General features: G+C 40.2%; 2 protein-coding genes across 8 annotated transcripts; both read left to right on the forward strand.

The window, feature by feature from the left end:
- Positions 1-36,110: 36,110 nt before the first annotated feature.
- LOC148368668 (myelin transcription factor 1-like) lies at positions 36,111-93,252 on the forward strand. 7 transcript variants are annotated; one of them, XM_088330668.1, is made up of 24 exons: positions 36,111-36,145; positions 36,220-36,443; positions 40,652-40,758; positions 45,900-45,957; positions 53,750-53,780; positions 54,676-54,738; positions 56,824-57,179; positions 57,736-58,962; positions 62,604-62,738; positions 67,453-67,543; positions 67,753-67,866; positions 70,984-71,198; positions 73,819-74,006; positions 75,956-76,213; positions 77,026-77,180; positions 77,301-77,363; positions 81,104-81,172; positions 81,431-81,493; positions 81,782-81,862; positions 82,370-82,591; positions 84,868-84,959; positions 85,046-85,149; positions 86,974-87,117; positions 88,788-93,252. In XM_088330668.1, the coding sequence occupies exons 3-24, from the start codon at positions 40,756-40,758 to the stop codon at positions 88,929-88,931; spliced, it is 3,876 nt and encodes a 1,291-aa protein (XP_088186794.1). In that variant the 5' UTR covers positions 36,111-36,145; positions 36,220-36,443; positions 40,652-40,755; the 3' UTR covers positions 88,932-93,252. The 7 variants fall into 7 exon arrangements, with proteins under 7 accessions (XP_088186794.1, XP_088186800.1, XP_088186793.1 ...); XM_088330674.1 differs by lacking the exon at positions 36,111-36,145 and having other exon boundaries at positions 36,168-36,443; positions 57,736-58,667; positions 58,752-58,962; XM_088330667.1 differs by lacking the exon at positions 36,111-36,145 and having other exon boundaries at positions 36,168-36,443.
- A 5,378-nt stretch (positions 93,253-98,630) lies between these two features.
- LOC148368669 (protein-L-isoaspartate O-methyltransferase domain-containing protein 2-like) lies at positions 98,631-113,062 on the forward strand. The gene is made up of 7 exons (XM_088330675.1): positions 98,631-98,870; positions 100,461-100,621; positions 104,683-104,833; positions 106,144-106,246; positions 106,317-106,488; positions 107,698-107,821; positions 110,883-113,062. Exons 2-7 carry the CDS (start codon positions 100,466-100,468, stop codon positions 111,398-111,400), a joined length of 1,224 nt encoding a protein of 407 aa, XP_088186801.1. The 5' UTR covers positions 98,631-98,870; positions 100,461-100,465; the 3' UTR covers positions 111,401-113,062.
- The last annotated feature ends 256 nt before the right edge of the window (positions 113,063-113,318 follow it).

Here is a 113,318-nt window from a genome sequence, read left to right on the forward strand (position 1 = left end):
GCTGGATTTGAACCCACGACAGGTTCCCGAGACATGAACTGTGCCGCACAAGCGCTAACCACTGCGCCGCCGTGCTGCCCCACGATCCCTCCATCAATGCCAAAATAATGTCCTCGATCGAACTGTGTATGTTTCCTCGTTTTTCTGCTGGCCTCGGAGCCCTGAAGGACTTTTCCATTGTGAGGTAGCAGTGATTAACATTTCCTGCTGTGCCGTTGGAATTATTTCAGTTGCTAAAGCTTTGATTTTATACACTTTCATGGCTATAACATGTCGGAATGAGGAGCAAAAAAATTGGCTACTCATAGATCATTACTTTCTCAGTTTGGCTTATTATTGTGCAGTCTGTGGTTATGCCCACAACTGTTGATCTTTTTTACAAGGCTGAGGTTCTTTATTCAGGCCAGTTTAATACCGCACCTCCAAGGTGGGCTGAGATCAGACAGGTAGTGGAAAATGCAATATTTTCATCAGCACCAGGCCTGAATGGTGTGGTACTGATGCATATGACCATTTGGATGATACAGAGGAGTCATGGGAGAAAGTTTTGTGGTCAGATGAGACCAAAATGGAAATTTTTGGTCATAATTCCACTAAGCATGTTTGGAGGAAGAAGAATGAGGAGTACAATCCGAAGAACAGCATCCCTACTCTGAAGTATGGGGGTGGTAGCATCATGCTTTGGGGGTGTTTTTTCTGCACATGGGATAGGACAAGTGCACCGTCTTAAAGAGAGGATGACTGGGGCCGTGTATTGTGAGATTTTGGGGAACTACCTCCTTCCCTCAGTTAGAGCATTGAAGATGGGTAGTGCCTGGGTCTTCCAACACGACAACGGCGTGAAGCACACGGCCAGGAAAACCACGGCGTGGCTCCGTAAGAAGCATATCAAGGTTCTAGCTTGGCCCAGCCTGTCTCTAGACCTGAACCCAATCGAAAACCTTTGGAGGGAGCTCAAACTCGAATTTCTCAGCGATAGCCCAGAAACCTGACTGATCTAGAGAAAATCTGTGTGGGGGAGTGGGCCAAGATTTCTTCTTGCATTGTGTGCAAACCTGGTGAAAGACTACAGGAAACGTTTGACCTCTGTAATGGCAACCAAAGGCTACTTTACCAGATTTAAACATTCATTTTCTCAGGTGTACAAATTCTTATTTGCAGCTATACCACACAAATAAATCATTAAAAAAAATCATGCATTGTGATTTCTGGATTTTTCTCACAGTGGCCATACACCTACGATGAAAATTTTCAGACCCCTCCATGATTTCTAAGTGGGAGAAATAGCAAAATACTTATTTATATATATACTGTATGTATATGTATTAACAATTTCAAGTAAGAAACATTAGCACCGTTTTTTTAAAAATGTTTTTCCCTCATGTATTGCCGAGATAGTATATTTAAATCTCTGTATCGGCAAATACAAAAATATAATCAATCAGACAATCATTTTTTCTCCTGGCACGGCCCCTCTGCCAAATTATGTGGCCCTGACTTAAAAAGTTTATCCAGTCCTGTTCCAAAGAATAAGATTTATAAATGGTCAAAGTCTTCCAAACACACGCATGCATTTTCACAAACCCATAGTAGTAAAAATGTAGCTGGGGGGAGTGAGGGTTGCCTTATTAGGAGACACAAATCCTTTGGCAGGTGCTCCCTCCCAGTCTTTGTCTTTCCCACTCTGTGCTGTTTATTTGTTCCATACATAGAAAAGTGTCTCTCTCGTTTGGCCCCCGGAGCAAACAAAGAGCGTAATGCGCAACAACAGTGCTGCTGCTGCACCCCGGACCCCAAAGGGCAGGTGTTCCATGGATAGGGAACTTAAATCCAACTTTTATCCTCATTCAAGACCGACAGAAAAGTTGAGTTGAACAAAGTTCTGCATACGAGCATGTGTGTGTGAGCTTGTTATGCTCAGTGCCATTTCAAAATGCCATCCGTTCATGCGCATATACTTTTACCAACATTGTTCTGTTAAAAGGTACTTTGCAAATGTATTCAAGTCAAGTCACATTTATTTATAGAGCCCTTAATCACAAAAATGTCTCAAAGGACTGCACAGGATTACAATTACAAGATTGCAAAATTACTTAAAAAGTTTATCCAGTCCTGTTCTCTAGAGTATGATTTATAAAATTGTTTAGATTTATATATTCGTTCTCGCAAAAGTCAAGAAACTACACTACATCTGGGAAAATTTTGGTCTTCATGTTCCTGTTTAGAATTGTGTTTGAAATCTTAACATATCTCATTTTAAGTCCACTAAGACATGTAGGCATACATTTCCTCATACTGCAGTTTCAAAATCATCTAAACTTACACCCATACTTTTTTTTTGAGAAAATTATCTGGCCTTGTAATAAGGTAATATTATTGGCATCATCCTCAGAATAGAATAGAATAGAATTGTCTTACTCATTGATAGCAATGTAGTTTATATTGTTTACAAGAAGATTGGACGTGGCCCTCTAGGGTAAACACAATATTTAAAAAACTTGGAAGAAATAACTAAATTCAAAAAAGGGAACAGTAAAGGGCTATACAAATAAAGATGACTTGACTTGACTTGTGTACTATTTGACCACTAGGTGTCACTCTATCGTGTAGAGTGATTGGAAAAGTCTTACAAAGCAGAAGAACTAACTGCGAAGAGTCCAGTAACCAAACATATTCGTCTAATTTAATAAGCTCGGCACTCTAGCTTCTTGTCATTCCACTCAACTTCAACATTATTCCGTGAAGTATTGAAGTAAGTCTCTTATATTTGTTACACATTCCGTTCTCATTTATTCCTTGAGAGTCAGTTTTTTTTAAAGAAAAATGCCTCTGCTGTTGGCAACAACTCTAGGACATGGTGTTTACAAATACATTAGAAAACCTTTACTCAGATGCAGATTTTTAAAATGATTTGACATAACATTAAGCAATTCAGTGATATCCAAGTAAAACACTTACGTTTACTACATTGTCAAATTTGTAAGGAAATGTACATTTTGGTTGAAAATGCAAAAACTTAATTTGTGATCTTTAATAGTTTTCACGGTTGCCATGGCGCCCAATTGGCACCGCCCGCGTGCGGCCAGCTGCGGCTGGTTTACAGATCGGCTTCCCTTCTATTCAAGCTCAGTGTTTTCACTCACCCTTTGTCAGTCCGTCAACGAACCTCTGCACCCGCAAGACATGGGTTTTGACTCTGTCCGGTTTCCTGCTTGTGTTTCCGGTATTGTTCCCGTCTATTTTGTCCTGTTTAATATCGATCTCCAGTTTTGTTCCCATCTAGTTTGTCTTGTTTAATTTCAATATCCAGTTTTGATATCAATCGTGTCTGTCCCGTTCTGTCCGGTATCGACCCCATATGTCTGATATCTGCTCGTGCTATTGGTATCGATCTCGTCGGCCTCCGGCTTCCTGTCATTCCACGCCAGACTGCTGCCTTACGTCTTCCGCCCAACGATTGCCGAATCACTGACGTTTGGGTTAACGTGCATGACTTCCCCATTTCCCGTAAAATGAAAGCTTGTATGAGAAGCGTCACACATCTGGGTTCTCCTCCTGTTCCGGTTCATGACAATAGTGTTTATATATGGCTATTAAATATATTATGTTTTTCCACCCCTTATAGGATCTAGTTTTTTTTTTTTTTTTTTTTGCTAAACCTCTGGAAGACCCATTGTGGAAATGACATCAATAGAACACAACACCTGCTGATCTACAGCCAAGAGGTTTTTGACATCTTTACCTGTACCTAGATCCCAGACCGGTAACCGGCAAGTTATTCCAAGCTGCTGTTTGTGGAGAAAAACACTTACCTAGTTTGATATGGACTGAACAGAGGTTTTACTACCTTGGATTGGAAAAGCATTATGTTTATTTCCATGGTTTTAATATTCTTATGTGTTCAGAATAAACAATAGTTTTTGAGTCAATATGCAGTGAGTCATTCAATGCCCTAACTAATTTATTATAACATTTTGTCAATCTCAAGAGACCATCCCAACAAACAACTCCACATTTGACGCAACCTTCAATATGCTTGCGTTAAAACAAAGGATGTCAGGTGGATAACAATAACTCCAAGACAAAGGGAATCACTCCAATGTTGGCTGATTTTATCAGCTCTCCTCGCCAAGATCCCGTTTCAAGTCCTGTGCATTAAATTTGTGCAATTGTGATCCACAATATATTTTCACTGATCAATCAATGCACACATTTATTATTTATTTTAAGTGCAACCCTAGCCTTTATTGTAGTTTTAATTCTATGTGCGTTGTAGTCTGGTGCACCTTATGGAATTAAAAACAAAATCACAGAAGACAAATTTTGGGGCTGCGACATATAATTCAGTGCATTTTATAGTAGTTTATAGTCAGGGTTGGGTAGAGTTACTTTAACTTGATTACTTTCAATTATTTTTGGATTACTCCAATACCAAATATGCTAATAAAAGACAAAATAAACTAAATATGAATAAAATTATGACTCACAACACGTGGTAAGCTTTCTCTCCTGACTTTGATCTCTTTGATCTCTGGCAAAACTAACATAAAATGCGACAGAAACAAAATTAAAATAAATCCAAACAGCTTGCCAACATCATTTTTGCCGTTCCATGTATTCCGTTACTCCCCAAGCCTGCACAAAATTTAGTCATTTTATTCATATTTAGTTTCTTTTGTCTTTTATTAGCATATTTGGTATTGGAGTAATCCAAAAGTAATTGAAAGTAATCAAGTTAAAGTAACCCTACCCAACCCTGTTTGTTTATAGTATTGGGAGTGTGCCTTTTCGTACATCCTAAAGTGTTTTGAATTCTGGTGGCCTATTTGTTTAATTGCTTAAACAGTTTGACTCCTATTAGAGGAAATCACCATTCAGGATTTAATGCATGGACTAGAATAAAATTCCTGGCATTAGTTCCATGTCAATATGGGCTAATACACCAAAGATCAATACTCTGTCAATATTTGCTTTTTTACCCTTTGCATGTGTGTGTGTATTAATGTGTACATGTGCGCGACCATGTGCCGTCTGTTTGTGTGTGAAGAGAAGGCTGCATGCCAGCTGTGCAATCTGTTCAGTAATCTCAGGTCTGGTCTGTACACACACTCGACAATCTGCTCCAGTAAAAACGGCCCCAACACACAAACACATTCACACAGACACACACACAGTTACATCAATCATTACGCAGCCCATAAAGTTTTTGATTAGGGTTAAAAGCCCAACATAAATACACACATTCTATATACGCAGCTCATATTTGAAGTTATAGGAATAGGGTGCAGATCATTATTTTCCATTGGCTCTTTTGATATTGTCGCTCTTGACGTATTCCTTGAGAATATCAAAACCTCTGAAACCTGCACACTACCCAGGCAACCAAGTCGCTCTTCCCGATTTACAAACTCTTATCAGCCCAATTTCCCTTCTCTCTCCCTGCAGCCAATTTTAACATGACGCCTTGTTTGTTGTTTAAAAAGAAGGGGCGGAAATTGGCCACTTTAGCTGTTCAGAAACTCTTGCAGCTGCCTGTAATCGCAGCTTAGATATATGTGTGCATGCCTGGTAATGTACCGTTACCGCAGTCGGGGTGCATGGGGTAGGGGATGGTTGTGGGGGAAGGGTACGGAGAGGAGGTATTAAAAATGCACTATTAGCAGAAAATGATAGGCCAGTTGCTGAAACTCTATTACACACCAAACCCTTGGAAAAAGTGAACAGGCTTTATTGCAGGGCAACACGAATCATTCAGCACTCACGCGGGCAACTTGGCCTTTCTGTGCGGCCCACTTGCTTCCCAGAACAACCTTCTGTTTAAACTGGAAGGTGGCCAGCAAAGCTGCGGCACGCGGGAGCTGAAAAAGCTTCTACAACGCCTCTGAGTCCGGCCCATTCGCCAAACAAGTGGCATCAAGGGGCACTGAGAACATGGAAAATGAATGCGGGCGGACAAGGGAGCAGCAATTGAGATATTAAGACACTGAAGCACAGGAATTGTTATCGGGTGGAATTGCTCTATTACAAAAGTATGAAATCAGATGTAATAAGAAAAGGCAATTCTCAACTTGGGCACTGAAAACAGTCAAAAAAATAGAAACAATCTGATTAACAGAAAGGGTGATTGTAAAAATGTGACACGTTGCGGCATGCCATGCGGTGATCTGAGGATTGAAAATAATTGCCTTTTTCACAGTTTTTGTCTGCATGTGTGAGTATATGTGTGTGTGTGTGTTTATATGTGTGCAATTACTGTGGATGTGGACCCTTCCTTTGATTTCCAGGTCCTTTCCTTCCTTCCCTCTTTCCCTATTAATTCTTTAGGTCAAGTTAAAGCCCCAGTTTGTAATATTTGACAACTCGATGGCACCGTATTGTCTAATGCAAACAAAAAAAAGTGCCAAGAGCATAGCATAGCAGCAAGATGCCAGACAAACAACTCTTAGCTAGGGATTCCACTCTGTGAAAAAGAAATACACATTTCTCAACAGATACTTTTAAAAAAGAAAAATCTAAATTAACATTGGTATGACAGTTCATGTATTTTTGCTTAGTATTCCAATAATGTTTTTTTTAAACGAAAAAAAAAGCTTTTTTGTACCGCTAGGAGGCACTGAATATTACACACTGCCCCTTTGAGGTGTAAATAAAGTAATTATTTGTATCAATAAGAAACTACAGTCACAGAATCAAGGATGAAAGGTTTGTAAATCCCTAGGTATAAAAATTGCTGCTCCTTATTATAATACTGCTCCTTATTGTAATACTACAATAAAACCAACAATAACCATGCTATTAACATGAATGGGGGTGTTGATAAAAAGTGTGTCTTTCATTGTTTCATTGAATGCTGTTACACAGAATTTCGAGTTGCATTTCATTGTGTTAAACATTCTCTACACATTTATTTGATTGGATTTTATTTATACAGTTATACCTCTATATACGAGATCTATTTATTCCAGTATTATGCTCATATCTGGTTGTGTAACGAGCAAATTTTCCCAATGAGAAAACTAGTTATTTAGTTCCCGGACTCCTAAAAGGATCCAAGTTAACCCTAAATAGCAATACTTCCTGGTCACTAGAAACACATTCAAATAATAATTGAGTTTTTTATGACCATGAGTCGGCGATTGCTAACATAACAAAGGTGTGTGTGTGGTGCAAGAGAAGTGGGGGTGAGACTCTAAATATTTTAACTTTAAGTGAACATACATACACATATTTATACAGCATATTATGTTAATGAAGCAAAGCACTACCCAAACTCTTCCACGGCTTTGTTATCTGCACTCACTGCTTCCCCTTGCCGTACCACAGTGTGTATGCAAGTCCTCTCTTTGATTCTGTCAAACCAGCCATGGCTGGCCTTGAAATCCATTCCAGTTGTACCCGACGATGACACCCCCGCTGTTGACGCTGCATCAAGTTTCAGGTCCTTGTACTAGGACTTCTTGGAGATGATGCTCTCTGTGACGGATCTCCCGCTAGCTCTTTTTCCCACATCCACAACAACAGAAGTCTCTGGTCATGAATGTTGGTTCTCAATTTGAAACAGATAGTCATGCTCTTGTTCAGTATTTTTCTTCTGTTCTCTCTGTTTTGATATCGAACAATTTGTAGTGATTCAAGATTTAAGATTCAAAGTGTTTATCGTCATATGCACAGTAAAGAACCATGATTCCCTGCACGATAATGATGATGACTCATCTTACTGCTTAGCTTGGTCATTCACATGAGCACTGCATCCATCCATCCATCTTCTACACACTTGTCCTCAGTAGGGTTGCGGGGGTGCTGGAGCCTATCCCAGCCATCTTCAAGCAGTGGTCAGGGGACACCCTAAACTGGTTGCCAGCCAGTCGCAGGGCACACAGAGACAAAAAACTCACTCGCTCGTCCACACCTAGGGACAATTTGGACCGGCCAACTAACCTGACATGCATGATTTTTGGAATGTGGGAGGAAACCGGAGTGCCCGGAGGTAACCCACGCAAGAACGGGGAGAACATGCAAACTCTGCACAGGAAGGCGCGTACCTTGATTTGAACCCATGACCTCGGTGGCCGTGCTAACCATTCAGCTGCCAGCCATGCACACATGTTTGTTATTATTCCCTGCTCCACTTTAACAGACATCATCCTTATTTGTTTTCTTCCTCACAATACACCTTAAGTCATGTAATGTTTATTTGTTTAGCGCTTAATCACAAAAGGTCTCAAAGGGTTGCACCTTGCACTTTTGTTATAATGCACTTTTAGTTATGCTAGTTCAGTGTTTGTACACCTTTTTTTAAAGGCCAAATTCAAGCACTTTTAAAGTCAATGTTTCAAATTCTCCAGGACCTTCAAAATAAGAAATCTGGTATGAATCATTTATTTTGAACTACAAATATATCTGTGATTAACACATGCCATTTTTAATTTTGCCTGTGCATTTACCCAGACATGATTTTTAGATATTAGGTAAATATATTGGGCAGCACGGCGACACAGTGGTTAGCGCGTGTCCGGCACAGTTCTAAGGTCTTCGAAACCTCTTGTGTGGGTTCAAATCCAGCTACCGGACTTCCTGAGCGGAGTTTGTATGTTCTCCCCGTGCTTGCGTGGGTTTCCTCCGGGCACTCCGGTTTCCTCCCACATTCCAAAGACATGCATTTCAAGTGGATTGTCCCTAGGTGTGAGTGAGTTGTCTGTCCCTGTGTGCCCTACGATTGGCTGGCAACCAGTTCAGGGTGTCCCCTGCCCACTGCCTGATGATTGCTGGGATGGGCTCCAGCACCCCCGCGACCCTACTGAGGATAAGCGGTGCAGCTAATGAGATGGGAGATGAGATGAGGTAAATATATTTGTGGATCCGAACATAATGTGTGTAATATTGTTTTAAACAAATCTCTCCCCATGTTGGTGTTAGGTAAAAATGATGGTAATATGTTTATACCATGATATGATGAGTGATTAGTTATCTTATGAGTGGAAATGCATGCACTAACTGGGACGAGCCGAATCTGGCGGTGAGCCGTCTTGAGCGTTATGTAGCGGGTGGGTTAGCGCTGGGTGGTTAGCGCGCAGCCCCACCGGAGGTTCAGGGTTCAAGTCCAGCTACCGCGGCCTCCCAATGGGGAGTTTGCCTTTTCTCCCCCGTGCCTGCCTGGGTTTCCTCCGGGAACTCCGGTTCCCTCCCACATTCCCAAAAACATGCATGTCAGGTTAATTGGCCGGTTCAAATTGTCCCTAGGTGTGAATGAGCGAGTGAGTTGTCTGTCTCTGTGTGTCCTGCAACTGGCTGGCTACCAGTTCAGGGTGTCCCCTGCGCACTGCCCGAAGATAGCTGGGAAGGGCTCCAGCACCCCCATGACCCTACTGAGGATAAGCGGTGCAGATAATGGATAGATGTTTAAAATTGTAAATGTTGTGTGCCGGAGTTTTAAAGTGGAGAACATTTTACACCAGGGGTCGGAACCACATGGCTCACGAGCCAGATATGGCTCTTTTCACGAGCACATCTGACTTGGAGATTTCAATTAAAATGGCCCATGCAAATCTCTGTATCGTTACAATTTTAGTATATGCGACGCAGAAGTGACCCTCAAAAGAAAAGGTCCAGAATATATATGTATGGCACAGTTTACGATTACTATATTGAACCAACAGACCCCCTTTTGGCTGAATGGAATCCTGTATATGGAACCTCATTTAACGATGTATGTTCACTCTTGAGACACTTTATGACGAAAACCCACTGAAGAAAGTGTAAACACCGACATATACAAGTCAAGCAGCCAGAGAAATTTTATTGGGTGAGCTGTAAGGGTGGGCGGATCTCTGCACACATAATGAGCTCCCCGTATCCTTCTCGTTTGCAGTATTTTGTGACATATTTACAAAAGTATTCTGCTTGCACCTTGATTTGAAACCATTATTTACAAAAAAAGAATGACAGTCATAATAAGCCTCATTGAGCTTAAGAAACTGTGGGAGGGGTACAATTTTGAAGTGGTACATTTATTGATATAAAACACAGGCTCTTGTATTATTATTATTTCCTACATTTTATTGAATCATCAACCGTGACACAGTGAAATAAAATGCACTTGAGAATTCATTTTTATTTGGAGCGTGTGTTTGGTGGTTTTGTTCAATGTGTCACGACCAGAACGGAAATATGACCCAGATGCGTAACCTTAACCACAAGTTTATTGACAGAAAGAGGAAAGGCAGCGCCCGCGATCCGGTGCTCGCTGGACACAGGAAGCAAGCAGCTCACAGAATTGGAACGTGTTCCAAACGGAAGTGGATCTTCCGGAGCGGGAGATCGTGGTGTCGAAAACGGAAAAAACAGGTCGATAGCGGGACAGGAGAGCAAAAAGGTGGTCGGGATCAAAAACGGGTCGTAAGCCGGGACGGGAGATCAAAACGTGGTTGGGGTCAAAAACAGTTCGTAGCCGGAGACAAACGGGGAAATCGGGACAGGTGGAAAACGGGTGCAAAAAGCGGGACCGACGGGAGTCAGAGTCAAAGTGCTTGCCTTGTAGAAACAGAGGTGACGGACTGACAACAGGCGAGTGAAAGGACTGAGCTTAAAAAGGATGGGGAACCAATTAGGTAGCCCACAGCGGCTGCCGCCAAACGAGCGGGCACAGTTGATACTAATCAGTCATCATGACACGATGTTGTCTAAAATAGATATGGTGTGGCTCTCTCAAATTAAAAAATGTGAATTTTGGGCTTTCATGGACTCTGTGTCAAAAAGGTTCCTGTACTTATTCTTTACACAATCATTTTCAAAAAAGTTGTGTCTTTGAAAAGAAGTGTGCGCCTGGGTGTTTTCGGAGATGGCCACTGGTGAAAAAACAAAAACGTTTTCTCCATTATGCCCCATTTTGGAAAGGTCGCAGTGGTGTCCCTCATTTGCAATGGAATCAGGGCGCTTCAGATAAATCATGTTGTTTTGAAGCAAATTGACCGTCCTGGCTCGAAGAGAGGAGATTGACAAGCACGTACTGAATTTATACAAACCGCAAGATCCCCCCCCTGCTCCTGGCATGATATTGTCAGCCACACATGTGATGCGAGCGATCGACTTGGTGCATACCCTGATTGTATGTCCATATGTGACCCCTTACCTGCTGTAGTTCCGCGTCCCATGTATTATGTATGAATACATATAACCATGCGATGACCTCAATCCTTCGATGTTACGATAAAAAAACAGTTGAAAGGTTCACACGATTATTTATCGTCACCATTTTTGCTGTTTCTAGTTTCTTCCCGTGACCTTTTCCTTTAAGTTGTCGTCATCTCTGTGATTGAGTAAAACAAGCACGAGGCTGGAGGAAAAGATACAAGGTGACAGCATTAGTGAGCTATCTTGAGTTGGGTTACTTGGTTGCTATGGTTACACTACATATATGCACTATAGCTCTTGACACATGCACTCCTCCAGTCTGACCTCTTTCAGATTGCCTTCACTATCATAACATCAGTCACCCACTCTCATCTTCGCTTCATCCGCCCCACCCCCAAACACCCAAAGGTATTTGCATACAGATGTCTTACTTGCTCTGCTAATGTATGCAGCACTTGTGAATATGTTGAACTTTATTATGCACTGACAAGCTGCAACATTACGATGCTTTGCGCAACGTAATGATATACAACAAAGCAGCCATATCTCGTTTTCTGCTTTTACACTTTAGAGGTAATGTAGTAATGTTTGATTACCTTTCACAGTGGTATTGCTGTAACTAAATGTTTATTATTGTGATTTATGGTTTCATACGCTGAGTGAGGGTTGTTATTGTTTGACAATGTCAGTCAAATATGAGCATTATGGAATTTTAATTACGCTGTATTTGATTCAGTTTTAGCTATTGATAAAAAAAAATGTTCGTGCAAATAGTCAACAACTGCTAATCAATAGATGTTAATACTTTAAAAGAATATTTTGGCTGTAAAACGAATTGGGTGGCACTGATTTCATTTTTTTTACGTAGTTTGGCTGGTCCTGAGATTTATACTTTTAAGCGACGTATACATAAAATTGACCCATTTATAAATACAATTGTCTGTGTGTATGTGTATATATATATATGACACACGCACACACACATATATACATGTATATATATATATATATATATATATATATATATATATATATATATATATATATATATATATATATATACATATATATATATATATATATATATATACATATATATATATATATACACACAAATAACGGTTATTCCTGGGGCAAGCACTCAGAGGGAAAATTATGGGTGTTTAAGAGCATAACTTTGCCAGTCAGGTGAAAAAAATGTTTAAAAATGTGTATTTGTTTGTTTATCATATAAATATTCTCTAAATGACTGATTAAAATATAAGTTGTAGTATAATCATTTTTTCTGATCGGTGAATATCAAAAGTATTGTTAAACAAAGATTTCCAAAATACATTTTTAGGGGAACAATTGTCAAGTCATGTTTATTTGTATAGCCCTTTATCACAAGGAGGCTCAAAGAGCTGCACAAACCACAGATTATTTCAAACCACAGACTATTATTACACCATCCCCTGATCTAAAACCGACACGAGGGCAAGGAAAAACTCAAAACCTTCAAGTCAAGTCATGTTTTCTTGTGACACCCTTAATCACAAGGAGTCTCAAAGGGCTGCACAGACCACAGGCTATTGCAAACCACAGACAATTATTACACTGTCCCCCGATCTAAAACCTACATGAGGGCAAGGAAAACTCAAAACCTCAACATGAGGAAAATGAAGAAAACTTGAGAAGGGACCGCACATGAGGTAATCCCCCTTCCAGGATGATCAGGCTGCAATGACAGGAAATATAGGTCATTCATAAGCTATAGAATATAAGTGTGTTTTAAGCCTAGATTCGAACAGTTCCTGTGAGTTTGCAGATGGAATCTCCGTAGCCAGAGGGTTCCACAGCACCGGGGCCCGAATGGAGAATACTCTCGAACCTGCGGATCTCTTTTTGGATCTTGTGATCACTTGTAGACCAGCGTTTTCAGAGCGAAGGCTCCGGACCAGAACATAGGGCGAAATTAAATCTCAAGTCCATGCATGATTTTGTATACTACCAACAGAACCTTAAAATCACATCTTAAGCTAACAGGGAGCCAATGCAAGTTAGCTAAAATCGGGGTCATGTGATCCAACTTTCTTGTCATAGTCAAGTACCAGCTGAAGGCTCTTGAAAAACTTTTAAAGTCAATGTTTCAAATTCTCCATTACCTTCAAAATAAGAAATCTGCAATCTTGGGATCACGAAATACCAGCATTCCATTAAGAATTTTGTATATACATATTTTATCACACAATTTAAATACGCACATTTTTTTGTAAAGATGTCGCCCGCTAAATAAACAAGTATAGTGCTCCACACAATTTGAATGTTATCGGACTGTTAGGTTTGAAACTTTTAGTTTTGCAACATTTCTCACACCAAGTTTATGATAAATCGAAAATTATGAAGTATGATGGGAATCAAAATGTGTACGTTTTCCACGTTGTGTCAGTGTCAAATTTTGCTCCCATATGAAAGTAAAAAAATAAAAATAAAAACCAGCTTGCCCCCATTTTGAACACGAGCTCTTTTACACAGGCCGAGGAAAATTCAGCTGACTTGTATGTTTTTCTCCTAAGTGTTTTTCTTTGATTTAAAGGTGGAGCGTATCGTTTGAGGCATCCTTAAAAAGTAGAAAGTAGAATATTTTCTCTTTTAAGTATATGTTAATAATGTCCAACTGAGTTCAAAGAGCCGCTATATCTTTTTTCCACTTCACCTATCTGCTTTTATCTTGACCAGTGCCAACCCAAACCCAAGAAAAGATGAAAAAAGCGAAGTTTATTAGAACGCTTCTAAGATAGGCACATACTAATTAGTGAACTAACTGAGGACGTCATTATGGCTTAAAACCAGGGGATGGCGGCAGAGAGTAACACATTTTCAAATTCCGGACAACACCTTTAAACTAATAAATATCAAAAATACTATAGTCAATTTACACAAGGATAATTCCATACTTGCCAACCCTCCTAATTTAGTTATATTTCAAGCCAATATGCCTACGGCTACTCACTTCTTCAAACCTCCAAATAATACATGTATTGGCCCCAGATTTTTTTAGAAAGCTGGTGAGGGTTTTCATCAAACTTTTTTTGATTTAATTTGGTGTGCGTATTAAATCAATTTCATTAAAAATGTTCATTTCAAATATTCCCTTTATTGTCTAAGGTAGGAAAGCAGTTGGAACTTTGGATCTTGTTATTTTGCACCCCACTGAACGAGACCACCCCGGTAAACTTGATATTAATGGTGGGGTCCCTTTTTTGAGGTGTCCTTAAAAAGGTTTAAGATTAAATATTTTCCCTATTAAGAGTAAACAATGGCCAACCGAGTTCAAAGAGCGGGGGCGGCAGTAGCTCAGGAGGTAGAGCGATCGTTTTAGGATTAAGGGATCCCAGTTCGAATCCCGGCTTGTCCGTGTTACATGCTGAAGTGTCCTTGGGTAAGACACTGAACTCCCAATACCCCCAATAAGCAGGTTAGCGCCTTGGCTGCACAGATCACGGCCGCTATTGGGAAATGTAAAGCGCTTTGGGAAGTCATTGACTTGAAAAGCGCTATATAAATGCAGATCATTTCATTTCATTTCAAAGAGCCCTGATGTGTCACGGACCAGAAACAGCGTTTGTTTATTCAGTTTTATTGATAAAGAGGGAGAGCAAGGGCGGTATCGAGTTCAGAAACGAGGTCAGCAACGTGTATCAGGCAGGATGCGGGGCAAAACAGGTCGGATGTCGGGATGGCAGAACAGGGCAGAATCGGGTCCAGAAACCGGTCATCAACGGGTATCAGGTAGGAGAAAACAGGGCAGGAAAAATGTCTGAAGGTATGAGCTTGCCTAGCTGGGAGCATCGGTTCGCAACGATCTGACGGCTTCCTCTTGAAAGCCAGGGGTTTAAAAGGAGTCTTTGAACCAATCAGCTCTCAGGGCTGTTGGCGCCAATTGGGCAGTCACACGTGCCCTGAATCAGCATTCAAGATAGATAGATAGATAGATAGATACTTTATTCATCCCCGAAGGGAAATTCACATTTCCAGCAGCATCCCTGCGCTGAGAACAATACAATAATAAAGCCAAAAGAATGCAATATACAAATACCCAGTGTGACGTGCAAATGCCCACTGTAGCGTGTTATATAGAGTAACTAAATAGTGCTACACAGAATACATATTGCAGTAAGATTCGGTAATATCCAATGTAGGTGGTGTGGTTTAATGTGGGCCTTTACTCTGCCGGGTGGAGTTAAGGAGCCTCATGGCATGAGGAAGAAAAGATCTCTTCAGTCTGTCCGTAGTACAAGACAGTGACAGCAGTCTGTCGCTGAAACTGCTCTTCTGTCTGGAGATAATGCTGTGTAGTGGATGCGATGGATTGTCCATGATTGACCTCAGCTTTTTCAGTGCTCGTCTCTCAGCTACTGTTGTTAGGCTGTCCAGCTCTTTGCCCACAACAGAGCTCGCTTTCCTAGCCAGTTTATTGAGACGAGAGGCATCCTTCTTCTTGACGCTGCCTCCCCAACACGCTGCCGCATAGAAGAGGGCGCTTGCCACTACTGTCTCGTAGAATATTTTCAGGAGCTTTTTGCAGATGTTGAAGGAGGCCAGCCTTCTGAGGAAGTAAAGTCGGCTTTGCCCTTTCCTACATAGAGCTTCTGTGTTGGCAGACCAGTCCAGTTTGTTGTCCAGCTGCACACCCAGGTATTTGTAGGTCTGGACAAATTCTACACATTCTCCCTTGATGGTTACAGGAACCGGGTGAGTTCTGGTTCTCCTGAAGTCCACCACCATCTCTCTGGTCTTGGTGGTGTTTAGGTGCAGGTGGTTTGCGTCGCTCCATTGGACAAAGTCCTGAATCAATTTCCTGTACTCCTCCTCCTGCCCGTCTCTGATACATCCCACGATCGCAGTGTCGTCGGCAAACTTTTGCACATGGCAGGCCTCAGAGTTGTACTTAAAGTCCGATGTATATAGTGACACTGATGCTTTTTTTGTCACTGTCTCTATCTGTTTTATCCTACTTTTATCCCACGGTTGATATCTTTACACCAAGTGTTTTACCCATTGCAGATTCAGTCTTCCTAGCCTGGTGTGAACAATCTACAATTTTGTCTCTGGTGTTGTGGACAGGTGTCTTTTATACTGATAATGAATAAAAATGGTGCCATTTATACAGGTAATGAGTGGAGCCTTGTTAGAAGTTAGACCTCTTTGCTTGTTTGTTGGTGACTAACTACTCTATTTAGGAAATAAATTCTTTAAAAATAAAACAATGTGATTTTCTGTTTTTCTCCACACGCTGTCTCTCATGGTTGAGGTTTACCAATGGTGACTAATACAGGCCTTTCTAATCTTTTCAATTGGGAACTTGCACAGTTAGTGGTTGACTAAATACTTATTGTCCCCAATGTACTTAGTGATATTAAAACAAATTTAGGATTCCCTAGTGTAATCTGTGGACTCACGTGAAATTCTCTATATCACACACAGGAAGGAGTAAATGCTGCAGATTTTTAGTGCTTTGTTAAGTTTGAACTTTTGAACTTGAACTTTTCAACATTTCGTCACACCTGAGACTTCAAACATAAAGATATTTTTGGGGTGTCAAGAATCAACAGCAAGTGGTATACACTTGTTAGGTGGAAGAAATGTATTGGATATCATATTTTTTCTTTTAACAAATGCAATAATTTCTGTCCCATGCATTTACAATACGCAGCGTCACCTTTTGCTGCAATTACAGCAACGTGTCGATTCGGGTATGTCAGTTTTGCACATTGAGAAACGGAAATTTCTACTATCCAACAGCTGAAGTTTAGTGAGGCTCGATAGAGAGCATTTGTGAACCACAATCATCAGCTCTGCCTAAAGATTATTGATTGGAATCAGGTCTGGAAGTTGACTCGGCCATTCCAACACCTGGATACGTTTATTTGTGAATCATTGGCTTTGCTATTTTGGATCATTGTACTGTTAGACGATACACGTCCCAGTCTCAGGTCTTTTGCATGCTCAATCAGGTTTTCTTTCAGAATGGTCCTGTATTTGGCTCTATTCATTCTCCCATCAATTTTTCCCTATTGCAGCTGAAGAAAAGCATGTTTGACACAAAGGATGGTGTGTTCAGGTTGATGAGCTGTGTCGCTCTTACATCAAACATATCGTTTTGCTCTATGGTTCAGAACATTTGTTGACCAGAGCACCTTCTTCTACATGGTTAGCGTGTCTCCCAAGTAGCTTGTGGCAAACTTATCTTTTATGGATATCTTTTAGAAATGGCTTTCCTTCTGCCACTTTTCCATAAAGGCCAGATGTATGCTGTGTGCCACTGATTGATGTCCTATGGACAGACTTTCCAACCTCATCTGTTAATCTCTTCAGTTTATCCAGAGTGATCATGGGCCTGAAAGTTTATAGCAAAGGTCTTGGTAGATTTGCCCATATAATTGGTTGTACATTGTTCATTGAGATATTTAAAGCTTGGGAAATATTTTTGTATCCAAACTTTCTCTGTATATGGTTTTTTGTAAAATAATATACAGACTTTTTCTTGGGTTTTATGTTTTTTCTACCTACCTAATTATGCATTTTTCGGTGCAACTAAGGCTGAATCCCATTACTCCACTCCCCCTTCATTTTTCTCCTTACTCTTAGATGCATATCATATTGCAATGCACTGTGTACTACAGAGACTTCTAGGGTGACCTATAGTCGGAAAACTCATTGTAGTACACTGGCTCTCAAGTATATCTTTTTTAAATGTATGTTGAGATCGAGTTGACTTCTCACTGCTCTTTTTCTAAATAAGCGGCCCTGGCCCCTACTGTTCCCCTTTCCCTTCTTCTAACTCGCGTTTTCTTCCAGAGCCTCATGAAACAAGCCACCTACACTTTAGGACATCTGCTAAGCTGATTTTCTGGGGCTTAGCAGCACCACAGTGGTATCAAAGAGATTAGGTGAAACAACATCCAACTCTGGCTTTGTGCTAGGATTCCCGGTAAACGCACTCATGTGTGTTTGACTCAAGTGCGCTTTTGGCCATGCACAATTTGCTGCGTGTGAGTGTGGGCGCGTGTATTACGCTGCTTGTTACGGTGCCATAAAGTCACAGAGCTGGTGTAATACCACAAGATCTGGAGGGTGAGCTCTTCTGTGGGAGCAAGAAATCAGAGTGTAAACACAAGAGTATCTCGCAGCTTTTGCTCTTAAATCAAACCAATTATGAGTGGCAAAATAAACAGTGCTTGACATAATAGGAAACATTTTTTAATTTCAGTTGTGTTTCCCTAATTCCTGTTCACTCTTCAGCTTGTTTTCCCTGCATAAATCTTGAAAATGATAAGCAGTTTATGAAGCAAAGTGACTCCATTTTTCATATCAAGCATGGATGCTGGTTAACTATCCACACTGATAATTAAGTAGTGAAATGTAATAATGTCATTCATCCCTCTGGGTTCAGGGTTTGAATAATTACTGCAGAGTCAGCCTTCTATGCATTATACTGTGGGTGTGCGTGTGTGTGATCATAGATGCACACTTGCTTCACCGCCGCTTGTGTGCAAGATCAAGAGAGACTTGACATTTGTGTGCGTGTTTTTTTTTGTTTCTTCCCAACAGCTTTCACTTTTTTCTGCTGGCTAACTAGAGAAAAAGGACAGGAGAGGCACGGAGGGAGGGTATTTGAAAGAAGAAAGGAGTGCAAGCCAAAGAGCATCGGGTGCTGTGTCAGTCTGATATTTTCCATAGTGACAGCTGGGCCCAAAAGCTAGGACTCTTTTCTTCTGGCGCACAAAGCCCATTAAGTATGCCACTCGCTCAATGGCCCCCGCAGCCTCCAAATTGCTCCAAGCTCCTCCCAAAAGTGTGGCAGTCTTTGTCATTGTAATCAGCCCTTGTTTGTGAAGTGCTGCCTGTATTTACCACCGCTATGGGTGCACATTTGCCCAGCCGGCTGCCGCTGCAAGTGCAGGGAGAGCAAGTTCGGAGAAAGCATTAAAGGTGGGAATCCATGAACATAGACAATTAGGAGGGAAGGGGGAGTCAGTGTGGGGTGTGGGTGTTAAAGTGAAAATGAAGATCAAAAAGTATGGAGAGAAATTCTCTGACTTTGAAGGGTGAAGAGAGCTCAGTGGTCACAGTGGGCACAGTTGGAGGGTGGGCACTAACACAGCTGTTTGGTCATATGCTGGGACACTGCTCCACAGCTCTGGATGTGACCATGGAGATGATGCTTTGGGATTGAAGGACTAGACGGACCAAGTGCATTCAAGTGCTACTAGTTGAACAACATATTTATTGTTTTTGTGAAAATGATAAATAAAGCAGGTAAAGCCAGTCAATGGTGTCCATCTCAAGGGGCAGCTGTCTTGCTCATCAACCGTGTGAATGTTTTTGGGGTTAAATTGATCGGTTCCACTGCAGATTTAACATTTCAGAGTAGGAAGGTAAATAGCAGTATTTGGTCTTATTCCTGGCGTCACGGTGGATGGGTGGTTAGCGCGCAGCCCCACGGTGCAGAGATTCTGGGTTCAAGTCCTTCCCGTGTGGAGTCTGAATGTTCCTCCTCCGGGCACTCCGGTTTCCTCCCATATTCCAAAAACACGCAAGTCAGGTTAATTGGCCTGTCCAAATTGAGTGAGTTGTCTGTCTCTGTATGCCCTGCGACTGGCTGGCAACCAGTTCAGGGTGTCCTCTGCGCACTGCCCGAAGATAGCTCGGATGGGTTCCAGCACCCTCGCGACCCTACTGAGGATAAGCGTTGCAGATAATGGATGGATGGATGGGTCTTATTCCTCTTTTGGAAATAACGACAGTGGTACCTCAACCTTCAAATGTCTCTACATTCAAAAGTTTCAGGTTACAAAGTACCTGAACGGTAAAATATTGCTTCTAGTTACAAAGGCGTTTCAGGATACGAAGTCAAAAATACAGCACAGTACGTGCTGCTATTTGCCACTCCCAGAGTTCTACCTGGCATCTGGTGCGTATGCGTGAATCCCGGCATGCTCTACATCACGCTCTGTAAACAGTCTACTCCATGGTAGAGCTACGAAGGGCTATCATTCACAATGGACACAAAAGACATGCAGAAAAGTGGTTAAAGAAGAGGAAGATACCTTTTCTGGTCATCAGAGACGACAATGAGGAGGACACAGCCATTATTCCATCTTAACAAATTAAAGACATTTTGGCAAAATCCCACAGAGTCTCGGAATTTATGGAAAGAAATCACCCAGAAAGTGTTGACATGTCGGGCAATCACTAATTATCATGACGTCTGCCTTCCACATTTGAGACAGATTGTCAAAAGTCGGCAAAAGCAGACTTCATTGGATCAGTTTTTTGTAATAAGCGAAGTAAAAAAACACTGCTGAGGACTAGTAAACAAAGTGGCCAGTTAAAAGGTAAATGAATATTTTTATTATTTCCATCATTATTTGTTTTTTTACATTATCTGCCTCCCGTTTTATGTTTTTATGTACAATAATCTAGTGTTAGCATGTATTTGTTACATGTTCTAAAGCTCTTTTTTATCATTCAAACAAAAATCAATCCTACCTTTGCGGGTCTTGGAACGGATTAGTGCAATGTTTCAGGTTACAAAGCTACTTCCAGAACGAATTCAATTCGTACCACTGTACTTGATAAGTTTACTCTGTTTTTAATATCGGACACCTGCAAAGGACATTGCATAGGATGCCAGGAATGTTTGTTTTTTTGACTGTTATACCTAACTGCTGTTTGTTGTTTTGACTATTATGTATGATTTAATAAAAAGAAAGGGCTCAGGGATGGGGTTTATAACAGTTTGGAATTTGTTATCTGAGCTTTGGGTCCTCTCCTGTTCTCCTTGCAAGTTCAAAATCCATTAATGTTTTCTCTTGTTCTTTTGAGTATCTACTAAACTATAAACACATCAGTACTTAGACCAAGAGGACATGAGGAACATCCATTTACCAGAGCTTTTTTATGGATATTTGAGAGTTCTGACTGCATTTGTGGTCTTTGAATGCACTTCACTTTAAATCCAGATAAGGTGCTTGTTTTATTTATTCGGCTTTTCCTTGATAAGTACTTACTTCCCTATGAAACATGGCAAATAAAATCGAAAAATAAAAATCCCTTGTGTTGAAACTTGTTTATATGTCTATTAAAAACACAGATCCTTTTACATGGGGTAGCTGATACCAATAATGACTGCTGGTGGACTCCAAGGAGTGTTTGCGTTCGAAGTTTTAAACATTGTGAGAATTTTTTAATTGTTGTGAATCAAGATCTCATCTGCATCTTTTGAGTGCAATTCTATTTAGATATGCTCAACCACAGGCCACCCTGCATGTGGTTTGTTCCGGGTGTGGCCTGCAGGCTGCTAATCGATGAGGTCCGGCAGCGAGTATCCCTGAATTGTCCGGCCTCAACATCAAGGTACGGCGCAAAAGCCAAGGAGCAGACTATGTAGGAGATTGGGGCCACACGATGCCTTTTGGCAGAGCTGACCCCATTCCACTTGTCACCCACTATTCCTCCGCCACCCCCACAACTTCTCCCCAAGCTGTGACGGGATGGGGTAAGCGGGAGGGGGACAAGAGGGCGGGGGGTTCCCTCTCCGAAGATGACGCTCATCCTTAGTGGCATCCAGACCAAACTTTGTCTCTTGGCTTCATCCCGCCTTTCACTTTGTGTACGCACATGCCTGTTAAGGATTCCGATTTCCCACCAAAGAGTGACGCGGTGTAATAAGTGAGTAATGAAGAGCCGGAGGCACTTTGCAGCCTCTATTATGTTGAAAAGCAACCACGCGAAGCAACCTTTATTTTTACACAGCAGTCGATTCCACGAGCAACCGGTCTAACTTGGATAGATGTTCAAACGAAACACAAAGACCAAATCCATTGCCTGTGTCTAATGGGAGCTGACAGATATGGGCAAGACCCTGCTGCACGGATGTTAGAGAGATGGGGGCAGTCAGGTTGGGGGTGTGAAAGAAAGTGCATGTCCGTCTGTGGGGGGAAAAGGGTGGGGGTTTGCTATCTGATGTTTAATATCCATCTGTACATGAGCGAGTGGGTGGCTGACTTTCCAAAAGTCCTCCAGAAAGCGAACAAAAGAAAAAGAGGGGGAGGGGAAAGATTAGCCTGCGTATGTTATACACGACCAAAGTTTATGCACCCACATACTGTGTTGCCCCATAAGGTTTGATTTTGTCGTTGTTTTGTTAGCAAAATCATGGAACAGTTGTGATAAACAAGAGTTTATATGGGTGCGTGAACTCCTTGAAAACGCTTGAATTTTAACATTGTGTAAGTAACCTGTATTGTTTTCTACTACAAAATAAACATTTCATAAAATAATATAATCTGTAACGATAAATAAGGTTGAACTTACTTTTGGAAAATTCGCTTCAAGAGGTCCTCCTCTTGAAAAAGTGGCTGAAAAAAAGCGTTTCGGCCATTTTCTCAACCGCATCAAGCTTTCTTATTCTGCTTTCATTTCAAAAGAAATGGCTCGCCTCTTCCTTACAATTTTGACCAACCATATTGAATGGATGCATGAGATATTAAACAAAAAAAATTTCAAAGTTCTTAGCGCGTTGGAGACAGTATAGACATAGTATAGACAGTATAGTATGTTTACACACGAACTAAGAAGAGGAAGCCAGATTTCTTCTTCTAGGTGGATGCTGGGTGAGCTCTCCCTGGGCCACACGCCGTTAGTAGTGGAAAGAAGCACTATAGTACTGTCCAGTACTGGGAAAAAGGTGCACACAATACAAAATCTAACTTACAGCAATGTCCGGATATTTTTCAACATCCCGAAAAAAATGTTCGTATCTACCGTTTAGTCGAAAGGTCGTAAGTAGGGGAGCGTCTGTAATAGCGTTTACACAGGAGTATTGAGTAACAAAAAGTAGCTCTCAGGTTTAAAAAGGTTGGTGATCTCTGTTCTATGATGTAATGTGACATGTAACCAGGTCACTAATTCATATAGTAAAGCTCGCCCATTATTTTGTTCTTTTTCTGGCCAGGTTCAGGAAATGTGTTCTCATTTGGTTTGTCTCGACAACCCCTTAACATACCGACGGCAAAATACGTGTCTGTAGATGTCACCAGTCCTTGAAATACATCATGCCACAAATTATCGGAAAGCTTAAACTCTTGGGATTCAAGATATGATGACCATTTCAAAATGTACTCCTCACAGAAACCTCACAATCAGTCTAAAAAAAGAAACTAGAAAACTATATATCTGGCATCATATTCGATAGACATGGCCTCTTTACATTCACAAGAGTCTATGGAATCCAGCCGCGTAAAATATTTACTCCACACGATTATGCCGACAGACAAAAATCAAATCAGCCGAAAAGCATCTCTGCATCGATGGACATTCCTTGTTTCTAGATGTCTGTTCAGCCCTACACTTCCCGTTGACAAATAACATCTTTTTTGGCCAATTGCAGGCTTTGTTTCACTGTCTACAGCCTGCATTAGCCCACACAGGCTTGTATTGCTTGAAAGGATAACGCCTCCTTTATTGCCGAATAACTTTGGCCCATAGTGAACTATTCAAATGATGATTGACACATTGGTTAGTCAATGATATTTTGAATAAATCGATGTGAAGATCTCCTTATTGTATTCAAATTAGACCCTGAAATAGGGGCACGTAACGCCACTAGTGATTAATTTTTACGCACAATTTCTACGTGCAAGTGTGCACAGTAGAGATAAAGAAAGAGAATTCAAACGTTTACAACCCTTTCACAATGTCTAAAATACACATTTGCAAAGGTTTTAGTGTAGTGAACCCGTCGTCTCCACATGGCCTCTTTTGGAAATGCCTAAACCTACCTGTAGAAAAAATGTGTAAAACACACTGCGTAGTTTTTAAGACTGTGATCAAATTTGACAAGGTAAGGCTTCAAGCTTTTGTCTGGCCTGTTTTCCAGGTAAGAAGCCCATTTGCAGGCATTTGATTGCCAAAAAAAGTCAGGCAAGAACAAAAACATTCTATTTCTGCGTTCTGTAACTCAATGTGAGTAGCACTTGCAGTGACTAGTTTTCAATTCGGGACAAAACTTCAGAGTCTTACCTTTCAAAAGACACCAAAACAGTCTATATTCTCCAAACAGCCAATTGGTTATCGGTTGCTTTTTGGATCTGTCATGATTACCAATGTGAATCACCTGTGCCCGCTCCTGTGGCGCCAACTGCCTCGGACTCTGATTGGCTCCCTGTCCCTATTTAAATTCACTCTTATCTGTCCCCTTTTGTCAGTCCGTCTGCGAACCTCAGTTAACACTAGGCAAGCCTTTTTCGACCCTGACTCCCAACTGTTTTTGCTTCCCTCTGTCCCCCGGCTTTGACCCGTTTTTGATCCCGACCACATCTACTCTCCTTTCCTGGCTTACGACTCGTTTCCGACCCCGACCACGTTTTTGCTCCCCTGTACCGGCTAATGACCCGTTTTTCCGTTCCCGACACCGCCATCGCTCGCCACGGAAGATCCACGTCTGCGTTCAGAGCGACATGCTTCCCGTGCCTAGCGAACGCCGGATTGTGGGCGCAGCCCTTCCTCTTTCTTTCAATAAAACTTGTGAGAAACGTAACACAATTGGGTCCTGTTTCCGTTCTGGTCCTGACAGGATCAGGATTTTAGGCGAATTTTAAAGTATCGTTAAGGGGTTACAGGAATCAATGCATAAATGTATGAATAAATAATCAAATAAAGATTTAGCGCGCTCTCTCTTAATTAGCGCGCAGAAGTCTCTTCTTTCAACAAGCTCTTGTTTTGTTCTCTCGAGTGTGTTCGTGCGTGTAGCCTGTTTGTTTTAACTTTATTGTCGTCGCCATCTCCAGGACAGCTGGAGGCTGTGTCAGAGTTCAGCTGCCTGCTCTCTCTTTAAACCAGAGTATGAAGTGGGTGGTACGTGTGTTTTGTCGTTGCTATATGCATGTTTATTTGACCGTGCTCGCCTATAGCCCAACTTTCCGAGGAAGCCGTGTATTTATCACATAGAATACGACAGGGTGATTGCAGTTCTCAATCAAATCAAATTACAACAAGGAGATGCGGACCAATGTTCAGTGAAATGGTGTTTTGTACTTCATAACTATTGTTTTTGGTTTGGTTATGTTTAGGGGAGTTTAGTTTAGTTTGGTTTCAGTTTGGTCTGGATTTCAGTCTTAGTTTTAGTGTAATGTTTACTTTTAGGATTAGTTTTAAGGTTGGTTATACTTTATGTAAGTTTAGTTTAATTTTACTTTAATTTTGGTTATTATTAGTTTAGTTTAGTTTTACTTTAGTTTAGTTTAGTTTTGGTTTGGTTTTAGTTTAGGTTTCAGATTAGTTTAAAGTCTACTTTTAGGTTTAGTTTTAAGGTTAGTTATACTTTATGTAAGTTTAGCTTAACTATAGTTTAGTTTACTTTAGTTTTACCTTAATTTAGGTTAGTATTAGTTTAGTTTTACTTTCTCTAAGTTTAGTTTGGTTTTACTTTAGTTTAGGTTTACTTTCTCTAAGTTTAGCTTCGTTTTGTTTAGATTTACTTTAGTTTTACTTCAGTTTAGTTTTGTTTTAATTTGTTTTTGGTTTAGGTTTTAGATTAGGTTTTAGTTTAGGTTTTAGTTTTAAGTTTTAGGTTTATTTTAAAGGTTAGTAATACTTTATTTAAGTTTAGTTTTACTTTAGTTTAGTTTAGTTTTAGTTTCGTTTTAGTTTAGGGTTTAGATTGGGTTTTAGCTTAGTTTAAAGTTTACTTTTAGGTTTAGTTTTAAGGTTAGTTATACTTTATGTATGTTTAGTTTTACTTTAGTTTAGTTTTACTTTAATTTTGGTTAACATTAGTTTGTTTTAGTTTTACCTTAGTTTTACTTTAGTTTTACTTTAGTTTAGTTTTACTTTATTCTTACTCTAATTTTGGTTAACATTAGTTTTACTTTAGTTTCACTTTAGTTGAGTTTGGTTTTAGTTTAGGTTTTAGTTTAGGTTTTAGTTTCGATTTTTAGGTGTAGTTTAAATGTTAGTAATACTTTATTTAAGTTTAGTGTTACTTTAGTTTTACTTTAATTTAGGTCAACTTTAGTTTAGTTTAGTTTTTATTTAGTTTTACTTTAACTTAGGTTAACATTGGTTTAGTTTAGTTTTACTTTAGTTTTAATTACGTTTTATTTTAGCTTAGTTTTTGTTTTAGTTTGATTTTAGTTTAGGTTTTAGGTTTAATTTAAAGTTTACTTTTAGTTTTAAGTTTTAAGGTTGGTTATGCTTTATTTAAGAATATTTTTACTTTAGTTTTACTTTAATTTAGGTCAACCTTAGTTTAGTTTAGTTTTACTTTAGTTTAGTTTTACTTTAGTTTTACTCTAGCTTAGTGAGGTTGTTTTACCCAAGCCCAACGTTTTGGCTTCTGTGAATTTAGTTTAGTTCCTATTTAAAATTACCCAGAATTGTTGAGATATTTTAGTGTTTTTTAATGATTTGTTTATATTATTATAAATATTAGATATAATAGTATTTATATTCTGTATTACTGTTTTTTTTTAAATTGGTTTCAACTTAAATTCAGTTTTGCATATAGAAAACAGTTAACCCGATAATACTCGTTGATAAAGTTGCTAAAACTAATAGAAAAATACACATTTTGAGCTTTAGTAAGCACTGCATATATGCGAAAACTTTATCTTCATATGCCGGGCTGTTTCTCTTTCAGACAGCAACGGATGCGGTCTGCTAAAACAAACAACAGATTACGAACGCACCTGCTTGGCGTTTGTCAAAAGCAACTTTTCCAAACAAAGACTTGCAATCTTTTTTTCTCGAAATAAATGAATGGCGATTAAATGAAACCAAGAGGAAAAGTGTTAGTTTGCGTATTGACGGTGATATCTCCCCCATTCCGTCTTGTAGGGATAATGGGAGCAAGCAATGGGAGAGCTCATTATCTGGCCGACCATCTGCTATTGGGAGGGAGGAACTGTCTGTATGTCCCAGACACACAAAACACATTCATACTCACGTACACACTTTTTGAAAAAGGCCTGGAGTTAAAGTGAAAATGTTCCTCTAACTTACCAGAATGAGCTGTGCATCTGCCGTGTGAAGCTTGTTGTGGCCTGAAGAGTGGAGGGAACATTTTAACTTGCAAACAATTCAGTAAAAACACGTTAAGCATATATTTTGAAGGCAAAAAATGACATTACAAACAGGGGCGGGCATAGTTTTGTAGTCCCAGGCTGCATTGGATTAATGGGTCTTACAACAGCGAAGGGAGGAAAGAATTTTTTTTTTTTATCTAGTGAAGTCATGTTTATTTGTGACGCCCCTAATCACAAGGAGTCTCAAAGGGCTGCACAGACCACAGACTACTACAAACTACCATCCCCTGATCTAAAATCTACATGAGGGCAAGGAAAAACTCGAAAACCTCAAGTCAAGTCAAGTCATGTTTATTTGTGACGCCGTTAATCACAAGGAGTCTACAAGGATTGCACAGACCACAGACTACTGCAAACTACAGACTATTATTACACCATCCCCTGATCTAAAACCTACATGAGGGCAAGGAAAAACTCAAAAACCTCAACAAGAGGAAAATGAAGAAACCTTGTGAAGGGACCGCACATGTGGTAATCCCCCTTCCAGGATGACCAGGCTGCAATGGATGTTGCGAAAACAAATACACAGATATTGTCAACATATAAGTCATTCATAAGCTATAGAATATAAGTGTTTTAAGCCTAGATTTCAACAGTTCTACTGAGGTTGAAGATTGAATCTCAGGGGGAAGAGTATTCCACAACACAGGGGCCCGAATGGAGAACGCTCTCGAACCTACGGATCTCTTCTTGGCTCTTGGGATCACTAGTCGACCAGCATTTTCAGAGCGAAGGCTCCGGACCGGAACATAGGGCGAAATTAAATCTGAAAGTTCATGCATGATTTTGTATACTACCAACAGAACCTTAAAATCACATCTTAAGCTAACAGGGAGCCAATGCAGGTTAGCTAAAATCGGGGTCATGTGATCAAACTTTCTTGTCCTAGTTAAAAGCCTAGCTGCAGCATTTTGTACTAGCTGAAACCTGATTTTGGACTTCGGGAGACCGGAGAGTAGGGCATTACAGTCATCGAGACGGGAGGTAACAAAAGCGTGAATTATATTCTCCGCATCCGACTGAGACAGCGTAGGGCGAATTTTAGCAATGTTGCGAAGATGGAAGAAAGCTGTTCTAGTAATATTCTTAACGTCTGTTTGGAAGGACAGATTGGGGTCAGATATGACACTTAAACTTTTGGTTTGATATTCCCGTACCTTATAAGGGAAAAATACCATGTAGTATGTGTAAGATAATGTTTATTTTAAAAATAAATAACTGATATTTTTTGAACATTCCCAAAAATATAATAATGACCGAAAAAAAGGAGATACATCATTTTCAAAGAGCAACAACAATATGCATTTTTTTGTCTTTCAATAAACCATTTAATCGAATTGTCTCATAACTAAAACAAAGTCATTCATTAGTTTACCTTATTAAACACTACATTTGATAATATGCGTTGAAAAATTCAAAATGTGATAGAGCTCACTCAGAAGTTTCCATTTTTCATTTAATTTGATAAATATCTTGATGAATAAAATGATTTAAAAAAAGCAAGTAAAGAAAAATATAGGCAGTTTTTTTAATGTTAAGCACACTAAGGACAGGAGTGGCACTCAATCAACACACTTTCATCAGTAGATCTTCTATCATATTATATATATATATATATATATATATATATATATATATATATATATATATATATATATATATATATATATATATATATATATATATATATATTGTGAATCACCTGTTCCCACTCTTTGGCGCCAACTGCCTCAGACTCTGATTGGCTCCCTGTCAGTATTTGAACTCAGTCTTGTCAGTCCCCTTTTGCCAGTCCGTCTGCGTACCTCAGTTAATACTAGGCAAGCCTTTTTTCGACCCTGACTCCCACCTGTGTTTGCTCCCGTCTGTCCCCCGGCTTTGACCCGTTTTTGATCCCGACCACGTCTGCTCTCCCGTCCCGGCTTACGACCCGTTTCTAACCCCGACCAGGTTTTTGCTCTCCAGTACAGGACATCAACCTGTTATTCCGTCCTTGACACCGCCATCGCTCGTTACGGAAGAGCAACTTCCGTGTTCAGATTACAATCCGAGTACGAGAGCGACTTGCTCCCCGCGCCTAGCGAACGCCGGATCGTGGGCACAGCCCTTCCTCCTTCCTCTAATAAAACTTGTGAGGAACGTAACGCAATTGGGTCCTGTGTCTGTTTTGGTCCTGTCATTGGTTTTGTTGACTTGGCATATGTTCTGCAAAAAGGGAGTACGAGGCAGACTGAACAGCTGCATTTTAAGTTCCAGTCTCCAGTTTTATTTTGTGTTCTCCTTGGAGAATTTGCATCTCGAGGTTAATTCTTATCCGAACAATTTGGTCTGTTCGTACCCGCATTTCAAGATTTTAGTCCACGTTCTGGACTCAGTTATACTCTTTGGGCTTTCCATTCTCATGTCCCAATGACCCTGCCCAAAGGGGAAATACTACACAATAATGGTTGGGCGTCTCAATGCGGGTGATGCTTGAATGGCGCACAGCCATGGTGGTATTTTCAACATTATTGCTTGGCGGTCAAGATGATAAAGGCTGTAGTTTGCCCACTCCGTTTATTACATTATACACAAAGTTCATCAGCATTGTTATTTGAGGTTTCCTACCCCACAGTGGTAAATCCAATTGAAATGAATATATATTGATTCAAATAATAAGGGAAAATACAGGAACTGTATGAATGTGTTTTTTTAAATACCTTTTTTTAACATAACATGAGGCTTACTTAGAAGGAGCTGACACGAATCTTCCCTATCTTGCTGCTACCCCTGCTTTGTTTTCTGCTACCCCCAAAAACAAAAACAAAACTTTTTCTTTCCTTGTTTTTACCTATCTTTTTATTTTGTTACTCATACCCCTTTTCTCTTATTTTCTTTTTTTTCTTTGTCTCACTTTTTTACCTTTCATTTTTCTTTTACTTGTTTTCTTTCTTTTTCTTTTTTGTTGTTGTTTCTTTTTTCTTTTCTTTCTATGTCCCATTTCTGTTTTTCTTTCTTTTTCCGTGTTTTTTTTTGCTCTTACTTTTTTCTTTATTATATGCTTTATTATTTCCTTCTTTGATATTATTCCTTTTTCTCTTTTCTTTCTTTTCCCTTTTCTCTTTTTATTTCTTTTGTCTGTTTTTTCTTTTCCCTTTTTTTATTATTTTCTTTATTATTTTCATCATTATTTTCTTTATGATTTCCCTTTTTCTGTTCTATCTTCTTTATTCCTTACAATTTTGCAATTTTTTATTTTGTCTTTTTTCTTTTTTTTGCCCGTTTAGTCTTTCTTTTTTCCCTTTTTTAAAATGTTAATTTCTTTCTTTCCAAAAGGCTTGGCAAAATAAATTAGAAAAAGAATGTTGCATTTTAGTTACTTTAAGTCTCCATAGTTTGTACTCTTCATTGTGCTTTTCAGCACTAGATTACAGTTGCACTACACATTGAGTCAGCAATCCGTGGCTTTAGGACCGCATGCGGCTCTTTAGAGCTGCCCTGGTGGGTCCCTGGAGCTTCTTCAAAAATGCTTGGAAATGGAAATAAAAAAGGCAGGGAAATATTCATTTTCAAATCTGCGTTCTGCAAGAGGTTAAACTGACTTTTTATCTCATGTTTTGGGGAATATGATAATTAAGTAGAGTACTGAGCATTTTCACCTTGTACAGAAATCACTTTTGGGCAAGTTGAAAATATTTTCTATAGAAAAAAGACGCCTTATCTTCTGAACGTTCGTGCCCAGGTTGGTAAGAAAAAAGGACAACAATGAAAAAAGAAAAAAAGAAGAAGAAGTAAATAAAAAGGAAAAAAGAGACAAAGAAAGAAGAAAATCATAATCTATCAAGAAAAATAAGTAAAAAGCTGGGAGAAAAAGAAAAAAAAATTCAGAAAATTAATTAAAAAAAACAACCTGAAAAATCAAGAAAAACAAAGTAAAAAATTCGGAAAAAATGAACAAAATTAAAAAAAGATAAAAGAGCAAATTGAGAATGAAATAAAAAAAAACAACATTAAAAAAAGGAAAATGCTAGAAAAAAAGAAACAAAAGAAGAAAAAATTAAAACAAAAAAGGAAAATGGAGAACAAAAGAAGAAAAATAGAAAGAATTCAACAGCTAGGAAAACAAAAAAGAAGAAAAGACAAAGAGGAAAAAGGAAGAAAAAACAACAAAAAAGCAAGAAAGAAATAGTATAGAAACCAAGAAAATATCAAGTAAAAATGAGGGGAAGACCATTTTGGGGGTCCTATTGATCAGTAGATCACTAACAATAGTGTAAAATTATGCGACTGGCTGGGTACCAGTTCAGAATGTCCCCTGCCCACTGCCTGAATTCAGCTAGGATAAGCTCCAGTGAGGAGAAGTAGCAAAGAAATTAGATCGATGGATGAATGAACATTTTTCAATCCATTACACTAAATTATAATATCATTTTTTCACAATCCAGTGAACTTTAACTTATTAAAACTTTAAAACATTTGTGTGTGACACAGACAATTAAAACTATTGACTTAAGCGCATTAATAGTTCACACTATAAGTAATTTTTATGACCCATGATACTTACAGGGACGCCACTGTTACACACTGTCCCTTTAAAGCCAAAAATAAAAGAGACGTCAGCGTATTCTTGATTTTAAATCAGTTTACCGAGGGAGCTAAGTGTGACTGTGAGAAGTTGTCGGCCACAGCAGATGCTCTTTGTTGCGGAGCGGGCCATTGTTGTTGAAAGCTGAGAGAGGGTCCTCTTAGTGATGGTGCAAGGGGGGCTGAGGGGGGCTTAGGGACTTAGGCGGGGGTTTACTGAAAGGAGTAACAGAGCGCAACGCCTTGCTATTGGCTCCGCCGGGCTGTCAATCACCTTCTGCCCGCCCCCTCCGTCAACTCCAAGGAAAAGTTTGCTCAAGTTTGTGCCGCCCCAGTAAAAAGTTGGCCGCGGCACTTGACGCTCGTCTACGGGATGGCGGCCAAAATGAAGCTGTGTCGCACGTTTCTGGGTTCGTATCGAATACTTCTCTTCACTTTTATACACATCTTCTTTCGAACGGCATCTGTGCGTATACATTCGCCGGTTTCAGCGGAGGGTAAAGCGCGCTCTTTTATACGTTCTTTTTTTTCCTATTTTCGCAAACGCATCATCTCTGTTGTAACGGATGCGAGTGGTCGTGATGGGATTTAAGTTTAAAAAATGAACTTCAGTGAATTCGATGGTGATTATGATTTCATATAAACTTTACTCCGTTGTTTTGCCTCCAGACAAAAGAGAGTTTATCCCCTGGGGGGACTTAGTGGCATTGGTACCGTGGGGACAATGCCAAGCTGCGAGCTGTTTAGAAACTTTTTTAGGCGTTAGACTGTCGGCTTGTTCCATCTGTCGAGGGCCCACAGGGGCCTCCCGGGTCCCAACCTTACTCCTCACTCAGCTGCCGCCCCATGTAATATTTATACTCAATAACGCCACCATACAACTCAATTCAAAAGTGGTACGGGGTCTTTGTGCCATCTGCACTCCAATCACTTGAGATTTGAGTCTGTTTAAAATAAGCAAGTATATATTTTAAGTTTTTTTTTAATTGTTTTTCCCTGTTTGTAACGCATCACAGTTGTTCATTAAATAATCTATTAAAAGGAACAATGCTTTAATTCGTTTTCATTATAGTAAAGTCTTGCCAAAAGTTTTAAACTTTATCTATAGTAACAGTGGACTTAGATCGTTTTTTAATTAGTTCTTTCTTATACTTCATTCTTCAAATGCAAGTGATCAATTCAAACGTTTTAAATTAAGACTATATGTTAAAGTAGTAGAAAAGGGCTGAGAGAGGGAATGAAATAATTAAAAAAAACAAGACAAAAGAAGTAAAAAGCTAGAAAAAAGAAACAAAAGAAGAAAAAACATAAACGGAAAATGGAGAACAAAAGAAAAAGGAAAATGGAAAAAAAGTCAACAGCTAGGAAAACAAAAAAAGAAGAAAAGAAGAAGAGGAAAAAGAAAGAAAAAAACAACAAAAAAGCAAGAACGAAATGGTATAAAAACCAAGAAAAAAACAAGCAAAAAAAGGGGGGGAGACCATTTTGGGGGTCAAATTGATCAGTACATAACTAATAATAGTGTAAAATTATGCGACTGGTTGGCTGACAGTTCAGGGTGTCCCCTGCCCACTGCCCGATTATAGTTAGGATAAGCTCGAGTGAGGAGAAGTGGCACAGAACATGGATTGATGGATGAATCCAATTTAGAACTTTACTGATCTGGATGAGACAGTGTGTAAAATTGGGCCCAAAACCATCAAAAGTATCAGAAATAAATATCAAATCAATGTTCATTTTTAAGTTAAATTGTACTCTGGTTACTTTAGGTGTGCAAAGTTATAGTGTTAACACTTAAAGACTAAACAGTGGACACTACCTCTGTGAACATGTTGTCCTTATCTTTGATTAGAATCGGTTGTTTTGTTGTGTAACTCTAATAATTGCTCTTTATATCACAGATAACATTAAGATAACATTTTTCTTCTATGGCTGATTGTAAAAAGACAACTTCATTGTAGTAATAGTTGATAGAACAGTTTCAAATGGAAATGTGTTTTTTTATGTATTTGTTAGATGCCAATGCATTAAACCGGACCGTATACAATCTTTCCACTTTGAAAATTTATCGAACAGTCCGTTCTTCAAAAGATTAACCTTAGAGGGTAATTACACGTCGACAGTATCAACACGCTCAATCAAATGTACACAAACTTAACAACAAAAATATTAGCATATTCAATGATGAACTGAGCTCTACCTTATTGAATCACATTAAAAATCTAATAAATCCAACAAAAAAAAAATCTTTCCATTTCAATCATATTTAAATGATTTCACACCGCATGGATAATTTTTTTTTTGTGTGTGTGGGCCGATTCAAAATTTACTGTCATGCTTATGAAGTGTGATCTCTCTGAGGCACCGTAGTTGATGTACTCCTAAAATGGTTGCATTCTGTTTCTTCGCCACTCATTGGCACACTGTACTTTTAACCAAAACAAACAATCATATAGGGCAGCACGGCGGCGCAGTGGTTAGCGCGTGTGTGGCACAGTTCTGAGGTCATGAGATTGAACCTCCTGTGTGGAGTTTGCATGTTCTCCCCGTGCTTGCGTGGGTTTCCTCCGGGCACTCCGGTTTCCTCCCTAAGTGTGAAAGAGCGAGTGAGTTGTTTGTCTTTGAGTGCCCTGCGACTGGCTGGCAACCAGTTCAGGGTGTCCCCTACCTACTGCCCGAAGACAGCTGGGATGGGCTCCAGCACCCCCGCGACCCTACTGAGCATAAACGGTGCAGCTAATGAGAGATGACATATATATATATATATATATATATATATATATATATATATATATATATATATATATATATATATATATATATATATATATATATATATATATATATATATATATATATAATGTATAGGCTTAATTTCTCTGAACAGTGTAACACAGACGTGCATTTGCTTTCTCCGGTGTCGACTTTGAAATTAGCACAAGCATTAATGTCATATCTGCTCCTCAAGCCTATTAAGACACCAAATGCGGGAACGACAAAAGCCCTTTTTTAGTAAGTAATTGTGCTGCTTCGAGAGCTGTCCAGGGTACTGAACTAAACACTATTTTGAGCTCTCCACTGGTCCCATGACACCAAAACAAGAAAAGTTCATTTTAAGGCTAGTACGGTCGTCCCTTTTCTAACATACGTATTCTCGACTTCGTCACTTCCTCATCAGGACCAACTTTGAACTCGGCCCCTTTTTGGTTCCACGATCAAGGATTTCTTAACACCTCTTGCCTCACCATCATCCCCAATTCGCCGTGTTTATTCGTCTGTCGCCCCTGTTGTGTGAGTCCCCTCTTCTACGCAGGCAGCCACAGTCTGAAATCATACCGATGCGACGCGCATGCCCGGTGATTGATTTCAGCTCCAATGCATAACAATGGGATTGCACAAAAAGAGCCTGCTGCAAGGAGATAAGAATTTAATAGAATTTCTGAAAGCTGAAGGTTGGGCTTTTTGAATATTCCCTGCATGCGTGGCGTGGAGACAGCAGATAAAGAATGGCATTTGTGGGGACTATTCTCAAATGGCTTGTAATGAATGGTTGTCATTTCCACTAATGGTTTCAAAACAGCAAAGAAAAAAAACAACATTTGGGAGCGACTCCAAGTAACACTATTAAGAGGATCTCTTTGCCGCTAGAGTTTAAATTTCTCTCTGTAAAACTGTGAATTAATCTTTTACAATGATCTCACCGCTTCAAACTTAAATCCAGTATGTCCAAATGACTTTGGAACTCTTCTATGAGGTTCGTTATGTCAGCAACATATTTGCAATTGGATCGTGTTGGTTGTAGTTACTCCAATCGCAGTTGAATCTTAAAAGGAAAACAAATACATCTTGAATGAAATATTGGACCATACCACGTTTGGCTGGCCATAGGGAGGCGAGGATTATACTACTCATCCTGAATCATATTTGAGTGGGATTCTAAAGCTCTTAGATGGTTGTTATGATTAATGCTTTTTAGGATGTTTGAAAACTTTGTGGCCCTGTTAGAATGTGCATAAGCTTTAAGTGCAGTTTTCCTAGTTTTTTTAAATTGTCATCATTATCTGCTCAGATGTTTAGGAGTAAGCGAGTGGGGGAGGTGGGCAGCCAAAGGGGGTGTGTTCAAGTACCAGAGAGTGCGTGGTGAGGGGTGAGCTTGTGTGCGAGGCGTAAGGCGGGGTGACAGGGGTGGGGGAGTCCTCAAGCCCTGCCCATGTGATGCTCGAGGTTTTACTACAGCTTCCGTGATGTCATGGCAAAGGGCGGAGGGAGGAGAATGGGGGTGGCGGAGGGGAGGAGGGGATACAATGGCTCATGAGGGAAAGGTAAGTCAATATTAGGTTTTTTTTTCTCGCTGACAAAGGCAAATGAAGCCATGTTTTTGCTTACAAACAAGTAGCATCCCTCATGCCTCGATCCGGAGCCGCAAGCCGGTGCTGCGTGTGACCGAGGCCGATCGCTTTCTCTCCCTCATCACTTGGCACATCTGGACCTTCGGACCAGGATATAAAAACATTTTTTTTAAACTATCACACGGATGCTATTTTTATCACCTCACGCGTACGATTTCGTGTACAACTACTAAATTACAGAGGAGACAGCGACGCATTTGACTGATTTCAGGTAATGAACTATACCGAGATGTTTTCTATGCATTTATACTTTGGCGTACTAATTAATCAATTAATCAATTAGTCAATCAATAACGCATTTTTTTGCACTTATTTATTCAAACTTTCTACCAATCGAACGGTGGGACGGAAAGTATGTGTGTTTTGATAAGAGTTAAGCAAACGGACGCGCAGCACAAGTGCGGTGCATTTTCCTATACTTCTCGTAGTTTTTCGGAGTGGTAAATGTGTGTCAGCGTGCGAATGCGCGCGTGCGTCTTCACAAATAGTACTTGTCACTCTTTTTACGGTACGGCGTCCTGTACTTTAAGTGTATATTCCGCTCTGTCCTCTAGCTTCACCTTTTGCCTTTTTTTCCACGAATGCGCGCGTCCGTCATGTGCGCCTGCACTCCGCGTCGCCGTCCATCCACGGAATCTGTATTTTAGTGTACTTCAATTCGCAAAGGTGCACATTTTGATTTGCGGAGTTTCATCAGAAACGATCGCTGCTGTTGCGATGCGAGAGAAAAAAATGGATGGAACCTGTAAAAGAGGGAGGGGTTGCTCGGCCATTTGATCCTCTGCAGCAAAAATAAATAAATAAAAAATGCGATGCTCTTTTCAAATGTCAGTCGTCTTTAATGGTGCGCACATTTGCCCTCTAAAACTAGAGCGCAGAAATTACCTTCTCCCTTGGCGAGATGAACTGCGCGCTGTGTCGTGATTTTTTTTTATAACCAGTGTGTTGTCAAATTCTCAAGCCGCGTTGAGGAACAGAACGTTGTGCTTTTGCTACTCGCAATCATAACCTCCTCTTTGCTTTCGTACATGGCCACAGTGTGTGTTTGCGTGTGCATGCGCGGAACTATCATGCACCTGCGTCCTAAGATGGAGGAAAGAGATGAGGGATGATGACGTTCATGATGATGAATCTAACTAAACGCTGTGCATTTTACTGTGGTCGGGTGCGCATTCTTTTTTTTCATTCATTTGTAAGAAAAAAAGTTTGTTGTGATTTTGAGCTTATGCTTTAGCTTATGTCAAGGTTATTGCAGGGAATAAGAGCTTGTGAAGTGAACTACTGCCTTCAAAGTATCCACATTTGAAACTTTATTCAGTATGGCTTGTGTAGTTGCTGCATGCTGTCATTGTTTTTTTTTTTTTTTAGAGTAAATGATGTTTCTCTTTCTATTAAGTAAAAAGTGTCAAAAATATTTTCTGAGTTCACAATAAATTCCTTTAATCTGCTGCAACATTGATGGATGCGATGAATACTTTTTCGGGGGGTTGTTTTCATCCACTTTTTCTTCTTGTGAAATGTAGCCTAGTTTTAAAGGATTACAGAATTAGGTTATTGGTGCCTTATGCTGCCACTGGAGTCTATAGAGCTCACATGCAGCTCAGGCAGATCTCACCTCAGTGTTTTAGTTACCTTAATGGTGAACCTTCCTATTTATTAGGAACTGAATAGCCTGTGGCAAGGACAGCAGGTGCCAGAGGAGAGAGTGTAATAAACATGTTGGAGGAGCAGCTGGGGCCAAATTGCACCCTCGTCATTCAATGCCGATCAGAAATCTCAGCTATAGAAGTAAAGGTCAGGCTCCTGCAGGCTTTCATTGGAAAGCAGGCATATGAAATGACGGGTTTGGTAATAATGAATTTCATTCCCTGTGTTGCAAAAGTGCAAAAGTAATTTGGCTAAAACAATGCTAAACATACAATCTAAGGACAAATACTGAACTGTTTTTTTCTGTTTTTCCTATGAGAGCCGGAGACACGTTGGTTGTTTCTCAAATGCTGAGGTCAGGTTCCTCGGGGAGGCTTCTCCAAAAGCTGCTTCTTTGCTATCTTTGACTATTATCCCTCATTCAGCAACTGCCAAGAAAAGGCATTTTTTTCTCCTGGCAGCCTTTTAATTATTCTCTTTAGACAGGATCTAACCTCCGTAGAACCTCAAATGTGTCAAAATGAAGTGACTGGATAGTTTTCTGTGTGGTCACAACTTTTGATTTACGGTTCACAGATTCCCTTTCCGCTTCATTGACGGTCTAATCACATTGCATTGTGACTAAATCCCTCTTTACAGGAGCAGTGTACATCTGGCTTGGTCCAGTATGTACACTTAATACTGTTACAGTAAGCCCACACTTGTATTTAAATATGGATTTAGGGCTTTTTGCTCCATTGTCCCAATAAAGTAAGCTGCGCGTAATGGTATTAACCTTGCATAAACTTAAAAATAAACAGTTTTGAGGGAATGCCTAAAACTCTGTAAGTAAGATAACGTCCACTTTTGATCGTTACTGCAAATTGAGCTTTATAATTGATCGTTGTTTTTGTGGTTGATGTGTTTTTACTGTGCATCAGAGTTGTTTCTAATTGTCTGTCCCCTGACACCAAAAGATAAACAACACAATATAAAATAAACTACTAGCACCGTGATGCAAAATAATTAATCATTCTTATTTTCAGAAGAAAACAATTTCAATGTTAAAATGTCTTGTGGGTGGTTAACTTTGTAAAGTATTGAAAGAATTTGCCAATTTGAAAATAAATTGCCTAGTTGCAGGGTATTTTGGTGAATCCTTTCAATCTGCATTGACGCATCACTCATTCGGTCCCATACCGTTTTTCTTCCTCTGATCAAGCAAACAAACCCCAGTGAAAACTAGTTATCTCCCACACCTCCAAATTTTACTGCACAATAATGAGCTCTTAACTCTTTGGGTGAGAATACGCAGAATAAGATGAACAAGTATATAAGACATGCACACACACAAACACATAGATACACACAAACACACAGACACTTATTGTTTTAACTATCGACCAACCAATCAATCAATCAATGTCTCTATGTATCTGATTGAGCCTCAGCGTCTTTGATTGGTGCAGCAGTAGTTCTCTCCAGAGGAACATTTGCGCACTTTTTAGCCAGAGTACAGTAAATTCATAGGACAAAAAAAAATTGTCCTAAGACTCATTTTCTTACAGCTCTGCTCATCGGCCTGTCATTTAACAATGCAGAACAAATGCTCAAAAGAAAAAAACTGAAGGCAATGGGAGTGTTTTTGTGGCTGTCTGCATATATCTGTTGAGACAGCTGAGAGAGAGATGCAGACCAACAGTATTGCTGTAGTCATCACTTTTGAGTCATGGGGAGCAAAAGTTGAATATCAAGCATTTTACAGAGTGCTGGCAGGGTGTTGGTGAGTTTTGCGTGTAATGGACAAAGTCAGGAAGAATTTATAGGAAGAGGCTGCAGGGGAGCTAGATTGATGTTCAGGTCCTATGTTCGTCTTCCTCTAAAGAAATTGGTATTCGCAACGGCAATTAATATAAGTATCGACCATACAAATTTCTCCAGTTATTGTGAATGCATTTTAAAGAGTAAAACTACTTTTAGGGTTCATGTCTTCTCGGTGCTTTTCATGTTTTATATTATTTAAGCGAATTACAAGTGGTTTTGATACTTCATGTATGTATTGTGTCTACACAAAAGTTGAAGACTTGTATGGAAGTCATGTACGTACAGAATTATGGGATTGACTGATTGAATAAACTTTAAGTTTTCTGCTTGACATTTTATAGTTGCCTGTTGTCCTAAATCAAGGAAGGTCTTTTAAACTAAATACTATAATGCTTTGGCACATTAGTTCCTAATGCACAAAGGGAGTCATTACAGACTATACTCCAGAGTGTGTCTTTATTAATTGCATCTTGTTTCACCGTACTTCTATGCTGCATCAAACTAAGACCACATATGTTACAGTGAGCAAAATCTAGTGGGGATTTGGAATACCTCAAGTTTCTCTTGGGTGATCAGAGCAATGAAGCGAAGAGCTATTACCTTAATGAAAAAAAAAGGGGGAGGGAAAAAAAAGCTTGATTTATGGATGATTCATTATTTACTGACTGCTCATCCCTCGCATCCTCCCCCAATTCTTTATATATACATCCTGAAAAGCTCGATAAAAAGAGCCAAATTTGATTGATTCTTATAGCAGACTTACGGAACTCCCAGCTGGGGCACTTAACCATGCATGCATGCATGTGTGTGTTTCCATAAACCTCAAGTAGAGTGTATTACATGCTTCACTACCATCACCGTATCACCCTAACCTTGTATTCTTTAACCACACCTCTTCAAAGTTGGTAGCTATCTCGTAAACCATGGCAAATGTTTCTCTTCATTTAGTTGCTTTTTTCCTCACATTAGAAAATGAGTTTCGGGGTGAGCTGGTGAACCAGCGGTGGACACGGGGCGAGAGGACCAGCAGCCGCTGCCAGGCCTCTCTCAGACTGCAGAGCCGTCGACCAATCATGGTGAGTGACAAGCCCCTGCAGCATTACCCCCACTGGACCCCCACCACACCCACTACCACTCAGAGTTAACCGCACACACCGCTTAATTCTCCTTGCTGGGCATTTCCTAACTCAGGAGGGACATCAAGAAACGGGGGTGGGGAATAAAATGTAAAAGAGAGGGGGGTTTAGCTTTGGATGAGGGAGGGGTTGGATGACGGCAGGTTGAAAACATAATCAAACAGCACATCAAATGTCCCGCTCGGCCCCACCTCGCCCCACGTCCGCCCTTGCCCGCTTCAGCTTAGCTCAGTTTAGTTAAGCTCAGCGCTTTGCCTCTGCTGAGTTAACTTTTTGCTCCAGCATTTTTTCATTGTACTGAAACACACAAAAAAGCATCTCAAAAGGATGGCCTTGAGCTCCTCATACATGAAATCAGCAGAAACGGATATTCCCCTCCAAAGCTGTTAACTGAGCTTTGCTGCGCTCCTAAATTGTGATCATTTTCAAGGTATTTCACAAAGCAGAAAACAGCACAGCAACAAAGAAATGGAGGGGGCTGAAGGGAGCGAATGAAAGAGATATGAGTGTGTGTTGGGGGGGAGTTTTGGGGGGCAATGAAAGGTGAAGGAAGCGGTGTGGTGTGGAGTGGGCTGTTCCCCCATGGGCCTAGTAAAAGTAGTTTCGCTCCCCCCAATGGCTCAGGTTCATCTAAGAAGATGACGTTTATTGATTTGGTTTGATTTCTGCTGCGGGCCGGGGGGAGGGCTGGTTGGGCCGGGGGCTGAGGCTCGACAGAGAGAGATACAGTTTTTATCTTTGTATGGCATCTGTCACTAAACCATTTTATAAAAAAGGAAGGAGAGAAGATGGTGTGGATAGAATTGCCGAGTTATATTCGTTTATATATTTTTAACTTGTTCAAAAGCTCACTCGGCCTTGGCAAGTCAACTTGAAGAGAAAAAAAACTACTGGACTCCAAAATAAAAAGCATTTATTACCAACTCTCATTGCCCATAATAAAGAAAAAGCAGGGTTTCAATTTTCAAAACTATTGCTTTGTTTTAGTAAAATCACAGCATTTGAAAACATATTCAGTCTTGGGATTTAAGATCAGAATGTGAGTAATCTGTTTTATTGCCTCATAATTATGCATATGCGACCCATTAGGAAAACCCACTCGCGTTAGTAATATGCGTCCTTAGGTAATTACAGGCCACAAATTTGGCCTTGGTGGGGATAAAGAAATATGCATGTTTTCTTCCTCTATCTCAGTGGTCGGGAACCTTTTTGACTCAAAGAGTCATGAAAACAAAAAATGTTTTTTTAGAGCTGTAAGACCAAAATTCAACGAAACCGCCAAACCCGCTTTCTCGACAAAAGGTAATTCTTCAGCACATTTTTTTCTTTTGACTATTTGATCAAATCTATGAAATAGTAGTAATGCCTATACCTTTTTACCATATCGACAAATATAGGTCTTAAGTATATAGTGTCTCGTTTTAATCGACATGTTTGTTGCAAATAATGATTTCAAAACTAGGTGCGAGCAGAGTTGTTTTGTAAAAATGACAAGATACTGCAAACAATAAGGATATGGATGTATTTAGGAGATCCGCCCACTCCTACCATTCGCCCAATCAAATTGCTCTGGGTTTTTGGCTGGGGTTTTCAGCTGTTACAGTTTGTTCTGAGTTTTCATCATAAAGTTTCTCAACAGTGAACATAGATTGTTTAATGAGCTTCCATATGAAGGATTCCTTAGGGACGTACAACCAAAATGGAGTCTGTTGGTGTAACACCGTGAGTGTAAACTATCATTGAAATGTTGCCTTACATATTTTTGACTTCCTGTGTCGCTTTGGCTTCGCATACATTAAAGATTGGAAAGATTACCACTGCCCCTATTTAATCTCTGAGCCAGATGTACTCGGGAAAAGAGCCATATCTGGCTTGCAAGCCATACCCTACCAATCACTGCTCTATCTGCTCTCTCTGTTGTGTGATTTACAAAAATGAAAGCTTGATGTGGCTTTGCCAATCCAACATGGAGGCCACCTCCCATGGTCAGTGTGACTGTGAAGTGCTTTTCTAAATGGCAGCTGGTGCCTGCAGGTCATTTTTGGTGATGTCAGTCCTCCTCCGTCACCAGTTGCAGTTGCCGTAACTCTGTGCACATCTCTCCCGCTCTGCCTTTCTTGTAAAATGAAAACTGAATAAAAGAGTCATTAATTTGAGCCAAAAGACGAAGGGTGACCTTCTCTCTGAAGTCATTGCCCCCAGCGAGACATTTACATAGAGCTGTCACAATGTAGCGCAAAGCCCTCTTACACCAAACGCATCACACGAAAAAAGTAATTGAGAATGTACAACACAGCCCGTAGGGATGAATTGTGAATTCCACCTTGTGCTTTTTATTCTTCCTCCTTCGCTGCCATTTCACATCAAATTTCACAGTTCTTGAAGTCACGCATGATCTACAGTATGTTCATGCTGCAAGTGTCGCACTTTTCCATTCACACTCAGCCTCAATATTCTCTCCTTCTTCCCCTCCCACTCTCTTTTTATGCATGAGATTTTGATAATTCTGCACACAAGGGGCCTCGCTTAAAAGAGCAACAAGGTAAAAAAAGGAGAAGTTTGAACCTACATTAGAAGCGTCCCCTTTCAAAGAGATTATGAAAATCAGGCGAAGGCCTGCCTTGCTGCATTTGGATCCACTGACTATGACTTTGTGCACATACAAATTTAATGAGTTGGAATCGAGAAAAGGGACAGGAAGAAAAGAGGAACTCTGATGTGCTTACAAATTTAAATGTGCGTCGCTATGGTGACACAAACATGAAAGCCATACGCGCCCTTTCCTGATGACTGATCAGGATGAACAGGAGCCATTGGAGGATAAGCGAGCAAAAGAGCTGACATTTTTTTCACAGATTCAAGAACGACATTTCTTCAACATGATTTTTTTTTTAACATTTACTGTAAACCAATCCATCCACTTGGGTTTATTTCATACTTGGGCGCATGCACCAAATGGTGATTTTTGTTTTTAGAAAGCACACACACACACTTGTAGAAACCCTTCACGCTGCACTCTTACGCACTCAGCTGTTCGATGCAAGTGGGCTACTGAAAAGAGGCGACTTCTTTCCTCATGCGGGATACAAAGCTACGGCTTGTTGCACAACTTCACCACTGACAGCACCTGATCTAATAAGTGGCAAAAGTGGTGGCAGGCCAAGTGTCTAGAGGGGAGGGATGTTGTCTGTCTGCACCTGTATCTCCAGCCTGACACTAAATGAATGAAAATGAATGAATTCAACCCCGGGTGAAAAAAAAAAGCTCCCGTAGGGAACAACTGCATGCTTCATCTTCTTCTCATCCCTCTTTCTCTACTTCTTTTCATAAGTTGTCTACAAGCAGGAAAGAGTCTTTGCCAAAAAGTGAAAGGGGAAAACTTAGAGGAGAAACAGGGCCTTGTGTTTCATTCGCACTCTGGTGATGCCAGCGACCACGAGCGGTTAAGTGCCTGGGCAAAGAGAGGGCTTGAGTCGGGAGCTTCACAGGAGCTAGGAACAAGGAGAGGAAAAAGGAAGGGGTAAACCCGTGATAACATAAAGTCCAGTAATCAAAGCTAAAAGCTCCATTGTGACTAAAAAGCATCTGATAGCTTTAGAGTGCAGCGCTAAGGAGGTGTGGCCCTCCGTCAGTCTGTATGTGTGCCTGATTGTGCCAGAGCCGGGTTAACACCTGCTCTTTTGTGGTTTAAAAGCCGGGCTAGGACTAAGCGTTGCTCGCGGTCCTTTTCCCACACACATAATTTTGCTTCAACAAGTGTTATTAAACAGCTTTCAAAGGATGTATACTGTATTATTTTTGCCTCGTCGTTATTGTGCTCAGAGTTATGATTTCCAAAGGTTCCTCTCAGTAATGCTTGCAGTCCCTATGCATTCACGGCCCTTTGCCGCCTAGGAAACACGCAATCATGTTCACCACTGACTGGTGCAGATTATAGGTGGTTTTAATAGAGTGACTTACCCTGTGCTACCACTTTAATGCTTGCACTTGTATTTTTATTCGTAGAGTAAAACGGCCTATTCGTTTATTTATTTTGACCACAAGACTAGAAAAACTAATGTAATTGAAAACATTCTTTAATAGATAGATGGATAGATAGATGGTTAGATAGATAATTGGGTAGGGTTACTTTAACTGCATTACTTTCAATTACTTTTGGATTACTCCAATACCAAATATGCTAATAAAAGACAAAAGAAACTAAATATGAATAAAATGATGACTCACAACACGTGGTAAGCTTTCTCTCCTGGCTTTGATCTCTGATCTCCGGCAAAACTAACATAAAATGCGACAGAAACAAAATGAAAATAAATCCAAACAGCTTGCCAACATCATTTTTGCCGTTCCATGTATTCCGTTACTCCCCAAGCCTCCACAAAATTTAGTAATTTCATTCATATTGAGTTTCTTTTGTCTTTTATTAGTATATTTGGTATTGGAGTAATCCAAAAGTAATTGAAAGTAATCAATTTAAAGTAACACTACCCAACCCTGATAGATAGATAGATAGATAGATAGATAGATAGATAGATAGATAGATAGATAGATAGATAGATACTTCATTCATCCCCGTAGGGAAATTCACACTTCCCTTGCATTGAAAAATAAAATGATAAAATAATGTTATAGAAAGCAAAAATACCCAATATAACGAGTATTTAAATAGTGCTACGGAAAATTCGCACTGTAATAAAAATAGGGTTATATGCAAATGTAGGGGTGGGGTTTAATATGGGCTTCTACTCCCCCGGGTGGAGTTAAAGAGCCTCATGGCATGAGGAAGAAATAATCTCCTCAGTCTGTCCGTGGAACAAGACTGTGAAGCTGCTCTTCTGTTTGGAGATGATGCTGTGTGGTGGATGTGATGAATTGTCTATGATTGACCGCAGCTGTGTTCAGTGCCCGTCTCTCAGCTACAGTTGTCAGGCTGTCCAGCTCTGTGCGCACAACAGAGCCCGCTTTCCTCACCAGTTTATTAAGACGAGACACATCCTTCTTATAATAATAATCAGGTCGTCCGTATCTTGACTCAATCTTTCTTGACAACCCAACCCATACTTGTGCTCTGTGTCTCTCAGATGAGTGTCGAGGGCGATGATGACAAGCGAACTCGCACTCGGTCCAAAGGAATCAGAGGTGAGCATCATTTCCCTTGTTTGGATCAGTTTAGGAACGCAACAACGAATTGATAACATCGATTCAAGTCGATTATCAAAAGCGTTGGCAACAAATGTCATCAGCGATTTGTTGTGTTGTGTAATTTTTAAGAAAGTACTCGCATTCTCATCCAATGTTACCTCTCTTTTTGGGGACTTTATATAAAAAAAAGGATCATAGAATAGAATATAATATACCTTTATTGTCATTGTTACAAAATGGGTTAACATATTGTGACAACGAAATTGGGCATGACGCTCCAGGTTCACACATTCACAGTGAGGTAAAAAACCCAAGAAAATAAAGGAACAGAGAAGATAAGGTTATAAAACAAGGAGGATAAGGTTATAGTTATAATTTACACAAAATTTACACAAGAAATGTCGGCATGTAGGATGTTACATACAGTTTGGTATCGTAAGGGTTTGTGCAATATGCATTTAGTGCAAAAATAGTCATCATAAAAATAGTCATCATAAAAAATAGTCATCATAATATGCATCATCATGCATATTTGCATGCGTATGTATTCTTGTTTATTGTTAGACTATTTGACAAACACTTGGATTTTGGTAATTGGTTCATATTATGGAATATTCACTCGTTTTGGGCATTATTTTTGTATCTGACCAAATCGTTTGAATAGAGAAGGAAATTATAAGTCTGTGTTTGTTTTTTTAAATATCCTACTCTCTGATTAATCGAAAAAAATAATTGACCGATTCATCGAACATTAAAATAATCCTTAGTTGCATCCCTTGGTCAGTTCTTGCATTTTTACAATAAAAAAAATGTCTGTCGTTTTTTTTTTACAAAATCAGAAAATGGTAACTGAAAAATAAGAAATATACAACCCTTGAAAAAAGTAGTCTATTTTGACACCTGGGTAAACGGTTTCTTTCATTTTGAATGTTTGCTGCTGTGCAGTTGTGCAATTGTGGGACTCACAGCCATGTCCATTCAAGAGTTTTTTCAATCCAATTATATTCAGTATAGGAGAGGCACATGATTATATGGTTGAAGTATAAAGACACACAGGGGCAAGTAGAAATGAATTAAAATAACTGCTTATGGATGGTGCAACCTACAATGTTGGCCACTGCGAAGTGGGCTTTGTGAGACACCTTTCTACACCACTTGACAACATTATCCACATTTCCAGGCTGTTTTATTTTTCGTATGGGTTTGCTCCCCCGTATACGTGTACCAAACTTCCTAAAGTTTTAGAGCATTATAGCCTGAAAATGGCCAGTAAAAACACGACTTGCAAAGTTCTCAAAACAGACTTTGCGTATTATGGCGGTAGAACGGTGACGCACTAACAATTGAAGAGCACGTCGGATAGTTCAACGAAATGGGGTCTGACTTAGCTTGGTTAGATTCATAATATTCAAGCCAATACGGTGTGAATGACATGCATTGTACATTTTATACGTGTATATTCACTTTAAAAGACAGCTTGAGCATTATGCTATATTACCAAACACAATTTTTTTTTGTCTGACAAAAATATTGATTGGGACTCCAAGTATATACTTACTTATAATATAATTATTTCGTTTTAACAAAAATGTCACGGTTGCCATGGTGCCCAATCGGCCCCGCCCGTGTGGCGCCATCTGCGGCTCGTTGACAGATTGACCTTCCGTCTATTTGAATGAATGAAAACTTTATTTCGAACATAAAAATAAAAACAGGACAAAAACAATGAGTCAACAACGAAATAATGTCACACAACATGTTCGAAAAGGGGTAGTCAGAAGCAGATGCTTATTTTTCCTACCCTTTTATCTTCCCTATTAAATACATTTTATAGATAGCTCCTCTTGTGTCCAATACAACAAAATCTCATGGATATACTTATTACCTAGGTCAGATATCAATAATTATAATAGTTACAATAATCACATATTTTATACACTAATCTTCGCAATACCCATCCCTCAACGTCATAATGCGCATAATGTCACTGCGGCACCAGTGATAATATCAATAAAAATAAACACAATACTTATAACAGTTCTGATGTGACAATAGCACAATAACAACAAGTTAGCCATAGTCTGAAGTGCAGTATTTTTAAGCTATATATTAGCTATATATTATATATTTTAAGCAGTATATTTAAGCTCAATGCTCTCACTCTTCCTTCGTCAGTCCGTCAACGAACCTCTGACCCGCAAAACGTGGGTTTTGACTCGGTCCTGTTTCCTGTTATTTCCTGTCCTGTATTGTTCCTGTTTATTTTGTCCTGTTTAATATCAGTTTCCAGTTTCATTCCAGTCTAGTTTGTTCTGTTTAATTTCGATATCCTGTTTTGATATCAATCCTGTCTGTCCCATTGTTTAATATCGGTTTTCCAGTTTCGTTCCCGTCTAGTTTGTCCTGTTTATTTTCAATATCCTGTTTTGATACCAATCCTGTCTGTCCTGTCCTGTCCAGTATCGACCCCATCTGTCCGATATCTGCTCGGGCAATTAGTATCGATCTCGTCGGCCTCTGGCTTCCTATCATTCCATGCCAGACTGCTGCTTAACGTGCATGACTCCCCATTTCCCGTAAAATAAAATGCTTGTGTGAGAAACGTCACGCATTTGGGTCCCGATCCTGTTCCGGTGCATGACAAAAAAATGATCTGCAACAAATAATGGCTGAACAAACAGGTCATTCATTTTATGCAAATGAACTAATACGAAAATCTAACTGTAATAGTGGTTGAGGCCTGCTGAAGAAACGCTTAACTCCTGTAACGAACATGTACAGTAACTTGGAAAAGGCAAAAAAGGGTTTTGTATTATATTCAAGGTCAAAGTGATGAAACTAGACACTTGTTCAAAGGCAGTTACTCACTAGTAGTTAAGGGCATCATCCACAGTCCTTTAGGCTTCAGTTCAACAGCAATGATGATGTCCGTCCTTGCCCCCTTCACCAACCCTTTGGCCCTGTTACCGCAAATTTTATATCATATATTTTACAATTAAATTGCAAAAATGAATACTTCATTTTTCAAAATGTGCCAATTTGTTGAAACGCATGCGCATTGTGTGTGGGACATAGATATTGACCATGGACAAAACCAGGAAGTAGCTAGCCAATCATATTACAGGCAGTGGGTCCCCTCCATCCCAAACACTTGTGTTGGTGGTTGGCTCGCTCTATTTCTACTTTTATCATTGTCAACCATTCAAAACACACTAAAACGGATCTTGATAAACTCACCTTTTGCAACCTGACATTTTCCCCATGCCATCAATATAAATCTTGTTCTTTGGAGGGAATTGGTTTCAGGTTCGAGCCCTGAGGATAAGAATGCTAATTATAACAAAATATTGAATTAATTAATATTAAATAGGTTGATACACCCTCCTCTCAAATTTATAAATAAAACAAAAGTTGCTTTTATTTGACTTATTAGCATATCTGCTTGCCTGATACTCAATCATTTCTAATTTAAAGGCACTGTGAAGGGTGCCCCTAAAAATGTCCTTGAGGCGGACTTGTCTCTTCTTATTACGCAAAATGACACAAACACCCCCACCTATTTGCAATATCCTCTCTTTTTTTCTCTTTTTCCTTCAGTTTAGAAACATGCAGTGCTGGGCACTTTAAAATTTTAGTCAGTGCGCCATTTGTAGATCATTGATGTTCACCCCCTGCTGTTTTTTCCCCCTCAAATTGTAAGTAGTATGTAAAAAATAGACACTGTGGAGCCATGTGGTGAGAACAGTACATAATGAAAACTTTTAACTAAATGCATTCAAGTCAAATGCCTACAAATACAGTCTATTGTTACTGTAAATAATAATAATATAATTATTATTACTATTGTTGTTCTTCTTTTTATTTTTATTATTGTTGTTATCATCATTATCAGTTATTATCGTTTTTGACACATGATACCTGGAGGGAGGGGCTAAGCATACAAAAAATGAGTTGTCTAGATTGAATACAGTGTGTACTAAAGTGGCATAAGTAGAAATAGTGTGCTTTCTTTCCAATTGCACTGTATTTTTAAACTCTGTGAATATTTGGTACGATTTTGCATGTATGCTCCTTGTAAATTATGTGTCTCTTTCCCTTTAATAATAATAATAATAATAATAATAATTTCCTTTGTATTGTCATTCTTTGTAACAATGTACATAGAACGAAATGTCGATACACCTGACCCGTTGTAGCGTGTCGGTGCAGCCGCAGCCAGAGGGCGCCGCCATTATCCCAATTAGGTATGTCTCGGTCGAGGCGCGAACCAGCGACCTCCCAGTCTCAAAGCGGGCACACTACCATCTAGGCTACTGAGCTTTAGTTCCTAATGATAGGAAAACGGTCAGAAAAAAGCAAATCCATTAAAAAAAGAAGGAAAAAAAGCTCAAGAATTGTAATAAATAAATAAATTTTCCTTAAAAACTCTTGATAAAAACTCTTTCTTCATATTAAGTAAAATCTTTTTGAAATCAATTTTTCACTAAGAGAAAATAATTTATTAAAAAAAAACATTTGACTTTAAACATCTTAAAGATACCTGAAGAGGGAGAAAAAGAACCACAATGACATCCATCAACAAGTATAACATTGGATTAAATCAATCCAAGTAATTGATTTGTTTGTGGTTTGTAAGATGTACTAAAAAAATGCAGTGCCTTTTTATCCTATCAGGACCAGAACGGAAACAGGACCCTCTTGCGTGACGTTTACCACAAGTTTTATTGAAAGAGAGAGGAAGGGCTGCGCCTACGATCCGGTGTTCGCTGGGCCCGGGAAGCAAATCGCTCTCGTCCTCGGATTGTGATCCGAACACGGAAGTGGATATTCCATAGAGAACGATGGCGGTGTCAGGGGCGGAAAACTGGTCGGTAGCCGGGACTGGGAGAGCAAGGCGTGGTCGGGGTCGGAAGCGAGTCGTAAGCCAGAACGGGAGAGTAGACGTAGTCGGGAACAAAAAGGGGTCGTAAGCCAGGACGGTAGAGCAGACGCGGTCAGGATCTAAAAAGCGACAAACGGGAGCAAAAACAGGACAGGCGAGAGTCAGGGTCAAAAAGGGCTAAGCTTAGTATACACAGAGATTCGCAGACGGACTGACAACAGGGGATTGACAGGACAGGGTTCAAATAGTGACAGGGAGCCAATCAGAACCCGCGGCGGTTGGCGCCAAATGAGCGGGCACAGCTGAGTCACATCAGTAATCAAAAATAGTTTCTCCAAAAATATCAAAATCATTTGTTTAAGCAGTACACTCTTTAATGTGTATTTTGAATATGTTTGTATAATTCCTCACATAATTTAGATATTTTGTATAAGCCCCCGTTGGTACTTAATTAAAGGTTGTACATGAAGCATTTTGTAGTAGAGGTGCAGGATGACCAAATCAAGCAGTTTAGTTTTCTAAAAAGATTAAACTAAAATACATTTGCATGAAATGTCTCTGTAACCTCCAGTGACTGAGAAAAAAATGTATTTTATTTTAAATAATGTAACTAATGGGAACAGTCAGCTAGTAATGTTTACATGTTTTTTTTATTTTCCGTCTTCATAACAAGAAATGCTAAATCAATAAGTGTTTAAAATTTAGTATGTAATACATAAAATGCAGTCTTATGGTAAAAATGAGGTTTAGTGCTTTCAGAAGCTTTGATTTTCAAGCAATGCGGCGGAACTGCATTTTAGATTCATCGCCAGTGAATGATGAAAGATGGAGAAACTGAGATGCTTCATGCACACATGCTCACCTTACACACGTGTGCGAGCAGACACGCTGCAATATGCCTCTTTGTATCCTGATACAGTAAGAGGGGTATTTTTGCCATGAGTTATTGGAGCCTTGATTCAATCCTCCTGGGTTGTATCATTTTCTTCTATGCACCAAATAAAAATAGCATATTCTCCAAACCCCCTTCTGCTGCTCAACTCCCGATCGATGTTATTAGACATCCGACAGTGATGTGTGTTCTGATGGGTAGCGCTGCTTGAGTTATTTTTTTAAAGGCAATTACTTTAAGTAGACCTTTGAAGGCTGTGCTGCCACCGTTATTGCCGTTTCGCTTTGAATACAATATTTTTACCTAAAGTCCGAGGCCATCTAAATTCAGGTTATTTTGTTGCTGTTGTTTGCATAGTTGTATTGAATGAATGAATGAATGAATGAATGAAAACTTTTATTTCGAAGATTAAAATAAAAACAGGACAAAAACAATGAGTCAACAACAAAATAATGTCACATAACATGTTCGAAAGGGGGTAGTCAGAAGCAGATGCTTATTTTCCCTACCCCTTTATCTTCCCTATTAAATACATTTTACAAATCCTCCTTTCCTCTTATGTCTAATATAACAAAATCTCATGGATATACAGTGGAACCTCGGTTCTCGACCATAATCCGTTCCAGAACCCTGTTCGAGAACTCATTTGTTCAATCACCGAAATCATTTTTCCCATTAAAAATAATGTAAATTGTTTTAATCCGTTCCAACACCCTGAATGTTTTCCATGAATGTTTAACGTAAACATGAAGCTAACCCAGGCTAATCGTATGTTCGCGTTGTCGTAATCTTCCGTACGAAAGATTACGCTAACATGAACGTGTAAAATAAAAAAATCAGGTTGTTTACAGGTCATTTAGCACCACAAGTGGCTAGCGCTTCATTGGAAAGGGGGCTCCGTTCCAACACCCTGAATTTTGGGCTCAGTTCCAACACCCTGAATGTTCAACGTAATCATAGAGCTAACCCAGGCTAATCGTACATTCGCGTTATCGTAATCTTCCGTACGAAAGATTACGCTAACATGAACATGTAAAAAAAAAAAAAAAAAAAAGAATTTTGAATAGGATTTCTTACCTTTGTGGTGGTCAGCAGAAGGCGCATGCTGTATTCCCTAGCAAGACCGGAAACTCGCACACCCGTTTCATATTTAGCTATTATGTCTTTCTTAAAGGCAATAGTTGTACGAACAACTTGTCTTTTTTCACCTGTCCTGCTTGCACCGACCTTCTTCGGAGGCATAGTTAGGGGCTACAACATTCCGTTCACCGATATTAAAAGCGAAAGCAAAAAGAGGCAAGTGCGCATGTGATAACAGTTGGTCACGAGGGGTGCGGGCGATCTTCACGATCTACACCCGTACGCCGCTCAGCATCGCACCTTAGCGTACGCACTCACCCATTACTGGCGTTCAAACTCCGAATTTTTGACCGTACAGCGAAGCAAGAATGTCTCGAAATTTTTAGTCGAACACCGATTTGTTCTAACTGAGAGGCGTTCGAAAACCGAGGTTCCACTGTACTTATTACATAGGTCATATATCAATAATTATAATAATTACAATAATCACATATTTTATACACTAATCTTCGTAATACCCATCCTTCAACGTCATAATGCGCCTAGTTACCAAATGTCACTGCGGCACCAATGATAATAACAACAATAAAAATAAACATAATATTTATAATAACAGTTCTGATGTAATAATAGCAACAATAACAACAAGTTAACCATAGTTTAGTTGTATTCCTTCACACACACACGCACTTGTACCTCTGTTTGTTTATACTTGTTTGTTTTTACACCTGCCTATGGAAGATAAAATGTGTGTTTGGATCAAAACCAAAGGGAGGTAGGTGTGTGTGGGTGTTTCTCCCAGCAGTGTGTAAGCCTCTCTCCGAAAACCTTGTGGGATTTGTATGCGTTTGTGACATATTGATCTGAATTTCTTTTACTAGCACCAGTTTCAGAATAGAAGCTCACGTTTGCCCTCCTCCCCTCTATTCTTTCAGTTCCTATCGAGCATGTAGGACAAGAGCTGAGGTAAGAAACCACCTTCATCTTCTTCCCTTTTCAAGTTCTTATATGTGCGTAGCAAAACACTCTCAATAGTCAGAGACACCACCAGTGCTTCTTTACGTAAGGGAAGCCCCGTTTATATCAGTAAAGTATGCCTTTTCTTTTGACTCAGTACCAACAGGTTATTGATTTTCCTGTTATGAACACATACAGTATACTGTGCTTGATCTGAGGGAAAAATCAGATGAATGTTCTGTAGGATCTGGGACACAGATCCCCCTTTTTGTACCTAGCCCACCTGTCTAAGTACTTTATCTCCTTCCTGTGAATGATTTTCACATCTACATTTTGTTTTGGTCATGAACATTGCTCGTGCTCAGGATAACCAAAAGCAGTAAACACTTGGGCCTCTAAATGCTGTTTTTCTCTATGTTCAGATGAATGCAAGGATAGCTGGAGTAACGAATTAGAATAGCTGGGGTACATTAATAAGAAATGAAATAACCTACCTCGTGGGGTCATAGCAACCTGAATCAGAGGCAACGTTTGAGGGGGACAGAGATATGAGTGGGGGTGGAGACGATTGCCTGATGATAGTGATGGTGAGCAACACAAAGCAGGGGAAATTACAGCAGGTCTTGGGTGATCATTATCATTCTTGGTAACAGGATATAGGCCCGGCTTGATGTACGACACGCAATATTATGTTCTCCCGACATGATGCCACCTGCATTCATGCATCATGTGGATACATATCTATGACAACGTATGCTATAGTGCATGTGCATCCCGGTGACGTGTCAACTTGCTTTGCATGTCTTTGTTTTATTTTGAGGGGAGTTCGCTGTCATTAATTTTGCTTCCATGAGTACAATGCACCATGTCTCAAACATATTTACCCTTCATCCATCCCATCCAGCTGCCCCACCCCGGGATGCAATGGCTCAGGCCATATCAGTGGGAGATACTCACGACACAGAAGGTAGGGCAGATTATTAAAAAGAAAAACTCTGTCCTTCTTCTGTTTATGTCATTGTCATTTAAGTTCCATCTCATCGTGCTTTCTTAGATTTTTTTTCTAAATGATGACATCATACCCACATTTACGGTATTACATCGGCGCCATGACCGGCAACAAGCTGATATCATACTAAAATCTCAGGATTGGAGTTGATTTCTGCTCCTCAAGCTTTATCCACTCTAATGTACTCCAGAGGGGTTTTTATTACATTTATGTACATGCCCTCACTTCCAAGTAGATTAAATGAGGGTGCTACTTCTTATACTTCTGAAAGTGTATTTCCCGTTAGTTCAGTGTAGCATAGCCTAAAAGGTTTTGAGAATCGAAGCTTTCTTCATGTATGAAATTATTCTCATTCCCAAATAATTTAAGAATATCAAAATATAACAGATGATTAAAGTAAAATGATTTTCCAATAACCTTTTTTAACTACCTTCTACTTTCTGTATATAGCAATGCTAGAAAATATTGTGATATCCCTGCTTTAAGTATTTGCCGCACTATAAGGCGCACCGGGTCATAGGGCGCACCCCCAAAAAATAGTTTTTGGTCCTATATCTTTCATACATAAGGCGCACCGTATTATAAGGCGCTACAATGGGAACATCGACAAAACAGTCAGATAGTTCAGTCAAACTTATTACCCCCTTAACATTCCGAAAGCTTGCAAAGAAGCAAATACGTGTCTCAGACATATACGGAAACAGTGTCTGTACGATGTCACTCAAATGCATCATTCAAAATATCATTCGGAAGGTTAAAGTCTTGGGATTCAAGAAATGCCAACCATTCCTTAGTCTCTATTTTCTTTTTCGCTCACAAATTTACTGTGCATATGACAATAAACATTTGGAATTGAGTTTAATTTAAAAAAGACCCATCACAGAAACATTGATATCACTCAGAAACAAGATACTGGGAAAATATATAGCCGGAGTAGCTCACCGAAGTTGTTGCGTTCAATAATAATGTGCAACCATGGTCCTCTTATATCCGTGAGTGTAGTAAATCCAGGAGAGTAAAATATTTACAAATACAGAATAGTAAAACATGTTTTATCTATGCCGTAGACAACCAAACTTGCTATTCACATTCATCTTTTTCGGCCAATTACAGGCTTTGTTTTGCCCTTTTAGCCTATGCGAGCCTGTAAATGATAAAAAGGATCCGCCTCCTTTACTTCCGAATAACTTTAGCCAATAGTGATCGATTCAAATGATGATTGACACATTGGCTGGGAAATGAAACGCCGGCATATGTATCCCAGCATACACCGCGGACGACTTCGCCTTCGGGGGAAAATCTAGTCGGCGGCTGCTTGCCTTAGTTGCAAGACTTTGCGACTTAATACTGATCCATATATAAGGCGCACTGTATTATAAGGCGCATGGTCAGTTTTTGAAAAAAATAAAGACTTTTAGGTGCGCCTTATAGTGCGGAAAATACAGTAATAGACCAGGTACTGACATTTCCATTTCCAACCACAGATAAAGGTTATATATCCCAAATTTTCTGACCATCTGGTCACACCCAGTAAGAATTTGTGTCTTGTTTATTTACCGTACACTGATTAAATCACACTGAAAAAGAGCACAAACACTCCAGCAGGTGTGATAGTGATTTCTTCAGGTTCTTTTCAGCTGCAATCCCTTTCATGGGTGACGCTTACTCTCACGAGAGCTACACCGAGCACTGGCTTGTGACTCATTTTTATTGTGTCACAGGCATTAGCTGTCTGTTTACATGTGTAGTCATTCAGCAGGCAATTTCCAATGCACTTTGTTTATAGATCCTACTTCAATCTCACTTCTCCCAGGTGAGAAAAGGAGGATTTTATTGGATTTCACTCTCCGTTGCCTCCTCTGCCGCTCTCTCTCTACAAGGTGTTCATTAAACGTTTCAGTCAATTGGTGGAGATTGGTTGCCATATCTGATAGTAAATGAGCATGGCGCCCTCCTCAGGCACTTTCCTTGCCTTTTCTCAGGCACGTCTTCAATCTTACCAAATTGTGTTCTTGCTTTTCTATTATCTATCCCTGCCACCAGCATTCTCGGATGCCCCATAGCCAGAAAGCGGCGGGTCGAGGAGACGGAAGCGGGGCAGGAACCGGAAACGGAGCGTCTAACGTCCAAGAGGAAATCCTACCCCCTAAAACTGGCTTTGGATGAGGGCTTTAGCGCAGAAAGTGATGCCAGTAGTGAAACTGAAGAGGACGAAGAAAGGGATGGCCATGACAGAAGCACGAGCAACAAGGGCAACATTGACATGGACGCCTCTCCAAAGGAAGACAAGCTTGGGGAAAGCTTAAAACATCAACAGACAAATGGACAGAGTGATGAGACACCATGCCAACAAAAGGAGAATGAGGAAAGGAAGGAAGCAACACACCAGACGGAATTAGGTTAGTCTGCACTCACATTCTTAGTGCTTTCAAAAATGACAAACTGCTAAAAACTGTATAATAATTTTGTTGTTTTAGGTTGCGATTTGATCACCAACTTCGATTGTGGTGTTTGCTTGTTCTCTCAGTGCTTGTGTTGGCTTTCTCTGCACATATAGCATCCTTTATCTCAAATCCATGGATGTCAGGCTAACTAAAGGTTCTTTAAATTGTGCTTGAGTGTCAATGGGCGCATGATGTTGACTATATATGACTTTTAATTGCCTGGCAACCGCACAAAAGTGTGCCCAAGCTCCAGCCACAGAGCTCATTAGCGATCATAATGAGGACAAGCATAATGGGGTAAAAAGATGGTAAAATGTGTCACTTGTTGAACATGCAACCATCACATAGCGCTATAAAATCTTGCTGACATCATATTTTCTCGTATTTTACCCAGCAAAAGCTTCCGGTCCCTAGTGATGCTTCCCTTTGCTGCACTCTTCCTCATTATCAATAAATCCTAATGCATTCGGCATGCACTTGTGGCACACAAAACTCTGCTTTTTTTCCACAGAAGCGTGTGTTATCATTGAGTCCCCCGTGACACCGGCATGTCAGTCTCCTTCTCGAAACGCTGAGGAAGTGGCCAACTCTCTCCTTCACCTCGGCCGAGGCCCTGCCACCAGTAACGGCAGTGATGCTCCAAATGAGGCCACCCCGCAGCCTGTTGCTATGGAGACTGAGGGGAATGTCACACTGGCAGTTGAACACAGTGACAAAGTAGAGGCAGAACAGGATAAGGAAACAGCTGGGGAAGATGAAGGTGTAGTAAGCAGAGGTCAAATCAAGCTAAAGGGGTGCGAGATAGACGAGGCTGATTTGGTGGATGACCAAGGTCAGGATGGATTCCCAGCCAAGGACACCAACCATGATTCTGCAGCAAATGAGGAGACAGCAAAGCTAGCACAAAATATAGAGGAAATACCTGAAAAGAAGGCAAACGATAAAGAGGTGGACACTATAGTGCCAACTGCTGTCCGTACCATCACCAGCACTGCAGCAGCTCAGGGACCACATATCAAGACCGAAGACCACAGGGTTGGTCTTCGGGAGATCTATAACACACAAGAGATCTACAGTGTGACTCTAAAGAGTCCCAAACCACATATCAAGACTGAAGACCACAGGGTTAGCCTTTTGGAGGATTACACCCCACATGAGAACCATAGTGTGACACAAGCAGGTCCAGGCCCACATATCAAGACTGAAGACCACAGAGTTAGTCCCCTAGAGGACTACACCACACGTAAGAACTACAGTGGGACTCGAGCGAGTCCACCTGACAGCTATGACTCCCAGAAACAATTTGATAACTATAAAGTCGGCCTACCGTTAAAGTACATCTCCCACATGGCCAGTCCACTTGAGGACTTCTCACCAAATCCCATGGGTGATAACTTTAAACTCCACAAATTCTCACCATCTGCCTCGCCTGAAATTATTGAGGTGAGTTCCGACAAATCTGATGAGAAAGACTATGATGACGTGGATGGTGACGATGAACACGATGATGAGGACAGCCTGTCCCAGCATTCCACTGTCACGGATGAGTCGGAGATGTTTGACATGACCCGGGGAAACTTGGGCCTCCTCGAGCAAGCCATTGCTCTCAAAGCGGAGCAGGTAAAGCCGGCTGGGCCCAGGGAGCTGCTGGGCGTGTCTGATATACAGCACCACAGATACTTCACCATGGAAGACCGTCCCAAGCACCTAGAGGTTATCAGAAAGAGCTACTTTAAAGGTAGGACAAAGTGCTTCATAAATAAACAAATAAATCAATGAAAAGTAATTCATTCGAAACAAAGCTACCAGTAGGTTATATTCTATGTAATTGTGATCATATACGACAAACGCATACTGTTGAACCTGATCTACCTGGGTGGCTGTAGGAGCGATCACGTTTGCCTTCAATGAACACTATTATTGTCATTCCCTAAAGAATAGAATACAATAGTCTTAATTGTCATATATAACAACATGGGGTATAATGTTAAAGATGAGACTAAATGTGGCACTCTCATATAAACACGTAATTAAATACTTAAAATAAGATTAAAAATTGAATACAAGGATAGATAGGTAATGTTTACGAGGTCGTGGTTATAGACAGCCCTAAATTGTATTTGCATTAGAAAATAATGCAATGACATTTGCAGCAACATTATGCTAAAGTAAGAATAAATAAATAAGATATGAATGATTTGATATTTGGTAAGGTAAGCACTTGACCCAAGCTCAGTGACCCAAGTAAGATAATTTAAAAAAATATATTTTTACCTGCACGGCGGCGCAGTGGTTAGCGCTTGTGCGGCACAGTTCATGTCATGGGAACCTGTCATGGGTTCAAATCCAGCTCCAGACTTCCTGTGCGGAGTTTGTATGTTCTCCCCGTGCTTGCGTGGGTTTCCTCCGGGCACTCCGGTTTCCTCCCACATTCCAAAAACATGCATGTCAGGTGAATTGGCCGGTCCAAATTGTCCCTAGGTGTGATTGAGCGAGTGAGTTGTCTGTCCCCGTGTGCCCTGCGATTGGCCGGCAACCAGTTCAGGGTGTCCCCTGCCCACTGCCCGATGATTGCTGGGATGGGCTCCAGCACCCCCGCGACCCTACTGAGGATAAGCGGTTTAGCTAATGAGATGAGATGAGATATTTTTACCTTTATTTATAAATCCAAAACGCAGCACGGCGGCGCGGTGGTTATCGCATGTGCGGCACAGTTCTGAGGTCATAGGTTCAAATCCAGCTACCAACCTTCCTGTGCGAGTTTGCATGTTCTCCCTTTGATTGCGTGGGTTTCCTCTGGGCACTCCGGTTTCCTCCCACATTCCAAAAACATGCATGTCAGGTTAATTGGCCGGTCCAAATTGTCCCTAGGTGTGAATGAGCGAGTGAATTGTCTGTACCTGTGTGCCCTGCGACTGCCTGGCAACCAGTTCAGGGTGTCCCTTGCCCACTGCCCGAAGATGGCTGGGATGGGCTCCAGCACCCCCGTGACCCTACTGAGGATAAGCGGTACAGATAATCGATGGATGGATGGATACATCCAAAACATGCTCCCTCCTGCACCAGCAACTGAGCAGTGGTCAGGCTTGGATGCAGTTTCTGCCACCTAAGTGTCATTTTTTTTTAAAGATATCTCTCCATTTTTTTTTCTTGATGTGTCAGGCTAGAATTGCAGAGATTGAGCCATCGGATTGGCAAGACCAGTAGGCCTGGGTCTGATGAGAATCGGGATCTACTACACTGTCATTTGCCATACGAATACAATCCCTTTTTCGTTTTTATTTAGTTTTTAATGAAGCTTGCTATCAAACAATACAGTACATTAGGAATGACAGTAAAGAATCCAATTAAGGGCAATTTTAACCTGTAAATCAAGTTACCAATTCCAATCGGGAAGACGAGCAGGATCAAGTGAGAAGGTGGCACGTGAGCAAGGCAGTAATTTCAAGGAAAGACCCAAGCGCAAGTTGCCTGTTTATGGTTGATGAAGGTTTATTTCCCAATTGGCAAACTGCCCTCTCATCATGTGCCTCACACCATCAGTAGTTGTGCTATTACATGCCCGCTCATGTTGCCCTCTCCTTGGCCTCGCCTCTTTCCTGTGGTGACGTTCTTGTACTGCTCAGCCTTAATTAGGGGATGCATGTCTCATTAGCATTCAATTTGGAGGCCAATAGAGCACTTTTTTCTGCTCTCCCATTCCACTGATGTCAGTAGTACTGCTCTGCTTAACTTCAGTTGCAGGAACGTCTAAAGCAGGCGTTGCTAACCTTTTTGAACCTACGGGCTACTTTTTTGTTACTGAGTAGCGCAAAGAGCTACTAGTTTGAAATAAAATACATTTGTAAAATGGCAACTTATGTAGTTACCATTGGCGGGCCGTGCTTTTCACATCTGGGCCTTCAGTAGTGCTACATCTGAATCAATCCCACCCTCAAAAGCTATTTAATGGCTATAAACATTTACATTATTAAGAAATTCTGCCACATTTTACCCATCAAAAATCGTTTTTATCCCTGCACAAAATCCCTTCTCTTTTTTTCCTCAAAAATATTTCAATTACTTATATAGATTTTTCGTTTGTTCCAGAGCCATCAAGAAATTCTTTTCTATCGCCATCTAAGCTTTTGCTGAAAGGCTGAGCCTGTCCTGTCGTATTTAATTTAGCATTGAAAAAAAGCAGTGAACATGGAGATTTTTTTCATCACGTTTTTGTTGTGATACTTGCTTTACGGGCTCCTAGCCAATCATAGTTTGTGAAACTGCTGACAGTACCCAAGGCCCGCTAGCAGGCGCTGACTCGCCAACTCGGAATCTGAATGACTTAACCAACAGTTTTATTGACACTAATATTACGCTTTAGGGCCCATAGAGCTTATTCTGAAGGCCTTCGGGTAGATTTCTGACCCTGGCAACAACTTATGGCTGAAATGTAATTGGTTAAATGCTTAATTATGAAAGCACACCTCTGGATGCAGCACAACCAGGTGAAAAGCAATTAAAGAAAGCTGACGGACAGTTTTGAATTATTTAATAAGTAATTATGGAGAAAAACATAATTAGATTGAGATATTGTTTAGAAAGCCTTGCAGGCCCTGATGGTCCAGCACTGGTTATTACTATGTTGTTACAAGGTTATTATTATGTTACAACCGCGTTGTAAGTATTAGAAGTAGGGTTGAATAAAGCCCGGTCAACCACTAAAACACTGATTGTGACAATGATTTCCCATGCCAGTAAAAAGATTAAATTTCAGAGAAAATCACTATAAGCCACGACTTTCGAGCTATTTTTAGAACAAGTCCACGGGCTACTTAGGTGTTGTTGTTGTTGATTGTCTGAGCAGTATTATGAGATAAATAATGGTTAAGAAATTCGAATAAGACATAACAAGTGTTACCTCTAGGCTAAAGATTGATAGACTGTATTCTAAGCATACCCTCTTGATGTGTAATTTTTATGCACGATTTAGAAAACATTATCTAGAATGACGCAATGAATGCACACCACTAAATTATATTGCTTTAGTTTTTGCCACAATTAGTTGTATTTTATCATTGTGATGGCTTTTTAGGATTTGTAGAAACTTGTCAACTTTAGCAGGTCAATTGAAACTTCTATGACTTTGAAACAGACATTTTAAAGACTGTAAAATATGTTATGTTGCCTTTAAGCCGATACACATAAGACATATGCAGATGGTGCTTTTGAAGAGGCAAAACTGAAATGCAGTAGTGTATGTCTAGATTTCATGCTCAGTCAAGCAGACCGTCTGATGGCATTCCCCACTTGCCTTTGTCCTCCTTTTTCATCCCATCTTCCTTTTTGTTCCACTCCCGTCTCTGCTCCCTCTAACCTATGCATCGTCCATCTATCTAGAGCGTATTCGGCCAGAGAAGAGGGAAATCAAATGTCCCACTCCAGGTTGTGATGGCACGGGTCATGTGACTGGCCTTTACCCCCACCATCGTAGCCTATCAGGCTGCCCTCACAAGGACCGGATCCCCCCAGAAAGTGAGTTCCTCAATGAAATTAAAACGACAAAGACATCTGCTTCTTGATGGTCGCGCTGAATTGTACTCACAACCCAAAAGCAAGCGTCAGATTTTGCGTCGAGTCAGCAGTATTCAACCAATTTACCCTGAAAAAGTAATCGTGGTTTGGCAAAGAATATCGTGCATATTTAACCAAAAAAATACTCAATAAATGGTTGATTAACTGACTAGTTTGGAGGGCATGGTCTTCAGTTGTTAATCTAAATCGAAACTATGATTAATGGATTGGCAGAGTATACTGGACTGTCTCAGAAAATTAGAATATTGTGATAAAGTTCTTTATTTTCTGTAATGCAATTAAAAAAACAAAAATGTCATACATTCTGGATTCATTACACATCAACTGAACTATTTCAAGCCTTTTATTATTTGAATATTGCTGAATTTGGCTTACAGCTTAAGAAAACTCAAAAATCCTATCTCAAAATATTAGAATATCATGAAAAAGTATACAAGTAGGCTATTCAACTAATCACCTGAATCATCTAATTAACTCGAAACACCTTGCGAGGGTTTCCTGAGCCTTAAAAACACTCAGCTTGGTTCAGTAAACTAAATCACAAGTATGGGGAAGACTGCTGATCTGACTGCTGTCCAGAGGACCATCATTGATACCCTCCATCAGGAGGGTAAGACACAAAAAGAAATTTCTCAAAGAGCAGGCTGTTCACAGAGTGCAGTTTCAAAGCATATCCACAAAAAGTCTGTTGGAAGGGAAAAATGTGGCCGGAAACGCTGCACAACCAAAAGAGATGACCGCAGCCTTAACAAAATTGTGAAGAAGAGCCGCTTCCAGAATTTGAGGGAGCTTCAAAGACAGTGGGCTGAAGCCGGAGTCCAGGTATCAAAAGCCACAGTTCACAGACGTGTCCGGGAAATGGGCTACAATAGCCGTATTCCCATGGTCAAGCCACTTCTGAACTCAAGACAACGGAAGAAGCGTCTGACTTGGGCTATGGAGAAGAAGCACTGGACAGTTGCAGAGTGGTCCAAAGTCCTCTTTTCAGACGAAAGCAAGTTTTGCATTTCATTTGGAAGTCAAGGCGCCAGAGTCTGGAGAAAGGCTGGAGAAGAGCAAAATCCAAGTTGCTTGAAATCCAGTGTGAAGTTCCCACAGTCAGCAATGGTTTGGGGAGCCATGTCAGCTGCTGGTGTTGGTCCACTGTGTTTCATCAAGTCCAGAGTAAATGCAACTGTGTACCAAGAGATTTTAGAGCTCTACATGCTTCCATCTGCTGAAAAGCTCTATGGAGATGAGGATTTCATTTTCCAGCATGATCTGGCACCTGCCCACAGTGCCAAAACCACCAGTAACTGGTGCACTGACCATGGCATCACTGTCCTTGATTGGCCTGCTAATTCCCCTGACCTGAACCCCATCGAGAATTTGTGGGGTATAGTTAAGAAGAAGATGAAAGACACCAGACCTACAAATGCAAATGAGCTGAAGGCCGCTATCGAAGCATCCTGGGCATCAATAACACCTCAGCAATGCCACAGGCTGATTGCCTCCATGCCACGCCGGATTGATGCAGTAATCCGGGCAAAAGGATTCCCAACCAAGTACTGAGTGCATCAATGGACATTTTCAAATGTTTGATTTAGTTTTGCTGTTATAAAATTATTTTTTTTACTTGGTCTGAGGAAGTATTCTAATATTTTGAGATAGGATTTTTGAGTTTTTTTCAGCTGTAAGCCAAAATCAGCAATATTCAAATAATAAAAGGCTTGAAATAGTTCAGTTGATGTGTAATGAATCCAGAATGTATGACATTTTTGTTTTTTTAATTGCATTACAGAAAATAAAGAACTTTATCACAATATTCTAATTTTCTGAGACAGTCCAGTATATTGAATAAATATGCTCTATTCATTGTTAAGAAAAAAGGCTACACGGTGCTCTTTCCTTATTCAAAGTAGTAATTTGTTGTTTTGGGGGGGAAATATATTTCTTAGTGGTATCAGTAATAGTATTGGTATTGGTATTGGTAATTACAGTCTGGAAAATAAATCACACCAACAATCCATACTAACGCAAAACTATACAACAGTCTAATTCAGTGTTTTTCAACCAGTGTGCCGGGGCACACTAGTGTGCCGTGAAACCTTGTCTAGTGTGCCGCTGGAATTTGCCCAATTTTATCTCTCCCCAAAAAAATCAGGCCATTATTCAGTATTTTTGCTTTCTTCAGACAAGGAACTGTAATAGTCATCCATATCAGTAGGTGGCAGTAGATTTTTATATACTTTTTATATACTAATTATCTGCTCATTAGGTAGCAAACAACATTTAAAAACTTAATTTGTTTAACAAAGCGGTTTAAGATGGCACTGTAAAAAATAAAAACATAAATACAGCACATATTTTCTTCTTTTTATATACTAATCATCTGCTTATGAGGTAGTACAGTGAAATATTTGACATAACTTCATTTTCAAACATTTTCGACGGACAGATTGCCTCTGAACTTTTTTTTTATAAATAAAAGTGTACCTTGGTTCAAAAAGGGTTGAAAAACACTGGTCTAATGCATCTGATTATGTGATTTTTCTTTTTAAAGAATGTATTGTAGCCATGGTGTGTACTATAGAACTCTATTGGTTTAGATAATAATCAAAAACAAACATATAGTCATAATGTTTAAAAATATTCGCAGTAACAGAAATCTGTAATTATATTCGATGGCTTGAGACGCCTCTTCTAAAGGTTGACATGTCTCAGCGCCGTCTTCCTTTTACAACGTCTAAATGACAATTTATTTTCATACTTGGCAAATTTGAGTGACTAAAATTTGCTCAGGTCGAGCTAAAACACACCATATGTTTCCTCCCAAAACTCATTTTTTGGAGGATTTTCTTGAATAAGTAAGGATTAAGATCTTAAGAGGTCCAAATCAGTAGGGCATACCCGTCACCCTAAATGACTGAATTGTGTACAGGTCGAAAACAAATCACTCCATCACAAAAAATTGAATTATTTTATCTATTTCATCTATATTATCTTTAAGAATTTCATTAAATAAGTGCAAAAATACTTTTTGTAAAACAGCACCAAGTTTCTGTAATTGTTGCAAACGGACATTTTAAGGCTTCTTGTTTCTGTTCCATTATTTATGCAAAATAATCTTACTAAGAGTGCCAGGTGCTTGTCGCATTTCTTGTTCTTTCAATGACTTAATCACACCTATGTGCTCACCGCCCGATTTTTCAAGATACTCCTGGTTTAGCAAGATCTACTAGTCTTCTTTTTTGTTACTGATTTTGTCCTCTGTACACTTGTAAATTGATACAACCCGTCCGAATTCAGCACCAGTATAAATTATTATAATGTTGCCTAAATTAACAGTATACATTTTTTATGTTTTTGTGGTCACCATGGCTCAGAAGGTAAACGGGTTATTCATTGTTGTTAATATTATTTCTGTTATTTTGCATTTTACTATATTTTACGTTTCTTTTTTTACGTTTTACTGTATTTTTTTTTTTTTTTAAATAAAAACAATACTCACAATGAGCAGACAATGCCTGCCTATGGGGCTTTTCTTTATGACATCCTCACTTTTTCTGTGTGTTTTAGTATAATAAAATAATAATACTTAAAATGAGCAAAACTATGTGGAAATGCTTTTTCTTTAATTATTTATTTGTCTTTGCATTGATGTCTTTAAAAGCTTAATCAAACCAAACAGGTTATTAAAGCCCCAATGTGTAACGTTGGACCACTAGATGGCACTGTGCTGTCTGATACGAACGAGGGCCGGTTATACGCGGCACAGCGTGGTGGCAGCATGCTGGACAAACATGGCACTGACTTAAGTGGAATACAAATTTATCGACCCATGATTTTTTATAAAAAATAATATTGATATGATAATTCACATATTTTTGCCAAGTATTCAAATCATTGTTTGTTTGGTTTTTTACTAGATGAAAGTGTTTTGTATTATTAGGAGGCAATAAATATTAAACTCTGTAACTCGAAATAGACTTCCCTGTACTAACTCAAGAGCAGATAATTGGTATGAAAAATAGTAATCTGCTGCCCCCTACTCTGGTTTGGTTGAATGTTAAAGTTACTTGGCACTATAGAATAGAAACTGAAGTAAGTATAGAAACTGAAAAGACGGCATGCTTATCTGCTACGATTAGTAAATTACTTGCGGTGTTGTGGAATAGCTGTGTGAGCTTGCCAATAGAATTGAGGAGAGAATTTAGATTTAGAACAGTTGGCGAAACTGACAGGAAGTTGGCTGGGTCAAGGCGACTTCTCCAACTCTCTTCGGGGAAATCGCGTAATTTTGGAGAATCGAAAAAGGACAAAACACTCAGAGAAAAACAACTTGTCATCGCTGGCCGATGCTGTTTAACCCAGGGTATAATAAAGCCGATTTTCTCATAGACGAATGAGAATGCTGATGAATGTTAATAAACGACGTATCCCTCTCTGTCAACTCTCTGCTCTTTTGTGTATGTTTTGGGGCAAGGCCCGTATACGGTCCGCTCCGAAAGCGGTATACTAGACAAGGTCTTACAGCACACTAGTGTGACCCAAATGAGCAATGTTTGACATTTGCCAGGTTCCTAGCATCGTTATTTCAATAAAAGAAATGAATCCATGGTGATTGCTCCAACAGAGAAATATGTTACATATTGATGTGCTACTGTCTTTTCAGTTCTGGCCATGCATGAGAATGTTCTGAAGTGCCCGACGCCTGGCTGCACCGGTCAGGGTCATGTTAATAGCAACCGTAACACTCACCGCAGGTATGCATACGCAACAGTATTTAATATGTGCTTACATCTTTTATTACTAGACATAGACGGGCTTTTCTGCCTTGTTTTTATATTTACCAGCTTATATTTTATGTATGCAGGACAACAGTTGTGTCAGTCCGCATCAGTGTTGTGCAGATTTAAACAGTCAGCATTCTCCCTCTAAACATGAATCTTTTTTTTCCTCCAACCCTTTCAAGTCTTTCGGGATGTCCCATTGCAGCAGCGGAGAAGCTGGCCAAGAGCCAGGATAAGCAGCTTTCGCAGCCTGGTGGCAACCTTCTCAAAGGAAGTCCCAATGACAGAGTCCTCAGGTGTGTGCCAGAAGATTTCCATTGCGTCATGAAACCGAAAACCTGAATTGATTATTCTTTGCGAACTGTTTCTGAATGTGCCACTGCTGTGACAGTTTTACGTACGTATTGCTTAATTAAATACATAGTAGTTATGCATTTTTAATGAGCATATTATGCTTGGGGTAATTATATGCCACCACGGGTTTATATGTAAATCAGTAAAGCAGATCCCAGCGACTCCAATCAATGTGTTATAGCATGTTATAACATTTAATAACATTTAACTGGTGTTTTTTAGTTTTAGCACTAAATCAGTTTTCCCCAACTGGTCCAGAGGACCCACCGTCCCACCCAATTTCAAGCTGCAACCCAAATCAAGAAAAAAAATTACCCCTTCTCCAATTCATCAAATGAAAGGATTGTGTAGTTTAAAGGAGAGACAGTAGAATTCATTCATTTTTTTCTCCCAAAAACAAAATGTCCAGCAAAACCAAAATGACTTAAAGTTGCGCATATACCTGCACAAAAATCTACATCGCATATAAGCCGATCCCCTAAAACTGCGGAAACTAGTTCTATCTGTTTCACGTGGGAGAGCAAAAACCTCGGCCTAGAGAGGGATGGGCGCCACCAGGTTGTACTTGCCCAAGACCCACCACAGAAAGTGGTGTCCCGATGACCATGGCGGTTAAGATTAATATACCCATTAAACGTTAAGATTAAAAAAAAATTAAAACCATGTACTGTACCTTTAAGCAGCACTCCTCATCTACCATTTTCGTATTTTGCGGTAATATCTATATTGTCCCTATTTTCCACTTTTCCGTCCCCATTAGCGCTAACTTTCTTGGTACCCATTATTTTGGGCAAAAACAGAAATCAAAAACCTAATTTATAATAAAATAAGATGTGGTTCCGTCTAAAGCACAATTGGGATGGTACTGATTGGCATTATCGCCATCTACTGTTTAGGAGTGGAATTTGCCCCTTAGGGTTGTTTTTCTTCATTGCATTATTTTGTCAAGGCAACCCACCGAAAAAGGTCCATGACCCAAAAGTGGGTCGCGACCCACCAGTTAAGAAACTCTAGTCACGTACACCACACAAACTCGGTTATAACCTACAGTTTTACCGTCTCATGTCACAATTACCATGATGAACGAATCCCTCACAGAGTCAAATAAATATGGCGGCAGTGCTGTCTTGTTCAAGGAAAGAATGTTCATCTCGTGTCAATCTTCATACCGGTTGCCGGGATCCTCCCGATCTTAGGACTTGGCTTGCGCATAGCTGTATTCGAGAAACTCTTGAAGCATCCACTCGGGTGGTCTAATCATTAGTGCCTGTGTGTTAACACGGACATCTTTTTCTCACCGTTAATCTCCCAAGATGGCCAGGCACCCTCATTATGGCCAAAAGAATGATGATGAGCGTAAATGAGACATCTGTATTATGCTAAGTCTGTGCTCTTCCTCATTGGTATTTTAATTAATAATGCAGGGGAGATGCTAATTATTCAAGCTATAGGGGCATTGTTGGGGGTCATATTAAAGTTGAGTCTTCCCATGGTGAGACGACAGCTGAGCATTGTGCGTTCAACATTCAAGACAAGTTGTAATGACACTCATGTTAATGCTCAGTAGCCTAGATGGTAAGGCGCCCGCTTTGAGACTGGGAGGTCGGTGGTTCGCGCCCCGGCCGAGTCATTCCTAAGACTTAAAAAGTGGTCGGCGGCGCCCTCTGTTGGCTGCGGCTGCATCGGCTCGCTACAACGGGTCAGGTGCAATCGACATTTCGTTCTGTGTACATTGTTACACAGAATGACAATACAAGGAAATTATTATTATTATTATTATTATAGTTAATATATATTTGAAATGAAAAAGATCAAACCCCCTGTGATACTCTCGTGAAGAGGGTCTTGTCTGTCATAAACCGGAACAGGATCAGGACCCAAATGCATGACGTTTCTCACAAAGGCCTTTTATTTTGCGAGAAATGGGGAGTCTTGCACGTTAGGCAGCAGTCTGGCGTGGAATGAGAGGAAGCCAGAGGCCGACGAGATCGATACCAACTGCCCGAGCAGATATCGGACAGATGGGGTCGATACCGGACAGGACGGGACAGACAGGATTGATATCAAAACAGGATGTTGAAAATAAACAGGACAAACTAGACAGGAACAAAACTGGAAACTGATATTAAACAACGGGACAGACAGGATTGATATCAAAATTAAACAGGACAAACTAGATGGGAACGAAACTGGAAACCGATATTAAGCAGACAAAATAAACGGGAACAATACCGGACAGGAAATACCAACAGGAAACAGGATGGAGTAAAAACCCACGTCTTGTGGGGCAGAGGTTCGTTGACGGACCGACAAAGGAAGCGTGAGAGCACTGAGCTTAAATAGACGGAAAGCCAATCTGTCAACGAGCCGCAGCTAACGCCACATGGGCGGGGCCAATTGGGCGCCATGGCAACCGTCACACTTGTTAAACTGTCTTTTTATTTGCATTCCGTACGAGTACCTTTCTGACAGCCTCCTGACTTCAGGTTTGATACTGTAGCTGATCATTAACAAGCATGTGATGGTCTATAATGTGTGATATTGGATGAGGAAGGAAAGAGGGCTGGTCATAAGGGGGGATGGGTAGCTCGAAGGAGAAGCGGCGGCGAGAGAAATGTGTAAGCAAAAGATGCGGAAGGTGACACCAGCCTTACACAGCCTCCTTCCCGGTTGTACCACTCCCTCATCTGTTTTCCTTTCCCCCTCCTTTTCTTTTCCCTTCTCCTTTCACCCTTGTGCTTTTTTTGGCTCTATCAGTGGATTTACGCCAACAGGTCTGACAAAAGCGCTGGCTCTTTAGGAAAGCGAGAGGGTTTAGAGCTCATAAATTCCATGCTGTACAACATGCAAATGTGCCCTCTGCTGATAAGAAAGCTTTTAATCCAGCAGCACTCCTGCTAAGTACACTGGTGCCCCCGTCTTACCACTCTCACTGTCACGCTGTACCTCCATCTTTTATTCTCTCATTTGTTTTTTACTGTGCTGATTGTGTGATCTTTCAGTCCATTTCCTCATCCATACTGTTTTACCTTGACAGTGGCCCCTTGTTCTCTTTATAGGCCCATGTGCTTTGTCAAGCAACTGGAGATCCCCCAGTACGGTAGCTACGGGCCCAACATGGCGCCGATCACACCCCGCGCCAATCTGGCCAAGGAGCTGGAGAAATATTCCAAGGTGTCCTTCGATTATGCAAGCTTTGATGCTCAAGTGTTCGGGAAGCGTGTGCTTGCGCCAAAGATGCCCACCAGCGAAAACTCACCCAAAGCCTTTAAAAGTAAGACTCAATGTGGACTCAAATATCAATTTCAAAATGCTTAAATAGATTGTAAACAGTGTTCCCTCTAAGCAGGCGCACCAGAAAATCTAGCCAGCGCACAAAAATGAGGGCTCAAAATTACTAATTAAGAAGCGACTTAAGTCAAAGTTACAGTGCATGAAGGTAAAAATACACGGGTTCCCCTGACGTTGTGTCCTAAATGCGGTATTTTGAAGTCGAGTCGAAGTAGAACGAAGTTGAGTAAAGTTAGTAGAGTTTGTCGAGAACCGGCTTCTTCGGCTCGGCTCACTAAAAGGAACCGGTTCTTTCGGGTCTTAAACGGCTCTTCAGGTTGTTTTTGCTTCTTTAATCCCAACCTGACCAAATAGTATGTAAAATTATGCACAAAATGACTTAAAGGAATGGGGAAATAGAACAAAAAAGAAAAAAAAATACCAAAATGAAAAAGTAGTGAAAACCTGAGAAGAAAAAAAACAAAAGGAAGAGAAAAAAAAGAAGGAAAAAATTAGAAAAAAAGCCAGAAAAAAAGAAGAGAAAGAAATGTAGGAAAAAAGTAAATAGAGAACAAAAAGAAAAAAGTAACAGCTCGGAAAAAATGAACACAATGAGACTTTTTTTAAAGGAAAAAAACACGGAAAAAAGAAGAAAAAGTTTGTGTTGCATTCAAATCATTTCCAATTATATCAAGTGAATCTAAAAAATGTGATTAAGTACAGTTATGTATCTTGCAACCAACTAAATAAGCCCCCAAAAATGTTAATATTATGCGACAAAATATATCAGGAAAAAAAAAAGAAATGGATATCTTGTGAAAGAATTGCAAGAACAAACGACGTTTGTAGGCCGTACAACCTTTGCAATAGTACATGAGTCAATTCATTCAAAAGAGAAAAATAATTTTGCATTGCCGGAAACTCAGCAAAATGTAACTTGATGTCAGGTTTTGGACATGTTTGATAATTAATTATCTTGCCACACTTGGGATTATGGTTGCTCACTGTTGTTTCAAGCGTTGCTCACCGACTTTGTGTAAACGCTCAGACCCGTGGAAAATTAGAGGGAACATTGATTGTAAACCTCAAAATTATCTTTAAAACTTATATACAGCCCCTAGGTGTAAAAGTGTTATCTGATTGAATATTACATATGTAGAATATGACTGAATCCGCAAAATACTTTTGTTTTAAATCAGTCTCACGGGGCAACTCGCTGTTTCATGTTAGCAAACCCAGAAAATATTTGATCTGTAATTGACTTGCACTTAGCAACTGTGATGTATTTTTTGTTTGACAGCTATTGGAAAAATGGGCACCCCTTGAGGAAAAGAAATTGCTGCCCAATTCTTGTCCTACAAACACAATATTCTTTTGAATGCTGTGTTTAATCCATTAAAGACTAAAGAACCAGGCAAAAATGTCACTGAGGGTTGAGAGTTGCTTTAAAAAAGACATTCCTGGAAATTAGACAATTTTATTGTCCAATAAGGACACAAATTTACAATTATTAACATACCATTTTTTTTTACAAATTCAACAGACAAGCAACTCAAATAAAACCAACAAATTAAAAAGTGTGAATAAATACTACAAAGGAGTAAAGTGTGGGAGTATTATCCTTCACGCTGAGATAATGATAATATTGTTCTGGCTGAAGTATTTCCCACAATTCCCCTTCACACTGTTATACACTGTGCCACTGTAAGTAAAACTTGTGTGATAATGAGATGAAGTTTTATGCCTTTTCCCATATTATCAACATTCCTATTGGTCTAGCGATTAAGATTTGACTGATTAACATTGTAACAAATGGTGAGCAAATTTGGTCGGCAGAATTTGTCGAATGATCAATCATCGCTCGAATACGATAATATACTCCTGTAAAACCCGTGTACAACGTGCACCAGAAGGTCAATTCAAATCTTGTTGACACAAATGAATACAGCATAAGCAAAAAAATAAGGCTCTTTCTGTTCTGTTCGGCCCTGTACCAAATGACCCAAGGCCCAGTACTGGTCCGGTGGTTGCCTACCACTGCGCTACAGCATTTTCGGCACTAGTGGTAGAAAAGCACAGATTAGCTAAAAGTGTCGAGGGTGCATAGAGAGAGAGTTCAGGGTTTGGTAGGGTTACTTTAACTGGATTACTTTCAATGACTTTTGGATTACTCCAATACCAAATATGCTAATAAAAGACAAAAGAAACTAAATATGAATAAAATTATGACTCACAACACGTGGTAAGCTTTCTCTCCTGGCTTTGATCTCTTTGATCTCCAGCAAAACTAACATAAAATGCAACAGAAACAAAACGAAAATAAATCCAAACAGCTTGCCAACATCATTTTTGCCGTTCCATGTATTCCGTTACTCCCCAAGCCTGCACAAAATTTAGTAATTTTATTCATATTTAGTTTCTTTTGTCTTTTATTAGCATATTTGGTATTGGAGTAATCCAAAAGTCATTGAAAGTAATCCAGTTAAAGTAACCCTACCCAACCCTGGTTGAGTTTTAAGGACTGACTTTCCGTTTAATATTGTCTTTTTATTACTTACTCAAATACCACCTTCATAACGCCAAACTAATACACCGTATTACGGTTCTTGTACTGTTTCTGTCAGGTAAACCTTCGTTTCCTAAATCCTCATCACCAAACCTCGTGCTCCCCGGTTACGGCAATCCTTCCTCCCTGGTCTATGACTACTCCCACGACGCCGAAGCTGCCCACATGGCTGCCACCGCTATCCTAAACCTGTCGACGCGCTGCTGGGAGAAACCGGAGAACCTTAGCACCAAACCGCAAAACAAGGTATGCCGCTGCCCTGAGTCGTTGACGCACGCTGACAAACTTCTAAGGCGAGGATCAAAGATACATTATTTACAAGGGATGTCATCATTGTAAAGATTGCGCCTTTCATCTCTCCCCAAACCTCGGCAATTACGAGAGAATTGTAGCATGAGACGCAGCAGGGCACAACAACGTCCTTTCTTTTCTCCGCGTTTTTGCTGCCCCACCAGTTTTGTGTCATCAAATCGGCCAATGATCTACAGCAATAGCTGTAGTTGAGATGTACTTGCATCACCTTGCCCCTTTTCTTTTATCCCTACACCTCACACACTTCTCATGTTGCTGTCGAATTTGGACCGGTTCGGTTTTATTCTACCAGGTAGCCTTTTCTTCTCGAATAATCTGAAGCACAAATGCTGTGCGCTCTCCACTCCGGGCAAATCGTTTGTCTTCTCCCGTTCACCTCTTCTCCATCTTGTCATGATTACCGGTGCGATTCACCTGTGTCTGCTCATTTGGCGCCAACCGCCGCGGGTTCTGATTGGCTCTCTTTCACTATTTGAACCCTGTCCTGTCAATCCTCTGTTGTCAGTCTGCGTGCGAATCTCCGTGTATACAAGGCAAGCCTTTTTTGAATCGGGTTGTCCCGTTTTTTGCTCCTGTTTGTCTCCCGCTACGACCTGTTTTGATCCCGACTACGTCTTGCTCTCCCAGTCCCGGCTACCGACCAGTTTTCCGCCCCTGACACCGCCATCGCTCGCTACGGAAGATCCACTTCCGCGTTCAGATAACAATCCGAGTACGAGAGAAACTTGCTTCCCGCGCCTAGCAAACACCGGATCGTGGGCGCAGCCGTTCCTCTCTCTTTCAATAAAACTTGTGGTAAACGTCACGCAAGTGGGTCCTGTTTCCGTTCTGGTCCTGACACATCTTCACATTCCGCTCCCCTCCGCTACAGTCATTCTTGAGTCCATATTTTCATTACTCCTGTGCTGTTACTCTGAAATACTCTTTACTTTCTGTGAACACACTAGAGGTGTAATTGGAATGTCACTTTGTCCTATATTGTGAATCTTAAAGCAGTTTCTCCTAACAGTGGGAGAATGTAAATGCTTCTTCTTTTGTCCATTGCCTGTCTTGGTTATAGGAGGATTTCTTAGAGATTTCAACAAAGGATAGTGACTATCTGAAGATGCAGCCATTTTAGTTGTTGTGTCATTATTTTCTGACCTCGTTGTGTAGCAAAATAGTTCACATCAATTAGGACTGATCTTGCATCAAAACACGATCCAATTAGAAATAAATAATAGAAGGGTGAGCTGTTCATCAAGGGACATTTCTGGGAACATTCCCCATTTCCTTTTTCTCTATACCCACTCTATAGGGAAGTTTTGTTGTTTTCGGGTGGGGGAATGTTTAGATATGGATTCAGAGATGTGGATTTAAATTTTTGGTCCAGGTAATTGTGTCATTGTAATCCTGTGCAGTCCTTTAAAACATTTTTGTGATTAAGGGCTATATAAATAAATTTGACTTGACTTGACTTAGGGAAATTCATTCCTGACTGTACCAAGGAAAAACCACAACCATTAAAAAAACAGCGGAATGACAAACATACATGAGAGTAGGATAATGAGGGTAGACTGATTGGATGTGTCAGCAGGGCCTGTTGGAAGGGTAATGGCAGAGGGGATCAGGCTTTTCCCAAGGAAGCCCTTCCAAAATCTTCTGTATCTGTGCCCTGACGCTAGTGGGATGAACCATTAGTGTAGTGGGTGAAATTGATCAGCATGTGTATTGCCAATTTCAATAGATTAAACAAGTCAACCTGCTGCATCTCATCACTTTACACAACACAACTCACGACAAAGAAAGTAGCCTCATATTATCCCATAATAAGGCCTTGTCAAATCAATCGTGTAAGATTCCAGGTTAGTTTTATACAACGTGAGCTCTGAATATTTTCCCAGGAAATGAACATCGAGATAGACGAGAATGGTACCCTGGACCTGAGTATGAAGAAGCCCATTAAACATGAAGGCAGCCTGTCTGGCACCAGCCCAGGGGTCCGTTCCCCAGCCCCTTCTACTTCTTCGTCTTCCTCCTTGCATCATGGGGGAAGCAGCGGAATGACATCGCCGAACCTACAGAGTTACAAGCAAGAGGAGTGGGAAGGTCCTCTAGATTTCACCAAACACAACCGCCAAAGGGAGGAGGAAATTGACGAGGTTAGTCTGTTGCCACTGTGCGAAACTTTTTCAAAATCAAACGGTATTTCCTGCGCTGTTCAACACAGAGGAACTGTTGCAACTTAAAGAAATCCCACAAGAACGTCCAAAAAAATGTTTATTTCCCATCGCCTTTCCTCTTTCTATTGTTCGCTTATGTCACAGAAAGAGTTACTGCTCGGTTAAAACATTGCACTGAGAAACAGTGGAGTTGTGTCAGGTGCATTGCACCATCCTTTCCGTATGCTAATCCCTACTGCTTTGAAGTTTTTCAAAAGAAATATTAAAGACCTGATTTTTAATGACAATATGGCGCTTTGAAAGAAACCTTTTCGCCCAAAAACTACTCACCTTGAAAAAGTACCAGCATAATAATTTGAAAACCTTTTAAACTATAGTTTTCTGAAGAATAATAATGTAAGCCTTTGAAACGTAATATTTACATGAAGGATGCAGGAGACGGGATTTAAAATCTCAAGGATTCACCTGGCAAGCATACACAGGTTAACAATGTCAGCCTCGGAAGAACTCGGCATACACACGCATTCTATCAGACACTAAGACTAGTTCTTAATTCCTTCACAATTGTCCTAATTCATCAGAATGGAACTCCGACATCCGTCAGTTATTTGGTATGGTTAGATTTTTACTATGTACTCTTTGTGTATTTATCATGAACCCCCAATTCCTTAGACTTAACCATGCTTTTTGCCAAGGGTCTCCACTTCCACATCTACTGAACATTACAAATATGTTGATAAGCAAGGCCGTTCTTATAATGTTCCTTTCCTTTTGATTTCCACAATCTCCAGATGGATACCGCCGGACAGTTGTATGTCTTATCCGACCAAGAGGATGGTGACATGACGCAAGATTTAATGGAGGACAAAAAGTACCCTGGAGAGGTCACAACCCCAAATTTCAGGGTCAAGTTCCAACCCAAGGACAGCAAGAAGGAGTTGCTCTCGTAAGTATCAGGTTTAGAGAGAATCCCCAATATTCCACTCGGAAAGTCTTCAGGAGTTTTTGGTTATTCTTTATAAGAAAATAACAATTGTTTGTTTATTCTAAATCTGTTTTTTTCTAGATGTCCAACACCTGGATGTGATGGAAGTGGACACATCACAGGGAATTATGCATCTCATCGCAGGTATTGGGCAAACATTTTGCTTCCGTCTTATCAGGGTTGGGTAGGGTTACTTTAAGGTGATTACTTTCAATTACTTTTGGATTACTCCAATACCAAATATGCTAATAAAAGACAAAAGAAACTAAATATGAATAAAATTATGACTCACAACAGGTGGTAAGCTTTCTTTCCTGGCTTTGATCTCTTTGATCTCCGGCAAAACTAACATAAAATGCAACAGAAACAAAATGAAAATCAATCCAAACAGCTTGCCAACATCATTTTTGTATTCCGTTACTCCCCAAGCCTGCACAAAATTTAGTCATTTTATTCATATTTAGTTTATTTTGTCTTTTATTAGCATATTTGGTATTGGAGTAATCCAAAAGTAATTGAAAGTAATCCAGTTAAAGTAACCCTACCCAACCCTGCGTCTAATGATATAGCCTTTTGAAAATTATGATCATTACTTTACTCAGATTACCTCTGGTACTAACTGAGCTCACCTTAAGTTGTCTTCTCAAAGTTTGACTTATTGAAGTTCTAAAAAATAATGCAGCATTAAAAATCCAAACTATAATCAAATATAAAAAAAAAATATTGTAGTAACACAATATGTTTTTCAATCTATTAGAGTAATTTCTTTCATTTTTAATGGACTTTTATCACCCTGCAACGCTTTCGTAGAGCGATAGTAAAATGAAGAAAGAAGGGAAAGGATGTTTTCCTTTTTTTCCTTATATACTTAACTTACAGCCCACTAACAATAATTACTTAACACCTTAAGCGTTCGCTGTAACATTAATTCACTAAGCATGTATTAGCTTATATTTATTTGCAGCTTAATATGAGTGCTACGTGGCAGTATTTTAGCTTTTTAAAATTGAATTCTGTTTTTTGAACAACATTAAGGAGTGTTTTAAGAAACACATTTTTGAGACTGTGCTTTGTTTAAATTGTTCAGGAATTTCTGACCTAAACTACGTATGAATGTGTGCACAGCCTTCCTTCCTTTTTTTTTATACTTAAGCGAACATTTCCGGTGCCGTTGACGTCAAACATTTTATATACGGTTGCAGTAAATTAGTCAAATGAGTAAGCAACCATGTTTTGTTAGCTGAATGGTGGAAAAAGGTTTAATAATTCTTCATAGCTTACTAAAAATGTGAGCTAAAGACCTGTAGTAGTATAAATATTTTTAATTTGATTTAATTAAATCACATTTTTATCCCAAATGCAAAAGGTTTTTACTTTGAATTGTAATGGTGAATCTGGTAGATCCTCTACAGACTACCAGCATGAGTAGAGTTGTATGTATGAAGGGCTAGATACTGTTAAAAAACAGTGCTACAAGGATGATTCATTTATTTATACATCTACAGTTCCGACCAACTAGCTATTTGGCTTTAGGGATGAAGAGAAAACAAAGGTTACGTATTAAACTACAGTTCTCTGAGTCCCGTGTGACCACCTGAAGAAATACTTCAAGCACTGATTGTTCCCTTTGTGCATGTTCAGTTTCAGATAGGAATTCCAAAATAGTCACCTGTGACCATAGAAGGTGTATAAATCCTAGTGTCTGCACAGGTTGGTTTCCTACAGAAGATTCCGAGTGACAAGAAACTATGGCGGTCGTCCGGGTCTCTTACAACCATTAGTACTTGCGGAAATTTTGTTCTATTTCATCCCTCCTGACTTCCATGCACTGAATTATTAATACCGGCATAGCCACAAGGAATCCCAGAAACAAACAAACCTCACTTAGAAGCCTCAGCAGTACCAATGGCACGTAAAGCAGTGTCGGGGAAGCCATATCGACGCTGTAGAACCGGGCAAATGTGCACAGATGTCTTTCAATGCAGCCCAAGTGGGAGCATCCCTGGTCGAATGCCAACACACCCGCGAAGGCAGGGGGCAGCCGAAGGTGGTGCAAGACTGCCGAATGACATCCAGTCGGTTAAGCGCTCCTTAGATAGAGCAAAACCTTTAAACGACCCACCATAGCAAAGGAAAAATTGACTGGATGAACGAAAACTCACCGTATTATCAAGGTTGGAAGGGTTACTTTAAAAATGTAATCTGATACGGTTACAGTTACTTTTTGAAAAACGGTCTTAGTAATGCAATCTGAAAGCTATAATATTGCGGTGACTTGATTACTTTCGATTACTTTTGGATTACTCCAACACCATATATACTAATAAGAAAAATAAAGATAATATAAATAAAATGACAACATTTTGTTTCATATCAGTGAAAACATGTAACCTTGAAAAATAATTGGAGGAAACCAAGGTCAGGTATGTGCTTGTAGTCCTTCAAAAAAGTGCTAAAATGTTAACCACGTACAATTGTTTAGTAATCAAAAATCGAACAATCTATTTCACATCCGAGACAAGATATGCTTGATTTTAGTTTGCGTTGAGAGTAAATTGAGAACCCGATATTTGTTTATACACTACAAGTTCTTAATTTCCAACTAGCTTTGGGATTTTGATCAAGAATTAACTGCAAAATCTAAAAAGAAGACAATCAAATTGACGAAACCTCTCAACACTGGCACGCATTTGTGCTGCCCAGTGCATAAAACGCACACACGTTAGCGGCCTCATGAAAAATAACAGGCTTGCACCATTTCAATATAATGACTGTTCCACTGAAATAAACTTATCAACGTAGCAGCGCAACATACACATCCTGCGCAAGAGTCTGTCTCCACCCTCATCCAAAGGAGGAGTGTAACGCTCAAGCTGTCGTGGCCTGTTCAAACAGGAGCCAGAAAGCACCTTGGGAATGAAGGCAGCATTCAGCCAAGTGCCAACGCAGGCTGGTGGGACTAACGGTCAAGGCATGTAACTCGCCGGCACTCTTAGAAGGAGCCAATACGAGCAAAAGACGAATCTAACCAGGGACAGCAGGAGGGGATTGATCCAGTAGGAGCGACCTCACCTCAAACACACCCAGCCGGCAAAGGGGAAATCTCTGATGGCACCAGCAGCAGCACCACTGCGATGCTCGGAGCGCTTAGAATGAAATGGAATCGCTAAAATAGAAGACAAGAGGGCGCTCGCACCAGGCGGACAGCCTCCAGTGGTTGAGGATGGTAATAAGTCAGACAACAAACAGCATGGTCAGCATCAAGGGACAGAGGGCTGCGCTCTTCCTTAATACGGTCGGGCACAAAAAGACACTCCATTCAGCAAAGAAAGTCATCCATTGCAAAAATTGGACAGGACTTGATTGCAATAAGACGCCACTAGCATCGCAATCGTCCAGCGCACCACGAGGGGCAAAAGTACATGCGACAAAAAGTTGAAGAAAGACAGAATTTCTACACCTTCTAGGGTCACAAATCATTATTTGGTATGCATACTTTGGGCTGCGCATGTGCAAAGAGAAAAATCAGTGCTTGAAGCATTGCCATGGGCAATCGGGAGGGACGAAATAGAACTATTTCTAAAGATCTGTCCAAAGTTTTACTAAATTCAAAGCACAAATTTAAATGTTATAAGAAGCTGTCACTTCAGAGGTCATATTTCTAGCACAGCACCGAGTTGCAAAGACGGACAGTGACACTCAGATATGCATCAGTGATTTACTTCTCATCGCCTTTCTCTTTCCTAAATGACCTTGGTATGCCTCGCAATCTGGATTCCCCTTCACTCACGTCTTTTTCCCCTCTCTCGTACCTTCTCCTCTGTCTTTATTCTCTTCTTCTGCCTGTCCTTCACTTGCTCTCCTCTCCCCCAATGTCCCTTCAGTCTCTCTGGGTGTCCTCTCGCTGATAAGAGCCTCCGGTCCCTCCTGGCAGCACACACCCCTGAACTCAAGTATGTCTTCGCTACTACACCTGCACTGTCTTTTCACTGCACTGCTACTGAAACCAATGCTACACAGCTTTGATTGTGCTTATCTTTGCCTCGGCCTGTTCTTGCTTTGATTTCAATTTGCAATAACCGCCGATTATTTTGGATTGGGAAATACACTGTGTTTGCAGTGCTCAAAAATATAAACTGAGAACAATTTACAAATAGCTGTCTCTCTCTCTCATTGTTGCCTTTTTCATTCTGCTGTTTTTATTCTCCCAGATGTCCTACCCCAGGTTGTGACGGCTCAGGTCATATCACAGGAAACTACGTCTCCCACAGAAGGTAACACACAAACACAAACAGAAAAAGACAAATTGCACTCGCTTGCACACACATGACCACAAACACAGTCAGTCAGAGAGGCTCAGTGACAGTTCATGATAGAGTTAGACAGGCACTACATACATACACAGACAATATGATATATTTCGTCCGTATTTCGGAACTTGGTTTGTGATTTGGTTAAAGAAAATATTCTTTCTTGCCTTCTTGTTCTTTCTTTATCAAGAAATCACTTGACCAGCTCTTTCCTCCACCTTATGTTATCAACTCCATACTTTGTGTTTTCAGTCTCTCTGGGTGCCCGCGTGCCAAGAAAAGTGGAATTAAAACTCCTACCAAGGACAACCAGGAGGACTCGGAGCTTTTAAAGTTCGTAAAGAAAGTCTTAATGTCTGCTTTTAGCAAGACGTAGGTAAACTGCACTGAAGGCAGAGCAAGGAAAGTCACTGTGAATCATATGTAGAGGTAGCGACCTGTCCACGTGACTGCATCAGTCAGGCCCCCGTCACAAGGGGAAAGACATTGAGCTGCACACAGTGATGGTAGAAGCCAAATCATATAGAGCAGATTGTCAATACATATTTATGAAAAACATTAGCTTCATGTTGCTCTTGCGCACAAAACTGTAATGTCAACATGATGATGAATAGCTTATTACTCGAGTACAGTAGTGTCATTGTTTGCATGATGTAATGTAGATAAATAGCTCAACTCAGCAAATGGGTTTTTGCCCAAAGAATAAATTCAATGTCATATTCACTCCTTTCATTCTTTTTATCTAACCTTTTGCATTCTCACTCTTTTCTGCCCCTTTTCCTTCTCTTTCTGCCCTACTCCTTTTTTTTCCTTCTGTATCCTCTGATTTGCTCACAGCAGATGTCCAGTACCGGGCTGTGACAGCTTGGGACACATCAGCGGCAAGTACGCCACACACCGGAGCGCCTACGGGTGCCCGCTTGTGGCCCGCAGGCACAAAGAGGGTTTCCTGAACGGTACGGCCTTCAACTGGAAAGCTTTCAAGACAGAAGGACTGACATGTCCTACCCCGGGGTGTGATGGCTCTGGACACGCAAACGGCAGCTTCCTCACACACCGCAGGTGGGCTGCACACACAGTTGGCATTTCATGAGTAATGTGATGAAATCTCATCTCATCTCATTAGCTGCACCGCTTATCCTCAGTAGGGTCGCGGGGGTGCTGGAGCCCATCCCAGCAATCATCGGGCAGTGGGCAGGGGACACAGGGACAGACAACTCGCTCGCTCATTCACACCTAGGGACAATTCACCTGAAATGCATGTTTTTGGAATGTGGGAGGAAACCGGAGTGCCCGGAGGAAACCCACGCAAGCACGGGGAGAACATACAAACTCCGCACAGGAAATCCAGTAGCTGGATTTGAACCCACACAGGAGGTTCCCAAGACCTTAGAACTGTGCCTGCACACGCACTAACCACTGCGCCGCCGTGCTGCCCATGTGATGAAATGTATGATATAAAATCAAATAAAACGAAAAACATTTTCTGAAGGACAAAAACTGCATGAATAACTGATTTGTTGATTATCAAGGATATCGAGATCATGCTAATATTTTATTGCTGCACTCCAAATTATTAAAAGTTAATGATTTAGTAAAAATGTTCACTGCACAACTGCTTTTTAAGGTCAACAAAAACATAGTGCCAGAAAACATCAAAAAAAATTTCATTCGGAAAGAGGGAAATTATAACTTAAGGGGCTGCAGTAAATTCATAATCCCAAAGGTGAGAACTATCAGGAAAAGCATGCAATTTACAAGACGAGATCAAACAATGTCCAACTATTCACTTGTTCAAATTTAAATAGAAAAAAACATTACTGGCGGAATACGGAAATGAAGAAAATTGGGTATGAGTGATACGAGAGATTGGGAATAGTGCGTTTACAACTATGGTTATCTTTGTTGTTATTGTTGCTATTGTTATATCATAACTGTTATTATTAATATTATTGCTATCGTTGTTATTATCATTGGTACTTGATAAACGAGCTGACTGTTGCTGCGATCATGGATTTAAGTCAGGAGGTCATGGCAGAGAGGAACAAAGTTTCTAATTCCGGACAGTACCTTAAAGTAAAAAGAAAATAACATACCATAAATCCCAAACTACAAGCCACTACTTATTTGCTACATTTTAAACACTTGGGCTTTAAATTCGGTGGGGCTTATTCTTTTTTTTCATGGTTGCATCGAGGAAAACAGCTAGCTGCTCTTTTCCACAACGAATGGACTCGGGAAACATTCATGACACCCTTTTAATTGAGAAATTAGTCCATGTTTTTGCCAACATTATTCATATAATACATAACAGAAGCAAAACTGGAGGTTTAAGTGTACTTTATTGAAAATATAGCATACTTACAATAGCAAACAAATGGAATTTGGTTTGATACTGAGGCAACCACCAATAACAACACAAAAAGATGACTTCCACGTCTGTTTTGATATCTGGTACTATTCTCAGTATGGTTGCCCTGGTACTGTCTAGAATTATAGGGCTCACAATTTGCGCAACACAGCCTTATTTCTTGTTTTCTTTTGGCGCAGTAGTCAATATGTGCCTGTCTTTGTAACTGTGATCTTGAATAGTCACATGACATGAAATCACGTGATGTAAACAACTCGCAGCAGAACTAAAAAAATAAAAGACTTAGCTGAAAACGGCGTCAGGTTTGTGGGGCCCCCAGGCCAAATGCGTTGGCTCTGGATGAAAATACCAATGGTAATTTTTATAAAAAAAATCATAGGTCGAGAAATTTGTAATTCTTTCTTTACCGCGTAATACCTTCATGGATTGGCACCATTTTCTTCCGGCATCACTGGCTCGTACCAGAAAACATAGTGCCGTCTAGTGGTCAATTATTACACATTGGGGCTTTTAATTAGATGTGGTCTGTTGTCCGGAATTTGTGGTAATTATATCGTAAATATGTAATTTTGGAATGTGTAATGTTTTACGTTTTTAATGCTAATTGTAGCTGCTTTTTATCTCCCTTCCTGTGCGGAGTTTGCATGTTCTCCCCGTGCTACTGTGGGTTTCTCCGGCACTCCGGTTTCCTCCCACATTCCAAAAACGGTTCAAATTGTCCCTAGGTGTGAATGAGCGAGCCAATTGTCTGTCCCTGTGTGCCCTGCGACTGGCTGGCAACCAGTTCAGGATGTCCCCAGCCCACTGCCTGAAGATGGCTGGGATGGGCTCCAGCGCCCCCGCGACCCTAATGAGGATAAGCGGTGCAGATAATGGATGGATGGATGGATGTAGCTGCTTTTTATACAGTGTTCATTTTTTGTACACTCCAAATAATAGTCATATGTCCTATGTGTGTTTTGTACAGCCTCTCAGGGTGCCCCAGGGCATTGTATGCCAAGAAAAAGGCTAAATTTCTCACAGAGGACTATGTCAGCACCAAATTCAGAGCCAGTGACGGTAAGAAATTGATATGTAGATATACTTTTTAACAATTGTACACCACTGATGGATGAATTTAAAATGATTTCATTTTGTCTGTTTAGTTCTTGATAATGATGAGGACATTAAGCAGCTCAACAAAGAGATTAATGACCTCAACGAGTCCAACAACGAAATGGAGGCAGATGTTGTCAACCTACAAACTCAGGTATGTGTCTACATAAGGCATGTCAAACACATGGCCTGCGGGCCAGATCCAGCCCGTTGGTTGATTTAATTCGGTCCGCTATCAATTTCTTACAATGTTCAAAAAGGGTGCCTCTTCTATCAAAAGTTATAATTTTTTTTTTACTAAATGAATGAAATCCAGCAGCACAGCGGCGCACTGGTTAGCGTGTGTGCGGCACAGTTCTGAGGTCATGAGATCGAACTTTCCTGTGTGGAGTTTGCATATTCTCCCCTCGCTTGCATGGGTGTCCTCCGGGCACCCCAGTTTCCTCCCACATTCCAAAAACATGCATGTCAGGTGAATTGGCTAGTTTAAATTGTCCCTAAGTGTGAATGAGCGAGTGCGTTGTCTGTCTCTGTGTGCCCTGCGACTGGCTGGCAACGGGTTCAGGGTGTCCCCTGCCCACAGCCCGGAGATAGCTGGGGTGGGCTCCAGCACCCCTGCGACTCTACTGAGGATAAGTGGTGCAGATAAAAGATGGATAATGAATGAAATCCAAATGCTCTCACCGGCGGCTAGAGGGCAGTGTTGAGTTTGTATAACGTGGTGAATTGGTTCAGGTGTATATATATATATATATGTGTTAGAGGCAAGATAGGGCCTAAAAAATTCAGCCTGACCCAAGTGGCGGGTATACAAACCCGAACCTGCCCAAACCTGACAGATTTAATTGATTTGATAACAGGGCCCGAAATAAACCCGAAGCTTTAATTTGCTGCCAAAGTAAACACGAGGCTTTACTCCGGTCGTGCGTACTTCAGCACCACTGTGCGTTTCGGTGGAACTACACAGCTTGGGGTTTACTTACTTGGGGCCGAGTCACTCAAATCAAGTGTGCACTGCAAGTGCAGCACCAAAATGAACGGTATGGTGCCAAAGTGCGTATTTCGGCCACTTGCAACTAACGGAAGTGAAACTGAACAAAATGGCACAGGAAAGGAAAATCATATTCTGCAGAGTACAAGCTGAAAATAGTGAAATATTTGGCCAAAATGCAGAAAGAACGTTTGTAAAGCTTCTAAGCTACTGGCAAGAAGCGGAAATAATGTCTGACGTGAGGGAGGTGGAAGGAGAAAGGGGTGCGTCTTTTACCCCAACACGAGGATGAAAATTTGGGGGGGATTTAGTGATTTGGAGTTAAACTGAACTAAAAACATTTTCTTTACCTAAATAATTACTTGAGTAACAGTAGATGCATGCTGTGCAGATGATCCACAGCCCGAAGATACCTGGGATGGGCTCCAGCACCCTTGCAACCCTACTGAGGATAAGCGGTGCAGATTATGGATGGATGGAAGAAGAAGAGTCACTTTCGAAATAATGGAGCATTATTACTGCACATTTTAAATACTAATTCGTCATAATTTTTTTGCATATTTCAAGAATCCTGCCTAAAGTTACACAATGGTCCTAGAAAACATAATACTTTTAGAGGCAGTTTAACTCAACTTCCTTAGAATTTGCTAATGCTCTTGGGAAACTCCTTATTGTTTCAGAATTTTTTGGGAAACTCAGTTTTCTAACAAGGATATAAAGTCATTGGTTTGCAACAAGGTTTGATCCATGAAACCACCAGTGCTTTTGCTCTAAGTTCAGATTTTTACAAGACCCCAAATGGTACACATCTAAAACAGTTGACAATTCTTCAAAACTTTTTCCTAGCAAGGTCTCAAAGGAGACGTTGTCAGGGCACGCATGCATCAAGCTGCTCTTGAGTTTAGAGTAGCCCAGATTGCCATCATCAGCCACTGCAATGTGAGTCAGCACAAGACAGAGAAACAATGTCAACTATTTGTGTTGCAGATCACTTCAATGGAGAAGAATTTGAAAAGTATCGAGCACGAGAACAAGATGATCGAGGAGCAGAACGAGGCTCTTTTCATGGAATTGTCCGGCCTGAGCCGGGCCCTGATCTGCAGCCTGGCCAACATACGCGTGCCTCACTTGGTGAGTTCTCGTCTATGCACTAAACACACAAGCGCACACTCATGGTGGAGCTTTTAAACCGCCTTTCATGTTTGGACATAAGTGTGATGTTGCCTAGCTGTGCGCACAATGTTGAGGGAGAATGGCGGAATTTGTGTCAGTTTATACCAACTAATTGACAGAAAAGAATGTTGATCATATATAGTAACATCTCAAATGAGTAAAAAATATGTGCAAGCAGCATGATAGCGACTTTATTTTTTTGATCAACGACTAAAACATGTTTTTTTTTAACATGTCCTACACATAGATTGTGTGAGCTACATTTTGGAGCTTTTGTTTGTGACTTTTTGCCTTATTTACAGTTGTGTAAGGTAAGTAATGAGTTGAATAACTTTTAATACCAGTAAGTTAAATGAACAAAAATAGTGGTTCGGGTGACCTGTTCATAGTTACAGCAGCTTAGTTCACAGATAAGATACAATTTTGAAAAATTGACTTTCCGTGGTGCAGCACGGCGGCACAGTGGTTAGTGCGTGTGCGGCACAGTTCTGAGGTCATGAGATCGTGTGTGGAGTTTGCATATTCTCCCCGTGCTTGCGTGGGTTTCTCCCGGGCACTACCGTGTCCTCCAACATTCCAAAAACATGCATTTTCAGAGCGAAGGCTCCGGACCGGAACATAGGGGGAAATTAAATCTGAAAGATATAAGATATGAGATTTTGTATACTACCAACAGAACCTTAAAATCACATCTTGAGCTAACGGAGCCAATGCAGGTTAGCTAAAATCGGGGTCATGTGATCCAACTTTCTTGTCTTAGTTAAAAGCCTCGCTGCAGCATTTTGTACCAGCTGAAGGCTCTTGATTTTGGACTTCGGGAGACCGGAGAGTAGTGCATTACAGTAATCAAGACGAGAAGTAATGAACGCGTGAATTACAATCCCGGCATCCAACTCAGACAGCATAGGGCGAATTTTAGCAATGTTGCGAAGATGGAAGAAAGCTGTTCTAGTAATATTCTTAATGTGTGTTTGAAAGGACAGATCGGGGTCAAATATGACACCTAAATTCGTGACTGAGACACTCTGGGTGATATTACATTTGTCAATGTTCAGAGCAGCTTTTGAGAACAAGTGACGGCATTTAGATGGTCCAATAACCAACATTTCGGTCTTTTCAGAGTTAAGACGCAAGAAGTTGAGTAACATCTATTCTTTTATCTCAGGGAGGCAGGATTCCAAATTTCCACAGTTTAGTGTGGCAGAATCCTCCATCAGAAGATATAGTTGAGTGTCATCTGCGTAGCAATTGAAACTGATATTATACTTGAGAATAATGTCACCTAATGGAAGCATGTAAATGCTGAAAAGAAGGGGGCCAAGTACTGAACCCTGCGGAACACCACAGGTAACACTAAAGGGCTCAGATGTCATTTCACCATATTTAACGCAGTCCGTCCTCTATCTGAGAGGTAGGATCTAAACTTTAAGAGGATGGTTCCTTCAATGCTTAGTTTCAGCCAAGAAAGAGTCAAACTAATTACTTTAATGAAAAATTTGGGTGCGCGGTTTACACAATTACCAGGGTATTTCCTCCACACACTTTTTACCTTTTTAGCCCTGACTCACTTTTAAGCCTGAGTTTCATTTCTCTGTCTCAGTTGTAATTGGTTGTCGTTTGCGCCACAGCAGGAGCCCATCACGGAGCAGAACTTCGACAGCTACGTCAGCACCCTGACCAACATGTACACCAACAAAGACTGCTTCCAGAACCCCGAGAACAAGGCGCTCCTGGAGAGCATCAACAAAGCTGTGAAGGGCATACTAGTCTGAGAAAATTGGCAGAAAAGCAAAGCTGTCCCAAGGAGCAAGACCGAGGTCACAGGGATATTCAAACACACATCGAGTCATGTAAATCAAAAACAACAAAAAGGGAATTCAGGTTATTTAAATAAACACAATCCAGGGAACAATCTTCGAGCAGACACCGGAGCGGACCAAAATCGACACCGAGCTGCTTCTGAGATCAGCGAAGAGGAAAGCCACCCGTTCGTCAGGATGAATGCAAAGGAAAACCAATCTGAGGCATTGTACGGCGACTCATAGATCTGTGTCCTGAGATGTATCTGAGGGGAAGATCACTGTAGCCCAGATGATGTTTTTTTTGTCTTTGTACTAGTTTTTTTATTTGTTTAATTATTTCTATCTTCGATGGCTTGAACATACAGAGTTTGGAGGACTCTGTAGGAATGAAATTTAGGTTCTGTAGCATTCACTGTGGCAAGTATGTGTTCACCAGCTCTTACCAGCCCACACTCAAAGACACAGCCCAGCAATATGGCGCATGCACTGAAACAATGGTGTGTTTGCTTTGCGTCACTCCCGCACCGAACGGGATTCTATTTTGTGGAAAGCTGATCCAGGAGCAGCCGAGGTTGTGTGTTCTTTTACCACGCGATGACGAAGTGATTCCGTGGTCAAAATGTCAAAACACAACTTTAGTGTCATTGTTTCAAAGAAGAGACGCGCAGGGTGTGCACACATTTCGTCTTAAGTTTGTTTTTTTATCAACATAGAAATTGCACTTCATTTCACCGAATAGTTTTGTGGTACAATGATTATTGTTATATATGAATTATTTAAATTTGTGGAGTTAAATTGTAAGTTATTGATGCTTATGTTATTGAGGTTTTATTTATTTGAAACAATTTATTTATTGACTTTGTTACACGAAAACAATGCATTTCGCTGGTTAATATGGAAACAGATGTCTTACATCAGAATTTTAAAAATCTCTATAAAGGACTAGGCGTATTTTTTGTACTTTTTAAAACAAATGTTTTATAGCAAGGAGACACCTTTTGCATATTTCTTTTCAAAACGATTCTCGTTTTTCTTCATTTCGTTTGTTCTCTCTGGCACTGCTATGTTTTGAAACACACTACCGGGGGAGAAAGAAAATGTATTTATTATTTATTTAATATGACAGGAATTGACTGACGGCTGTATATTTATTTTGTTATTTATGTGCGTGATGTGACGATGATGAGTCTGAGTAGTCTTAAAGATCCACTGCTAATATTTAAATAAAGACAAAAAAAATCAGCACAGGTATTGTTTGATTGCAAAGATATGCCAGCATCCGATTGGGAAAACTGGAAGCAATCACTGTTGCGTTGCTCTCTCTTCTCTGTATTGTCGATGCCAGCTCTTGTTTGCTTCTGTGAAAAACGAAAGAAAAAGTGACCTCCCTAAGCATTTTGTAGCAGTCAGCATCACTCACCCCAAACCTCTGTATTGTATTATACACACTTATACGATGCATTCGGATCTCTACCTTTTTTTGCAATAATCTCTTTTATTCTAGCTCAATTATGCCTCTGTGGAGCTGTGTTATTCCGGTTGGCTTTTAAACAAACACAAACTGTAAAATGGCCTCCGTTTGACAAAAACACCCACCCTTGTAGCCTTACTGTAGATCTTTAATTTTTGATGCACAAAGTGCCAGTAAAGGAAGAGAAAAACAAAACCTTAATTCCAAATTCTTGGCATTTTTGCTATGTCAGGTCATTGGAAGACCCTGGCATCAAGAGAGTGGTGATTGTTTCAGATGCCTTTATTTCTTTGCCAAAATGGCCATAAGTACACTATATATTCATTCTGTATAAATAGATTTCCAAAATGCTATATATATATAAATATATACATGAATATAAACATACAACTATTTTTCCAGTGTAATTGTGGACTTGATCTTGTACTCCTTATCAAAGCAGAACTCGCTGTCTAGATGAGATGTGAGGGCTGTTACCAATAGGAGGAAGTGAGACCAAGACCTGATCAACTGTGGCTTTAAAAACAACACTTGCTCGAGTTGAAGGCAATTTGGAAATGTTTCAGTATTCTAGAACTCCGCCCACTTTTTGTTTTACTTGTCCAAAACCCAGAGATGTCTGGAGAAACCTGATGCCCGTATGTTGTACCGAAACTAAGATTGATGCTAGGTGTTTGTCTCTTTATTTTGTAAGTGTCATGTAAGTTATCTGTTGAGTTTAAAAAAAAAAGAGAATAATGGGGAAATGATGGGGGTAGGGGTTGGTTGACCATGGCTCCAAATATTGTTCTGCACAGTTTTGTTGGCTATCTTGTGCAGGGTTTGTTTTTTTTGTTTTTTTTTCGTATTGTTACTGGTCATCACCATGTGGTCCTTTTTAATGTTTGAAACAAGCAAGTGACGTTTTGGTGTTGAACCTGCCTTCGGAATGGTCTGTCGCAGCTTTCTGTGGTGTACGAACGTGTGTTGCTGATGTCATAGGCATGTCGTCTGTGTGCTTCTAGCCGGTGTAGAATGAAATTCCTCATGTGCACTTTCTCAACAACTGTTTCAAAATGCCAGCGTCGGAATCTCGTTTTGTCCGAAAGAGAGCCGCCTTTTTGATTCGTGGCAAATTAAGGACGAAGCGGACTCATTCATACACACGCAAACACACAAAAGAGATTGGCTTCTATCTGAATTTGTCTCTCAGCCGAGTGACACCACAGGTCAGGAGCCAGCTGGGGCCTGGGGCATACGTGGGGGTGGGAAATTGAATCGCCAGGCAGCACAATCTTTCTCTTTTGGAAGTGTTTGTTGCATAAATATGAGTCAACCTCTCAAAAGAATGTTAGAGCTTTTTTCTGCCCCCCACCCCTTGTCTTGTGTGACCTTCCCTCCGGGGTAGAGAAATGGTTTGGATTCGGTGAACAAAGTCTATTTTAATTCTTTCATTCCAGACTGTGAATATTTTCCCCAAGTTAATGGATATGGCATGGCCCCTTTTAAATCGCTTGATGAAATTGTCTCGCCAGGTATGTAAATGATTGTCGCAGAGGCCGCAAAAGCGTAACATTCTCCCAAAAAAGTCAACTGCAGGTGCCTGAGGGTGTTGATTCTGTTCGCACGTGTTGTGTGTGTTCCTTATTTAAATTCAATTGCCCAGTTATAGTCAGGAGTTGCATTATTACTCCTACAAAACTTGGACTGTCCTAAAAAAAAAGGGAAAAATAGGACCCGATACTCTTACTCCCGACCCTACCTCCTCCTTTATTTCTTTGCTTTTTGGGGATGCAATGTCACTTTCAGGGAAGCCAGCCTGGACCTAAAATCCAGCAGCAAATTCAAACATGAAATAACAAGCAGGAATCGCCTTGTGGTTTTAGTTCAGGTTCTCATCACACACAGTGTAAACCTGAAGGAGCAAAACGACAAAAGTTTGTGTGGCAAAACCAAAAGAACCCCCCCACCCCTGGCCTCGAATCCTTCCTACTGTAGTTTCAAGATGCGTGGTCTTATCATGTGTGCCTTTCTCATGCCATCCATTCGAAAATAATAGTATGTTTACACTGTTACACAGTTTTGACGGGAAATATTTATTCCATGGGGTGTTGAAACAAAAAGTTAACATAGACAGGCATTTTTTTCCAGGATAAAGAAACTGTGATCTTATTTGTTGATTCAGGTACCAAACTGCATGGACAGTCTCAGTGAAGGAATTTAAAAAACAACATCCCAGACACTGCATCAATATGCAGGGCATTATTTTGAAACAAGTGGACGTCTGTACATATTTCTATTAAGAGGAGAAAGTGTTCTAGTTGTTGTTATTAAGACAATTGGTTGAAAATAGTTTCTGACAAAAGAAAATGCATCTGCAGCCAAGACTTGTCCTACTAGCACATTTTTACAGAGATGAGCTATTTTTACTGGTGTTTTCTAGCCATTGATAATAGATCCTTTTAAATAAGTGCAAAACTTCCAGACTTACAAGCACTTCCACAATGATAGATTGTATGGTATTTTATTGTTACTTTTGTAGATGTGGTTACTTTGCTACTGCACCGTTTTATAAAGTGGGACAGGTCTTGGCTGTGTGTCCTCGGGGTCTTTTTTTTCCTTTATGGTTTTAAAATATAATTGCAATTTTTTTCTTTCTTTTTGTTTTTTTTTAAAGTAAAACACTGTAGTTTGGCCCAATTTGTGACTGCGTGTTTGTGTAAGTGTACATGTTTTTGTGTCAGTGTTCTAACCCAGAGAAGTGATGTCAGTTATTGTGGGCGTGTGAATCATTTTAAATGTTCTCTATGAAACAGATAAATAAAGAAACATAGACATGGACCACTGTCTTTTCAGTGTTTTTTGTGACTCCTTGTGTTCAATGTCATTATATTTTTTAAGCAGTCCATGATTACATGGACATACAGAAAGTATGGACTTACCTACTTCTTAATGGACTGAGCACTCAAATTCACATTGGTCAAGAGAAAATGTACACCCTGAAGTGGTCGGAATAAACTAAATATTATTTTTTTATGAGCTGACAATTACCGGTACATGAGTAGACTATGATGGTCAACCAAGCCAGAGCGATGAGACTGCATGCTTGATTCAACAAAATGGGGCCTCAGATTGCAATGGGCCTCTAAGCACAACTGGGAGGTTGCTGGTTCGAGCCTCATACCTAAAACTTACAACATTGGTACCCATTGCCTTCCTGCTTGGCGCTCTGCATTAGGGGTTGGAATTCGGGGGTTTTGTCACCTAATGACTCCCAACGAGATGTTACAACACATTCCCAGCCCCCTCACTCAACCCAACTGAGGTGTTGGGAGTCATTAGGTGACCAAACCCCCATTTCCAACCCCTAAAGCGATCTAAGAATAGTGGGAAGTCTGGTTTTTCAACCTCTGACCAGGAAAATATCATTCGAGTGACACTCGAAGTGGGAGGTTCTAGTCGCAAAGTTGGGGTACATATATGGTCAATTGTTTGCATTTATATAGCGCTTTTCAAGTCAATGAAGACCTCCCAAAGCGCTTTACAATGTGCTTCACACTTACCCATTCACACACACATTCACACACCATATCGTTTATCCTTTTCGGAGGTTGGAAAACCCGACTTCCCACTTCCCTGGAATGCAATACTGTATGTCAAAGAGTACTTTGCATACCTGTCAACCTGTACGTTTTTGCCGTACAAAGTACGTTTATTATGCATTTTAAGACGTGTACGACGTACAAGAAAATCTGTACGGCAAAACGCAAATTTGTCAATTGTGGGTACCATCGGGTATACACCGACTATCACGAAACAGCAAATCAATCAAGTCAAACGAGTTTGAGTTGTGTAGTGAAAGGAAGTCCGTCTCTTTTTAGAGAACCAGCTTTTTCAGCTCAACTCATTAAAGAGAGCCGGCTCTCAAACAACTCACTTGCTTTGATACATTATATTACAAATTATTATGTTGTATAAAGAAGTTAAGAAAAAAGGAAGTATAAAATGAGAAAATGAAAAAAGACAGGTGTGTGGTTATCCCTTTAATCAGTATATTACCAACAATAATTTAATGCAGAAAATGGTTTAATAATTGCAATAAGAGAATGTATTATTCTACTTAATTATATTTGCATGCATTTTTCCTTCAACAGTGAACGTCCAAGCTACTTAATTTTTGAACTTTTTTATAATAAACCTTTCATGTCGAGCAACTCAGGATCTCAAAACAAAATGTTAACTAACAATATGTGTGATATAACCAAACACATGAACAATATAACATGTTAAACTACACAAATAAACATGTTTGAATAAAAAATATGGTGTAAGATTTTTTTGTATTTTGTAAGGGAAAATACGACAGTTTGTAAGGGATTGGAGCCATGGAGGTTGACAGTTATGACTTTGGTAGTACTTGGAGTACAGTAATATTTGCAAGGCACCCTACTTATTGCAGTCGGTAGGTCGGCAAAAGCTCAGGAGGTAGAGCGCTTGTCTTGGGATCAAGAGCTCTCAGTTCGAATCCCGGCTTCTCTGTGTTACATGTCGAAGTGTCCTTGGGTAAGACACTGAACCCCTAATGTCCCCAATAAGCAGGTTGGCGTGACTGCACGGCTGCTATTGGTGTGTGAGTGTGTGTGTGAATGGGTAAATGTGAAGCACATTGTAATAATAATAATAATAATAATAATTTCCTTGTATTGTCATTCGGTGTAACAATGTACACAGAACGAAATGTCGATTGCAAACAGGGTTGGGTAGGGTTACTTTAACTTGATTACTTTCAATTACTTTTGGATTACTCCAATACCAAATATGCTAATAAAAGACAAAATAAACTAAATGTGAATAAAATGACTTAATTTTGTGCGGGCTTGGGGAGTAACGGAATACATGGAAGGACAAAAATGATGTTGGCAAGCTGTTTGGATTTATTTTTATTTTGTTTCTGTCGCATTTTATGTTAGTTTTGCCGGAGATCAAAGAAATCAAAGCCAGGAGAGAAAGCTTACCACGTGTTGTGAGTCATCATTTTATTCATATTTTGTTTCTTTTGTCTTTTATTAGCATATTTGGTATTGGAGTAACCCAAAAGTAATTGAAAGTAATCAAGATAAAGTAACTCTACCCAACCCTGATTGTAAAGCGATTTGAGAAGTCTTCATTGACTTGAAAAGCGCAATATAGCGTCATTATTTCATTTCAGTAAATGTATCTTTTGTATTTGCTGGCCTCTAGTGGAAATTTAGGTAAACTTTCTAAGACTTTCTAAAAAATACAAGTGCCATACCTTGATCGACGTTGAGCTGTTCACCATGAAGGACATTTTTGGTCCAGTGTGGTAAATTTGTAACAAAGTTAATTAAAAAGGACGGGAAAAATCCGGTTTGTTTATGTGAAACAAATGGCTGGAGGTGATTGGTTCAAGACAACCCACGTGATGAAATCACGTGACAGTCCGTTTCCATTTGCCTCTTAACTGAACGGTGTTGTTAAAATTCCTTCCTACCCGTTGAGATGTCCTACCGATGCTTAGTGCGCATGGGCAGAAAGCTGATCGCAAGAGTCCTAACAATTTTCGTTTATATTTAGTCTCATTCGACTCTTTAATATCTTCAAAATACTGTTTTCTGGTGTAACTTTTAAGCCTCACGTGTTTTCCCTGTAGTGGCTTTTTTAGCATTCTGTTTGTTGACTACGGTTGCCACCAGTGTTCCCTCCAAGCTGCGCGCGTGCGCAATTGCGCACTACTCGCACATTCTCAGCGCACAAGAAAATCTAGCCAGCGCACAAAAATGAGGGCTCAAAATCACTAATTAAGAAGCGACTTAAGTCAAAGTTACTGTGCATGAAGGTAAAAATACACGGGTTCCCCCGATGTTGTGTCCTAAATGCGGTATTTTGAAGTCGAGTCGAAGGAGAACGAAGTTGAGTAAAGTTAGTAGAGTTTGTCGAGAACCGGCTTCTTCGGCTCGACTCACTAAAATGAACCGGCTCTTTCGGGTCCTAAACGGCTCTTCGGGTTGTTTTTGCTTCTTTAATCCCAACATGACCAAATATTATGTAAAATTATGCACAAAATGACTTAAAGGAAGGGGGGAATAGAACAAAAAAGAAAAAAATAACAAAATGAAAAAGTAGTGAAAAGCTGAGAAACAAAGAAACAAAAGGAAGAGAAAAAAAGGAGGGAAAATTTAGAAAAAAAGCCAGAAAAAAAGAAAAGAGAGAAATGTAGGAAAAAAGTAAATAGAGAACAAAAAGAAAAAAGTAACAGCTCGGGAAAAAATACACAATGTGATTTTTTTTGAAGGAATTTTAAAAAAGTGGAAAAAAAACACGGAAAAAAGAAGAAAAAGTTTGTGTTGCATTCAAATAATTGCCAATTATATCAAGTGAATCTTGTTGCAAACATTGTACTTCCACTAAAAATGTGATTAAGTACAGTTCTGTATCTTACAACCGACTAAATAAGCCCCCAAAAATGTTAATATTATGCGACAATATATATCAGGAAATAAAAAGAAATGGATATCTTGTGAAAGAATTGTAAGAACAAACGACGTTTGTAGGCCGTACAACCTTTGCAATAGTACATGAGTCAATTCATTCAAAAGAGAAAAATAATTTTGCATTGCTGGAAACTCAGCAAAATGTAACTTGATGTCAAGTTTTGGACATGTTTGATAATGAATTATCTTGCCACACTTGGGATTATGGTTGCTCACTGTTGTTTCAAGCGCTGCTCACCGACTTTGTGTGAACGCTCAGACCGTTGAAAATTACAGGGAACATTGGTTGCACGCACTGTTTGTATGCATGCATGCCAACCCTCGCAGTATATCGCAAGTAAAATAATAATTTGTTTTGCAATAATTTCGAGTAGTCCAGTGATGTTGTTTTTTACTTAATAAGAAAGAACACAAAATTCGCCGTCAGATAAACAGGGTTGGGTAGGGTTACTTTAACTGGATTACTTTCAATTACTTTTGGATTACTCTAATACCAAATAGATAGATAGATAGATAGATAGATAGATAGATAGATAGATAGATAGATAGATAGATAGATAGATAGATAGATAGATAGATAGATAGATAGATAGATAGATAGATAGAGAGAGAGAGAGAGAGAGAGAGAGAGAGAGAGAGAGAGAGAGAGAGATAGATAGATAGATAGATAGATAGATAGATAGATAGATAGATAGATAGATAGATAGATAGATAGATAGATAGATAGATAGATAGATAGATAGATAGATAGATAGATAGATAGACAGACAGACAGACAGACAGACAGACAGACAGACAGACAGACAGACAGACAGACAGACAGACAGACAGACAGACAGATAGATAGATAGATAGATAGATAGATAGATAGATAGATAGATAGATAGATAGATAGATAGATAGATAGATACTTTATTCATCCCCGCAGGGAAATTCACATTTCCAGCAGCATCCCTGAGCTGAGAACAATACAATAATAAAGCAAAAAGAATACAATATGCAAATACCCAATGTGACGTGCAAATGCCCACCGTGGCGTGTTGTATAGAATATCTAAATAGTGCTACACAGAATACATATTGCAATAAAATTCGGTGATGTGCAATGTAGGGGGTGTGGTTTAATGTGGGCTTTTACTCGGCCGGGTAGAGTTAAAGAGCCTCATGGCATGAGGAAGAAAAGATCTCTTCAGTCTGTCCGTAGTACAAGACAGTGACAGCAGTCTGTCGCTGAAACTTACTGAATCTTATTATATACTATATTATATATTACATTATATACTAAATCTTACTGAAAATATGCTAATAAAAGACAAAAGAAACTAAATGTGAATAAAATTATGACTCACAACACGTGGTAAGCTTTCTCTCCTGGCTTTGATCTCTTTGATCTCGGGCAAAACTAACATAAAATGCGACAGAAACAAAATGAAAATAAATCCAAACAGCTTGCCAACATCATTTTTGCCGTTCCATGTATTCCGTTACTCCCCAAGCCTGCACAAAATTTAGTAATTGTATTCATATTTAGTTTCTTTTGTCTTTTATTAGCATATTTGGTATTGGAGTCATCCAAAAGTAATTGACAGTAATCCAGTTAAAGTAACCCTACCCAACCCTGCAGTAAAACATACGGTAGGACGTCTCCACAAAGGTAGGACGTTTCGGCAGAACAACGGGATTTCTCAGGGCAGCCATGTCTAGTTTTCGTTCCTTCAATGAGTAGACGTTACCTCGATAACTAGGTAGAATTCAAAACTTGTGTCATTTCTTAAAACTGTGAAATTAAAAATTATTGTCTCGGACAGCAAAGTTTTTGGTACGTGTCGCCTGTACGTGACTTACGTATGACGTCAGCACGTCAACAGCTCCAATGTTTACATCCAGCAGTGTGTTTTCAACCGGATCCACGAACAACACAGAAAGGTTCCTTCTGCGGCCAATTGAGGTAATCTATCCCCGTTTTTTAACATGTCACTGTGTGTTTTGTGTATTAAAGCTCCATTTTTTTCTATCTCGTGCAGTCTCCAACGTGTAATTCAAACGACCTCACCGTCATGTTAAATTATTTTCAGCTCCGCTGTTGATTGCGACGGATCGCATTGAGTTGTCGACTAATGCATATTTACAGCTGAAATGGATGTCTGCCTCAAAATTGAGACACTCAAACGTGTGCGATCGTCCCGGAAAGGGATGCAAATAACATTTTTTGAGCGACTGTAAGTGTAGATTGCAGGAAGTGGGTCCCCCTACTCGCCTACAAATCTGAATATGCTACAAGAGGAATTGCTCTCTGCACCGCACCGCGACATTTTCTTTTGGTCTTTTATGGCTTTTCTGCTCGGTCTGTGTGCACCGTGTGATCTTTGTCCTTTCCTAAGCCATGTTGTTGTTTTTATCACCTCGCCCGGAAGCACAGAGACTGTTTTCATTCACACCTCCCCACCTGCACTTGCACTTTGCCAAAAACTAAGAGAGGGAAAAGAGTCTCAAACACTTTAGGTATTTACTGTGTTGAATTAGAAATCTAGGACAAGCTATGTTTGATGGCCATATCGGTGACATGGTTATAACATCACGAGGGACGCAAACTCAAGAGGAGGAGTATTCTACTTTCAAAATGGAACACTAACACTTTAAAAGGGTTATGTTTATTTTTTGTATAACCCTTAATCACAAGGAGTCTCAAAGGGCTGCACAGAGAACAGATTATTGCAGGCTACAGACTATTATTACACCATCCCCTGATCTAAAACCTACATGAGGGCAAGGACAAACTCAAAAACTTCAACATGAGGAAAATGAAGAAACCTTGACCCGCACATGAGCTAATCCCCCTTTCAGGATGACCAGGCTGCAACGGATGTTGGAATAACAAACAATACACAAATATTGTGGCCAAGTCAAAGTCCAGACCTAAATCTAATTGAAAATCTGTGGAAAGAACCGAAAACCACTGTTCACAAACGCTTTCCATCCCACTTCACTGAGCTCGAGCTGTTTTGCAAGGAAGAATGGGCAAAAATACAAGTTTCATGATGTGCAAAAGCGATAGAGACATACCCCAAGCGACCTGCAGCTATAATTGCAGCAAAAGGTGGCACTATATACCCACTTTTTTTGTTTTTTGTTAAAAAAGTTTAAAATAACCAATAAAGTGTGTTCCACTTCATGATTGTGTCCAACTTATTCATTATGCTTCAAAAGAAATTACAGTTTCATGTATTGATGTTTGAAGTCTGAAATGTGGCAAAAGGTCATTAAGTTCAAGGAGGCAAATAGTTTCGCAAGCCACTGTAGATATCTGCCGATATAGTGTGGAAATTTGTTTTGAAACAGTACGATTTAACGCAAAATGGTATAATACCCTGTGTTTTTTTTAAATAAATAAAATGGATTCACATAAATATAATTAGAAAATACTGAAAAAATGTAACCAAGATATTTACATCATGTTTTACATTCTGATAATGGCCTATATATTTCTCAGATTGGCAAAAATGACCAAAAATTTGATTTTCTTTCCCTCAACTTTTAGGCATCATGGGTGGAGCTGTGAGTGCTGGGGAGGACAATGATGACTTGATTGACAACCTGAAGGAGGCTTACTACATCCGCTCGGACCTGGTGGAACAGGCCTTCCGGGCCATTGATCGCGCCGACTATTATCTCGATGAATACAGGGAGAACGCTTACAAGGTGAGCAGAGTAAAACGGGGGGATGTAAAGGTGTTTTATTATTTTCCAGATCTTCTCAGTCAGTGTGCTCTGTAAGCAATTGCGCACTGCTCGCACATTCTCAGCGCACAAGAAAATCTAGCCAGCGCACAAAAATGAGGGCTCAAAATTACTAATTAAGAAGCGACTTAAGTCAAAGTTACAGTGAATGAAGGTAAAAATACACGGGTTCCCCTGACGTTGTGTCCTAAATGCGGTATTTTGAAGTCGAGTTGAAGTAGAACGAAGTTGAGTAAAGTTAGTAGTTTGTCGAGAACCGGCTACTTTGGCACGGCTCACTAAAAGGAACCGGCTCTTTCGGGTCCTAAACGGCTCTTCAGGTTGTTTTTGCTTCTTAAATCCCAACATAAAAAAATAAACACAATGAGACTTTTTTTAAAGGAATTTTTTTAAAAAGTCGAAAAAAATACGGAAAAAAGAAGAAAAAGTTTGTGTTGCATTTAAATAATTTCCAATTAAATCAAGTGAATCTTGTTGCCAACATTGTACTTCCACTCAAAAATGTTATTAAGTACAGTTCTGTATCTTGCAACCGACTTAAAGAGCCCCCAAAAATGTTAATATTATGCGACAAAATATATCAGGAAAAAAAAAGAAATGGATATCTTGTGAAAGAATTGTAAGAACAAACGACGTTTGTAGGCCGTACAACCTTTGCAATAGTACATGAGTCAATTCATTCAAAAGAGAAAAATAATTTTGCATTGCCGGAAACTCAGCAAAATGTAACTTGATGTCAAGTTTTGGACATGTTTGATAATTAATGATCTTGCCACAATTGGGATTATGGTTGCTCACTGTTGTTTCAAGCATTGCTCACCGACTATGTGTGAACACTCAGACCCGTGAAAAATTACAGGGAACATTGTTCTTAGTCTATCTGCTGATACTGACTGGAATCTGTTTGACTTTAAACCGAAACTAGATTGCCGGTACCTGCACTGGCCACATATCCCCAGAGCATGATGGAACCGTCACCAAATTTGACTGTGGGTTGCAATCTTTTGCCTTGAAATTTAAATGGTAGATTGCCTGCATTCAAGCCACTGAAGACCTCCCAAACCACTTTACAATGTGCTTAACACTTACCCATTCACACACCGATAGGCAGAGGCAGCCATGCAGCCAATCGGGGGAATTAGAGGAGTTCTTTCCCAAGGACACTTCAACATTTGTTCTTTCTCCGCCATGCATGCACCCCTTGTTATGTCCCCCAAAATTCTTAGTTCCATTAGTCCATTGCATTCCATTCCAAAATGAAGGGGTCTTCTCCAAATGTGCTTCAGCATTCCTCAAGAAACTGTTCTCGGAATGTGTGCAGAAAATACTTTTAATGCTTTACTCTCCTTTACAGTATATTTTTGTGAAAAGTGCGTTGAAAACAGTAGTTTGATAATGCACAGTGACACCATATGCAGCAAGACTGGGTCATATGTCTTTGGAGCTGGTCTGTGGATATAATATGACTGTTCTCACAATCTATCACCTCTTCTTTTTTGAGTTTTTTCCTGACCTGCCACTCCAGGCCTTAACTAAAACAGTGCCTTTGGTCATATTTCCCTCTATCTTTCTCACAGTTGAAACTAACAGCTGGAATCTCTGAGCTAGCTTTTTGTATCCTTCCCCTAAACCAGGGGTCGGCAACTCAAAATGTTCAGGAGCCATATTGGACCCAAGAAAACAAAATTGTCTGCAGCCATTATATAAGCTTAGAATGAATGTATCACATGCTGTATTTATCTATATTAGCACTATTAGCCTGCTAAAGTTGACTAAGTTGGATGCAGTGCATACTGTGGAGAATGATGCACCACGTGACTAATTGTTGTAGAATACCGCATCAAGTTGAACTAATTACAATATAAATGAACAACAGTATTTTTCGGTGCCAAATTGAAAAAAATCCAATTATGATGTCTTTTTTATTTCTAGGATTCGAAAAAGAAAACAAAAACAACAAAATGGAACGTTCATGACGTTCCTCCTATCTGGGCAACAAAGAGTGCAATAAAATGCAGTTAGGAAAATAAAAAAGCAGCCTTTTGAAAAAGATTCAGATTCAGATATACTTTATTGTCATTCGTGTATACGTGTATACAGAACGAAATGTCGATACATCTGACCCGCACAGTTTCCTTGAGCGTCAGCTGGGATAGATAAGATTAACCATGTCTTCGTCAGAATTTTAGCGCAGGAGTTCGTCATCTTGCGGTTCGATGTTACTTCCAGTTGTAAATGGTCCAGTTTATTGTCCAGAGAGCGAACGTTGGAGAGGAAAATGGACGGGAGAGGCGTTTTGAAGGGTTTAGCCTTTAGCCTAGCGGTTAGCCCGGCCCGACAACCTCGCTTCCTCCTCCGGTCACACCGCTCTCTTGCCACTCTGCTTCGCTGCTCTGTAGGCCGCTGGGTCTTGTTGACGTAGCAGTCCGTGGCTAAATAAACACTCCCGAGTGGTCGTAGCACCGAGCGCTTGATGTCTGGATGATCGCATATCCAGCAAAAAAACTGCGATCGTATATTAACCTGCAGTTTGAGTTGACTTTGTGCGCCGTCAAAACTGAGTCGAAGACTGGGTTTTATGGCCGAAGTGTAAAAAACTGTAGCGAGCCGATGTAGCCGCAGCCGAACGGGGGCGCCGCCATCTTAACAAGTCGGCAAAAAAGTAAATAAAATCACATGAATACAGATAAAATTTGATTTCTGTGCCGTTATTTTTCTCTATTTACCTTTGGGCTCCATAGGCAATCACACCTGCCTGATTGTGACGCTGCACTTTCTACAGCTCAGCTCTAACACAGGCGACACGAGAGAAAAACAAGCAAAGGAGAAATGCGCCCACATTTAAATTGCAACTAAGATCAAGCCTGAGAGCCATGATTTTGCATCACAGTATGACGTTACTGCGTTTGAGGCTACAACCTGTACCAAGTCGTCTTACAACCCAATACCAGTGAGAGAGAGGCAGTCAAAGCGTCACTTCCCACCCGTCAATTCGTACCAGCTGATCTACCCTCTTGTCTCAGTTACACCCCTAGTTGAAATGCAATATTTATCTCGTGTTGTTTTACAGCATTGGAAAACATTAAAAGTGTCAGTGTCATTTTTGTCCTCCTGCAGAAACCATATTAAAACCAAAAATATATTTCCTTCTCCCATATTTTAGATATTTTAGGGAAAGCGCCACTCGGCAGCTCTTTAGAGCCACATGCGGCTCATGGGCTCCATATTTAGCACTCAAAAAAGTATTAAATAATCAAACCAATTTTAATATCACACAAAAGTCAAGCGAAGGAATTACAAAATCCAGTTTTGAAATTTGATTCCATTTATTAAGGCACAAAAAAAGAAAACCTATCTGGCCTTATGTGAAAAAGTAATTGCCCCTGGAACCTTTGGCAGTAATAACAGAAATCCAACCTTTACGATAATTGGCAATGCATCTTTCACAACTCTGTCGGGGAATTTTGGTTCACTTTCTTTGCAAAATTGTTTCAAATCTGCCATATTGGAGGGTTTTCTAGTATGAACTGCCAGATTGAGGTCACACAACAGCATCGCAATCGGATTTAAATCTGGACTTTAAATTGGCCACTCCGGAACCTTCATTTTTTTTCTTTAGCCATTCAGAGGCAGACTTGCTGGTGTGTTCGGATTGTTGTCCTGCTGCATGATCCAAGAGCGCTTGAGTTTGAAAGCTCAAACTGATGTCTGGACATTCTTCTTCAGGATTTTCTGGTCAACACCAGATTTCATGACTCTGTCAACCACAGCAAGTTGTTCTGGTCCGGACATCAGTTCGTGCCTTAAAACTCAAGTGCTCTTGGATCATGCAGCAGGACAACAATTCACACACGTGCACTTTTCATTGAATAATTATGCACACTTTCTCCAAATCCTATACAATTTACTTCTCAAAATCACTGCGTTTTCCTGCTATTTGCTATATTCCAACACCAATGATTTATAAAGAAACATCTTGAAAATGATTTCATATAAAGTTGACTTGCTTCCCTTTTGTTTAGGACTTAGCATGGAGACAAGGAAACATTCATCTGTCAGCTCCGTGCATCTACTCGGAAGTGATGGAGGCTTTGGACCTCCACCCTCGCATGTCTTTCCTAAACCTGGGTAGCGGAACTGGCTACCTCAGTACCATGGTGGGCCTCATACTAGGTAGGTGTTTCACTACATGTTCTTGAGCCAAATGAAACCTATGTGATGTAATTCTGTGCATTATTATTGTATTTATTTTATCATTTTTTTAAAGATTCTTCATTTAAAAAAAAAATAATAATTTTTTACAAAGAAAGTTGTGATTTTGTTTTTCACTTTCAAGTTGACAACCCAACCCAGAGTTACATAAATTTGTGTTGAACTATACCAAAAAACGAGTTTTGTTAAAAAAAAAAAACAGCCCTAAAATTGGTCATTTTGTCTGAAAAACTCAAAAGATTATGTTGTTTAGTCCAAAGCAACCCAGGAATCAAATTCCTTCTGTCAAACTCATTTTAACTCGAGGGCCACACGATAGAACAAACATTCTCTTGGGGGCCGGACTAGTAGATAAAGGAGAAAGAAAAAAGGAGAGAAAGGAATAAGAGAAAGAGAGGGAGAGAAAAGGAGTGGGTGGGACAAGGAAAGAGAGAAAGGGGGAAAGAGAGGGAGAAACGATTGCAAGAGAGAGACAGTACGGGAGAAACAAAAGATAAAAAGGGATAAAGAGAACTAGTGAGAGGGTAAAGAAATAAATCCAAAGAGAAATTGAAAGAGGAGAGAAAAGAGGAGCAAGTCAGAAAGAGAGAAAAGAGAGAGCGAAAGAAGGTAAAAAGACACACAGATAGAAAGAGACAAAGTCAAGTCATTTTTATTCGTATAGCCCTTAATCACAGAGTCTCAAAGGGCTGCACAGGTTGTTGCAAACCAAAGAATGAGAAAAAGAAACGGAGTGAGAGAGAGTGTATGAGAGAAAAAGGGAGGGAGAGAAATAAATACAACCTCAGCATCTTTGTGAGAGGCACATGGCTTTGGCAACATCAAGTGGACATATTTCAACCTGCAGCTCGTTTTTCTCGTGCGCTTCCCTAAGCCTTGTCTTGCGGGCCGGATTCAATCCATTAGAGGGCCTAATCCGGCCCGCGTGCCTGATCTAGTCGTTATACAGTCTCTAGATTGTTCAAAATGGGATTCAGAGTTACTCTTTTGGAAATATTCCACTTACTCAGGTTTCATTTTTCTCTTACTCCACGATGATCAGCCCCCCTGGTATACAAATGATATTCTGCCATTTTGAAAACGTACTTGTGAAACCATTACACCGTTGTTATGTACTCACAATCCCAGAATATTCTTTTTTTTAATTATTATATTAAAAACTGGAACTGCTTCACCCTAGTGTTTGTTGTTACCACTTCTGTCCTTCTTCACCATCTAAGTAGGCTCAGTGAATGAATTAATACTGTGCTTGTCCACGTGAATTGTTCCAGGACCATTTGGTGTGAATCATGGGATAGAATTACACGCTGATGTAATCGAGTACGCCTACCAGAAGCTGGATTCCTTCATTAAAACAAGTGACAGTTTTGACAAGTAAGCGTCCAAACGTTTCCGTGGCACTCGGCCGACTGGAATGAGTTTGTTGTCGTTTGTCTCCGAACAGGTTTGAGTTCTGCGAGCCGTCCTTCGTGGTGGGAAACTGTCTGGAGATCCCCCCAGAGAGTCGCCAATACGACAGAGTGTACTGTGGCGCAGGGGTGCAGAAGGATCATGTGAAGTATATGAAGAACCTTATCAAGGTTGGGGGCATATTGGTCATGCCACTTGAGGAGAAGGTCAGTTTGCCGATGCAAAACTCATACAATTGAAGTCTAGTGCAGTAATCCCTTGGTTATCGCCGTTAATGACAACCAGAATCCCCCCGCGAAAAGTGAAAATCCGCAAAGTAGCAACGCACCTTCATAAAAGACCCGAGGGGTCAAATTTAGCTCGAGGTGATGTCCTTACCGACTGGGAGTATATGGCTGTTACAAAATAACAACTATAGAACTACAAATACAAACTCAGAACAGTGGAAAAAAAGCAAATTAGAGAGCGGCTGCCTAGCTGCGGGTATCCTCGGGGTGATCCAGGTCTCTGCGATGTTTAGAATACAACCATCCAAGATACAGATTCAGATTTAGATATACTTTATTGTCTTTCTTGTACATGTGTATACAGAACGAAATATCGATACATCTGACCCGCACAGTTTCCTTGAATGTACGGATATAAATAAAATGTTGTATTGAGTTGGAGTATTGAAGTACTAATAATATACTAAATAATTATAGCTATGTATAGTATTATACAGTAGTGCAAAGAGTGCAAGAGGAGCAGCTAACCAAATGTGCAAAATGGGCAGTCAGGTAAACAAGTCACTATACAATAACAATAACACTGGAGTATGAGTGCAGAGGAGAACAGATGTGCAAAAGAGTGGTATAAGAGAACAGCGGTTTCCCACGAGTTGTAGTTCCAGGTCACACATTTCATGGGTAATGGATCTGGCGATCTTGGCCCAGCCTTAGCCCGAACCTGCAGCCTCGCTATTGCCTTCTCTCCTGATGCTGCCTCAGTTGCTTCCCGAACCCGATAATAATCCACAGAGTACCCACTGGTGATTAGCATTTTATCCGCTCTTTTTACTTTCCTCACAGTACGATTCAATTGATGAATTTATTCTCAATGTAATGGGCCACTAAAAGCTTTCTGTCTCATGCTCCGCATTGTGTTTTGACAGCATACAGCAGTCAGTCGCGCAGACAATCACGCCCACACATTGCTTAAAGCCCTCCCTCACTTGCCCCTATGAAGGCATTTGGTGTGTGCCGACTGCTCAGAACACAATGCACAATACGATGATATCAATGACAATAAAAGACCATTCAATTCCAAATCCGCAAAGTAGCGAGGGATTACTGTACCCCATGTTTTCTTCTCGTCCATCCTCTGAGTCACTCATAAAAACAGGCTCCTTTGTCCACTCGCTATGTTTCCTGCAGCTGACCAAGATCACCCGCACAGGACCAAACAGCTGGGAGACCAAAAAAATCATTTCCGTGTCCTTTGCTCCTCTCATCTTGCCTAAACACAATGTCAACGGCAAACACAAGATTGTCCCACTGCGTGAGTACTGTTCGACTTTTAAAAAATTTTTTTTTTTTTTTTTTTGTATTCTTTATTTTGAGAGAATGATGCAAGAGACCTTCTCTGGGGGATGACTTTTACATTGGAATTAACGTATTTTCAGGACTATTAATCGCAGTTATTTTCATAGTATGCAGAGGTACGACTTATACTCTCCGGTGCGATGTATGTGCGAAATTATTAACACATTATTATCACATTATTTTCACACTAAACAGCAAGAGGGCGCTCCAGGCCTGTGTACTTTCAACATTCCCGGTAATTTCTAAAAACTGATAAGTGACTGAATGCTTGAAAGTGATTTAGTGTATCGCCACTGAATACGGTACTCATATTTTGGGGAATCACATCAATAACTAAAACTAAATGCGATAACTGAAGGCCTTAGGTTTAATAAAAAAATCAATCTTGGTTGTCTCATCTCTCATCTCATTAGCCGTACCGCTTATCCTCATTAGGGTCGCGGGGGGGCTGGAGCCCATCCCAGCCATCTTCGGGCAGTGGGCAGGGGACACCCTGAACTGGTTGCCAGCCAATCGCAGGGCACACGGGGACAGACGACTCATTCGCTCATTCACACCTAGGGACAATTTGGACCGGCCAATTCAACTGAAATGCATGTTTTTGGAATGTGGGAGGAAACCGGAGTGCCCGGAGGAAACATGAGAACATACAAACTCCGCACAGAAAGTCTGGAGCTGGATTTGAACCCACGACAGGTTCCCATGACATGAACTGTGCCGCACAAGCGCTAACCACTGCGCCGCCGTGCTGCCCCAATCTTGGTTGTAATCAACATAAATGGTACCACTTAGAACAGGGGTAGCCATACTATGGCCCACATATGGCCTATGAAGCTTTATAATCAGACCACCAGATGTAAATGTTAAAAAAATATGTATAAATAAAGGTTTAGTGTCTCTTGGTTTGTCTTCCCCCCATAAAACATTTATGTGCTAACAATGCCTAAGTCCAAAGCCCATCTGCTTTTATCTTAGTTTTAGCAAAGCTGTTCGGGCCGCGGAACACATTAGGTAGAGGGTGGAAGCGACTTCCTGCTCATCACTGCAGTCTTTGTTCGTGTAGAATGAAAATGGTGAAAGTACAGTGAAAACGCCATCACAAACCCCAAAATAGATGAAAAAAATGTATTAGAGCGCGTCTGAGAAACTCACGTACTTTCAGGCGCAACATAAGAAGCTCGACAAAGGCTGCAATGATGACTCAAGCCAGAAGATGGCATCAGCAAGTTAAAAAGTTCCAAATTCTGTACAGCACCTTTAAGGCCAATACTCAAATAGCTGGCTACGTTTGATGGTATTTGCAATTTGTATTTATCATGAATTATTGATTTATACAGTGTTTGTATGGGTGCTTGAAATCCCTGAAATTTTAATGTTCCTTTTTTTAAGGAATTGAAAGTGCTTGATTTCTGGGTGAATTGCTGGTAAATGCTTGAAATTGTTGGCATGTTTTTTAACAATTATGTATATATACCGGAGCCACTCCCCCCTAGTGGGAGGTGGCTAGAGTCAAGAACACATTCCTGACTCTTTCTGGGAGATTGATACAGAGGAGGGGATTCCCAGCCCCCTTGCTCAACCCAACGGATGAGTTGGGAGTCATTAGGTGACCAAACCCCCGAATTTTTTAACAAGTCTGCTTAAAAATGCTCTGTGGTGGCTTCGCTTTGACATTGCATTTCTTCTTCCTTCTCGATGAACAGCAACTGATACTAGTTTGTATGGCATTGTCCAATGAAGCATCAGGGCACTATGACATGTGTATCAGTGCAAGGATTAAGTATCAATTATGGACATTTATTATGGGCCATGCACAAAATAAATGTCAGCGTTTCGCGGTGGTACATTCTTGTTGGAAAAACTTCCTGAAACTGAAAATGTAAGCTACATATTATCAGCATTTTTACCCAACACCTAAATGGGGAGATTTGTCTCAAAAATATTTACACATTCGCAATTTACTAAAGATCTGAAAATCCATTTTTGATGAATGCACACGCATGATTGAAGTTGCTCATGTAACTCGCAGATATATTTGTGGCTCTGCAAAATACATGATGAACATTGGATTTCTTGTTTTAATGATACTGGAGATTGGCTTTGAAAGTCCCATAAGTCAGTGTCTGAAATGACATCTGCCCGGACGCCCGAGGCGTGCATCTTTTACGTCGGGCGTACAACTTACAAAACGTCTCCGCCTGGGTGGCCGACAAATTTTTCAAGAAAAAAAACAACAAAAACAAAAAAGTATTTTCAAATCAAACTTTTGCTTTATTCCGTTTTCGAAATCTTCGTTCGGTTTGGAAATTTCGGTTCGTTTGGCAATTTGCATACTCGGCAGCCAATCAGAAGCCTGCATTGAATAACTGTGCTTCCCGACTCTCCCGTGCGTTATGAGGTCGTGCATTTGCATATCATTTTCCAAAGTAGATGCACAGAGAACACAAGAAAAATGAATAAGTGGTTAGGAATCAACCCAAAACCTCAGCCGCAGAAGAAATATTCAAAGGAAGTTAAAAAACTTGTGACGCTACAAAACGTAAACGTACATTTAAAGCATCGTGGACAGAGGAGTTCACGTAGCTTGTAGAAGACGACGCAACTTAAACATTGCATGAATAAAGATGAGTAAATACAGGTACATACTGATGGCAGATGGAAAACAGCGATGTCATATACATGCAGTGAATGTTGTAAGTTGATATATAATAAACATAATTTTTAATTGTTGTTCTGTTATAGATCCTGATTATCAATCCTGAGTACTTTGCAACATTTTTTTTTATTTGCGATTAGTCGTCTTATTGTGTTTCAAGTTGTGAAAGATGGGGCAGGCAACTTTATGGCTGGGAAGGCAATTTTTCAGAGCTGTCTGCCCTGGTGCCCGCTAACTTTTAATCCTAAGTTTCAGACACTGCTTAAGTGCTTGAATTCGGCCATGAAAAAAGTGTATGAACCCTGAAAATATTTCGAAAATTCAAAGATTAGGCTAACCTTTCTTTTCTTTTTTTCCTCAGCAAAGTACGAGGTACGGACGCTACAGGAGCTGGCTCGCTTCTGCATCCGACACACATTGCGAACGGGCGCAGAGGGCGTGGAAAACCAATCCCGCAGTCGCGGCTCCCCGTTCAGCGTGGGCCGAGGTCTTGCCCGCTTTAAGCGCCGGCGTGTCCACGAGCGCCGCCGCGTCCACGAGCGCCGCTGCAACTCGCTCATTCTGGCCACTCGCCACTTGGTCAGCGGTCCCGCCGGTCTCCACGCCCCCGACGACCGAGAACAGGGAGGGCGAGCCGAGGACGAGGAGGCGGCTGGCGCCGGGGAAACGAGAGGGAACAGGAGGGCGGCGACGAGAGAGGTGGAGGAAATGACGGAGGAGGATCTTGAAGAGGAGCAAGGAGAGGAAGAGGAGAGGGAGACCGGAGAGCTTCTTCGGGTTCAGCTGCCGCCTCCTGTGAACGTGTTGCGAGAGAGGATTCTGGGCCTACCGCTGCCTGAGCCGTTGAAAAGGTTCCTCTTGTACTATAGAAACAAATGAGCGACGGACCAGCAGAGACTAAAGCCATGCCCCCATCTGTCGAAGGCATGCCGAAAATCATCAAATCCCAGCACATTGTGGAGACAAGGCGTCAGATTCCAACAAATACTTTTTGGTTACAGGTATCAGTACTCCGGAAATTACAATGTCCCATTACTGGCGAGTCAGGTGCAAGGTCATTGTGCGTCTGTCTCCCGGTCTAGTCCACTGGTTCTCAACTGGTCTGACTTCAGGACCTACCGTTTCACCCTAATGACGAGCTGCGACCCAAATCAAGAAAAAAACCCATTATCAAATGTATCCAATGAAAAGATTGTGCAGTTTAACCCGGAGTTAATATATAATCACTTTTTTTTTTTTAAACAAAATGATTAGCAAAACCAAAACAAACAGTATATAACCGCTTATAGAGCTACAGTAAAATTCGGACTATAAGCCACGACTTTTTTCCCAAGCTTTCAACCCTGCGGCTTATGCGATGATGCGGCTAATTTATGCATTTGTTCTTACGGCCGCCAGGGGCAAAAGAGCAGTAAAGGTAAGAGTGAAACAGGCTAACTACCTAATTAGGAGTCATTTTATGAGTCTGTTTATTTGTAAACAGAAATAATGTAGCGAAACGAAAGGATTACAAGAAGCAACGTCCAACGAAGGATACATGCTTTTAGGCGGATTTTTTTTTTAATCTATCGGCATTATCGTGTGTTTGAGTCAATAATTAACCCGGTGGGATTCTGTGGATTGTCCTTGATGTAATGAAGCAATTTCCGCAGGCATGCAAAGAAGTTGAAGTTAGGCCGTCTTTCGGGTATCTCGTTTCATAATGATCGTGATGTTTCACTGATGAGTATATTTTGAAACTATCATCATATCTGGAATCCAAAGGTTTAAGCTTCACGCGCTGGCACGATGTATTTCAGTGATGTATTTCAGTGACTGGTAACATCGTACACATATTTATCAAGTCTGGACTTTGTTAAAATTCTTACGCTGTACAGTCTTTCTTTGTAAATATCTCATGTTTCAATGTCGGCACATGCGGCTTATAGTCATGTGCAGTTTATGTAGGTACAAAATGTTTTTTCCTTTTGAAATGTACTGCGTGCGGCTTATGATCAGGCGCGCTCTATAGTCCGAATTTTACGGTACATCACATATCAGCAACCTGCTAAAACGGCTTTAAAATGGCCATATCTTATAGGAAATTCAAAATATTAATAAAGAGTACCTAAACATTGATGTCATTGCAGACACTGATACCATTTTCATATTTCAAAATCATTTTCAACTAAATTTTTGGGGACCCGGAAAAATAAAATCAACGAAAGCACAATAAAATGAGATGTGGTCTCTCTATCAACCAGGGCATTAAAGCCATCTACTATTTCAGGACAGAATGGCCCCCCGTTTTTATTTTGTGAAGGCAAAGACCCGCAACCCACTGAAAATCAGTTGAAAAACACTGGTCTACTAGACTATCCAACTGTCACCGTTTCGTTGTTGTGCAGTGACTTGCTGATGATTGTAAATATTTACATCTAATTGTGACGTTTTTGTATGAGGCATCAGGAATAGTTTGAATTACATGTGTGTTGATTTTGTAATTGAGGTGAATTTCCTGCTGGAATAAAGTGGATTGCATTAAAGTAGATTATTCCATTATTGAAGACAGCATTTTTCTAGTTTAGTAATCATTTCAGGGAACAATAAAGACAACCCAGACCTCCATCCATTATCTGCACCGCTTATCCTCAGTAGGGTCGCGGGGGTGCTGGAGCCCATCTCAGCTATCTTCGGGCAGTGGGCAGGGGACACCCAGAACTGGTTGCCAGCCAGTCGCAGGGCACACAGAGACTGACAACTCGGCATTAGCTCAGGAAGTAGAGAGAGTTCATCTTGGGATCAAGAGGTGGCAGGT

The sequence above is a fragment of the Urocampus carinirostris genome, chromosome 3 (assembly GCF_059441175.1).
Source record: "Urocampus carinirostris isolate Australia breed hairy pipefish chromosome 3, RoL_Ucar_1.0, whole genome shotgun sequence".
Classification (NCBI taxonomy): Eukaryota; Metazoa; Chordata; class Actinopteri; order Syngnathiformes; family Syngnathidae; genus Urocampus; species Urocampus carinirostris.

Coding starts and splice junctions, on each gene's coding strand:
- LOC148368668 (XM_088330668.1), top strand. Junction 67,867..70,983: donor CCCAATGACAGAGTCCTCAG/GTGTGTGCCAGA, acceptor TTCTCTTTATAG/GCCCATGTGCTTTGTCAAGC. Junction 74,007..75,955: donor GCACCAAACCGCAAAACAAG/GTATGCCGCTGC, acceptor ATATTTTCCCAG/GAAATGAACATCGAGATAGA.
- LOC148368669 (XM_088330675.1), top strand. CDS start 100,466: ATGGGTGGAGCTGTGAGTGCTGGGGAGGACAATGATGACTTGATTGAC. Junction 100,622..104,682: donor ACAGGGAGAACGCTTACAAG/GTGAGCAGAGTA, acceptor CCTTTTGTTTAG/GACTTAGCATGGAGACAAGG. Junction 104,834..106,143: donor CATGGTGGGCCTCATACTAG/GTAGGTGTTTCA, acceptor GAATTGTTCCAG/GACCATTTGGTGTGAATCAT.